Raw genomic sequence first — 144,179 nt, 5'->3', positions numbered from 1 at the left:
GTGAGCTGTTTCAAAAGGTTGCATTGGCTCGAAAAATTCCCTCATTATTTTAGCATCCCAATCTTTAGCAATCTGGCTTAGTTGCGTTATTATAGGAACATATGCAAAGGTAACATCATAATTTGAATAAAAATACTGTATGTTAGTTTGACCATAAAATCTAGAAGTTACTATACTACATGTAATCCCATATGTAAGAGGCATGTGGTGATAAGTCACCCCTTCCGTTACCGAGGTCGGTATCTGTGTACACACATAACAATCTTTCGCATCCATAGTCTCAACATATTCTGTTAGTAGGCAATAGAAAACATTATACGAAAGTTCCTTCTTATCATGCAAGTGTCTCTCATCTAATTCTAGTCTTTTCAATGCGGTTAGTTCAGTGACAGTAACAGGAGCAGAAGTAGAAGCATCAATTTTCTCATTCTCACCCTTTCCATGCGTTGCAAGCACTATTACCATTATTATTAGTACACATGCAGTTATCAAGCCTATACACGCATATTTACAATATTTCACTCTACTGTTTTGTGTAGCGTACCTAGTCATGATCTGTATAGAATCAGAGAGCTAGAAGCACCTGTAAAAAGAAACGATTTAGCAATTAGTTACAAAGCTGAACGAGCGCAATGTTCACACAGTTTTCTTCAGGCTCAGTCACTTATCGGTTAGCAGCATTTGTCTCAATTCGGCAATAACTCAGTCTTTTATCGGTTAGCAACGTTGTCTCAAATCTGGTTTAAGAGTCAATCAGGTTATCAAAGTCTTATCAAGTTAGCAAATGTCTCATCCGGTTTAGCAATGTCTCAGCTGGTTGTATCACGTTAGATTATAGCAAGCAATGTCATTTATCAGTTTTTTTTTTTCAGTCAATAGTGTCCATAAAACTTTTCTTTTCTATTGGTATCTCTTCTTCTTCGTTCTCGAGGCTAAGAGATACAAATTCGTCGGTCCAATCGTCATTGACTACATATGCCCATTCTGGACCGGAATATCTCCTGTTTGGTATCCTTTTCCTTTTCAATTTTGCATCTCTCTTTGATTCTGTCTCACTGGTACTTTCCTCTTTGGCCAAGTCTTTTTCATCACTTGATGTTGGTACCACGACAGACACTTCCTTTCTTTTCTCTTTCACTCTTGGCCCTTCACTGTCATTCAACTTTTCTCTAGTTCTTACTTTTACTGGTGATATACTTGGTCTTCTCTTTGCACTGTGTCCACTTGATGGACCTGCGATCTCTCCTGAAGAAGTTTGAACAGTTTCGTTCTGTTCTGCCTTGTCCCCTCTTTCTGGGGAGTCAATCAGGTTTTCCTTTTCTTTTTCTGTATCGTCTGCTTCTGGGAAAGCCCTCCTCTGATCAGGCTCTCCTGCTTCTTCACCTCTTTCGAGCCCTTTGTCACCGTTACTTTCTTCAGGCTCTTTGTCACTTTCAGCTGCTTCAGGCTCTTTGTTACCTTCAGCTGCTTCGTCGCTGTCTGAGGTTTCTCCTTGGTCTTCCCCAAGTGAATCGGTTGTTTCTTCCTCAGAGAATATTTCTCTCTCCTCTATTTCTGCCTGTTCGCTTCTAGTTCTGTTTTGCTCTGTCTCAGCGCTCGGCACTTTGTTATCAGGTACTGGCAGTTTCAGCGCTTCAACTTCCTCATCTGTGGGACACAACACTTTCTTTGTATGACTGGCGTGAATCCAGTTGGGAACCCCCGCACACTTCACAGCGGTAGTGGTCGTCAGGATCACTTGGAAAGGGCCTTTCCAACGGGGTTCCAGACACGACTTCCTCACGTGCTTCTTTATCACGACCCAGTCACCTGCTTTCAGTGTGTGTCCTGGACCTTGGATCGGTGGCAAGGTGGTTGCTTCCACCTGGTGAGAGAAAGAGCGAACCACGTCAGCCAGACCTTTGCAGTAGTCTAACACCATATCATCTGTAATATTCAAAAGCGCATTTGCGGGAACTGCAGGAAGTCTCATGGCCCTGCCCATGAGAATTTCGTGCGGGGACAATCCAGTCTTTCTGTCAGGGGTGTTTCTCATTGACATTAACACCAAAGGCAATGCGTCAGGCCATTTCAAATTTGTCGATGCACATATTTTCGCCATTCTTGATTTCAGCGTACCATTCATTTGCTCCACCAGTCCTGAGGATTCAGGGCGATAGCTACAATGCAGTTTTTGCTCAATGTTCAGCGCTGCGCAAAGTAACTTTATCACCTCGTTATTGAAGTGACTTCCTCTATCTGATTCTAAAGAGATCGGGTATCCGAAACGTGGTATCAACTCCCTCAACAATAGTTTTGCAACTGTAAGGCTGTCATTTCTACGTGTAGGGTATGCTTCAATCCAGTGACTAAAAATGCACACAATCACCAACACATACTTCAGACCTCCATGCACAGGCATCTCAATAAAGTCCATCTGCATTCTGCTGAACGGGCCACTCGCCCTGCCAATGTGGCTCACGTTCACAACTGTTCCCTTTCCTGGGTTCATCTGCTGACAAATGACACAACGATGGCAAACTGCTTCTGCAGCTTGACGGAATCTGGGGTTAAACCAATCAGTTTTCAACAATCTTATCATGGCATCTCTCCCTAGGTGAGCCTGCCCATGATAGAACCGCGCTAGCTGCGATAAGAGACTATTTGGTAAAACAAATTTTCCCTCATTTGAAACCCATAACTCATCTGGTCTCTTTGTACATTGTGACTTAATCCAGGAAGCTCTTTCATCCTCCCTGACGCTATTCTGTAATGTTTTTAGTTCGTCCATTGTATCCACGACCTTCAAGGCAAATGCTTCAGCTGGTTCGAGCTCTGGCTCACTTATCAAATTCCATTCATCCCTGAGCAATATACAGTTCAAGGCACAAAATCTTGCGACTTGATCCGCATATGCATTTCCCAGGGAAACATAGTCCTGTCCTTTTGTATGAGCACTACACTTTACCACTGCAATTTCGGCTGGCATTTGAATGGCGTGTAACAATTCCTTTATTCTCTCCCCGTTTTTCACTGGGGACCCTGAAGAGGTCAGGAAACCTCTTTGTGACCATAATTGCCCAAAGTCGTGCACAATTCCAAACCCGTACTGACTGTCAGTGTAAATGGTAACCTTCATCAATGTAGACAGTTGGCATGCTCTTGTAAGGGCTACAAGCTCTGCTACTTGTGCGGAATAGACTCCTTGAAGCCAGGACGCTTCCAAGACACCTGTTACAGTACATACAGCATATCCTGCTTTCAATATTCCCAATGCATCTCTTAAACATGACCCATCAACAAAAACAATTTGGTCATTTTCATCAAGCTTAGTGTCCTTAATGTCAGGTCGGGGTTTTGTGCAAAATTCAGTCACCTGAAGGCAGTCGTGCTCGACGTCTTCAGCGTTCTCAATTTCAGCATTTTCACCGGGAAGCAAGGTTGCTGGATTCAACGTAGTGCACCTTTTCAGCTGCACATTCGGTGAGCCCAGAATTATTGTTTCATACCTTGTGAGTCTTGCTCCAGTCTTGTGTTGCGTTCGGGAGCGGGTCAAAAGTATCTCAACTGAGTGAGGGACCATGACTGTTAATGGGTGTCCCATCACTATTCCTTCACTCTGAGTGAGGCTGATACCAACTGCTGCTACGGCGCGCAAACACCCTGGCAGTGCTGCTGCGACCGGATCCAAAGTAGCTGAAAAATACACTACTGGTCTGTTTATGCCACCATGGGCTTGGGTCAAGACAGACAAAGAACATGCATCACGTTCATGACAAAACAATGTGAAAGGCTTTGTGTAATCAGGCATACCTAAAGCTGGAGCCCTGCACATGCATTCTTTCAATTCAATAAAAGCATCCATCTCATCTCCTTTCAGCTCAATTTCATCCAAGGCATCCTTCTGGGTCAGTTTCAGTAAAGGCTTTGCTAGAGTTGAGAAGTTGGGAATCCACTGGCGACAGTAGCTCACCATCCCCAAAAACGTCCTCACCTCCCTCCTTGTCTTTGGTGGACTCATTTGAAGTACACTTGTTATTCTTTCCTTCATTATTCTCCGTGACCCTTTCTCTATTTGATGGCCCAAGTATTTCACTTTCTTCTGACAGAACTGCAACTTTGATGGAGACACCTTGTGTCCATTCCTTCCCAAATGGTTCAGTAGGGAAATGGTGTCGGCTGTGCAGCCACTTTCTGTCTTAGATGCAATCAGTAAGTCATCAATGTACTGTACTAGGGTTGACTCGAATGGCAATTCTAACGCTTCCAAGTCTTTCTTTAGAATCTGATTGAAAATTGACGGTGACTCAGAAAACCCTTGAGGAATTCGACACCAACTGTAAACTCTGTCTAAGAATTTGAAACAAAAGAGAAATTGGCTGTCCTCATGAAGAGGCACCGAAAAGAATGCTTGTGACAAATCGATGACTGAGAACCACTCGGCATCGCAAGGGATTTGAAACATTATCACAGCTGGATTCGGTACTACAGGGCAGCATTTAATTACGATGTCATTTATTTTCCTCAAGTCCTGCACAATTCGGACCTTTCCACTCGGCTTTATTAGTCCCATGATTGGTGAATTACATGGACTGCTTAACACTTCTTTCAGTACTCCCTGTTTTACAAACTCGTCAATGAGTTGGGCGACTTTCATGAGGGTGTCTTGTGCCATGTGGTATTGTGGGGTCTGGGGAAAAGTTACATTGGGTTTTACAGTCACTTTCACTGGTTCCACTCCTTTCACCAATCCCACCTCTTTTCCTGTCATATCCCACACTTCCTTTCCGACTGTTTCCCGTAATTCAGCTGGAATATCTTCTTCAGTTATCATCGGAAAAAGGTTAATCAGAGGGTATTCTTCATCGACAGTTTCCATCTCATCCCCTTCTACACTGTCCTCTTCTTCCCCATCACTGCTCGTCTGAATTCTAATTCCATCGTCCGAACACATAATCGAACATCCCAATTTGCACAATAGGTCTCTCCCTAACAGTGCTATTGGGCTTGAGTCACATACCACAAAACTATGTGACCCTTGATAGTTACCAATTCTGACTTGTACTGGATCTGTGATTGGGTTCGTCAGGTGCCTGTTTGCTACTCCCACTACTTGAACTGTTCTCCCTGAGAGTGGCAAATTTGGTACTTCAATGCTCCTAACAGTTGAACGTGTGGTTACTGTGTCAACCAAGAATGAAACACAATGACCCATAACTGTTCCCTCCACATATGGACCCTTTTGATCAACTTCCAAGGATGCTGCAAGCACACAATTTCCCTCCTCATCTGAACTTTCACTCTCCCATACATTGTTTATTCCATTCTCACTGTATAATGGGAACTGTTGTACTGTGCCATTTGTATTAATCACCTGACTCGAGACCTGTGGAGGAACCATCGCTTGCTGCTGACTCACTGGTGCCAAAGGTATTTGCTGATTAGGTACCATGGGAAACTGCTGTTGCATTGGCTGCATTTGCGTCATCTGCATACGGGGCATCTGCATCTGCTGCGGCTGCATAGGCTGTAATCCTTGCAGCTGATTTATGGTCTGAAAATTTGGGTTTGGACCTCTCATTTTCGGTCCCCTCATTGTCTGGAATGCATTGACATCATCGTTTTGCTGACCAACACCTGCACCTTCCTGCACCACCATCGGGCACTCGCGTTTCCAATGTCCGACGATTCCGCACACATGACACGGCATCACCCTTTTCATTGCCTGCACACCATTCGGAGTCGCAACAGTGTTCAAATCCGGACCATTACTCCCAAAGCCTCCTCTGCCTCTGCCTCTCACCTGTGGCTGAAACACCATATTTCCCTGCGGCTGCGGCTGCGGCTGCGGTATCTGCTGTTGGAACCCTTGCAACCCTTGCAAACCTGTCTGAGCTGCTTTAAGTTGCATCATCATCACTTTCTCTTTCAACCTTTTCTGTTTCACTTCAATTTCGTCGCTACAGTATTTCGCATAATTCAACACCTCATCAATAGGTTTCGACTGCCAACAAATCAAATGCGTCTTTATCATCTGACTTATCTCTGGTCTCAGCCCTTCCACAAATCTAAACACAAAATGAAGCATGTCCTTCGCCTCTATTGTTTCCGTGCCACTGTAGTTCTTGAACGCCTTCAACAACCTCTCATAGTAACCATGAATCGACTCTTTAGCCTCTTGGGCAGTTCGATCAATCTTCTGCCAATCCACATTCTTCGCGGCAACCTTCGTCTTCAAATGCTCAATCACCTTATAGTACAAGCTCATTACCATAGGTGATGGTGCACCCGTATCCCTGTCTCTCTCTGGTTCACTTGCCGGCCAACCTACAGCCCTTTTGCAGTCTTCCCACAAATCTGCCGGAACCACAATCTCAAAGAGGGTGTTCAGGTCTTCCCAAAGACATTTTGCAAGCTTCACAAACCTATCAGTCTGCTGATACCATTCAATCGGTTTCTCTCTCAGTTTGGGAAAATCATCCGTAAAAGACTGAATGTCGCTCCTGTGCCACGGTACATGTATTAATTTTCCCCCTGCTGTCTCCCTCATTGGTAACATGGTTATTGCATCACTACTCTGAGGTCTTTTCTCCTTGTGCTCTGGGACACTGTCTTTCTTCTTTTCCTTTTTCTTTGCCCATCTGCTCTCCCATTTGTCTAAGCACCTCCACACTTGTGCGCTCTGCAGCAATTCCCTAAGGTGCGTTTTCATGCCTGCTGACCTCATGTGTTCAAAGTCTGTGGTCCCGAAATCCAATCTATAGCTCCTGCTCAAGTGTTTTGTCTTGTCTATCTCAACCCCGTTTTTGTCAGCTATTTCTTGCAACCTTCTATGTACCTTGTTCACTTCTCTCGTAATCCTGGGACATAGATACCTCAGCTCTTCTTCCGAGTAGGACTCTAACCTATTCAAACTCATAGTCCCTTCCACCAATTCTTCTGCTTCCATGTTCAACCTTACCCTATTCAGATAGTCTTCTCCCTTCCCACTGGCTGAGCTTTGTGTGGAATTCAGACTGTTGAACCACTGCGTCAGCTGTTGCGCATTCAACCCCATCAGTGTAGCATTCACATCGACTGCCATTGATGGTTGCGGCAACTTTTCAGTGTTCGATGATAGCGGTATCATCAGTGGGGGACTCGACCTCACCACTGTTGACTGAGCATATATGGGACTAAACTCCATCAAGGACCCAGATCCAGTTGGCTGAGCCGCTACCGGAGTTGTCTCTGGAGTGTTTTCTATGCACCTCCTTTCCGTCCCATTCTGCACCATTGATCCTTGACCGCTCATACCTGAGTCAGGCTGAATGTACAAAGGTACCGGTGGACCTACAGTAATGGGTAGAGATATCGCATCTGGGTTCTGTCCATTCCCCAAGTTCTGAGGCATGTTCATTCCCACACTATGGGTCATCATTGCCGGCATGCCCGTCTGACTCCCCGTCATCTGAGCATGTGCAGTTCCCCCTTGCATCTGCTTTTGAGGCATCAAAAACTAGGTTGATTCAGCTTGTGCCAATGTTGGGTTGCGACCATTCTGTACTCCCATTACGGTTGGATCTAGAATCATTCCCGTACTGTTGTCACTGCTGTAGTACCTTGGGACCTGCGGCTGATAATTTTCTGCTGTTTTCAATATAGGCACATCTGGATATATTCTCCTAACCTGCGGTATCTGCGGTGTGAACAGTAAACTCGGGTCCTTAGATCCCGATGGCGTTTCTGAATTCGGAGTTTCATTATTCTGTACCGGTGCCGGAGGGGCAGAACTGGTACTTGGACCTTGTTCACTCTCTGCATAAGGTGGTGGACGGTCGTTCAGCAATTGCATGATGAACTCCTCATCCTCTGACTCGTCTTCTCTATCTTTGGAATTCAGACTGTTTGTCTTACAGGTAGCTTTCTTGCCTGTCGCCTCTTCTTCCTTAGCAATTGCGGGAAACAATTTTATCCCCTGCAATATATCTGACCTCCACACCTTCTGTGCATTATCCCACCTAGCGTCCGCTAGTGTCTTTTCTACCTTTCTTATCCTGGTCTCGAACTTCTTTTGCTGTTGCTGTCTAGCCATTAGTTCCCAAACCGCTAGAGCCTCAAACTGTGCTGGCCTTGGAGGTACCTTCATGTCGTACATCGCGAATCTCAAATTCTCTAGGATCCTTATATTGAATGTCCCATGGATCGGGAACGCTACGCTCCCATGTTTCTCTGTCAGCTTGTGCCATTGCTTTAGCCAAAGGCACGGAGCTACCCCCCTTTCCTCCATTACAATGTAAGCTGGTGTACCTTCGGGTGGCGTCTCCTCTCCTACGCTCGCTTTAATGTAAGACTCCCCCTTCATCGCACTCTTTAATGCTTTCAAAAATTTCATTTTCTCGTCTTTTATTTCACAAAATTTGTAATCAATAAGTGACTTTAATTCCCGGAATACTCTTCGCTTGCCTTTCCCCTTCCAATCGAGCCCCACGGACTGCGTCCAATCCGTGCGCGACCCTTCTCTGCAACCAACCTTTCCCAGCGCGGCTCCTAGTGACGTCACACTCACACACACTGCGGCTGACAAAGCCTCGCGGCTTGTCCTCCTTCACCCAGCTCCTCTCGTAACAACTTCTAGCATGTATCGCGAGCAACCAAATAATAATAAAACAGATCTGTCGGTTTACTACAGGAAGGGTAACACAATCGCTTCAGGACCTTAGGGATTTTTCACTAGCCTCAGCAGTTATTCCATCTTTCTCGGTCCCCACTTTCGCAAGCAAATCTGACCCGCAGACTCTGCTCTCAACTTTTCAATGATCTATTCTAGTGCACTTAGAATTTGTCAAAGCCCGAAGTCGAAGTTTTCTTTCACTCCCTTAACACACGTACCGACTCGTTGACCACGCCCGGTCAACCTATTAAACCGACCAGACCACAACATAAAACAAGTGTCTCATACACTTTTCAACATACTCCGGAGTCTCTTGACCTCGCAGGGCCCGTCTCAACAACAACAACCACGTGGACCTTTTTCTGCACAAAGCGCCACACGCACATGAAGTTCGACGACTTCCCTACTCTCACACTCGGAGTCGCATCTCCGCTATACTCTAAAATCCTCGCAACCTTTTCAAACAATCTGCGGCAATAAGCTGTGCAAGCGCAAAACCCTAACTACACTCATACCGTCACTAGTACCGCCAACGCCGATTCCACACCTCCATTCTTTCCATTCGCAAGCTCCGAGATCCCGGGAAAATCGCGGGGGACTTAGGGCATCATCATTCTCTCAATCTGTTTTACCCAAGAAAAATCTAATTCAACACCATATACCTCTCGAGCGGGGTCCCAAAAGGGCGAAACCGTTAATTCAACACCATATATCTCTCGAGTGGGGTCCCAAAGGGCGAAACCGTCAATTCAACACCATATACCTCTCGAGTGGGGTCCCAAAAGTCGAAACCGTCCTCTGCTACCATCTACTGATAGAGCGTTCCGACTTAATAAATTACCTGTATCTGGACGCTCTTAGGTCGATGAATCTTTTGACCAAGTGGGACTCTCTTCACCCGAGAGTAATCAATCAAATCAAATCAATAACGAACATAAGCAATGCCCTGATCAACATAACACTTCACAATTAATCCAGAAAACATTTCGGCGAACCATGACCTTCCGGTCATGAATAACCACACCAGTTTATTCAAAGTTAATGAATTTATTTCCCTATATTAACAAAGCTAGCACGATATAAATGTGTCTCAACACCAAATGATATATGTAAATGAACATTAATAGCTGTCCATAACGGCGAAAAAGATGCAATCTATGCAGCATTTCAATAACAATGCATTCGATGATAGCAACGCAAACCACTAAAACTATCATCTGTAATGGGCTAATTGCATACATTAGTCAGCATAACAAGGTCTCAAATTGCATCGTGCAACAAATGAATCCTCATCTAACCTCAAATTAGCATCGGCATGTGGGATTTCATGCAAAAACAATTTAGCAACATTAATTTGGAAAACTACTAACTAGGGCTCTTATCAAAAATCAGCAGTTGGTTACCTAAAAGAAACACAATGCAATTGTACATTTTCCTTTCATATTTACCAAATCCAATCAGCATTCAAGGAAGTCTTCGTCTCACAGGTACCGGTTTCGATCAGCATGGGACAGGGGCAAAGGGGCAGGGTGGACGGGGCAATTGCCTCACAGCGGCAAGATAAAAGGACAAAACTACTACTTCATGCAAAGGGACGAATCAAAGTTAAAGTCTCTAGGGCGAGAATTACTTAAAGTCTCTTTCTCTCGATTAGAGAAAGCATCAAAGTCTCATCGAACATCAATTGGCATCGTAGAAGATGGCAAAAGGACGAGGTCGGCAAGATGGGCCATAATGGCCAATGTCTGCAAAATGGCAGGTAATGGCAAACGTCTAATGGGCAATGTCCGATGGAAAATGTCCGTAATAGCAAAAATGGCTGCTTTCTTCTTGTGCACCGGGTTTAAATAATCAACAGTTCAAATCCAGTAGGGTCTTCCATTGGAGGGTTCATAGGTTGGCTTCAAATTGTCCAATCAAAAACAACAGTTCTCAAGCTTCTACCTAGGCATACATTATCCTTGGAGTCGGGAACCTAAGTTGCAACATATTTTACCAATTAACTCACTTTCAGAGCGTCCATTGTCTGCACCTGCAGATTGACCTTGGAGCAAAGAAGAAGATGCCAGGCTGGCACGAAACCTTAAAGATAAGCATGTGAACCGATCTCACTGGAAAAGTACAGCTTCAAGCAAGAATACACGTTTATTAGCACATTGGAAAAATACGAGCATCTAAACCGTGAGACAAGGCAACTAGGCCAAAGCCTCCACTAAAGTTATGCTAAGTTAAAACATTTCAAACAAGCAAATCATGGCACATGTTTACGGTTATGTCAGATTAGTACAATTCTAATACATCACGTTATATAAAGCACGCTTATAAATGTTGGCAAACTACTCTGAGGGCACATTTGTCCCTGTACAATCTTTATTAGTTCGGTTAAAGTCACACTTGATTATTGCAGCACTATGTTTTATGCGCTAATAAATGTAAAACCTTCATTTCTGCGTCATCAACAGCTCCTCAGAAAATATGTTTTTTACTGCGTGGTTTGGACTTACGCCGTTGACACCTAGGCAACTAGCTGAAATCGTTCGAGATATTAGAGTGGGGACCCATGGCCTATCTCACATATACACAAGAACCAATTCAGAGTGTGCAAAGAAGGGAGGTGGAGTTTTTGAGGAAGGAGGTAATTGAAGGGAAGGGGACAAAATGAAGAGTTGAAATGGGACTACACATATTGATCAATGAATATATGAGATGTACTTGCCTACTACTTTTCAACAAAATTGTTTCAACTTAGGAAGCATGTTTTTGTATAGAGACCAGGTGGTCACTTATCAAAGGAACCTCCCAACTGCCTTGCTCCCCAGATTAGCCCTGAGTCCCTTTGCATGGAGGGCACCAGCAGCCCAAGGAGTCATCTTAATGTTTAGAGGCAGTGAATATATAGTTTGAAGTGGAAAAGCTATGTTATACTACAGGAAAGAAGCCCATTGACCCCAACGAACAGTCCGATTTGCCTTTTTACAGAGTCCCTTTACCCCTCACATTCTGTAAGAGGGTAAACAGTGAATATGGTTTTAAGTTTTGTTTATTGGTTTGTAAAGTGTATACCTCTGCAATTACTTGAACTCTTAGCGCTTTCCGAAGCTGAAGATATGTTTGTTATTGTGTTTATGTACACTGAGACGTTCCTGGGCAATCTATGAACCAAGTGATTAAGGGCCAGATGTAGCAAAGGATTTGCGCGTCGCAAATGGCGAAAATCGCCGTTTGCGAGGCGCAAATGCCTCTTTGCTATGCAGAAATGCATATTGCGAGTCGGGACCGACTCGCAATATGCATTTCAGAATCGCAAATAGAAAGGGGTGTTCCCTTCCTATTTGCGATTCGGAGTGGCAGGCAATACCATTTGCGACCGCATATGCGGTCGCAAAGGGTGTCGCAGTTACCATCCACTTCAAGTGGATGGTAACCCACGCGCAAATTGGAAGGGGTCCCCATGGGACCCCTTCCCCTTTGCGAATGGACCCAATACTATTTTTTCAGGGCAGGTAGTGGTCCAAGGGACCACTACCTGCCCTGAAAAAATACCGAAACTAAAGGTTTCGTTTTTTTTTAAGTGCAGCTCGTTTTCCTTTAAGGAAAACGGGCTACACTTTAAAAAAAAACTGCTTTATTGAGAAAGCAGTCACAAACATGGAGGTCTGCTGACGACAGCAGGCCTCCATGTTTGCGAGTTTCTAGACTCGCTATGGGGCCGCAATTTGCGACCCACCTCATTAATATTAATGAGGTGGGTCATTGTGACCCCATAGCGACTCGCAGACGGTGTCTGAGACACCGTACTGCATACCAATTTGCGAGTTGCAAATTGCGAGTCGCAGGGACTCGCAATTTGCAACTTGCAAATTTTCTTTTTGCTACATCTGACCTTTAGTCTGGTATTGGGTGCTGGAGTTTTCCCTCCAGTTGGGTTTTGTGGGGACAAGGGGGTTTGTGACCAGATGACCAAATCCATGTAAAGGTGATGTGTGTGTGGGTGTGTCTATGGAATGTTGTGCAGCCTCTGCCTAACCAGTGTACACTGTTAATTTGATTGAAGGCTTATTGCAATTCATATTGTTAACTGTTTGAAAGAAAATGTTTGATGAGGTCAGGGATCTCCAATGGGGAACTAGTGAGCTGATGGTAGCAAGACAGCTGCCAGTAAGTAAATCTTGATGGTAGTGTTCAACCCAGCAATTCATTCAGATGAGCTTGAACTCTGAGGCACCAATCACACACACAAACAAACACACATACCCCTCCCAAAGTCCCACTCACAGAACGGGAACTACAACACAAACAATTATAACGCATCCAGTCACAATGTAAGTGTGAGCTTGTAGTTGTGAAAGATTAATGCTAGTCAAAGCAGTTTGGCACTATTATTGGTTTGTGTGAGCTCGAGTATATGCATGCAAGCCATGTTCAGGAGAAACTTAAAGGCTGAGGAGAGCAGGGACCCCAGTCAGGTGAAGACCAAGTCTTTCTGCTGTGGGGAATGGATGTGGGCTGTGTGCAGTGCGGGTCAGCAGCAGGGACTGGCCAAAGGCTAGACCTCTTTCTCCAACTTGCTTTGAGAAGCCAACCCATGCTGCACATGCCCTTTGACCGACTACAGCACAGCCAAATGCCAGGGTCTGGGCCCTTCCACCTGTGAGGAGGCAACCCCTGCTGTGCACAGCTTTTGGCTGCGTGAAGAAGGTTGACCTTAGGCCTTCCTCCCAACCTGCTGCAGATGGGCAACCTCCTCCATGGGTGGACTAGTGCCACAGGAAAGTAGTCCCCAATGGGTATGTCTTTGGGTGGCAAAATGGAGGTTGGCCTCCATCTTTCCTTTTTGAGCTTTTTGGGAGTCCACTGACCCCAGTTTGTGTTCACAAATCCACAAAGGTGTGTGGGTCCGAGAGAGTCCTTGGTTCCATCAAGGAGGCTAATAACTTTCCATGAACTTGGTGAGTTTTGCAGAACCAAGACAGGATTGGGGGAACTTTTGAGGTGTGTTGGGGTCATAAATCCTATCTCGTGGTTCCATGATTTCCGCAACATTTTGTTTTTTTATTTGGACTGAAGGGGTGCTCCCTTTGGGTAACTGAGCCATCAGGTCAGGGGATCTCTCCCTTCGCCTTATCAGTGTGTCAGTTTCATTGTTCAGAATTTGTGGACTAAGTCCCTGAGTCCATCTTGTGATGGCAGCAACATTTTTCCTCAACCTGTGGCCAACCAATCAGAAGACTTTGGGTTAGGAGACCCAAAATGGAAGACAGAGGCAAAAAGCACCCTCATCCAATAATGTTTTTATATTTTTTAAATTTTGTCTGCTAATGGGCTAATGGTCTTCAACCATATGTGGACAAGAGGTGCATATATCAGGAGTTATTTATTTTTAAGTAGTAACCCTGACTGTACTATCATTCTTATTGTGTATGTAACAATTGTGTTAGTCTGTATTTGGCTCAACATTCTAACAGTCTCCCATGAGCTAGATCACGAGTGCTCGAGCAAACTGCCCAAGACAGTCAAGTTGGCTTTGGGGACACAATTTTACACCACACCTGCAGACATTTTTTGCATCAGTGTTCGTTGTGCAAGAGATGGCGCAAAACAGTAGTATATAATCCAATATGACTTTATCACTTTGTGGAAAAACTGATGGTCGTCATTAGTGGTTAAGGACCATGGACATAACTGTACCTTCTTTCATAAATGCAGGGCCATAACAAACGTACCTGCAGCTCCTGGAGGCAGGTCAGAAACCCTCATTGTCAGAGGGCCGCAAACAATGGCAGCAGGCTAGAATCTCACTGTCAGCAACACACTGACAGCTGACTAGGACTACTACACAGTCATTACAAGTGAAGAGTTTACTCCCACTGCATATGTAATACCTCGTATACTGCTCGCAGGGTTAACAAAGTGCGGGAGACTATGCAGCAGATGTTTGTGTTCCTTTCTTTTTCGACATAAAATATATTTGTCAAGGGGGAATATAAATTCCTAGTACACGCCCATGAATACAGGAGTGTTTGCTTATTTTTGAGTATTTTTTTCACATCATATTTGCAGTCCGGATTTCGCTTAGCACGTATAGTGGACATACAAACTCGGTGTGTGGAACTACTGGGACGGTTCCTGAATAACCAAGAGGTTATTACTTTGAGGGTGTTCACTTGCTTCTCACCTCCCCCTCAGGTGAGAACACCCCTGTCCCCATCTTTCCACTACACATAAGAGCGCAGATATCAGGCACAGGAGTCTTCGCCCCTCTCCCACAGTTTTACCTTCTGGGCTTAAGCAGGGCTAGACTGGCCGTTGCACGCATAAGGCATTTCCACAGGAGGCTGTAAGGGTGGGGCCGGTTTTGTTGCTGGGGGGCGGTTTTGCAGCGGTGCAGGACAGCAAAACTCCGGGCTAATGTAAAACGATTTATGTAAACCAAAGTGCCCTAATTTATTTTTTTATCCATAACCAGCCACTAGCATGGAAGCTCCAGAGTGACAGGGGTGAATTTGTTGGTGCCTGGAACAAAGCAAGTGGCAATATTTCTGAAAGACTTGCAGCTTGCAGATATCAAACTTTCTTAAGGCCTCAATAAAGGGTTGCTGGAACATACTGAAAACCTGCCTTATATTACATTCATTTGGCTTTGGCAGAAGGTTTTCAATCTGCCACACCAAACAAAGACCTGATTTCCATGAAAATGCAATGCTGGGAATTCTCACAAGTGCAGTAGTGACTAACTTTCCAGTGCTTGTGAGTCCTTGCATTGGTATTTACACGAAAATAGGCCATGGGTCAGGCTTTAGAGGACGTTCAACATATGTTTGCTCTTCCCAAGTTCACTTCCATTGCTGTGCACGACGCTACAATGCACATTGGCATGATGTAGTCATTGTGTTTCATGCACATCAGATGCTCTAAAACAGAGAAGCTTTGAACTGGCTTTCTTTGTTTAAGCGATAGCAGACTGCTAGTTTGAGAAAGTTCTGTCCACATTATGCCTCTCCACCAGTGTCTGCTTCTCACATTGCCCGCCAGTGGTGGTTCCTCACACTACCACTAGGCGGTGATCTAAGCTTCGCACTCTGCATACAAGGGCAGGATCTCGGCATTGGCCACTCCAGTGCCAGAATCTCCACTTTCTCCAGTATTCACTCCACATACTACTCACTGGTACCAGCATCTGGAATTACCTAACAGTGACAGCTTCTCACAATGCCCACCTACCAGTGTCAGCTTCTTCAGCTAAGCACTGTTGTCAGCTACTTTCAATGCACCAGTGAATTACCTTTCGCATTTATGTGTTCATCAATGTGAGCCCAATCCTCTGCAGAGATGTTTGCGAGGTTCTTTTCCAAATTATTCAATTTACAACACAATCTACAAAATTTATTGACAAAAAAATCCATAATATTTACAGGCAGCTCTAAATATAAACTCATTAAATTTCCCAATACTTTAAGTTTTGGCACTGCAGTAAGTAGCATTGCTTCTCTTAGTACTGTATTGTGTATGTATCTATAAGTATTGTGTCTGACTCTCTCAGAGCCATCACTCTTGGAGCAAGAAGAGGTAAGGAACCCCCTAGCTCATCCATCTCTGAAAGCAGCATATTGTGTGCCAACCTCCCAAGGGGTTCCAAGTATCCCCCTTTCTGAGTTCCCCCTCCCTTTCCTATACCTATAACTCCACCCTTACCTCTTTCTACTCCGCGGTTCCTCACTCTTCTGGTTTTCTCCTCTCTTTCTCCTGGTTTTCAGCTCGTAATGACTTCTTTCTCCACTCCTTCTCCATTGATCGTCGCCCTAACTCTCCTCTTCAGCTCAAAAAGCATCCCTGAAAAATTATTTTAAAAATCACAGTATTGAAGATAAGGATGTGCAAAATGTGCATTTGCATAATTACGCAAAACAAAAGTACACAACATTACGCATAATTATATGAAATGAATATTCATTATTTTGTGCTATATTTTAGCGCAAAATATGCCCTTGTGTCAATTTTGGTGCAAGGATGCTTGAAACAAAGCACCACGAACACTGGCTGCTCAGGTTCTGTCATGTGTCCTGGGAGTAAGTTTTTACTGCAGATGGCACATTTTACTGTAAACGTTCACCATGAATGCAGCATAATAATGTGATCTAGCGTAATGGCGGAATTTTGCGTAACACAGTATTGTCGAAATTACATATTTTATGATGCTGTAATTTCAGTGTCGCCCAGGCCTAAGTGATGTTTTAATGTTGACATGCATATTGTTAAGGTAATTAAATGCGGAGTTATAATATTAAATCTGCATTTCCCCATAATTTCTTACCTAGAGATAACGATGGTAGTCAATATTCTGATATATGTCCGGTATTATAGACCACGATATTTTGATTCAGAACCCCCCTGGATTTCCCCAACTGGGCACAACACAAGTAAGGCTGAAATTATTCAGCAAAGTTAGAGAGCATCCACCCCCTCATTCCTAAAATTTTAAGATTTCTAAATAGAATTCAATTATTTATTTTATAGCACAATTTAACAAATACAATAGGTAAAGAGCTACATGTTTTACAGGTTGTTCTTCACAGAAACTATTGTAATATTTAGATGTGTTCGAACAAGAACCCTCGCATGTTCCATTCCTATATCTTCCCGTGCTGCTGATCTGCAACTAACCACCACACACAAAACGAACTGTTAGCTATTAATTCCCAACTCCCTGTACCATAAAAAAAAAAAAAGAAATCCGCCGCTCCAATTTGTGTAGTGACATTATTACGCAATAAAAGTTTTTTTTCTTGGCAGGAATTTGGACCCTTTTTGCTACAAAATATATGAAAATACTCCACTCATTGGCAAATTTAATTTCTTCCACTTTTTTGCCAAGATGGTAAATTATTGATTTTTGCATGTTTACTTATCAATAGTCGTTATTGTTCAACCAGTGAAAGTTTATGTATTAATTTGCATGGTATAATTATTACCCTTTTCTGCCTCTCACCACTAATCAGATACTTGCACTGTAAATGATGGCGGCTCCCCCACTGTCCTTCCTAAATAACTGACGTCTGCGGTAGTCAAGCTGTTACCACCTGAGCAGGACTGACATTTAGCCTTCCTGGTTCGTGGGATGATTGGTCCCCCACCAATGGCTGTTTCTCTGTTGTGTTATGCTATATTTCTGTTTACTGTAGCTGTCACGTGGGGCATTGCATAGTAGGTGACTTATCAGTCAGCTCTGTTCATTTCATTTCCTCATCTATGAGTATGCCCTGTGTTGTTTTCTTGTCCAGGTGTCTCCTCTTAGGATGGTTGCTCACCAAAGCCTGCATGGTTGGTTTAGAAGTGCGAGGTGGAACTGGTCCCTCAGTGGGAGTTTACTGGTGTTATCTATGACATTCAGCTGGATGGTCACAAAATTTGCAAGAAAGCCTGAACAGGAAAATGTATTAAGGAAAATGAGGATATAGAGCATTAGCTTGAATCAAAACTTTCTTTTGTCAGCAAGATATCATTGTGGCGTTTCCTTTTCTGCAAGCTTGTCGTGTCACGATTCCTTGTTGCTTGTTTCCTATAGTTTCCTTGTCAGAGAACTTGCTTTATAATATTTCCAAGACTCAGAGAGTTTGTGTGTCATGCCAATTGTACTATGTAACAGGTTGTGGAAAAGGTTGTGTATCCTCAGACAGAAGCAAAGAGGGACTCAGGTCAGGCTGAGTCAGAAGTTGTGTTTAGAGTCCTTGGCTCTTTTTACTGATGCACTTTGGACCGAAAGTTAACGATTTACAGAGTTGAATTTGTGAAAAAAAATCAAATTAAATTACAAATAAATAAGTGAAGGGGACAGAAGTTTTTCATATGAACTCACTAAAGGAACAGCACAATCATGAGGTTGCCAAATGCCACATCTACATCCACATCTACATCTACCTCTTCTTGACTGCAGCTCATGCTTCTTTCTTCCACCACATACAGTTACTGGGTCTTCATCTCACTCTCCTAGGTTCCTTTTCATCCCTGCTTTGTCAGTTTCTGCTATTTCCCTATCTTTCTCTCCCTCTCTCTTTGTCCCTTTTCTGCTGCTTTTCGCCTTTCTCTTTGTAGCTCTGGGTCAAAGTCTGATGCTGAAAAATAAGCCCCAGTCCATAAAAATGAGTGCCTGCAGCCACCACCTGCAACCTTCAGCACGTACTAAGCATGATGCTTTATTTGAAAAATAGCAATTTCTAGATGTGGTATTCCACTAAAACAATGTTGGCTTCCAGTTGTGAGACTTCTGCTGAAAGTCAAACAGGCAGCCACAGTGTATGATTGGGTGTCAAGGAAATGTCAACCAGGTTTCTGCTTGCAACTCACAAGGTACGGGAAGGTGAACTGCAGGAGTGCTAGAGGGGGAGCCTGGAGGAGAAGCCAAAGTTGCCTTCTGGTGAATTATGGTGTTCCACCAAGATAATTCCTCTCATACTCCTGCCCAACATGTCCATCTTACTCCCGGTCCAGCATATCCAGAAAATTGTTGTGTTCAGCTACAGACCAATGGTATATAACTTCACTTCAATGTATAGGTTGATGCTGTTATTCAGTTATTAAACCCAGACCCTGTCAAAAGGACCCAATACTGCATGAATAATAACTGGCTGTCACTTAACAGCAGGACAAAGGCCTGGTATGGCCTTGCGATGAGGACCACCCTTCTCTGGACTGACGGACTCCAGTGCCCACTTGTGTGGATAAACAATGCAGTCCTGGTTGAGAAACTGCAGAGAACCTATTTCATGATGTAGCTGTTAGAATCACAAACAAACCATACCTAAGTGGGAATTAGACTCTGAACCAATGATCTTTGAACTTTGATGGGTAGCCACTTGTACCCTTAGTCTTAATCAGTGGGCAAGCAGCTCCAGGTATTGAACCTTAGTATACATAAATAGGATTATCAAACCTTGCCAGTTTAATTTCCTTTAAACCAATCATCTTCAAGTGGCTGAACCCTTAAATTTCTCACTTCATGGGAAAACTACACCAGGCCGGATTAGGCTTTTTAACGGAAACGCAGGGGTTAATGTAGCTGCAAGCGAGTTTTTCCTCAACTGTATATTTCATTTTTATCGCAGACATGAAGAGATGATAGAGAGGGTGATGTTTTCTGAAAGACAAACCTGAGCCAAGGCCAGGCTGGTATCTGAAATTGAGTTCTATCAAGTGTGATAGGGCAGTTACAAAACATATGATTCTTATGTCTCACAGAAGTACCCTGCTGTGGTTCATGATAATGTAACTTATGTAGGTGTCATGGAAGCGTGATGTACATTTATTAGAACCACGATGCATCATTTGGTTTCTGGCTGGATGTTTCCCAACACAGAGAGATGTGCCTATGATCTGTTTTTCAGTGCTCTGTGTCAGAGCATTTTTTAGTGATTGTAGTGCAGATCCTAATACAGAAAAGTATAAACAGCAACTTTTGTTTTTGTGAGAAGCACATGATTGTATCACATAAATTGCAGTTGTGCAGTACTGAACTGTTTTTCTGGAATTCTTAATTTGTGCTAGTGCAGATGCTAACATTTGGGCCCCCCAAACAGTGCAAAATATAGCTTTTGCCCTACATCACATTTGGCCAAGTGGGTTGGTGCAAAAATATTTTGCATTAGCTAGGCAGTGCACAGGTTTATCAAACTGCACTGGCAAGAGGCACCAGTGCAATGGATGCATTGTGTACATACCAGAGTAAAATCGTTGATTTCTCTGCTTTTAAGCTTATCTCTCTCTACTTAAAAACAAGCAAACTTGGAAACCGACCTCCTCTGGTGAGAAATTTAATTTCTCATATTCAAATCTGGTGTAAGGAGTTTTGCGGCTTTAGCTCTAGGCAAAACTGTATGTTACCGTTTTGTTGCTTCCTTAAAAAAAGGGAAATATGGAGGGCCTTTATTTGCCAAATGGTGCCACTTTGCAAAGGTGCACTAGTCAGCTGCCTATTCTAGCCCTATTGTAGCAGTGTCACTGCTGCCATCGACCTACAGAGTCAGCACAACCACCCCACAACCAGACTCAAAGGTTACGTTAGGTGGGCGCTGCACAGGAAGTCAGGACCTCTGCAGGCAGATACACGCCAGAGTACTTTTTTTTACATCACTGTGACATACATATGTCGGGGACACAACTGGGTCAGAAACTGATTGGGGGATACTGGTACACAACACATATCGCACACATACACAAATGTCATTATGGTGCAGTATTTGTTGGCAAATATATGCTGGCACCACAAAGGAGGCACATTCACACCTGTCAACTGTGTCCATGTGTGCACATTGCCAGTGGACATGTACCTGTTGTGCTGGGAGTTGTGTGTGTGAGTCACTATGTGTATGTGTGTATGAAATGTGATTGGCTTGGAAGGGGAAGAGAGCTGGATGGGTAATGTGGTTGTGTCTGTATGTGTGTCATTTGCATGTGAGACCGATGTTGTTGTGTATGTTGTGCTGCTGTGTGACACATTCAGATGAGTGTGATCATTGTGTGGCGGACGTTGTTGTGATGTGAGTAGCTGTGCATGTGTGAGTGTGTTTGTGTAGCTGAATGTGTGGTTGTGTTGGTGTTGTGGTTGTGTTGTGTGTGGGGGCAGTGTCAATGGTGTGTGTATGTTGTGCCGTGAATGTATGTCAATCTGTGTTTTTTGGCACGTAAGGTTTGTTTTGTGTTTGAATGACAATGGGTTGCTCTGTGTATTTGGTGTGTTGTGTAGTGTGGGGGTACACCTATGGCTAATGAACAGCATGTGTGTGTCACTGACCTCTCTTCCATAGCCCCTGCCATAGTACGAAGTCCATTGGGTCCCGCCTCCATCTCCCTTCATCAGCAATCCTTCGACAGTCAATCCGCTTGCAGAGCTGTAACTTCTATATACAGCGGGTGGAAGACAGTTGACTTGACGGTCTTCTCCGGTCAGCAGCTGACGAGGCTCAGCAGTGCAACCGTTAAGATCTAAAATCAGGCACTAAATATATTAAAACTAAAGAATTCTAGGCTTTGAATATTGAAGGCCTGTCCTCCATTATGCTTTTGTATTATTTTGTTTACTATCGTCATCAGTCCAAACAATGAAAATAAGAGATCTTTTATGAACAGTTTGATAGAGCTCTTAAGATCCTTGGTGGCGACTCATGCTCCTCTACTGTACACCTCAAAATAGACTTCAGTTTTAACCTGACTGCCAGTTCTTAAGATGATGACATGGGGAAACAGTACACTACTGTTTTTGGGTACCCTAGTTTTCTAAGTCAGATCAGAACAAGGTCCCATGTTGTTAATCACACTTTGTGCAATAAATCCCATGTGTTTGAATGGTATCTTAAAATCAGACATTTCAATGCATTTTACCTCTTACTCTAAATCAACAAGGCAGGCTTGGATTATTACAGTGTTCTTCCTATTCCGAAACTGTCATGAGTTTACAACTGACTCCAACATTGAAAGTGGCACCTTTCCCAATTTATAATTCTGGACATCTCCCGCAACATAACATCTTCTGCTTCTTCAGTGCACTGCACCAATGTTGAAGATGTTATAAAAAATACAGGGGCATATTTATACTCTGTTTGCGCTGAATGTGCGTCAAAAATTTTGACGCACAATCGGCGCAAACCCTGCCCCATATTTATACTTTGACGTCCGACCCCGCGGGCGTCAAAATTCCACCATGTGCGTCATTTTTTGGAAGGGGGAACCAGCCTTGCGTTAATTATATGCAAGGTAGGCGTTCCCTTCCAAAAAATGACTTTAAGGCCTGTGCCCCATATTTATACTCTGATGTCATTTTGATGCACAGGAGGGGGTGGGCCTTAAAAAACGGCGCACAGCCTGATGTGCGCCGTTTTTTAACACCTGGGTCAGGGCAGGCGTTAAGGGACCTGTGGGCTCGGAAGGAGCCCAGAGGTGCCCTCCCCTGCCCCCAGGGACACCCCCTGCCACCCTTGCCCACCCCAGGAGGACACCCAAGGATGGAGGGACCCATCCCAGGGAAGTACAGGTAAGTTCGGGTAAGTATTTTTTTCCGTTTTTTTTTGTGGCATTGGGGGCCTGATTTGTGCCCCCCTACATGCCACTATGCCCAATGACCATGCCCAGGGGACATAAGTCCCCTGGGCATGGCCATTGGGCAAGGGGGCATGACTCCTGTCTTTGCTAAGACAGGAGTCATGTCAATGGAGGTTGGGCGTAAAAAATAATGGCGCAAATCCGGTTTGAGGCCTGAATTTTGTCTCAGACCTGACTTGCCCCATTTTTTTACGCACAACCCCCATTTTCCCATATGCCGGCGCTGCCTGGTGTGAGTCATTTGTTTTGACGCACAGCAGTCAGGCTAACGTCATTCCATAAATAAGGCGCCCGCATGGCGCGTTGGAATGGCGTTAGCCGGCGGTACATTTTTTGACGCACAACTGCGTTGCCGCAGTTGTGCGTCAAAAAGTATAAATATGGGCCACAATGAGGCCAAGTCACAAATGCATTTGTGATAAAATGAATTAGTGCTCTGGGGGCCTTACTACAAATACAGAACATTTTCCTTGTTTGCGCTGGACGCACATTTCAAAATTCAATGCAACCAAGGAGAGTGTGTCGTATTAGAATGAATGCTGCTGCGTAGCACATTCAAGTGCAATACAGAGTGGCTTTGAAACAGCCTCTCTGTGTTTGATTTTGCTAGGGGATATCTGGTGAGGTCTATAGGACTCTCTTCTCCCCCTCAAAAAGGCTTCCATCACAGGGCGCATGTACACTGCACCACCTTTCTGTGGTACACTCGCTGTGTGCCTTCTGTGAGCTTCTTCGCCTTTACACCCGCATGTAAAATGAAATACAGGTGCAGTGGCAAAGAGATTCCCTCATTTGCATAAGGCCACGCCCCCATGCAAACAAAGGAACTCCCTCTGATGATAGTGTTGGTGCGATATGTGCACCAGCACAATCTGTATTAAGAAGTGTTTGTGGGCCCTTCTGTAATACCAAAGTGCCACAAGGGTGAATAAAGCGGGTGCAAATGCCGTTGCGCCCCGGGAACTTTGTGTAATACAGCTTCAGTAGTGTTATTTCACATTAATAAATGCCATAGTGAATTGATACCAATATCTCTCATCTTGTAGTAGCTGGGAAAACAGTGCTTGATTTTGATTGACTCGTTGATCCTTTCCAGTGGTGAGATCGTGGAGAGATGATTCTTGATACATACTAGTTGATTTGCTCAGAACATATTTAACATCTAAAAAATGCATTGTGTGCAACTGGACAATCATTTTCACAGTGTGTGATACTTATTAATGGCACATTTTCTATGTACCATGATCCAGATCACAAAGGCCCTCTGTGGACTTGTCTTGTCCCAGGGTGGCTTTGAATGCATGGACTGTGAATTTCAGAGGAATATGTTACGGCAATAAAATAAAATAGTATCCCTATATGAAAACCTTGGAAAATGTTTACACCACTGTAGGAAAGTACCATCTTTCTTTGCATGTTATCCCTATTTTTACATGTATGTCAGTATGTTTTGGCCTGTCTAACTGGGATCCTGATAGCCAGGGCCCCACTGCTCATAGTTTGTGGCCTGAATGTGTATACCTGTGTAGAGCCTAACTGTGTCACTGAGGCTCTGATAATCAGAACCTCAATGCTCATGCTCTCTCTGCCTTTAAATTTGTCACTATAGGCTAGTGACCACTTTTACCAATTTCGATTGTCTTACTGGAACAAGCTTATAATTCCCTAGTATATGGTACCTAGGTACCCAGGGTATTGGGGTTCCAGGAGATCCCTATGGGCTGCAGCATTTCTGTTGCCACCCATAGGGAGCTCAGACAAACCTTTACACACGAATGCCACTGCAGCCTGAGTGAAATAGTGCACACTTTAGTTCACACCCATTTTCACTGCACTAAAGTAACTTATAAGTCACCTATATGTCTAGCCTTCACTTTCTGAAGGTTAGATGCACAGTTACTAAGTGTGAGGGTACCCTTGCACTAGCAAAGGTGCCCCCACATAGTTCAGGGCCATTTCCCCGGACTTTGTGAGTGCGGGGACACCATTACACGCGTGCACTACATATAGGTCGATGCCTATATTTAGCTTCACAATGGTAACTCCGAACATGGCCATGTAACATGTCTAAGATTATGGAATTGTCCCCTCATGCTAAATCTGGTATTGGGGAGCCAATTCCATGCATCTCGGGGGCTCCACTATCAAACCCCCAGTACTGCCAAATCAGCTCTCTGGGGTTTCCTCTGCATCTACAGCTGCTGCCACCCCACAGACAGGGTTCTGCCCTCCTGGGGTCTGGGCAGCCCAGTCCCAGGAAGGCAGAACAAAGCATTTCCTCTGAGAGCAGGGTGTTACACCCCCTCTCTTTGGAAATAGGTGTTAAAGGCTGGGGAGGGGCAGCCTCTCCCAGCCTCTGGAAATGCTTTGAAGGGCACAGATGGTGCCCTCCTTGCATAAGCCAGTCTACACCGGTTTAGGGAACCCCCTAGTCCCTGCTCTGGCACGAAACGGGACAAAGGAAAGAGGAGTGACTACTCCCCTGTCCATCACCACCCCAGGGTTGGTGCCCAGATCTCCTCCAGTGTGTCCTAGGCCTCTGCCATCTCGTTTCCAGAGGTGTGAGGGCACTCTGGAGGCCTCTGAGTGGCCAGTGCCAGCAGGTGATGTTAGAGACCCCTCCTGATAGGTCCTTACCTGACTAGGGGGCCCATCCTCCTCTGAGGGCTATTTAGGGTCTCTCCAGTGGGCTTTTCCTCAGATTACAACTTGCAAGAATCCAGCAGGACTCCTCGGCACTTCTCTGATCGACTTCTGCCAAGGATCGACCGCTGACTGCTCCAGGACGCCTGCAAAATTACTACAAAGTAGCCAGAAGACTACCAGCGACATTGTAGCGCCTAATCCTGCCGGCTTTCTTGACTGTTTCCTGGTGGTGCATGCTCTGGGGACTGTCTGCCTTCACCCTGCACTGGAAGCCGCGAAGAAATCTCCAGTGGGTCGACGGAATCTTCCCCCTGCTTCAGCAGGCACCAAACTTCAGCTTCACCGGTACTCCTGGACCCCTCTCATCCTGAAGACCATGGCCCTTGGAACATAGGTGGTGGACCCAAGTGACCCAGACTGTCCAGTGGTCCAACTGTCCAAATTTGGAGGAGGTATGGCCTGGCCTCCCCTCTCGAGACAGTAATCCTGTGCACCGCGTGAACTGCAGCTACAAGGGCTTCTGTGCACATTTCCAAGAAATCCTGCATGCACAGCAGAGCCTAGGTCCCCAGCACTCTGTCTGCAATGCAATGCTCAGCTCCCAGAGTTGATCTCCAGTGTCGTGGGACCTCTCTTTGCAGTGTTGAGATGACTGCCATGTTCAGACTTCTTGAACCCGTGTTCAAGGACTTCTGCGGGTGCTTCCTGCTTGTGTGTGGGCTCTCAATGTTGCTCAGGGCCCCCTCTGTCTCCCCTCCCAAGTGGCGACATCCTAGTCCTTCCTGGGCCTGGGCAGCACCCTTGTTCTCCAACAGCAACTCTTGCAGCTAGCAAGGCTTGCTTGTGGTATTTTCCAAGGAAACAACTTCTCCAAATCCTCCAGCACAACGTGGGACATCTTCTGCAGGAAGAACAACTTCCTAGCTTCTTTTGCTGTTGTAAAACCTGCAGCTTCTTTCAACTGAAGGCGGCCATTTTGTACATTCATCTGGGGTTTCGTGGGCTCCTGCTCCCCCTGGATACTTTAGCAACTCTTGGACTTGGTCCTCTTCCTTTGCAGGTCTTCAGGACCAGGAATCAGTTTTTAGTGCTTTGAAGTCTGTTGTGGTCCTTGCAAAATCCTTTTTCACAGCTTTAGTGTGTTACTGGGGAAATAGTAGTATTTTACTCCTACTTTCCAGGGTCTTGGGATGGGGTATCTTTTACACTGTTAGTGTTTTCTTACACTCCAAGCGACCCTCTACACACTACACTAGCCTAGGGGTCCATTTGTGGTTCGCATTCCACTTTCTTAGTATATGGTTTGTGTTGCCCCGAGGCCTTTTGCATCCTATTGTATTCTATAGTATTTGCACTACTTTCTGACTGTTTTACTTACCTGATTTCGTTTGTTGTGTATATTTTGTGTATGTTACTTACCTCCTAGGGGAGTTTATCCTCTGAGATATTTTTGGCACATTGTCACTAAAATAACGTACCTTCATTTTTAGTAACACTGAGTATTGTCTTTCTTATGATATTGGGGGTCATTCTGAGTCTGGCAGGCGGCGGAGGCCGCCCGCCAGACTTCCCCCCTCCAAAATACCGCTCCGCGGTCGAAAGACCGCTGAGGGTATTTTGGCTTTTGCACTGGGCTGGCGGTCGACCGCCAAAAGGCCGCCCGCCAGCCCAGTGCAAAAAACCCTTCCCACGAGGACGCCGGCTCAGAATTGAGCCGGCGGAGTGGGAAGGTGCGACGGGTGCAGTTGCACCCGTCGCGAATTTCAGTGTCTGCAAAGCAGACACTGAAATTCTTTTTGGGGCCCTCTTACGGGGGCCCCTGCAGTGCCCATGCCATTGGCATGGGCACTGCAGGGGCCCCCAGGGGCCCCGCGACACCCCATACCGCCATCCTGTTCCTGGCGGGAGAACCGCCAGGAACAGGATGGCGGTATGGGGTGTCAGTATCCCCATGGCGGCGCAGCAAGCTGCGCCGCCATGGAGGATTCAATAGGGCAGCGGAAAACCGGCGGGAGACCGCCGGTTTTCCCTTTCTGACCGCGGCCAAACCGCCGGGGTCAGAATCACCCCCATAGTACCTATATGATATAAGTGGTATTGCATGAGATTTGCATGTCTCCTAATTCAGCCTTGGCTGCTCTGCTATAGCTACCTCTTATCAGCCTAAGCTACTAGAACACTACTACACTCTACTAATAATGAATAACTAGACCTGGCACAACGTGTAAGTACCTTTGGTACCCACTATAAGCCAGGCCAGCCTCCTACAACCACTACCTGAGTGTGGGAAGAGATAGGCTTGAATTCGGGGATTTCAGGAATGAATTAAACAGCGCCGCTTGAAACTGGTATGTGTTTTAGCAGCCCTGTTTTATTGTCTTACACAGTGGACATGGTTCAGAAAGTAAAGTAAGACCCTCGTTCCCTCCTATGGTTGGTCCAGTCATGCAATATGCTGATGACACCATCATACATTATTAAAATCGGTCTTCAGTGGTCCTAAACGACTTAGGACAAATAAAATAAAAATAACAAATTGATAATGAACTATTAAAAAAACGAAGGGGCATATTTATACTCTGTTTGCACCGAATTAGCATCCTTTTTTTTACTCTAATTCGGTGCAAAACTAACTCCATATTTATACTTTGGTGCTAGACCCATCTAGCGCCAAATTTATGGAGTTAAAGTCATTTTCTGGAAGGGGAGACCTACCTTGCCTTAATGAGATGCAAGGTAGGCGTTACCGTGCAAAAAATTACTCCATGGCCTTAACGCCATATTTAGGGGCATATTTATACTCTGCAACATATTTATCCTCTGTTTGCACCGAATTAGTGTAATTTGTTTTACTCTAATTCGGTACAAAGCTAATTCCATATTTATACTTTGTTAATAGACCCGTCTAGCACCAAAGCCCTGATTCATACTTTTTTTGGACTGCAATTACGTCATTTTTTGACGCAAAAGTGCTGCAACCTTACAAAATATTGGCCCTTATTTATACTTTTTTGCTGTAAAACTGCACTAACACAGTTTTGCACCAAAAAGTTTAGCACCGGCTTGCACCATTTCTGTGCACCAGCCAGGCACCATATTTATGGAATGATGCAAGCCGGTGCAAAGGGTAGGCTAGAGTAAAAAAATAGTGACTTTAGTCGGGTGGGGCTGGCAGTATAGAAGAAGAGGGACTAGCACCAAAAAATGACTTTAGGCAGGTTATAGTAAAACAAAATGACTCTAACCAGATTAGCGTCATTTTATGGTGCTAAACCTACTATGCCACTTGACTCCTGCTTTAGAAAAGGCAGAAGCCACGCCCACCACCCCAATGGCCAGCACAGCAGACAAGGGTCCTCTGGGCATGGCCATTGCACCCTGTGCCATGTATGGGGTCCCATTTCAGGGCCCCCTATGGCACTTTAAAAAATAAAATGCAATCTTACCTCTACTTACCTGGTATGGGGTTCCCCATCCTCTGCAGTCTCTCTGGTGTGGGTGGGAGTGCCCCTGGGGCCTGGGGAGGGCACCTGTGGGCTTATTCCATGGTGTTCCACCATGGAAATTGGCCCACAGGGCCCCTAACGCCTGCCCTGACCCCGGCTTTAAGAAATGGGGCAAAGCAAGCTTTGCCCCATTTTTTGACCCCTCCTCCCTCCCTTGCACCATTTTTGCATGGGAGTATAAATATGGACTTAAGGCCATAGAGTCACTTTTTGCACGGGAACGCCTAATTACATCTCATTGAGGCAAGGTAGGTTTCCACTTCCATAAAATGACTTTAACTCCATAAATTTGGTGCTAGATGGGTCTAGCACCAAAGTATAAATATGGAGTTAGTTTTGCACTGAATTAGGGTAAAAATAAAATGATGCTAATTCAGTGCAACCAGAGTATAAATATGCCCCTTTGCGTCAAAAAATGACGCTAATCTGGTTAGAGTCATTTATTTTGACTTTTACCTGCCTAATGTCATTTTTTGTTACGCTAGCCTACCCTTTGCACCGGCTTGCACCATTCCATAAATATGGTGCCCAGCTGGTGCTAAAAAATGGTGCAAGCCGGTGCAAAACATTTTGGTGCAAAACTGCATAAGTGCAGTTTTGCACCAAAAAGTATAAATAAGGCCTGAAATCTTTCTCTTTGGTCTGAAGGATTGAGTTTCAGGCTCTAGGTTTTTGAAGAGCCATGTAATTGCCTGCACATCATCATATATATAATTGGTTTAACAAGCGAGCTGGCCACTGAAGGCATCACACATATTTAAAAAATGAGTCATTGGACAGGGTCAAGGTCTGAGAAAGCTCCAACCTTATTTAAGTAGTCCTGCAGTCGAGCCGCTGTTGTCTGTTACTCAGGCTGCATGCAAAAACACTCAGGCTGTATGCAAAAATATCATTTCAAAGACTGGCATAAGCATTGTGTTCTAAATATCGTTTATAAAAATAATGACGCATTGGATGCAAATTTTCTATTACTAACTTAAATGAGATGATTTTCTGAAGTAGATAATTAGGACAGGATACTTATGCCAGAACATATTCTGAGATAGTTACTTTGATACTATACCGTAAATCATGGTAAGATTCTGCCTTCCCTGCCTTACAGCCTGGAAACTTATCAACAAGAGAGATGATGTGTTTGACCCAATGCAAGGTCTATAGATCCATGTGGGGGGTAACTCATCCTTCAGCACAAGCCAGGTAAGGTTGGAGTTCCAGCGAATCCTTGGCACGTATGTCATAGATTGTGAAGATGTGTTTTATATCTCACTTAGCCAAGGTAGGAATTGTAAAAACCTTCCCTGAAAGGAGACTGTCTCAGGAAATATAGGCACATCACACTGCTGGGCAAAGTACCTGCAAATTCCCCAGAGAGATCTGAATTTGAAGACCTGGGATCTGGGATACCTTAGAGGATGCACTTAGGGTTTAAACAATAACATGTTCACTTTATACTTAATGTCAGGATTTCTATGACTTATTGGGATTCCTAGTGGCTGTTCAACCTAAGAGGTATGATAAGAAGTTACATGACGTTTGTTTGCAAGTGGTCCCTGTTTTTCCAATTAGGGGAGTTTACAACATATCAGAGACAAGCATCTCATGAAAGTACCATGTCGCCTCTGCCAATGTAGATCAAAATCTCTTCAGCATATTGGCCCTCATTGTGACCCTGGCTGTGGGTGATAAAGTGGCGATAATACTGCCAATAGACTGGCGGTAACTACCGCCAAATTATGACCTTGGAAGTGATATCTCCGATAGACAGCCAATGTACCACACTGACCACCAGGGCGGAAACAACAGGCACCGCGGCGGTAGCCTCCTACAGCTAGGCTGAAGACAAAGTTCCGCCCAGCATATTTTGACTCTGCAATCCGCCACTTTTTCTGGTGTGGTACCAACGCCATCAAAAGCCTTGCGGAAAGAGAGCACAAAAGTCAAAGGACTCCCCATTGGAGACACAGGGAAGAACCACGCCGCCATGGAACCCGAACTGCAAGTTTTCCCGATGATCTTCTATGTTATGCTCCACCTGGAACACCAATGCCGGCGAAGACAATGACGGTGAGTACAGCCGCCTAGCACACTAGGGAGGGTGGGAGGAAAAGGAGAGTGACACACACATGCACAATACACACCCAACACACACACAACATACACACAACCATATGCATCACAAAAACAATTTGATCACGAAAATCTGCAGAATAATGCGAAGGCAACAGGAATTTACGAAAATTATTGTAATCAGTCCAACAAAGAACTCAACAATCCGATTTACATATTAAACAGAACTGTACACGTGTACAAAAAAGGGGGCACTGCCCAGTCCATAGTTTACAGGGCCAACATGGGAACAGGGCAAAGTCCAAGGCCCCACGCCAATCCTGCCCCAATACGGAGAGAACACTGCAAGGGCACCAGTTGGGAAATAGGCAGGCACCTCAGGGGGTGGGGGGCCACCTCAGCCGGATGCAGAAACAAGACCACTGGTTCTGGAGGGGGTAACATGCCCTGTGCTCTGTCCTGGGGAGTGCAAGGCCACAGTCTCTCAGGTGGGTGACTTGCCCACTGGTTCTGGAGGGGGCAACATGCCATATGCTTGGTCCTGGGGAGTGGAAGGCTACAGTCATTGGAGTAGGTGACTTGTCGACTGGTTATGAAGGGGGCAACATGCCCTGTGCTAGGTCCTGGGGAGTGCAAGGCCACAGTCTCTCAGGTGGGTGACTAGTCCACTGTTTCTGGAGGGGGCAACATTCCCTGTGCTTGGTCCTGGGGAGTGCAAGGCCACAGTCTCTCAGGTGGATGAATACCCCACTGGTTCTGGAGGGGGAAGGCCGCACAGCAGCCCTTAGAGGCTGGACTATATGGAGTCCACCGACGGTGATGGCTGCACTGTGGTGGTGGTTGGCGGAGGCTCCTGCTCAGCCACTGCACCCTCCGATGGCTGCACTGTGGTGGTGGTTGTGGGAGGCTCCTGCTCAGTCCCTGCACTCTCTGATGGCTGCACAACCACGGCTGACGGTGGGGGATCTGTGACAGCTGCTGGTACAGGCTCCTTCTCCTTCTTTGTGGCTGGTGCAGGCTCCTTCCCCTTCTTTGTGGCTGGTACAGGCTCCTTCCCCTTCTTTGGGGCTGGTGCAAGCGCCTTTCCCTTCTTGTTGGCTGGTGCAGGGTCCTTCCCCTTCAGTATTGTTGGCCTGGAATCTATTCCACCACGAGTAGGTGCTGCTACCACTGGGCCCGTGGACAGTTTGGCTGAGGTGCTTGGCTGGGTCCTTGCTACCCTGCCCATATGAGCAGGACGGGGTGGGAGGTAGGGAAGAGGTCAATCTGGGAAAGGAAATGCTTTTTAGGGATGTTGGGGTGGGAAGAGGGAGGAGTAATGGGAGTAGAGGATGAGGGAGTGATTGTTGGAGGTGTTTGTCTGCTGGATTTGGGTGCAGGTGCATGGGCTGTATGCTTTTCTGAGGTGGATGGTTGTTGGATGTCTGAGTGCTTGGGTTTGTGTACTTTAGGAGGGGGGCACAGACACGGTGATGGAGGACACAGGGGGTGTGTGCATGGATGTTGTGGAAGTGTCTGCCAGTGAGGTGTGAGTTCTGCTTGGTGTGGTGATGATGCTGGTAGTGGATATTGAGGTATTGCATGCAGGTGTGAGTGTGGACGTAACTGGGTGGGAGGTGGAGAAGGAGGAGGGGGATACAGTGGAAAAGAATGTTGTTTGTGTGAGTGCCTGTGGTATGAAGGGTGGTGCTTGTGTTTGCCTGTGACACTCTTGGGTGTTGTCTTGTGTGCATGATCGTCTGGCTGTGTGCTTGGGAAGGGTTGTGGTTGAGGAGAATGGGACTGGGAAGTGGAAGCTGGAGGGGGGACGGTTGAAACAGGGTCAGTGGCTGCCATCTGAGAGGAGGCCAGAGCCTGGATCGATCTCTGTTGGTTCAGCCAATACACTGTGAATGCCCTCCAGGAATGCATTAGATTGCTGCATCTGGGATGCCAGCCCCTGAATGGCATTCACAATGGTTGACTGCCCTGCAGAGATGGATCTCAGGAGGTCAATAGCCTCCTCACTGAGGGCAGCAGGGCTGACTGAAGCAGGGCCTGAGGTGACTGGGGTTTAGGAGATGCCCACCCTCCTGGGTGAGCGGGCACGGGAAACTCGCTGAAGGGCTACTGGGAGGGCGGTGCTGGTACAGCAGGTGGTGGATGTACCTGTAGCTGGGGTGGTCAGAGAGGTGTCTGCCACTACCAGGGAGCTCCCATCGGAGGAGGTATCTGAGTCTGTATTGTCCCCTCCAGTCTCTGCCGTGGTGCTCCCCTCGCCCTCTGTCTAACTGGTGCCCTCAGCATCAGTGGACTCTGCCTCAAGGGCCTGTGGGATGCAGCTCACTTTGTCGCCAGTGCCTCTGCTCCTCTGCCAGATGATGCTAATGCACATAAGGACAGGATGACAAAACAAGAAAGGGGGGAGAGAGACAAAGGATACACTGGGTCAATGACTGCACCAACACCACCATTGGCGTACACAGCACCCTCACACACAGAGAACAGGCCTTCGCACTATGCATTGCACTACCCGTGAAATTGCTACTCAACAAGAGTGTTGTCTGCCCGATAAAACACATGTGCAGCTACATTGCATTCCCCCAGGTTGAGGATTTGGCCACTGTGAAGACCGGCATTCTATGCAATGGGACATATCCCCAATATAATTGGTGCAATTGGCGGAACACACATTGCACTTGCGCTCCCCGCCAGAATGAACAGGTGTTTAGGAATCGTAAGAGTTTCCACACCATGAATGTGTAGATGGGGTGCCTGGTGGACCAGTACATCTCCCACATCAGTGCTAAGTATCCAGGGTCGGTGCATGATGCCTTTGTCCTTAGGAATAGCAGCATCCCAAATGTGATGTGCCAACTACAGAGGCACATTGTGTGGCTAATAGGTGAGCCATTGTTCCCACCCAGTAAATGTTGGTATATGCCTATGTTGTTGGCCATATAGGATAGTGTGTGGCTAAATGTTGTCCCTTAATATTTGCAGGTAACTCTGGTTACCCAATCCTATGATGGCTGCTGACCCCTGTGAGGAATGCCAGGACAAGGGAAAAAGAACGTTATAATGAGGCACATGGGCGAACCAGAAGGATCATTGGAAGGACCTTTGGCCTCCTGAAGGCCAGGTTCCGGTGTCCTCATTTGACAACTGGACCCCTGTGCTACTCACCCAATAAGGTCTGTCAGATAGTAGTGGCATGCTGCATGTTGCACAACCTCGCCCTCAGAGGGCATGTACATTTTCTGCAGGAGGAGGAGACTGGAGAGGCCCCTGTGTCAGCAGTGGACCCTGTGGACAGTGAGGATGAGGAGGCAAAGGATGAGGATGTGGACAACAGAACATCTGTGATCCGTCAGTACTTCCAATGACAAACAGGTGAGACAGTGCAACTTTACATTTATATGACTTTGGTTGTATTCTGTGTGGCACTGGCATGCTGGCATTTCCCACTTCTTTGCCAATTTACTGTTACCTCTGGATATTCATTTTGCAGATGTTGTTGATTTTACAAATACTCCTGGTGTGATCACAACAGCCAGCTACAGGTTATTAATTCTATGCTCATTCGATGTACATTTAATTTGCAATAGTTGTAGCTGTTTCAATCAATATATACTTGAAATACATGACATACTCAAATTCAATTTTTATCCAGGGGTGTTTATTGTAGTGCTAATATATAGAGGGAAAAATGCAATGGGATGGGGTGATGATGGAGAAAAGTCCAGGGTATTGTTCCATTCTCTTCGTAGCACAGGTGCATTGTCCATGGGGACATAGGAAGGGGAGCAATGGCAGTTCAAGGTGGACAAGGTGACTAAGTGGGACACAAGGGGGACAATCAGAAGAGTCTCATTTCCTGGTGGTGGTCTTGGCATGTGTCTCTGGCTTCTGTCTGGTTTGCAGAGAACATTTGCGGGGTGTGTCACCTTCTGCAGGGGGAGGGGTGCTGGTGGCCTGCGGGGCCTCCTGGCCACTAGCGGAAATGGAGGACTGTTCAGATGACTGGCTAGTGGTAGGGGCCCGCTGGTGTGACACTGCCTCCCTAATAATGTTGGCCATGTCTGCCAGCACCCCTGCTATGGAGATCAGGGTGTTGTTGATGGCCTGCAAGTCCTCCTTGATCCCCTGATACTGTCCCTCCTGCAGCCGCCGGTTCTCCTGCACGTTGTCTAGGATCTGGCCCATCGTGTCCTGGGAATGTTGGTAGGTTCCCAGGATCTCGGAGAGTGCCTCCTGGAGAGTCAGTTCCCTGCTCCTGTCCTCCTCCTGGTCCACAGAAGTCCTCCCAGTGTCCCTTTTGGCCTGTGCCTCTGTCCCCTGAATGGTGTGCCCACTACCACTGACCCCAGATCCATGATTGTCTTGGGGACGAGGTGTGGCCTGGGGTCTCTGTTCAGGTGGGAACACTGCTGATTGACGTGTCCTGGGGACAAAGGTTTGGGGATGCTGGGTGGGTGCTGGGATGTTGGTTCCTGATGGGGGAGGCTCTGTGGTGGTCTGTGACTGGGCTTGGGTGACCGGCTGTCCAGTGGTCCCAGACTGGCCAGGTAGATTGTTGAGATCCTGAAGACCAGAGTTACTGTCATCACTGTGGGCCTCTTCTGTTGGGGGACTGGATAGTCATGGCACCTCTTCTCCAGTGACATTGGCTGAGGTACCTGTGGGGATGTAAATGATGTATTATGCTTCATGTGTATGACATATTGTATATCTTTGGCTTCCCATCTATGGTTCGTGTTGCCCTGACAGCTTTTACTTGTGTAGGTTGGTATATGATGGGATTGTTAGTTTTCCTAGGCTGTGCATGCTTTGGTGATGAGTGTCCATGCTTGGCTGTGAGGGGTGTCCATGCATTGGAACAGCATGCAGGGCTTGGCATTGGGATTAGTGTGATGTGATGGTGGAGTGTGTGGGATGGAGTGATGGGAGTGAGGGTGAGGGTGTGTGATGGCTTGCAGGTATGGGGGTGATAATTGTTGAAAGTTGACTTACCAGAGTCCAGTCCTCCTCCAAATCCGGCCAGGCCCTCATGATGCAGTATTGCCAGTACCTGCTCCTCCCATTCTGTGAGTTGTGGGGGAAGAGGAGGAGGTCCACCGCCAGTCCTCTGGATAGCGAGCTGCTGTCTTGCTGCTATGGAACATACCTTCCCCCTTAGGTCATTCCACCTCTTCCTGATGTCGTCCCTTGTTCTGGGGTGCTGTCCCACAGTGTTGACCCTGTCCACGATTCACCGCCATAGCTCCATCTTCCTTGTTATTGATATCTGCTGCACCTGTGCTCCAAAGAGCTGTGGCTCTACCCTGACAATTTCCTCCACCATGACCCTTAACTCCTCCTCAGTGAAACGGGGGTGCCTTTGTGGTGTCAGGGGTGTATGTGATGTGTGTTGATGACAGTGTGTGATGTGGAGTGTGTGAGGGGTGTATGGGTGTGAGTGGTGTGTGGCTCTAGTTGTCACAGTGGTCTTCGTGTCAGTCTTGTGCCAATGATTTGTATTCGTAAGGGTTTATGGGTAAAGTGGGTGGGTCTTCTATAGTAGTGTGTGTGTGTGGGTGTGGTGAGTGTATGGGTGTCAGGTGTGTGTTGTTTGAGTTGTCCAATGTAGTGTTGTTTTGTATATGGGTGTCCATTGTGAGCGCGGCGATATGTACCGCCAATGGTTTACCGCCATTTAATGTCCACTGTGGTGGTTCGTGAGTCATAATATGATGGGCCTTGTTCTGTTGGTGTAACAGTGTAGGTTTTGGGACCGCCACATTATCTCTGACTTTTGGTCTGGCGGATTTGTGTATGTGGCTGTATTCTGTCAGACTGGTGTGTGTGTCATAATATGGGGAAGGGATATCCGCCACTGTGGCGGTAAGTTGGCAGTAATCAGCGTGGTGGTAAGCGGGATTTACCGCCAGGGTCATAATGAGGGCCATAGTGTTTTCGTGTCCAGTTCTAAACTTGGAATTAAGACATTCACTGAAGTCCAGTATGTTAGAAGCTAGGGGTTGGAATTTACAGAGATCGCGTAGTTTAATTTCTGTACTGGAAATGGTTGAAAATGATTGGCAGAGCTGTTATGTTTTTTGTACAAATTGTAACGTGTAGCTTAATAAATTAATGTTTAGCATCTTCTATCGTACTTCTTCTATTTATTCAGAAAATTTCATTATCAGAACTAGTCTTTATGCATCTTAAAGTAGAGCAGTTTTGTTTATTAAGACTTTTTGTTTCTGTGTTTCATTTACCTTTTTTCTTCTCCTCCGGAGACAACATGGTTATGGTTCTGAGATCTGTACGAAAGGCCCTTATGCAGGAGGATGGATGAAGCTGGTTTGGTAGAGGGTAATATTAGTGTCTGTCACAGAAATATCTGTAGCCTATGGAGAGGGTACCTTAATTGAAGAGCACACCAGTGCTACATTCCGCATATAGGACTGCTTCCGAAATATTGCTTTTATCTCCCGCACTGTGGAAAACCGACATTGCACTTCAATTTCATAAGATTCGCTGAGGCAGGTATTTCCCCACCTCTTCGTTGTCCCACTCCTTCAATCATGAGGTCTGTCCTCCCCTTGAAACAGACAGTGCTTAATTTGTAAAAAATAAAGAAGTACAGGTACCCGCAGTATTTCTAAGGGCTCACCACCCTCTCCCCCCACTGGCACACCCAATTCGAGCTTTTATGCCAACCACTTCTACTGCTGGCCACCCAGCAGTGCCTGGATGCTAAAGCCAAATTGCAGTAAGTGAGTTAAACAAGACAGCTCGTGTCTTGAGAAATTTTGAAACCAGTGGGGTCAAATAGTGCATTTTACATGCCTCCATTTTTACTTAATTTTGCTAAAAATCCTCAAGGACTGAAAGGACACTCATGAAATATTCCATCACTGTCAATGTCTGGTTTGGAAGAAGGCAATATAAATCTCTGGCTCAGAAATATCTATACCATATGTAGAAAGGATACCTTAAGAGGGGGCTACAGCTTTATGGAGCCTGGTCTGCACTCTACTGGCAAAACAGTACAGAACTAGAGAACAATACATACCCTCAGAGAACAAAACAGACCCCGACTCTAGCAACCAAGGGTGTGCTACACTTGTGGGGTGCTGCGTATATATCCTTACTCAACTAGCAATGTACTGGGAACAGGTCTTCCACTTCTCTGTTCAAGTTTTGAAGAAGTTAGTGATGGATGTCAATTCCCCAAAATGCCAGGGGTAGCGGAAGTGACACCACACACTATGACCTTCAATTTCATGGGTACACATACACACATTCACACTTACAGCCACTCTCATGCAAACACACTCACCCTCAAGCACGAACACAACATGAATTTTAAAAGCATTATTTACTTACCTCAGCTGCCAGGGAGGGCCGTAGTTTAGCTACTTGCATTTTTATTACACTAAAAGAGACTAATTAAACATTATTTACTATTAGTGTAATACAAATGAGAGAAAACAACGAGAAAGGAGCATCAACCAAGGCCTGTTAAGGACGCACTGCCATTGTGCTCCTGGCACTGATTTCGCCACCTCTGATGCCAGGGGTCAAGACTGTGCCAGGGCTCGCAAGGGGTAAGTCAGTGGTCTAAATGACGTCCATGAAGTCTGTGTGGAGTCTGAGTGCCACCAGGCAGCTGGTGACTGCCCGAAGCCATGTAAAATAGATGATTGGACATCGAGTCATTACCAAAATGCCAAGTAATAATCTCATGAAATAAATCTACAACATTTTACTGATTTGGCTTATTAACACACTTGACTCAGAGGCCAATAATAAAATGTCAATTAAATGCCGACTTCTCTAGCGCTAGAAATGAGAGGGTATTTACCTTCTTGCTGCTTGTATTTAAAGTTGGAAGCATAGCACTTTAGCAGCAGTACTGTAAGTACTGTAATGCTGCTGAGTGGTTGCTGTGCTATTCTGTAAAACTATCTCCTATTTGCTAGTAGGGCATTTTATGGCCACATTCGAAATTGTGTTGGTTTTCTACACTTTCCCATCTTTCAAATGCCTTTATCTTAATTTACAAAATGACCACCTTCTGATGATAAAACCGCTGACTGATTTATAGAGTATGTGTCGATGAGGTCGAGCCAAACTACTATCAGTGTCATGAAATGTATATAATTGAAAGGAAAAAGCAGCTCGTTTACCATCATTATTGCATGTCAAAGAGTGAAAAGATTATGCTTTTCTACCATGATGCAATCTGAATGTTATGCATACATGTCCTGTACTCATCGACTCGGATAAACAGCATTGACATTTTAAAATGTATGATTACAAATCTGCGGTTTCCTCTACTTCAGTGCCTTTTCAGCTAATCTCCCCTTCACATGCATGGATACAACATACATGTGACAATGTGTCTGTCTGCATGAGAATGGATGCCGTTGTCAAGTTAAAAATAAATCCATAGTTTTTTTCGTCTGGGGACCACCTCGTGGGTAAATGGCATACTTACAACAAACAAACATTATTTTACTACTGTTTGAAAGGCTGAAGGCCAATAACTGCGTGCAGACTCACTTTGGTAGAAGGAATATTCTACATCGCTTCGACGACTCCTTTCAACTAAAATATTATTTCCAGAAGCATTTAAAATATTTTTAATTTAGTAGAACACTGAGCAACACTGAGCAATGACTGCCAAGGGCTGTGTTTTTTAAGCAGGCCATTAATGCAGGGAGGGAATGAAAGAGTCCCGGTCCCCTCAAATAAGTGTCTTTGGCGCCAAAAACACAACGGGAACCGCATCCGTGGCTACCTCAAACGAAAAAGACATTTATAGCATCCATCTCCGGGTCAGTTTACACGAACCCAAGCTATCCAAAGTCTACTTCTTTTCTCTTATCTGGAATTGTGACATTTTCTTCTTTATGACTGGATTTTGTTTCTCTTGCGTGCTTCATTCCTACACTTCGCTGGCTTCCTGGGCCACTGCTGGGCTTTTGGCCTGTGTGCTGCTGACTGTGCCTTTCTGCTATGCTTGTAGGAGATGCATGGTGCTGCTTGGTCTGTTTTACCAGGGGTGTGGCTTCTGTGTGTGCAGTAGTAGAGCATACCTATTTTATTAGTTGGTGGTTTGGGTTCTTTGAGAGGCACAGGGATTTCACTCTGTGCCTTCTTTTGAGCTTGGGTCTTACAGGATGTGTTTTCTCTCTTGTTGCTCCCTTGTCTAGGCTGTGGTATGCTCCTACCTTCCTGCTACTTTGGAGTGTAGTGGCGCCACTAAGCGCTTCATTGCCTTGGTCCTTGCTAGGTGTGAATGTTGAGCAGCTGGCAGCACAGGCGGGCTTTCATCTATGGATATTGGCGGATTCGAAGTGGAGTTTGGTTCCCTCTTGTGTTCCTGCTGGACTTGGGGTTGGGCTGCACCCTTCCTGTGTGTAATGCGAGAGCATTCAATGCTAGAGGTCAAGTAATTACCCGGCTCCTATTTTTAGGGTCGAGCCTGCGTTGCATGCGTTTGCGCATGCAACTCGCAGCGAGACGCTTTAGTGTTTAGAAAAGGGCTCGGAGCCCTGTCAACGTCACGTCAGTGTTTTTTATTGGTTCGTGGGCTTGCCTAATAAAATCTGCTTGCTTTCATTAGTCGAAGGCACACATACATCATGCCTTTTCCGGTGGCAAGCCCTCCTCGAGCGCAGTGACCAAGTAGAGAAAACATGCGAGGCTCGCTGTTTTCCATCGGGCTCGTGGACTTCTTTTTCTCTAATTTACGAGCGCATTCTCGCTTGGCAGAAGTCGAGCGCTTTACATAGTTAATTTCACTTTTTCGGGTTATGTACATAAATGCACTTTTGCCCGATAGGTGAAAAGTCAGGTTAGGAGTTTACAATGCGATCAGCTCTAACATGAGCAAACGTAAGACCCGTTGCATTGCAAATGCTTGTTTTAATTCCTGCTCCTTCTCTTCCCCCTCCTTCCCCACTGTCACTGGGGGGCACAATTGCATTTTAAACCACTCCGATACAAGTGACTGTTGATAAAGCAGTGGCTGCTATGGATGTGCCTAAAGGAACCCTGAGGGGGAAGGCTATGTACATGTATAGCCTCAAAACCATGGGGATGAGGAGAACTGAAGCAGATTAATGAGAACTTGGGCCTCAGCACCAAGCAGTCTTTGATGGCTCAAGCCATGATTTCTCACCAGTCCATGCCTTGTTGATACTGGTCTTTCCAGTGCAAAGTTGCATCCAGCAAACTCGGATGAGAAAACAGAGACAACCTCATTCTAGCTTAGAATTATTTTACCAAGCTTCACACTACAGACGAGGTCAAAAAGGCAGAAATCTGTCTTGGTCAGTAGCGTACCAAAACTTGAGGGGCTCCCCAGCAAACTACATGGAGGGCCCCCCTCCTGACTCAGTCAGGAGTTCTCAGGCCAGGTACTGTGCTGAGGGGGCCCCATGTAGCACTGCCCCCTCCTCCGCCGTAGGGGCCTATGTTACCCCACTGACGTTGGTAGCTTATGTTCCGCTTCAGACGGGACCTGGTCTGGCAATTTGGGCTGGTCTTCTCCCATTAGAGCAGGACCAAGGCGGATGTGCGTATGGCTGGTTCCTTTGTGAGGTGGCATCCTAGGATAAAAATAACATTGAAATCATCACACTTTAGTTGTCTTCATTTGGGCTGATATTAACAAATGTAAACATTCAAATGTACATCCCCTCCAATGAGCTGTCTTCTGCACAAGCATCCTGTCCAAAGCAGTAGTGTTCCTCTCAGTAAATATGTTGTCTATTTTGTTTAATTGCCTGTGAGCCATTGTAGGTAGACGCTTACGGTTGTGACAAGATGGTTATTTTGAAAAGTATTAATTTAACAAATAATTTATTTTAAAGCATACATCTATTTTAGTTGCCCAACATTGAATTTGTACCCCATACTTAACAAACTGGAGTAAAACACTTTAATTATGTAATCTTAGCTGGAAGAACATACAATAGCACTTGAACCTGAAGACATGCACACATGTCACAGAATTACATTTTACCGAAGAATGAAACAGTGGGCATGACCCTTTCTCGGTCAAGGGAACATGAAGTGGGGACTACTGGAGACGCTACCAGGCAGTACCAGATTGCCCCGTGAAAGAACAAAAGCTACCCCCGCTGCTGGGCGTTGGGCCAGCAAAGTGTATTTTTTAGTACCAGTGCTTAATTTGAGCCAGTCGTTGCAGGTGGGGCCCACCAGCACCTACGCTTGGAAACCACCATTTATTTTCCTCTACCTGTCTGGACCCAGAACAAGAGAGAGAAATATAAAAGAGGAGGAAGAAAAAGACAGAAAAACACTGTTAAAGGGAGAAAGTGGGGAGAAAAAGAACAGGTAGGACCGAGAGGGGCAGGGAGTGTCAGGTGATGGTTAAAAAAGGTATAAAGTGGAATCAAGACTATACAGCCTTGGGATTCTGCACCAAGACCTTCTGCAGTGCAGCAGCAGCATCTGAGAAAATGATTTGGGCCCCTGCACTTATTATTTTACAAATCAAGCACTGCTTTGCACAATCCTTAAAAGCGGATGCATACACCTCAGCGGACTAATAGCGCATTTGTATTGGTAAAGTGCATTTATTATTTAGAGATATGCGGTATTAATCTAACTAAACCCGCCGACTTTTAAAGCAGCCTCCAGTCAGGATTTTAAACAACGCACATTCTCCTCATCATTAGGCAGACCGAAACGGCAACAATATTTATGAATCTAAATAATGAGGGCAGAAACGACTTTCTCGAAGCCCAGAGAATTGCAAAGCCTGTCTCAGAGCATGAAAAATGTGCCTGCATTTTCCACTTCAGGCACACTTTGCGACACGTTTCTTGAAGGACTGCATCCTCTGTTTATAGTCTCTGTTGAACGGCGCCTGTCTAGATTCCTGATCAAATTTGTAGGATTTTGAGAATGTGTTTGCAAAATCTACCATTTAAAAGAAAATATCCTGATGCATGCTGTTTAGTCCTGTTACCTTGCATTTGAAGTATACCGTCCAGAATATCTGATTGTTGCGGTAAATTGAACAGGCGCAAGCCCACATTTTGGCGCAGTGTGCAGTCATGAATAGCTGGTTTGGGGTACGTTTATTGCATTAAATAAATAATGCTAATTTATAAATGGAATAGATAAGTGGATGATGGAGACAATGGGGCCATGGATGATAACGGATGATGGCCTCAATCGGCGCCATTATAACCTTTTAACATTATCTGCAAAAGTCGCAGGAAGCTTTTTTCACCAAGTAAACAATCCACATGGAGCCCTAAACCAAAGCCCTAGAGGCTCCTGTAGGTGTGCCCACTGTTTTCCTTCCCCTGCACAGCCCCTACTAAAAGCCTAGATAAGACCCCTTTATGTTCTTCTATGGAACAATCAAACATTCCTAAACTCCTTTTCCCTAAAGCAACCACACATTTCACTGGCAGAACTTATTCCCCAACTAATGTAATTTAAAAAAAACACAAAAGAACAGTTTCTCGAATTGTATTTTTCATTTTTCTAGCAGGCGTGCAGAGATGGAAAAGTGTGTTATGTTATCTGAAAGACAGAATTGAGCCTAGGCCAGCCTGGTATCTTTAATTAAATTCTGTCGAGTGTGATGCGGCGGTTGCAAAACAAATGATTCTTCTGTCTCACAAAAGAGCCTACCAAAGGTACATCATAATATAACTTGTGCAGGTGCCATGGGTGAGCGATTTGATGCTCAACCAAACCACTCTACGATATCGATATGTGGCTGGGTGTGAAACTTTTTCACATGAGAGGTCTGGTTTTAAGTCTTACCTCGCTGTTTTGAAAAATAAGCACAGAAGGGAAGCTGCCCTAATTGGTAAGTGTTAGACTTGTCATCCTTGGCTTGGCATGGTCTCCCCTAACCTTTTGCCTCTGCTTCCCAGGTTGATGTGTGCTGGACTCTGGTTTTGCTGTTTCTGATACTCTGGGAACTTTACCACTGCTACTAGTGCTAAAGTGCACGTGCTCCTATGGAAAATATATGTATAATTGGCTTATCCACGACTGGCTTATTTGATTTACTAGAAAGTCCCTAGTAAAGTGCACTAGAGGTGCCCAGGATCTGTAAATTAAATGCTACTAGTGGGCCTGCAGCACCAGTTGTGCCACCCACGTGAGTAGCCCTGTAAACATGGCTCAGACCTGCCACTGCAATGTCTGTGTGTGCAGTTATAAACTGCCATTTTGACTTGGCAAGTGTACCCACTTCCCTTTTTATACAGGAAAGGCACCCCTAAGGTAGCCCAATGGGCAGGGAGCAGTGCATGTTAAAGGTGGGACATGTACTGAAGTGTGTTATTGTCACGTGGGCTCTCATTATCCTAAATGAGACTACTGGAATTCTAGGTAGCAGGGTTGTTCCTGGTGTGGGGGACTAAGTATTACCCACTTGGAAGGACCACTGTCACCTCAAATCCGGTTTTGCTCCGGCTAACTAGCAGTGCCTCATCTCTCCCAAGGGGAAGAGATGATTGGGCAGCCGAGCGCATGACATCTTTGGAACTTCTCAGGGAAGTCGTGGTCACTCTGATCCAAACCAGCTCTCTAATTTACAGTATGATCTTATATACAAATAACAAAAACAGTTTGAGTTTTATAGATTGTTTTAATAAAACAACTGTATTTTAGATATTAAGGCATGAGCCGCAATAACCAGAACCATACAACACAGTAGGATTGAAATAGTCACGAGGAGAGTGAAACATAAGAATAACGCTATCATGGTGTTAATAGATTCTACTCTCTCTCTCTGTTAATTCTATTTCGAGCACAGCATGTTAAGCTCCCAACTTGCCTTTTAGATTCCCCGGGAAGCCATCAACCCTCATACCTGAGCAAAAGCCTGTGATCTGGTTCAGCATCTGCAACGAGTCAGTCAGCTTCTAGTTGTGGTTCCCTGGTCGGAATCTCCCTCTTGCGTGTATTAGGACAAGGAAGTGTTTTTATAACTAACATGTCAGTGTGATCACAAAATGTCCCTACGCAAGAATGCCAAAGACTAAACTCCTACCACGTCTATCGGCAATGTACCAGACTGTATCCTTGACTGAAGCACAGAGTGAACAAGAATGTGTTATTGAAAACTCCAGTGCTGAAGTAGGCTAAACAGTGTGGTATAAAAAATAAAACAAGACCGCAGAACTGGCTATTTGAAAAATAACAGTATGAAGCTGAATAAAAAGCATTTAGAGAAAAGTGCACAGAGGCTCTATGCTGCGAGCAAAGGAATAAAATACATCCAGGGCAAAGTGCACAAAGGCCTAACGCCTGAAGCTAACGCGCAAAGGATACATAAAACTGACCACACTACACCCTCCCCTTGTCAGTAGCAAGTGGTTCTAATAATATAAAAATATGCCCCAGATACAAAAAATATACCAAATATATTTCGACAAGTCCAGAGGACATCAAAGCATAAAACTAATTTAAATTTGTAAGAATGTGACGGTAAAGCCAAATGCGATACAATGTCAACTACAAAAAATCCAATTCTTAGACGGAAGCCACGGAAAGCAGGAGATCTTCCACTTCGACAGATGTCAACACTGGAAAATCCACGCCAAAAACTATCATGGAGCAGGTGTGTTCCAAAGCCCCAGAACCATCCAGGGCAGCACCCCGTGCAGGGCCTATGAATGAGACAATACCATCTTCCTCCAGGAAGGGAATCTCATAAACTGCCTCACGAAGCGAACACAACCACAGTGCACAAGTCTGGGAATGAGCCCTAATCGGGAACATCAACAGATTAGTATCAACCACTGGGGGGCGCTGTAGTGAGAGACAGAGAGCCAGTGCATGTTCAAACGAGCGCCAAAGGCACCGAAACACGGGTTGCACACAATCCAAAACTGGTCGGAATGACAGAGACCAGTCACACTCCAACTGTCCTAGGAGTGTCGCTCCAAAATGCTGCATCATGCATTCACGACGCAGCTGCGCTGACGGGAGCGCCAATATTGGATCTCGTTGCGGTGGGACAGCCATTGCGGAAGAACAACAGCAACAGTAAAACACCAGCCAATAAAGCCAAAGTAATCGGAAATCCCCCCAAAATGCTTCAGAAAATAGAATGAATAGCCGAAGGTATCAAACCGAATATGGAAGAGAAGGTATGAGCAAAACCAACACCAACGGCTTTGAAAAAATGTGCAATTCCAGCAGTGCTGGATGCATTAAATATACGTCCCACGAGTTCACCAAAGTGGCTCGGAAAGTTAGTATTTAATAGGGACTGTATTTCAGCTGATCACCTCGCCACCTGAAGTGCGTAGGTCTCACGTGCAGATGTAAGGGCCACATGTTATTGAAACAATAGAGCCTTCAGTCGACTTAACTTGTCGAAATTCACCTTGGAAGTAGCAATGTGAGGCCAGATGTCCGCTACCTCCCTAAATTGAGTGGGGGGAAACAACACATTCCCGCAGCACGTAACGGCCTTGGTGACAACGACTACGTAAACTATTCCGGCACGCATGCCACAACAGGCTTCACTGTTAAGAAGGACGTAGCTGCCGTTTGAAAGCACCTGGAAAGTGTTTTTAATTACTAGGACTGGAACTCCCTTAAGATAGCAAGCCAAGTTCGCAACCGAGGCATTACATGCCCCATGCAAAGACAGCTGCTTACAAACCATCGAATGGCTGACAGAAGTTTCGCATTCGCTAAGAAAAACCTCCCTCATACCATTAAGACATCTGTATAGAAAGGGAAGCTCCCATACCTCATGTATGTAACTGTCTCCCAACTTCTCATATCTGCCCACCGGAATATGCTTCAAACAAGAAGTGAATTGCAGAGTGGAGATAGGCAAATTGATAACCCTGTGAATCAACCACTCAGCTGACGGAATCTCAGCCACAGTAAAAGGCAACTTCTCCAACTTTTCAATATTTAACATAACATATGTCGCTTCCTTTTTAGCCATTAGCTGTTGTTGACGTGTCAAATTAAAGGAAAAAAAATATCTCCTTGGCTCGGATGTGCTGCCACGGAACGCGACCTGCCTTTATTGTCTGTAGAGTCCAACCCAACTGCATGATGGACCGTGTTTGACTCTGCCCATGATATAAAGAAGACATATCTGATTTAATAATGTCTATAGCAGAGGAAGCAATGTTATCAATCGTATATACACGGTCGGATAGGGTATGCATTCCATTATCCACAACAGACAATGCTTGTTTTAAATTCTCCTGATCTATCTGCCTTAACCGGGCCGCCGCCTCTTGTTGTGAAAGTTTCCAAATCTCATTGTACACTTCATACAAAAAACGCCTCTTCCGTGGTAGTCTTGGACCTGACAAAAAATCTTGCAAGTCAGTATTGTTAGACAGTAACGTGAGATGTGACTTAACTGCATCTAGCGTGGATGACCTTAACCATTATTGACAAAGTTTCCCCACACTATATGTAGTAATGATATCAGAATGTTCTGGTGATATGTAGCGAGGGTCTGCCCTACTAGTCCTGAACCCCCCCGAAGGGGTGACAAAACTTTGATGACACCCATTAGTGTCTATGGGCCACAATAACCACCCGCCCGGACGTGTCAATGAAGTGTTAAGCGTACCATTCTGGACCCAGTCTGTAAGCTCATTAAACGTGGCATTAATATAGTGCTGACAATTTTTCAATTTGGAAGGGACAGGTATGCTAGGCAAATGCAAGTCTCTAATTGTTGCTAAGCCCAAATAGCTAGTCTGTTGTACAGTGTCATTTAAGAAAATCATTTGGACAGGAATAATACATGCCCTAAACAAGGTGTCCCTACCCCGCATCTGCCAATTTTTCGTTCCCCAGACACTTTTCAAATCAACAGTTTTTGACCAGTAGTCATACCCCTCAACTAAAAGTTTGGATACAAACAAATTTGAATACAGTAATTTAGTATCAGTCAATAACATTTGCTTATTAGCATGCGGAGTAATTTTAAAATAGTAAAACTTAGCACTCTGTTGATTATGCCCAGAGAAATATGCAAATTTATCAGAATAAGTTTTAGAACTCCCCTGTGGAGGAGTCGGGCAATGTTCCCATTGCATATACTCAAATATTGATTTAGGGCTACTAGCTTTATGAATAAAGTGGTGTCCATAATAATTGTAGCAAAACATGTCACCATAATTATCTCTAAATTGGTAAGCATCTTCATTTTCATAGACAGTATAATATTGCAATTCTGTCAACATAGAATCAACTGTCTTTACATCCCAATCATCAGATACAATGCCTGGTATAACGATATAATTCGTCGACAATTTGAGAACATACGGTATTTGAATTATTTCAGTTGGACCATATATATCAAACATTACTCTATCCCACACAATCCCATCCGGAATTGGTACAGCAGAAATGTTCACAAAGGACAAGTCTCTTCGAACCATATGTGATGAAAAATGTGGTTTCAACACCTTCTCCACGTGCTCAATCTCAGATCGTTCAGGAAGAAAATGACCATGTATCACCAGAAAAAAGGTAACTACAAACCCCAGCCATAGGAAAAAAGTAATCGCAGTCATGAAAAGCCACAGATAGTTCCAAGGAACAACAAAATATGTATGTTTGAGCCAACACAGCAGCATACGTGGACCCAGGGCTGGTGATGAAGAGTCCGACACGGTATCATCATTGGTATTAAAGCAGCCGGAGGCAGTTCTCGCAAAAGGTGCAACCGTAAACAAAGGAGCAGATTGTGGCTCTCGCCTTGGTATGCTGTAGACTACACTTTCAGCAATATCAGCAGAACGCACAGCAACTTGATCAAAAGATTCCAAATCATTTGCTGTTAGTGGAACAATCACAAGATCAGCTTCCACCCTCCCCAAGCTCGGAGAGGAAATAGCGTCAGTGCAAATCACCTGCAGCAGAACTTTGTCCCCAGTAGTGAGAGGGATTCCGGAACTACTGGGCGTCCCTCTTGGTCTGCTGTGCAGAATCGGCCACATGTTGTAACTTGACATTGTCAATGGAAACAAAGCGATTTCCTTTGGCCCCTTGCAGCGGTGGCAAAATCGCAGTTCTTGTGCCGTGGATCCCTAGCACAGGGACTGGCACTCGATATGAAGGGCCAAATTCTTTTTTCACTGCGACTTTTTCACGCACAAGATCCCCAATTCTGGGAATCCAACCAGTAGGTGTTACTGGTTCATCCTTAGTTCCTGTGGAGGCAGCACTGGCAGAAGAGTTATCTTCACGGAATTGCTGTAAATCCTGTAAAACAGTGACACGATCATTTATGTCAAAGGGCGTATCTGCCGTCTCCACACCAGGACCTTCTAGATCAGGAACATACATTTGTGTTCCAAATAGGCACTCATATGAAGTACGACCCCCCAGGGACCTTCTAGGCAAGATATTAAGTGCTCTCTGTACTCCATATAGGTGGGCTAGCCAACTACGACCCGTACCTATAACTCTGTCCGTTAAGGATTGCTTTAAATCGCGATTTAAACGCTCCACGACAGAATTTCCCTCAGGATGAAATGGAGACGAGAACTGGAGCTGGACCCCCAACGAAGCCATGGTGTCCCTGAATGCCTTAGAGGCAAAATCAGGGCCCTGGTCCGAATGAAAAGCCGCAACTGCATACGTATCGACAAAGATGGGCAAATCTTTAATAACAGTTTGAGCGTCAGCCGAGCGCTGTGGCCAGACCCACACAAATCTGGAGCACGAATCTACAGCCACCAATATATATTTGTATGCACTATCTGGTGTCAGTGGACCACAATGGTCCAAGTACACACACTGTAAAGGTTTATTCGATATCAGAAGGGGCGTCTGCTGCGGGCGTCTAGCCGTGGAAACTTTAATTTGTTGGCAGATGTCACAACAAAGGACATACTGCTTTGTCTCCTTATAGAGACCAGGCCACCAATAATGAGCCTGTAAGAGTGAAATGGTGGCAGCCACTCCTGCATGTGCAGATGCCGCCCCCTCATGTGCTGCAGTAATTAATTGAGGTCGCTCAATTTTACTGGGCATCTCACGTACACCAACGCCTGGGATTTTAACTACAGCGTTCAGCATATCACCCATGCAGTAACTATATTTAGAAGGGAATCCTTTAGGAAATGGCGAGCCATCAGCCGTAGCCTTTATGGCAGCCAAAATCTCTGTGTCTGGTTTGGAACTCGAACGAGTTACTGCGGCCACAGAGGCAACAGCCACTGCCGATTTCGCGGCTTCATCAGCCAAAGTATTCCCAGCAACGTGTATTCCAACGCGCTGGTGTCCAAGTGTATGCACAACATGGACTTTAGGAAGCATTTCCTTCAGATTCGCAACCTTCCCCCACAGCAATTTGTGTTTTATGGTGTTACCCTTGGAATCTCTGAACCCATTCAACCTCCAGTAATGTAAATATTCATTGAAAGACTGAACACAGTAATAGGAATCACAAACCAGCAGTGTGAATATTGCCGGATCCGCGTGTTCCAAGGCTAACAACAGAGCTTTCAGCTCAGCCAATTGTGCCGTACAGTCTCCCAAGGTCTGTGTATGAGTATGTTGGGGGCAGAACTTCTCCCCCTCCATTTGGCCGCTCACCACCGCACATGCAGCAGAATACTGTTGTTTAGTCCCAACCGCTGGTTGCGCAGAGCCATCGGTGTACATGACCACCTGATATTGATCAATAGGCAATGTGCCAGCGGGGACTGGATACTCCATTTCATATTGAAGAAATTCTTGAGTCTGCAGTTTAGGGTCAAATATGTAATCTACATCAGTGGCTGTCAAGGACGTTGCCCATTGTTTCCATCGCAGGTGTAAAGCTTTCGAATTAGGAACACTCGCTTTTGTAACAGCCTCTAAGGCTGGAATCGGGGAAACGACAACGATGCGTTGGCCCTGGGCAAGAGGTCGTTCTTTAATCATAGCCATCTGTACAGCAGTGAGAATTTTCTCAGTCTGTGCAAAACGTTGTTCTGCAGCAGAGTACAAGTGGGACTTGTATGCTATCGGACTGTCTCACCCTCATTAAAGGTGACATATGTAAACCCAACGGCCCCAGGTATAACCCTGATGACCAGATGCGTTTTATTGTCCCGTGTGTGTAAATGCTTTACTGCTAAGAGATCAGTTTGCAAATCACGAAGAATATGTGTATGCTCATTCCTTCCAAATTCTACTCGAAAAATTAGGGTGAATCAACTCGTATAACGGTTTTATACGTGTAGCGTAATCAGGAATGTAAGTTCTGCCAAAATTTAGAAACCCCAATAACGACTGGAGTTTCCAAATCGTATTAGGAGGTTGCAACTGTGCACATTTTTCCAAAAAGTGTGGCGCTAAGCTCTTGCCCTCATTCGACAACTCATACCACAGGAAAATGACGCTGAGGAAGGCAATTTTTGATTTCTTAAAATTAAATTTGTAGCCAATATCGGCAAATCCCTCAACAATGCGGGCTACCCGCCTTAAATGTTGCAGTAACTCATCATCTGTCAAATATATATCATCAACATATGACAAAGCTTCAGGGTCCAACCCGTGTAAAATTTCAGTCACACGAGCCGAAAATAGTCCTGGGCTATTCTTATACCCCTGAGGCAAATGACAAAACATTTTCTGAGAGCCAAACGCACTAAAGCTCGTAAAGTCTCTACTTTCGGGCGCTATATTTTGGCAGAAGAATCCATTTGAGATATCCAATGTTGTTTTGTATTTCTTACGCACAATATTATTCATGAGCGCTGTGCTATGTGAATTTTGTATTGCATATGTGCGTGTATGTCCATTTAAATGTCTGTAATCCACCACTATCCTATAAGAATGGTCCGGTTTAGCTACAGGAAATAAGGGATTATTCATCGGCGAGACACAGGGTTCAATAACTCCCTGGTACTCCAATTGCGTAAGTATTTTCCTTACCGATGCCCTTGCCTCAAATTTTATAGGATATTGCAGTTGCGGCTGAGGTTCACCCTTTATCGGAATTACATGATAAGGTGAATCCCTATCCCACCCCACATGATTTCTATATAAGGCGGGTGCCTGTGCCAGAGCCCATGTATTACTATAGGACTCTGCAAGTTCTCCCGGAACAAGTGGTGAGAATGAAGGTGTAATAACCTCCTCCCCAACTGGACAGTCGCGAACAAAGTCTGGGGGCCAATCCTGTTCGGCCAGCAGAATGTCATACAATTTGACCACACGATCCCAAAAGATGGCGTTTATAGTGCGCTCAATGTCCCCTTCTAATTGCAAAGTTACTGTATAAACTCTATCGGGATCAGAGACACGCATATCTGCTGTTTCGACTTGTATGAAGTCATCAGTTGCTTTCACCTCCAGATGCTCTAGAAGATTCCGGCGAACTATTGTGACCTCTGCCGCGCTGTCTAACAGTGCTAACACCCATGTCTTGTTCTTCAAGAGAATTCTCTTCTTGTGTGGCATGTCTGAGACTGCCGCCACCTTCTTCTTTTTAAATTGCTGCTTTTGTTGGATCGGTTTCTCTTCTTTCTTGACAGAAACCTCCGTCGAGCGTTGTGATTCCTGTCTCTGTTTCACTTACTCTGTTCTCCGCTCTGACCGGCCACCTCTCTCATTTCTCTTTTCGGATGAGTCCTGAAAGGAACAAGATTGGCGTGTATCAGTATATTGATATCTATCAGGCGTCTTCAAATTATCCCTATTCCTGAGATTATACCTATTCTGTGGAGTCTCCGGTTGCAGAGATTGTCCCCTGTCTTTTTTAGGTGTTGGCTGTTTTTTCTCCCAGCGCTTTTTAGTACCCTCAGGTTGCTGTTGTTTATTAGTATCCTTACTAATCTTACCCTGTAACTGTGGTTTTTGCGGTCTAGCCCCTAGGCTATCACGACCGATACTCGAATATGTTTCTGCTATTATTCTCGGCAGCTCTCGCTCTTGATTAAGTTGCGGGACGTCTCGAAGACGCATACGCACCGCTAGTGCTACTGCCTCCCCTTTGAGATTACTCAAAATAATAGAAGAAACTGCGGCAAAATTGCCCATCAGCTGCATCCCTAAATCTAAGGCTGGGGCAGCCCCATATTCATCTTGAATTTGTTTGAGCACTTCCGGTAGATTAGCCAATGTCGGTGTACCGTGTGCTGTAGTGTAGAGTGCGGCAAACACCGTGCCCCAAGTATTACAATGATCCACAGTAGGAACCATTCCATACGGCAAACACATCGTCAATATTCTATGTTTATCCTGAGGTCCCGTATGGGTAAATACTGCTTCCAGCGTATTCATTTTTTGCGCCAGCCAAAACGGAGTTTCCTCTCGTTTTGCCGGTACTTTACCCATAACTGAGTGTACAGTGGCCGGATTGATACCCGGTACCACCGCATGTGGTTGCGCCGGAGCAGCACGCGCTGCGTTAGTATTTAATGTCTGCATTACAAACTGAACTAATCGTCTATATGTAGTTGCTAAGTCTATATATAAACGACGAACTTCAGCCACCGCCAAGTTAGCAACCGCAGGATATGGTGTATATGTAGCCAATAAAGGCAAGGTAGGACCATCATTACTCAGTGGACCTAACCTAACTTGTGCTACTTTGTGTGGGAGGGCGCCATCAAGCCAATTATGGTGTTCTTGATAAGATAAAGGTATCTCTAAGTATGTATATGCCCTGTATTGTCCAGGGACATTCGCAATAGTGTAATCATGAAAAGTGCATGTACCCCCATCAACTGCTGGAAATACGACCCAAGAATAAAAAAGCTCTGTTCTGTAGGCTGCATGGGCGTCCACCACAAACGTGACCGGACCCCCCGGTTCATCAGACCATGTGCTATCAGATATCCTGTGAGCGGTTGTCGCATATTAAGCGCTATGTTCACTACTTGAGGATTCGCCATTATGAAAAACAGCACTAGGTCAGAGAAGGCACACCAATATTGGGGTTTTCCTTTCAGAGTTCAAGCTTGAACAACCGACCACAAAATAATATGACGTACCTCTATTGTGTGGGCGGAAATCCTCAGCGCCACGGACGTCTCCGTTAACGGAACCGAGGAGTCAATATATATATGAGACCGAGAGAGTCAGCCGGACCCGAAAATTAGAGTCAGACCAATCGTTGGCGGCGCCATGTCGCGTGGGCTCTCATTATCCTAAATGAGACTACTGGAATTCTAGGTAGCAGGGTTGTTCCTGGTGTGGGGGACTAAGTCTTACCCACTTGGAAGGACCACTGTCACCTCAAATCCGGTTTTGCTCCGGCTAACTAGCAGTGCCTCATCTCTCCCAAGGGGAAGAGATGATTGGGCAGCCGAGCGCATGACATCTTTGGAACTTCTCAGGGAAGTCGTGGTCACTCAGATCCAAACCAGCTCTCTCATTTACAGTATGATCTCATATTCAAATGACAAAGACAGTTTGAGTTTTATAGATTGTTTTAATAAAACAACTGTATTTTAGATATTAAGGCATGAGCCGCAATAACCAGAACCATACAACACAGTAGGATTGAAATAGTCACGAGGAGAGTGAAACATAAGAATAATGCTATCATGGTGTTAATAGATTCTACTCTCTCTCTCTGTTAATTCTATTTCGAGTACAGCATGTTAAGCTCCCAACTTGCCTTTTAGATTCCCCGGGAAGCCATCAACCCTCATACCTGAGCAAAAGCCTGTGATCTGGTTCAGCATCTGCAACGAGGCAGTCAGCTTCTAGTTGTGGTTCCCTGGTCGGAATCTCCCTCTTGCGTGTATTAGGACAAGGAAGTGTTTTTATAACTAACATGTCAGTGTGATCACAAAATGTCCCTACGCAAGAATGCCAAAGACTAAACTCCTACCACGTCTATCGGCAATGTACCAGACTGTATCCTTGACTGAAGCACAGAGTGAACAAGAATGTGTTATTGAAAACTCCAGTGCTGAAGTAGGCTAAACAGTGTGGTATAAAAAATAAAACAAGACAGCAGAACTGGCGATTTGAAAAATAACAGTATGAAGCTGAATAAAAAGCATTTAGAGCAAAGTGCATAGAAGCTCTATGTTGCGAGCAAAGGAATAAAATACATCCAGGGCAAAGTGCACAAATGCCTAACGCCTGAAGCTAACGCGCAAAGGATACATAAAACTGACCACACTACACTACTATGTCCTAACAGTGAAATACTGCTAAATTCAGCCTTCACTGTTGCAAGGCCTATCTCTCTCATAGGTTAACATAGAGGCTGCCTTTAAAAACATTATTAAAGTGTAAATTCACTTTGAGAGCAGATAGAAATGTGGAGTTTGGGTCTCCGAACTCACAATTTAAAAATACATCTTTTGGTGAAGTTGTTTTTTAGATGGTTAGTTTGAAAATGCAACTTTTAGAAAGTAGGCATTTTCTTGCTTAACTGCTTCTGTGCCGGGGACGTAATGGTTACTTCCACCGGCACAGTGCTCCTGTGCCGAGGACGTAACCATTACATCCTCGCACATGAGTTCGGAGTGAGTGCTACCGCTCCCTCCGTGGCCTTCCATCCCACCCCCCTAAGGCAGGGATGGAAGGGGAACCGCTTCCCCTTCCACCCCCGAACACCTCATCAGAGGCCACATCCCCTCCGCGCTGGAAGCTCAGCTTCCAGTGCGATCGGAAGAGAAATGCAAAGCATTTCTCTATCGATCATGTGATGGGGGCCTGAGAGGCTTCAAAGGGAAGGAAAGGAATTTCCTTCCCTTTGAAGTCTCCCAGAGCTTTTTAGCAGACAGATCGTGAAACGATCTGGCTGCTGAAATAATGCGCACTAGACACCAGGGATTTTTTTGTAAAGTGAAATTGGCATTAGGGGACCGACACCTTGGGCAAGGGTCACTCCCCAGGGGGGCAATTTTTTTCAAGGCCATTTCTGCCCCCCCCCTGGGGGCAGATCAGCTTATTGTTATTAGGTCGATCTGCCCCCAAGGGTGGCAGAAACCTCTAGGTTCCAGGGATAACATTTTTTTTTTTTTTTTTTTTTAGAGTTGGGGAGCGACCCCTTAGGCAAGGGTCGCTCCCCTTGGGGGCCAATTATATATAGGCCATTTCTTCCCCCCTTAGGGGCAGATCGGCCTATTTTCATGAGGCTAATAAGAAACCACTGAAAACCAGGGAGGTTTTTTTTTAAGGCAAATTCACACAAGGGGAGCGACCCCTTAGGCAAGGGTCACTCCCCGGGGGGGGGGGGGGGGGACAAATTTATTTTAGGCCATTTCTGCCCCCCGGATGCAGATCGGCCAAATATTCTTAGGCCGATCTGCCCGCGGGGGCTGAAACCTCTAGGGGCCAGGGATCGTTTTTTTGTTTTTTGTTCCAGTTTTTTAGAGGTGGGGAGTGACCCCTTAGGCAAGGGTCGCTCCCCTGGGGGGCAAACTGTATTTAGGCCATTTCTGCCACCCTTGGAGGCAGATCGGCCTATTTCTATTAGGCCAATATGCCCCCAAGGGGGGCAGAAACCACTAGCCACCAGGGATTTTTTTAAATATACTTGCGCATAAGCGCAGCGGCCCCATGAGCAAGGGCCGCTCACCAGGGGGGCAAAATATATTTAGGCCTTTTCTGCCCCCCCCATGGGGGCAGATCGGCCTATTATAATTAGGCCGATCTGCCCCCATGGGAGGCAGAAACCCCTAGACACCAGGGATATATTTTTGTTTATGTTTACTTTTGTTTTTTATATATGGGGAGCGGTCCCTCAGGTAAAGGTCACTCCCCTGGTGGCAAATTGTATTTAGACCATTCCTGCCCCCCTTGGGGGCAGATCAGCTGATATTTTTTTAGGCCAATCTGCCCCCAAGGTGGGCAGAAACCACTAGACACCAGGGATCTTTATTTGTTGCGCCAATTTCACGCAAGGGGAGGGACCCCTTAGGCAAGGATCGCTCCCTTGGGGGAGGGGGATTTATATTAGGGCATTTCTGCTCCCCTTGGGGGCAGATCGGCCTATTTCTATTAGGCTGATATGCTTCCGGGAGGGGAGGCAGAAACCACTGAGGCACCAGGGATTGGTGCGTGTGTGTATGTGTGTGTTTCCTTTGGGTGGCAGCCCCTTGGGTAAGGGTCGATCCCCATGGGGGCACATTACTGTTGGCCATATCTGCCCCCCTTGAGGGCAGATTGGCCTATTTATGGAAGGCCCATCTGCCCCCAAGAGGGGCAGAAAGACCACCAGAGACCAAGGAAGATTTTTTCTCCAAAATTAGAGGGTGGGGGTGTGGCCATACCACCACCCCAAATAAATGGGGCCAAAGTTGTTCTGCTCATCAGTGGGCAGATGGGGCAATTACCCCTGATCCATACCCCGGGGGGGGCAGAAAGTCTACTAGATGCCAGGAAATAAAAAATAAAACAAATAGTGGGGTGGTGGCAACCAACCAGTATGGGCCTGGTTATGCCCCCACCCCAACTGAAGAGGGGAGCAGTCTTTCAGCTCTCCCCTGCACACTAAAGCATCTTATCCCACGGCAAGCAAGAGGACATTTGATTATTTTGGGTTTTGGTTTTGCATTTGGGCCATGAGAGCTTGGCTAAGTCTCAAAATCGTCCCACTTGGAAAGGTGAGGGCTGCACTTTATGGACTTTGGGACGCTGCCATGTAGAAAAATCCACAAGACCTAGACACATCTGAAAACTAAACATCTGGGTGATTCCAGGGTGGTGTGCTTCACATGCACCCGCACCATTTTCTTACCCACAATGCCCTGCAAACCTCCAACTTTGCTGGAAATCACACATTTTTGCCACATTTGTGTGAGGGAACCTTCCGGAATCTACAGGAATCCACAAACTTCCTACCACCCAGCATTGTCTCATCTATACCGATAAAATTCTGCTGCACTTGTCAGCCTAAAAATGTTTTTTTTTCAAACTGCCCTTTTGGACCTGCTTTGTTTCCCCCTCAATTTAGACATGTTTTTGGCTCTTCCCTGTCACAAGCACTTAGTCCGCCTACACAAGTAAGGTATCATTTTTACCGGGAGGCTGTGGGGAACGTTGGGTGGTATGAAATTTGTCCCGGTGCAGTGAGCCCACGCAGAAATGTTGAAAAAATTTGATTTTGTAGCTAAATTTGAGGTTTGCTGAGGAGTCTGGGTAAGAAAACATTGGGGGATCCACGCAAGTCACACCTCCCTGGACTCCCTCGGGTGTCTAGTTTTCAGAAATGTCTGGGTTTGGTAGGATTCCCTAGATGGCTGCTGATCCCAGGACCAAAAACACAGGTGACCCACCGCAAAAACAGGTAGTTTTGAATTTGATAATTTTGATGTGTCTAGATAGTGTTTTGGGACATTTCCTTTCGCGGGCTGTAGCCCTACCCACACAAGTGAGGTACCATTTTTATCGGAAGACTGGGGGGAATACTGGGTGGAAGGAAATTTGTGGCTCCTCTCAGATCCCAGAACTTTCTGGCACCAAAATTCCAAGAGATGAAAATCCGCGCAAAGAACGCCGTGTGGGGAAATTTTCGACGCACCATCTGCAAAGCATCTGATAAACGAAGCGCCGCCGGCTTCGTGGATAAATTCGATGCTCCACCTACATTGTGGCTGGGAGATCAACACATCGCAGCTGGAGAAACAACGTGCAACACCCGCTTGCGGCTGCTGATAATGATGCAAACCCCACGCAGCGCGGTTTTATAACACTGTGCAATTGGATTTTCCACACATCGTCCTTCAGCATCAAAGTCAACCCAACTCAGCGCAGATTTATGGTGCCCTGTCTGGAAATCGACACATCGTTCTCTTGTGAGGGAGAAAAAAATGACACATCACCGGCCCTCATGGTGAAAAAAACAACGCTCGGCCTCCTTTGCAAGGAAGGTATTGACGCATTGCTGCCTTTTCCGATGCACGCTCTACCATGTGGCTTTAATTTTTATGCTAACCAGGTACTTTGTGCAAAATCAACGTTTCCATTGTTTTCTATGGAGAAAGACACTTAGGCCCTCATTACAACATTGGCGGTATTGACTGCTTACCGCCACGGTTAAGGCCGCCAACATACCGCCACCGTGGCTACCAGCCGCCAATGCAGAATTCTGGCAGAACACCACCGACGGTCATGGCGGCGGACGGCGGTGAGGCTCTCTGCCAGCAGCACGCCACGCCAGCAAAACACCGACAACCGTATCATGAGCAATGATACGGCCTGGCAGTGTTTTGCTGGCGGATGCTGCTGCTGACAGCAGCGCCGTGGACTGTCTCCAGCCGGAGGACCCCATGCAAGCAGGTAAGTCGGGTTCTCCGACCGAAGAGGGGGGTGGGGTGTTGTGTGTATGTGGGGGGTGTGTGTATGTTTTGGGATGCGTGCATGTGGGTGTGAGTCGCGTTGGATGCATGCGTGAATGAGTGATAGTGAGTGTTGTGTGTAGTGGATGCATGTGTGTGACAAGCTTTGTCGGTGTGTGTAGTGGTGTGTGGGTATGCATGTGTGCGTATATGGGTGCACGTGTGGGTGTGTATATATGCAGGGGCAGGAGCTGGAGCGAGAGGGGGAGGGTGGGGGAGAAATCTGGGGAGGGGCGGGGAGACCCCTATCAGTGCCAGGAAAAGGATTTCTTGGCACTGATAGTGCCTACCACCATGGTTTTCATGGCGGTAAGTTCGGCACGAAAACCATGGCGGTAGGTAGGGTCGTAATCCCAAGGGTGGGATTGTGACAGCTGCTGGGCTGGAGACCGAAGTCTGCAGCTCAGAGGCTGTTAACACCCTGGCGGTCAGTGTGTTAAAGTGGCGGTGTTGGATGGCGGTAACCGCCAGGGTCCAAATCCCATTTTTTTACCCCCGGCCTGCTGGCGGTATTACCACCGCTTTAACACCTACCGCCAGGGTTGTAATGAGGGCCTTATTCTTTTGAAAAATCATATTTTAACTTGTATATGTTGGATTTTTGTCATTTTGGTCTTGTTTAATTTAGATAAATATTGTCTATTTTTCTAAACTGGTGTGGTGCCCATTTTGTAGTGTTTTCACTGTATTACTGTGTGTATTGGTACAAATACTTTACACATTGCTTCTGAGTTAAGCCTACTTGGTGGAACCAAGCTACCAAGGGGGTGAGTGGTGGTTGACCAGGTGTGTTTCTCCTTTGCCCTGACTAGAGTGAGGGTCATTGCTTGGACTGGGGTTAACCTGACTGCCAACCAAAAGCCCCATTTCTTACAGTAAGGTATGCCACTAGAGAGTGGGAGAGATGTCACAGCAAAGTATACTATTTCTAATGTACTGGACATTAAGATGGCTATCGATTCGGACCATTGCTTGAAATGTAAGTTGATACCCAGAACATTGACACATATTCTGGGGTTGTCAGAAAGGAGTAGTATCCTTTTAAGGGTGACATGTGGAATCTTATGGGAGTGGTTCTTGGTTCAAAATCTGGTAGCTCACCTATGTTACTATTATTTCATTATATATGTAACTGTTGGTAGTGGACTCCTTATTGTTAGAATTTGTGTGTTATTTAGGCTACATTTTTGGCCAAAACGCAAATCTTTAAGGAATGGAAATCAAATGTTTCACCTACAGTTGTGATCGGAATTTCGATGATGTTTCTTTTAAGAGAAAACATGTATTTTTTAGTATTCTGGTTTTGATGGTTTTGTACCTGTTTAATTGTGTGCATGTTTACTGTTTAGGATAATATGCCTCTTCCTTATGCTTTTGTTATTCGTTTGTTATGCTTCTATCACATGAGTGTTTCGTGGAATACGTGACACTGCATTATGTTGGTGACAAACTTGAGGAGTGGAGATGGTCACCTGAAAAAGAATTCAATCCTTGGGAAGATTGGCATAGGTTGCTTAGTGAAGACACGGTCCTGGAGACCTGTGGAGATATGGTAGACAATTTTTTTTTTTTTTTTAAAGTGAAGTATCCAACAGAATAAATAGCAGGAGCAGCTGGAAACTGCAATCATGTTTGAGTCTGCATCCATAGAGCGGGGTCTGATCGTTCTTGGATGACTTAGCATATGTGATGAGGAAAGCATGCACACACGCAGTGTGGTGACCATTTTTAAGTGCTGTGTACAATGATTTAACGGAAGATGTGGTGGGGTGACCTGAAGACAGTGGAAGAACTTTAAAAAAGAAAGTGGAATATTTATCCCTCAAGTAAAAATGAAAGGTATTGCTTTTTAAAAAAGATAGGAGACCTAAAAAAGGAGGGAAAACTACATCATTCAAGATGGCAGCTCCGTAATATGTGCAAGTTCCGATTGTAGTTTTCAAGAAACCAATAAATCCAATAGCTAAATGGAAAAAAGACACAGTGCATTGAACACATATGTGGTTGCGTTGATGTGGTTCAGAAAAAATTTGATGGGGCAAGGAAAATGGCGTGATTGGGTTCTGAAAGCCAGAAATGTTTTGACCACCTATCGGAGACTGAGTTTAAACTGGCAGATTTGGGGAAATATGACAAATATGGAGAGGCTTTAAAGAGACTAAAATTGCATTTCACTAGTGAACCAAGTGTGGTTGTTGAGCTTTATAACTTCTATTCTAGGAAACGTGAAGAGACAATATATGAATACATGGTGGCACTTGAAATTCCAACAGAATCGTGTGAATTTGGGAACTCAATCAACCAGTATTTAGGAGATCAGATTGTAACTAATTGCAGGTCCAGAAAAGTATATAAAATGTTATTTTGCAGAAGGAATCCACGTTTGGAAGAAATGATCACAGTAGTAAAGCAGATACGAAGTTCTCTAGTTTCAAGAAGAGTTCTAATGAGGAAATGAAAGTAATTTAGGCCTATGAGTGTGAATGTGGTTATGAAAGAGCAAAGGTACTTTGAGAGCAAACGAAAACAAAAGTACGGTCGATTGCACAGTCAGATCTCCGAGACATGTAGGAAACAGTCTCTTATGTCCAACCTTTGGAAAGAATGTTTGAAATGCCAAATAAATTGACACTTCTTTAGATTCTGCAATGGGCAAGAAAGTTCTATGTTAGTAAATCAGACGAAAGTTTAACAGAAAGCTGTAGCTGAAAGTATGTGGACGTTTGTGTTAACACAGGGTGTGATCGATGAAGCTGAAGTGTTGGAGAAAGGACCTTATTGTAAGTACACATGGGTGAGGTATGTTCAGAAATTATGGCAGAATCAGTTTCAACGGTTGCTCTCTTATCAGAGTGATACTAACACATTTACTTTTGGAGAACACGCCAGAGGCACTTTTAGGAATGGCTATGTTTCAGGGGTAGGAGTATTCAAACCAAGAAATATGTTGCATTCAATGGTAGAGGTATAATTAAGTGGGTCAATAAGGGTGCTTTAGGATTTACCTAGAGGCCTGGAAGCTTGACCTCAGTGGTCTGGTAGAAGAAATAGCTGAACAGGTTTTAGAATGTAACAAGGAGATGTTTTTGGATGAGGTTCATTGCATTCATGGTTTTGACAACAGAATTGTTTCTTTTCATATTCAGTTTCTTTGTTAAATTTACATAGAGTTTTCAGATACAGACAGTATGTAACAGCGATGAAAAAATAGTAGATCAGGAAAGTCCAAGACATCGTAGGAATGAGAACACCAAGAGGACAGTGAAAAGGAGAAAAATAACACATATCATATAACAGAGCCCCTCCTAACTGCGGACCAGAAGATCCCCCTGGGGAACAGAGACTGAGGGGAAATGCAAGAGTGTGGGACAAGGGAAGGGGACTAATTAGTTGTGACGTCAGACCTTGAGGTCCGCCCCATGAACCTACCATCCACCCCGGAGCAGCCAAGGGACGGGTTCAAAGTACAGAACCAGGCCGAGTATTGCCAGCTTACATAGTTATCCACGTAGGAAGGAACCACAGTCCTTCTCAAGCTTCTGTAGTTGATCATTGAGCTTATAACTAAGTCGCTCATAAGGGGCCATGTCGTGTATATCAGCGAGCCATGCTCTATGGGACAGCGGCATAGCTGTTGTGATGGAACTCACTTGTGCAGCGCGATGTGCGTGTTCAGCCCATCGTACTGCACGAGAACAGTGTTCTTGAGTGAGAACGTTGGTGGGAGGCGGTTGAGAAGGACGAGGCAAGAGCCAGGAGACCTCCCGTCTCCTACACATGTGTGTCGTGTTTACCAGGAGTTATTTATTAATAAACCGTGGAGAACCCAATTCCGGTGCGATTCTTCTCTACAAATTTGGCGACGAGCTGACCGACACACATTTCCGGAACCCCGTGTGCCACCGTGACCTCTACATGTACGCTGCGCAGGAGTTCAACATAATCAACCACAGTATCCGGACTTCACAAAAAGAACATAACTAGCATACGGAAGGTAATTGTTATAAATTTATTACCTCCGTTGCTTGCCGTCTGTTTCTCGCGTGCAACTCTCATTTTTTCCAAGCTGTTGAAGCTGCGCAAGCACAGAGACGCGTACTGTGCGGCAGTGCTTTATGGATTGTATTGCCTAGCAACGCTCTAGCCTGTGTGCTGCGGCGTATTTACACATTGTTATTTCAGACTTCTTGTAAAGTGCTACTTAATTAAACAAATGTACGTGGATGGCCTGATCATATACACTACCAAGTATATTTAGAAACAATTGTGGACAAGCATATTTCTAAATAATACAAGATTATGGCATCTGGAAATATATATAATTTGTCTCCCCCACAAGCATTCATTCCAGGGTCTGGAGAACCTTTATTAAAAAGGGAAGAGTGGCGAGAATATTTTGTCAATTATATCTCCACATTCGATGATGATGAAGAAGAGCTAACGCCAGAAAAGAAAAAGAAAATTTTGTTGCATTGCCTAGGTGCTTGTGGCTTAAGAGTGTACAACAAAATAAATAAAAAATTTAGACTTGCAGGAGACGGAAATGTCTACACGAATGCATTAGATGATTTGGATAATTATTACAAACCAACCGTTTGTGTTGCAGTAGACCAATACAAATTTTTTAATAGGACACAGGCCAAAGACGAACCTATAGAAGACTATGGCGGTCATTCTGACCGCGGCGGTCGGCGGTCGCCGCCTGCCAAGCGGTTCCCGCCGAAAGACCGCTCCGCGGTCAAAAGACCGCAGCGGCCATTCTGGCTTTCCCGCGGGGCTGGCGGGCGACCGCCAGAAGACCGCCAGCCGGCCCAGCGGGAAAGCCCCTTCAACAATGAAGCCGGCTCGGAATGGAGCCGGCGGAGTTGCAGGGGTGCGACGGGTGCAGTGCACCCGTCGCGATTTTCACGGTCTGCAAAGCAGACAGTGAAAATCTGTATGGGGCTCTGTTAGGGGGCCCCTGCACTGCCCATGCCAGCGGCATGGGCAGTGCAGGGGCTCCCAGGGGCCCCACGGCACCCGTTCCCGCCGTTCTGGTGGACACCGCCAGAAACAGGCTGGCGGGAAGGCGGTCGGAATCCCCATGGCGGTGCTGCAAGCAGCGCCGCCATGGCGGATACCCTGGGCCAGCGGGAAACCGGCGGGAAACCGCCGGCTCCCCTTTTCTGACCGCGGCTTTACCGCCGCAGTCAGAATCGCCCAGGAAGCACCGCCAGCCTGTTGGCGGTGCTTCCGCCGCCCTCCGCCATGGCGGTCATGGACCGCCAGGGTCAGAATGACCCCCTATGTCTCATCATTGAAGAAATTGGCTATCACTTGCCGGTTTGGAGCGTTACATGACGAACTGATAAGAGATCAAATAGTGATGAGAGCATCTAATGAACACATTCAGGAACAATTATGGGCGAGGGGAGAAAGACCTCTCCAGGAAGTAATTGATATTGTGAAAGAGCTGAGTTGACAGGAAGGTGTGCAAAAGCTGTTTTGAAGGATGGTAATGACAAAAACACGGAACAGATAGTAGCGAACGTCAGTGGTAGTAAGTACCCAACTCACATTTTAACCAAGAAGAGGTATGGAGATCAAACTGCACCAGAAGAGAGAAGTAACCAATTCAATACTGCAAGGAAAAGATGCTATAGATGCGGTAGTGCAAATCATTTGGCAAATGATAAAAGATGCCCAGCAAGGAATTTGAAGTGTGGGAAGTGTGATGTGATATGACACTTCCAGAAAGTTTGCCAAAAAAAATCAGGAGGAAAAATAAAACTGGTACACCAAGAAGAAGATGGTCAAACGAGCTCCTCAGATGACACTGATCTGGATATGTGTGTTTTAAGTGTAAATGATGAATGCATATTATATGGGGACACTAGTAGTAGTATAAAAAAAAAGAAACCTATATGTGATGTGTGCATTGGGGGTATCAATATCTCGTTTGTGGCAGATTCAGGTTCACTGTATACCATTATTAATAAAAAAAAATTGGAAAGAAAATTGGAACATAAGGTGAAGGGTAAGTTGGAACGGCCAGATGTATCTCTCAAAACATTTACGGGTGAACCAATTGAAGTTTTGGGCTACAAAATACTGAATTTTGAGTTTAAAGACAGGCTGAACAAAGGGAAATTATATGTTTCAGCTACTGGGCCATCGGTTTTGGGGTGGATTGATCAGGGCAAACTGGGCATAACCTTAGATCCTAATAGTGCGGAACCAGTTATGACAACACATTCTAAAGAAGCATGGGGTGAACGTGTTCAAAAAGAATTTCCCACAATTTTCACAAGTGGCATAGGGAAGCTAAGGGGTTTTTGCCATAAGATACAATTAAAGCAGGATGCCAAACCATGTATACATAAAGTAAGGAACATACCTTTTGCACTTAAAGAGGATGTAAAGAAGCAGTTAGAAGAGTTGTTAAGGGATGACATCATTGAGAGAGTGGAATCAGCAGAATGGGTGTCACCTTTGGTCGTAGTGAGGAAATCCAATGGAAAACTGAGATTGTGTGTTGACTTGCGCGACCTTAATAACAACATACTAATTGACCAGTTTCCATTACCCAGGATTAATGAAATGTTTGCACTAACGAAAGGTGTAAAGTGGTTTTCAACTATTGATCTTTCTGCTGCGTATCATCAAGTTTGCTTAGACCCTGATAGCAGGAAATATACTACATTTGTAACACCTTTTGGGTGTTATAGATACAAAAGAGTACCGTTTGGTTTGGCATCAGCAGCTGCGATGTTTCAAAGACTAATGTATGAACTTTTCAAAGGTATAGAAAATGTGTTGGTATTTCAAGATGACATATTAGTGATGGGAAGATAGAGCTGAACATGATAGAAAGATGTTACAAGTGTTGTGTATTTTAAAAGAGTAGGGCTTGACAGCAGAGTTAAGCAAGTGTAAATTTGCGCAGGAACAAGTAACCTACTTAGGGCATGTTATCTCTAGAGAAGGAATTAAACTGAAAAGAGAGTTATTAGAGGCAATCAAGGATGCTCCTACTCCAAAAAACAAGGATGAAGTGAGGGCATTTTTAGGTTTGGTGGAAGTTTATGCTAAGTTTGAGAAAAAAATGTCTTCTCACACTTATGAACTGAGACAACTAATTAAGGCGAAAAATAAATTTGAATGGTCCACCCGTCATCAGGAGAGCTTGGAATTTCTTAAAAATAAAGTGTGTAGTGCTCCTCCCCTACAGAGTTTTGATCCAGATTTATTAAGCATAATTACTACGGATGCCAGTTGTAGAGGGGTAGGTGCGGTACTTACACAAAAGGAGGAGAGTGGTAAGGAAGTGACCATTGCTTTTGCTTCCCGCTCTCTAACAGCTGCGGAAGAAAAGTACTCGGTTATAGAGCGAGAAGCACTGGCATGTGCATGGGGTCTAGAGCATTTTAGACAATACGTGTGGGGGAAAAGAGTTATATTGCGCAGTGACCACAAACCCTTAATTAAAGTCTTATCTACAAAGGGGTTATATAATGCCTCCCCAAGATTGGCTCGTATATCAACAAGAATGTTTGATTTCAATTACCAAGTACAGTATGTGCCGGGGATAAAAAATGTGGTTGCGGATTTTTTAAGTAGGTTACTTTTACCATCTAGTGTTCCAGAACAAAACATTAGTGATGATTTTCTGGTAGAAAATATAACAGAAGAATTCCCAAGTATAACAAAAGAAGAGTGGTACAGTTCACAAAGCAATGATGAATTACAAAGCAAATTAAGTAAAATGATTTTGGAAGGATGGCCTTGCAAAAGGAATATTGAGGTAGACTTTTTGCCTTATTGGGAAGTGAGAAATGAATTATCAATGGAATAGGGGTTGAATATGAGGAATGGGAGATTGATTCCACCTGAGACATTGCGGGAAAAGCTCCTAGAGGTGTGTCATGAAGGGCATTTAGGAATTTCTAAAACTAAACGGAGGATCAAAAGCTAGTATTGGTGGCCAGGGTGTGATTTGGACATTGAGAAGAAAGTCAGGAATTGTAGGGAATGTGAAAATTCTGACAAGACTCAAATTACTCTTAAACCTTCACTTCATCCATTGAAAAGCCCCGATATGCCATGGGAAAGACTAGGTGTGGATATTGTAGGGCCCATTCGGGAACATGAAGAACCAGTATATGCTATTGTTTTAATTGATCATTTCACTAAATGGCCAGAATTGGAAATCATGCAGAATGCCAACACCAACAGCATAATTACGTTTTTGGATAGAATTTTCATTAGAGAAGGTTTACCTAAATGTATCGTAAGTGACAATGGAGCACAATTCACAGCTGTGAAATTTAAGGACTATCTGAGGAGGAATGGTATCACACATAAGACCACATCAGTGTACCATCCAGCAGGGAATGGAGCTGTTGAACGTTTTATTCGAGTGGTCAAAGGTATTATTCAATTGGCAAATAATAATAACCTAATGTGGAAGAAGGAATTGTATCAAATGTTGTGGGCATACAGAATTACACCCCTGGAGAGTACAGAGTCAAGTCCATTTGAACTAATGAGGGGTAGAACAGCTATTTCCAAGAACAATATTGGATGGATGCGGATGCCGAGGAGGAGTGATTGGTCACCTGATACTGTCAAGGAGAAACTTATCAAATCACAAACTGTATGCAAGAAATACCATGACTTAAAGCATAAATGTAAACCAGTGCATCTGGAAATCGGTGATGTGGTGAAGGTAAAGAAATGCAGTTTATTGGGCAAAGATCAGAGTCGGTTTTCTCAACCTATGACAATACAGAATTATTTTTGTAACTCTGCAATGTTGAATGACGGAAAAGTTTGGCATTTGTCATCTTTATCCTTATGTAGGAAAAATTCTAAAGACGTGGGTAAATTGGAGATTATTGAACCCATGAATACCAAGGGACCGAATTATGAATGGTTGAATGAGAAGAACGAGTCACAAGGAGAACTGTCAGATGTTTCAAGCAGAACCACTAGGATGGATACATCAGGAGGTGGAAGTGTGGATGTTTTCCGGGAAGAAAACCATGTGGATTCACAAGGAAGGGAAAATAGTAACAAAGCAAGTAGGGTGGGGCGGTTTGTGGTTAGACCCAAGAAGTTTAATGATTATATATGCGAATGAAGATGGCTGGCTGGCTTAAGACCTATGTTTCACATAGTGAAATAACATGATTATAGATGAGTTAGGTGCACCAGTTAAAAATTTGGTAATGTATATTTTGTAACGTTTATGTTGTGTTTAAGATTTTAGGATTCAATAGAACATTATATTGTTATGGTTTATTATGCAATAGGAAGGGGATGTGTTGTGATGGAACTCACTTGTGCAGCGCGATGTGCGCGTTCAGCCCATCGCGCTGCACGAGAACAGAGTTCTTGAGTGAGAACGCTAGTGGGAGGCGGTTGAGAAGGACGAGGCAAGAGCCAGGAGACCTCCCGTCTCATACACATGTGTGTAGTGTTTACCAGGAGTTATTTATTAATAAACCGTGGAGAACCCAATTCCGGTGTGATTCTTCTCTACTATAGCTGATTTCCAACTGAGCAATATTTTGACCTTTGCCACTGCCAAAGCAGTAGCCTGCTATCTTTTTCCATGACTCGTTAAGTCCAGAAATATGGACCTGTTGTGGAGCAAAACAAGACCGGCCGTCAGGTACTGGGCCACGCCCAAGTGTGTTGTCATGGTATCCTAAACAGAGCCCCAGTAGTGCGAAAGTACCATACAGTCCCACATAATATGTACAATATCATAGTCAGATGCTTCACACCTCCGTTCTGGCATCGAGTTCCAGAGGTGCAAGACCTTGAAGTATGTACATTTTAGCCTGGCTTCCTGGAGAAATCCATCATCCTCCTCCAAGAGGTTGTGCCAGTCTTCCTCAGAAATGGAGAGGCCTAGCCTCTGCTACCACCAGCATCACAAATTATGGGCAGTATGGTGTGAAACGAGGACGTCCTCAGGCCAGCGTACAGTACCGTCGTAGCACCCCTGTAACCTTTTCATGTCAGAATGTATTGTAACAGCAGATCAGGCACTATATCGTGAGTGGTACACCCAGCACCTCATTACAACCCTGGTGGTCGGTGATAAAGCGGCGGTAACACCTCCAACAAGCCGGTGGTAAAAAAAATTGAATTATGACCTTGGCAACAACCTCTCACACAGACAGCCACTTTAACACACTGACCACCACAGCGGTAGCAACAAGCACCATAGCAGTAACCGCCAACAGCCAGAAAGAAGACAATGTACCGCTCACAGTAATATGACTCACCTATCCACCACCTTTTCCGGGGCGGTACCAACAACATCAAAAGCACAGCGAAACACTGCACAGAAGGGAAACGACTCACCACTGGAGACTAAAGGAAGAACCACGCCACCATGGAGCCCGAGTTGCAGGTGTTCCCCATGCTCGTCTCCCTCCTTCTTCACCATGAATACCAATGCCGGTGAAGACGACCACGGTGAGTACTGTCGCCTAGCACACAAGGGAGGGGGGAGGAAAAAGAGAGTGACACACACATGCAACACCCCCACCCCCAACACAATACACACAAACAGATGCAATAACATTACATATCCACCCCGTACCCCACAGGAATAATGCAAGGACAAAAGGAATTGATTAAAGTGAGTGTAAGAAGATAAAATACTAGAAACACGTCCTTCAAAATCCAAACAGTATATACATATATACAAATGGAGGGACACTGCCCAGTCCACAATGTCGGTGGGCCACAGGGCCACATCAGAGAGTTGGTTCCCTGGGCCTGTCCTCCCCCGTCATACAGCAGTCCTCCCAGCTTCCCTGTTATCCTGTGCCTCTGTCCCCTGAACCATGTGCCCACTGCCACTGACCCCAGGTCCCTGATCGTCCTGTGTTTGTGGGGTTGCCTGGGGTCCCTGTAGTGGTGGACACACTGCTGACTGATGTGTCCTGGGGACAGTGGTATGGGCCCGCTGGGTGGGTGCTGTGCTAGTGTTTCCTGAGGGAGAGGCTCTGTGGTGGTATGGAACTGTGCCTGGGTAACCAACTCTCCGGAGGTCCCTGATGGGCCAGGTTGGGCATCCTGATCCAGGCGTGCAGAGCTGCTGTCATCACTGTGGGCCTCTTCTGGGGGGGACTGGATGTTGCTGGCACATGCTGGATGTGACGTTGTGTGGGACCTGTGGGGATGTAAATGCAGTGTTATTGTTTCTGCATGTGACATCTTGTGCATGGGTGTGTTTCCCTCTATGGTTGATATTACCCTGGAAGCTTAGGCTTGGTGTTGCATGCAGGGCTTGGTTGTGGGAGGAGTGGGTTGTGATGGTAGGGTGTGTGGGAGGTGGTGGAGTGATGGGAGTGAGGGTGAGGTTGAGGATGGTGTATGTGATGGCATGCAGGTAGGGGGATGATAGTAATAGGGAATTGACTCACCAGAGTCCAGTCCTCCTGCTACTCCTGCCAGGCCCTCAGGATGCATGATTGCCAAGACTTGCTACACTCATGTTGTTAGTTGTGGGGCAGGAGGTTGCGGCCCACCGCAAGTCCTCTGTACTGCTATCTGGTGTCTTTCTACCACGGAACGCACCTTCCCCCATAGGTCGTTTCACCTCTTCCTGATGTCATCCCTTGTTCTTGGGTGCTGTCCCACAGCGTTGACCCTGTCCATGATCCTCCACCATAACTCCATCTTCCTGGCAATGGATGTCTGCTGCACCTGTGATCCGTATAGCTGTGGCTCTACCCGGATGATTTCCTCCGCCATGACCCTTAGCTCCTCCTCTGAGAATATGGGGTGTCTTTGTGGTGCCATGGGTGTAGTGTGAGTGGTGTGTGTGAGGGTGTGTGGGGTGATGTGTTGGGGTGTGTGCTGTAAGGTTCACAGATGGTGTATGGGTGATGGTGTCATGTGGCTCTGATTCTGTGGGTGCGCTTGGTATCTCTCTCTCTCTTGGCAATTCTTTCTAGTCGTAAGGGGTTGTGGGTAGTCAATCAATCAATAAATCAAATAATTTTTTAAGCGCACTACTCACCCTGTAGGGTCTCAAGATGCTGGGAGGGGGGAAGTTACTGTTCAAAAAGCCATGTTTTTAGGTGTTTTCTGAAGGTTACGAGGTCCTGTGTCTTACGTAGGTTGGTGGGGAGGGAGTTCCAGGTCTTGGCGACGAGGTGGGGGAAGGATCTGCCACCAGAGGTGGTGCGTTGGATGTGGGTGACTGTAGCAAAGGCGAGGTCGGCGGAGCGGAGCTGCCGAGTTGGTATGTGGAAGTTGACTCGTTCGTTGAGGTAGGCCGGTCCAGTGTCGTGGAGGGCTTTGTGAGCGTGGACGAAGATTTTGAAAATGATCCTTTTGTTGATGGACAGCCAGTGTAGGAATCTGAGGTGGGTGGATATGTGTTAGTGGCGAGGTAGGTTGAGGATGAGACGTGCGGCTGCGTTCTGGATTTGCTGGAGTTTTCTTTAAAGCTTGGCTGTGGTCCCTACGTAGAGGGCATTGACGTAGTCCAGTCTGCTGCTTATGAGGGTGTGGTGTCTGTTTTTCTTGTTTCTAAAGGGATCCATTTCAAAGTCTTGCGTAGCATGCAAAGGGTGTTGAAGCAGGAGGATGATATGGCGTTGATTTGCTCGGTCATGGAGAGAGATTAGTCCAGTATGATGCTATGGTTGTGTGCGTGGGTGGTGGGTGCTGGGGGTGGTCCGAGGGAGGTGGGCCACCTGGAGTGATTCCATGCTGTCTTGTTGGGGCCGAAGATGATGATCTGAGTTCTCTGAGTTGTCTGAGTTCAATTTGGGATGGCTGGCTGTCATCCATTTGGCGATGTCGAGGAGTCCGGCGTGCAGGTTCTTCTTGGCGGTGGCTGAGTTCCTAGTGAGGGAGATGATGAGCTGGGTGTCGTCAGCATATGAAATGATGGTGCTGCCGTGGGGGCGGAAGATGTTGGAGAGAGGAGCCATGTAGATGTTGAAGATGGTGTGGCTGAGGGAGGATCCTTGGGGGACCCAACAGATGATTTTGGTGGCTGTAGACCGGCAAGGAGGGAGGCAAACTCTTTGGGTATCTTTCGGAGAGGAAGGAGGTGAGCCAGTCCAGGGCCCTGTGGCGAATTCCGGCGTCAAAATGGCATGCGCGGAGGGTTTGGTGGCATACAGTGTCAAAAGCTGCAGAGAGGTCTAGGAGGATGAGGGCGACGGTCTCGCCCTCGCCCTTGTCCACTCTGGTCCTGATGTTGTCTGTGCGGGCGATGAGGGCGGTCTCAGTGCCGTGGTTCTTGAGGAATCCAGACTGGGAGGCATCGAGTATGTTGTGCTCTTCTAGGAAGGGAGACAGTTGTACGTTTACTATCTTCTCAGCGACCTTTGCGGGGAAAGAGAGAAGAGAAATGGGTCGGTAGTTTGTGAGGTCTTCAGGGTCTGCTTTGGGTTTTTTGAGAAGAGCATTGACTTCGGGGTGCTTCCAAATATCTGGGAAGGTTGCAGTGTCGAAGGAACTGTTGATGACGGCACGGAGCTTGTGAGCAATGCCTTGGCTGGCCTTGTTGAAAATGTGGTGGGGGCAAGGGTCTGTTGGGGAGCCCGAGTGGATGGAGTTCATGGTTTTGCCAAATTCTTCGTTGTTGGTGGGGGTCCAGGTGTTTAGTGGGTTAGTGCGGCAGGGTGTTGTGGTGTTTGTTGTATCAGTGGTGGTGATGGTGGGTGCTGATGATGTGAAGCTGTTGTGTATGTCTGCAATTTTGCAGTGGAAGTAGTTGGAGAGGGAGTTGCAGAGGTCGGGGGAGTGTGGAGGGTCGATGGTGCAGGATTTGGGTTTGGTGAGTTCTTTGATGATGGCAAAGAGTTCCTTGCTGTTGTGTGTGTTGTTGTCTATTGGTTCTTTGTAGAAGGACCCTTTGATGGTCCGGATGAGTTGGTGGTGTTTGCGCATGGCTGTTTTGAGGGCGGAGAAGTTGATCATTGAGGGTTCTTCGCGCCAGGCTTTCTCAATTTTTTGGCATTCTCGTTTGGAAGGCTGAATTTCTGTGGTGAACCAGGGAGCAGTCTTGATGGTGCAGGTGTTGTTGTTTGTTTTCAAAGGGGCGAGGGAGTCTGCACAAGTTTCTAGCCATAGTGTGAAGTTGAGGGCGGCGGTGTTGGGGTTGGGGGTGATGGGAGGTGGAGCTGGTGCGAGGTTGGAGATCAGGTGTTCTTTGGAGATCTTGTTCCACTTGCGGTAGGGTGTAGTTTGTTGTTGGTGGTGGGTTCATGAAGGAGAAGTGGACGCAGAGGTGGTCAGTCCAGTGGAGTTCGGTGGTCTGAGTGAAGGTGATGTGGCTGCTGGCGGTGAAGATGGCGTCAAGCGTGTGTCCCGCTGAGTGGGTGGGTGAGGTGACCAGTTGTTTGAGGCCGAAGTTCGTGAGGTTGTCCAGCAGGGCTGTGGAGTTGCAGTTGTGGGTGCTTTCCAGGTGAAAGTTGAGGTCACCAAGGAGTATGTAGTCTGTCGCGGTGAGAGCGTGGGAGCTGATGGTATCGGTGATGGTGTCACAGAATGGGGGCGGGGTCCTGGTGGTCTGTAGATGAGGCTTCCTTTAAGGGTGGTGTTGGCATTGATGTATATTTGAAAGTGTAGGTGTTCTGCGGTGTCTAGGGTGTCGTTGGTGTTGGTGGAAATTTTGATGAAGTTTTTGTGTATTATGGCGATACATCTTCCTGGTTTGTTGGTGCAGTTTCTACGGGTGATTTTGTAACCTTCTGGGATAGCTATGGCGATGTCGGGTTCTGATGATGAGTTCATACATGTTTCAATGAGGAAGGCGATGTCCGGAGAGTTTGTGGTGAGCAGGTCTCAAAGCTTGATGGGGTGCTTGTGGACAGAGCGGGTGTTAAGGACGATGCAGTTAAGGTGATTGCGGGGTTTGGTGTTGTTGCGGTGCTTGTTTGTGTTGCTGGTGTTGGTGTGAGTTGGCATGAGTGGCATGTGAAAGGTCCATGTGTGTGTTTGGGGTTGGCCTGGGCACAGGTGGAGTGCTGACCTGGGTTGAGAGCCATGAGTTCTGTGGAGGATTAGTGGTGTTTGGGGGGGTCGGAGAAGTGAGGACCAGGGGGACGGGTGCTGGGCGCAGTCCAGGTGCGGACGGGCTCAGACGGGCTTGCCTGTGTGTGTTATATAGTGGTGTGGGTGTGTGGGTGTGGTGTGTGTATGTGTGTTAGGTGTGTGTAGTTATAATTGTCCAATGTGGTATTGTTTTGTTAGTGTGTGTGTATTTTGAGCACAGGGTATGTACCGCCAATGGTTTACCGTGGTTGAATGTCCACCGTGGTGATTCGTGGGTCATAATGCTGTGGGCATAGTTCTGTTGGCGTAACGGTGTGGGTTTTGTTACCGCCAGTTTATCACTGACCTTTGTGCATGCAGACTAGTGTGTGTGTCCGTATAGTGAGGAATTGCTATGTGTGTGTCAAAATATGGGTAGCGGTAAACCGCTGCTGCATGTTGGTGGCAGTCGGCATGGTGGTAAGCGGAACTTACCGCCAATGTCATAATGAGTGCCTGTGTGTGAACTGTGGCTACTGACAGTGTTGAGATTGAGGCAGCCCGTTGTCACACATGAGAGCAGAAAAGGGGACCAATTTACCATACCGCACCATGTCATTCACATAGAGCATGCCCATAATGTTTCTCTGCGACCAGTCAATTTCCTCTCCCCCAATCTTAATATCTTTGTTCCACCAGAGCAGCACCTTAAGATGAAGCGTGTACGGGGTTCAGTGCAAGTGGTGAGCACGAGGCCAAGCATAATGTGTGGCATGGACAATCAGGTTACTGAGCCAGCTGGATTTTCTATGGCCCTTGTAGAGAGTTCTAAGTTCCCCCTTTGATTGCAGCAGATGGAGTTCCAAAAAGACCCACATGGGTGGCTCGATCGCAGGCTTCAGCATCTGCACCACATGCAACAATTGGGAGGCCATCCTCCAGAGACTCCGCTTGTAGAAGTCACAATCCCCCTGAAGTGGTTTGGGCATGCAGTTTAGCGGTCTTGAGGGGAGGCCTGAATACCTCGCACACAAAAATCCAGATCATTTGGTCTATCTCCCCAAGCATGCCATTGTAAATCTTCAAGGGAAGCATTCCAAATATGAAATTAAATCTCAGCATCACGTTAGTTTTTTCGATTTGAACACGGCCCGACAAACAGGGCCGGTCCTAGGATTTTTGGGGCTCCGGGCAAAATATGAACATGAGATGTGTATCCCAGAATGGGACATCACAAGAAGTGACCTCATATGGCACTTAATTCTCTGGCATCGCCGAAGCAACTTAGCAAGAAGCTACTCACCTACTGTAGATAACAGTAAAATGTCTAAAAATATAAATAATAATCCTAATAAAACAAGTACAAATAATTTAAAGCTCTATTAAGTAGAAATACATTACATTAATCAAACTAGGTGAAAAGCTAGGCCTATGTCTCTCCAAAACTAATAATATTACCGCAGTGTTCACTGAATGTTTCCAGATTAGTGCATGATTACAATTTCAAAAGAGATTGTCCCAGAGCTATATAGCAGATCTTCATGTGACACCCCAAACCTCCCTTTATGATGGGTGAAATAGATGGATAAGGCATTTTAGTTTTCAGCTGGCAAGGGGGATCAGCATCAAGAGATACATGGTAGGCGAGATGAGGTGAGTGAACTGCAATGCTGCAGCAAAGAACAGAGAGCAGAGATTGCCAGAGATAAAAGGAGACATCACAGATGTCTTACGCTGGTGGGGTGGTTGCTATATTAAAAGGCAAAAGCATTAAGTGCTGGCCACTGAGCACATAAACACATCAGTTACACTCAAACTGCATTTTAACAGTTCAAAGAGCTATACTAACTTTAAAATATAAAGAAGAATTGGGTGAAAATGAACAACAATTTGTCATTAGCAAAAAAAAGACCAAAGGTTATACTGAGCCATTCACTAAGCAGGCAGATACTAAATTAAAGGAACAAGACAAACAGGACGTAATAAGTAGATTCTGTGCAGTTTACATCTATAAGTGTAGGAACTCTAGCATGGTGGAATATGTGTAGGTTAGAGAGTTACAATTTTAAAAAGGGTAGACACTTACCTAACTGCAAAGGGTTAAGCCCCAAGCTGCTCAACTCATATTTAATCTAATATTTAGTAATCAAATTGCACCTGGATTTTGCTTAAAATGATAACTGAATGCAAGCCTCTTGCAAGACTTTTTCTATCATCCACAAGTCACTCTAGCCATGTACCAAGCTTCCTGACCAAACCGATTTTGGTCCTTACAACCTCCACTGCAAGATTTGCCTCCTAAACCTTCTGGACACCTACTCGTATAGACTCAATGATTGGCAGATCACTCCATGTGCTTTGATGTACTATATGGAATGCCCCCCCACTCCTCAGCTGACCCTCCTCTCTGTGTACGCTCACCCTCATTTACCTCACCTTAAACAAGGCCAATTCCAACTGTGCTGCAACTCCCTGAGTTTTGGTATTTTTTGTTGTGGGAAGAGGCACACCCATACTGTGCCTGTCCAGGTTTGCTCATTGTCATTCTGAACATGACAATGAGCTGGATGGCAATGTCAGAGTTACACAGTGCATATCAACCCTAAGTCTGCAGCAGTTTTCTTAAGCTGAGCACCAATGACCAAGCCAATCCAGGCCAGTGGCCAGTTTAACAATTGTCCCACCAGCTGGCCCCTGCCATGGGCCCATCAGTAAACTTTGGATTTTATGGCTCCTTGCCTATCCAAGCCTGGCCACTTTCCCTGGGCTGCACAGATCTTAAGTCTTTCAGGGTAGCTTACACTCCCTATCACTTCACAGAACACTTTGGGCACACAGAGGTATACTAAGATGCTTGTTGAGAATTGGGGGACTATTAGTCGCATCGAACATTGGTTGGTATTACATTCCATTAACAGCTAAGGTGCTTATATCTCTTATCCAGAATCTCTCTGGTTCTGCCACTCTTACATCTGTCTTGCCTTCCACGATCCATCCTTTACCTCTCAGTTTTCCATCCAGCCGCTCAACTTCTCTTGCTGTCCCTATCCATATTACATCCAAATCTCCCATCCCTGCTCAACTCTTCATATCTCATCTCTCCACCCAACCTTTTCTCTTTTCTGCTGGTTCTACCCTCCTAAATCCACCTATGCATTTTCCTTTTACATTTTAATTTATCTGCTCTTGATGGGTCTGCCCCTTTTTCGTAACCTCTCCCCCTCCTCCTTCACTCTCTCTGCCTACCTTCTCGTACTGGTTCTACCACTCTTTGGCCTCTGCTTCCCTGATCGAATCTTCATCTCACTCCTCTCACCAACACTTTAAATTTATTTTGCTGGTTCTGCCCATCTAACATCCACCTTCCCCCTTCTGTCTCCCTCCCCCAAACATCTTACCATCTTTTAGTGCTTCTCCTCTTTTCTACCTCTCACAATGCCTTCTCTGTACTGTCGGTTCTGCCTCTCTCATATGCACATCTCTTATCCATTCACTACCCTTAACCCCTCATCTCTCTAAGACTCATAACTTCTTTCAATAGTTCTACCCCATTTACATCCACCTCTCCCCTTCCATTCTCTTGAAGCATCTTATCTTTTCTTGTTGATTATTACACCCATCTCCCCCTCCATCCTCTGCCCTTCTTCTAATCTCTCCCCAGACTCTTACCTTATCTTGAGCATTCTACCCCTATTACATCCATCTCTCCCCTCTCTCTAACCTTCGTCCGTTCTCCCACTGGTTCTGTCCCTCGGATATCGATCTCCTCCTGCCTGTTTCCCTAATTTGGAAAACAATGATGGCAAGTGCTCCAAGCACTGCTCAGAAGCCCAGGGTCAAAGCTACAAAAGGTCAGAGTGGTGAATACCAGGGCTGCATAGTCCTGAATCCGCCTCAAGCTCCTTTAATCCACTGCTAGACATTGCCAACCCTTTTTATCTCATTCTCAGAGGTTCCTCATTTCTCACCTGACTGTTTTTCCATCTTTCTCCTACCCTCTTTGTGTGTTTTCCCCTCTCTTGGTCTCAGTAAATGCTTGATGTGGAAAAATAAGGCTGGAGGCCCTCATCAGCAACCACTTACTCAAAATAAACATTGATCTTACCTTCCACACTGATTCTGGTCCTCTTATAACCACCTGTCTCTCCTGTATGCTCACTTCTCATCTGTCTCCAGCCTCTAACATTCTCCTGTTGGTTCTGCCCCTCTTACATCCATCTCTCCCCTGTCTCTCTCCCACAGCCTCTTACCTGTTCTTGGTGAACTTATCCTCTTACATCTACTTACCTCTCACCATTCTCTCTCCCTACCACTTAAATTCTCCTTATGATCCTGCCTCTCCATACCATGCCCTTCAGCTTTTATCTTTCCCACCAGCCTCAACATTTTTCACTGGTTATGCCCCCTTTGCATCACCTTTTCCCTCCATGCTATTCATATTTTATCTCTTCCCACTGTACCATCCTCTCTCTCCTTCTGACCCTATAATATCCACACGTCCCTTTCGTCATACCTCACTTCACCTGTTCTCCTCCTTTATATTATAGAGCCCTAAGGGCCCCCTCAGGCCTTCATAATTGCTATATTTTGCAACCCCAACGGGAGTCAAAGGGGCATTTTCCTTGCATGCACTAGGGCCCTTGACATCCTTGCTATGCTAATGCTCTCTCTCAGCTTCTTCCCTTCTCTCACTGATTCTGCCTTTTTCATTCACCTCTTTGAATTCCCCAGCCTCCCTTTCCCACAGCCAATCACTCTTCTTTGAAGAGTCTGCCTATCTTTCCTACTGTAGTGCTGCCTATTATCTCTCCCCACTACTCACAGCTTTTAACAATTGTCTTACCAATTCTGTAATCAACTCCACTGCCTAAGCTCTCCTGTACTCCTTTTCCCCTTAATCCTTGGTGAGCTGTGCACATTGTTATGCAACATCATTCTTTGTTGTGAGTGTGAGCCCTGCAGGACACCCCTGCATTTAATTAATCCACGGGCAGGGAGCACTTAACACTGGAGCGCACTTTGATTACAATTCTAATGAATCGCTGTTAATATGGAGATATAGTGATTAAGCCCAAAGCGAGGGGCCAGCAGGAGAAGGTAGTAAAAAACAAAAAAATCTAAACTTGTTGAGCAGAAATGTCTCTGTTAGGCAACAGAAAACTGCTCGATAGAACTAGGGTAAAAAAACAGCCTGCAGCCCAGCCAACCCCGCACCTGAAGCCCCTTCTCTCAACGCTGCGGGGCTCAGGGAAGTGGCCTCACAGCACGTAACCATGGTTGGGGGCCTCCTAACACTGAAGTACTGGAAAACATTGCAAAATGCTGTGAGGCCCCCATGATTGTGAACAGGTGCAGGTCTCTGGACAGCTGCCTACACTGCCCATGCCTAACACGAGACCTGCCCACAGAGATAGAAGTAACGCCAGCCAGGTGGTGAATTCAGCCGGTACCTTGTCCACAATAGGATCAATGTTATCACACACCACTCTAAAGAGATCACTACTCAGGTACTCCCCCAAGTACTTTGGACATTCAGTCCACCTTGTGAATGGTACCCCCTCCCCCACATCAGTGACACCACCATACTTGCCGATGTCATAGGCAGGGCTTCATACTTGGACCAGTTTATATGGTACCCGGAGAAAGTGGAGAACGACTCAATCATTTATGTAGGGCCCGGGATCAATTAATCGGGGCTAGAGAGGACTGCTAAGATTTCATTTGCATAACAGAACACCTTCCCTTCACCCATGGGCATGGATATCCCATGTATGTCAGGTGTACTGCATATCTTAGCTGCCAAGGGTTCCAGCACCAACAGAAATAACAGTTGGGAGAGTGGAAAATGCAAAAAATTAAGGAGGAGAAGCCCCTACATTTCACTGAGGCCATAAGAGCACAATATAACCACTGGACTTTGGCAAGGTACGCTTCCCTTAAGCCTATAGTCTCCCTCACCCAGAACAAGTATTGCCACTCCACCCAGTCGAATGCCCTCTCTGCGTCGAGAGAGGAGAGCACCCTCTCATCATTGTCCTGCTGCATCTGCCATAGCAGACTGAAAAGCCTCTGCAAGTGATTCTCAGAAGTGCGGCCAGGCATGAACCCAACATGTGATGGGGGAATCAGTAGGGCTATATAGGTCTTGAGCCTGGTGGCCAAGACCTTTGCCATGATCTTCACATGATGAGAGATAGCGGGCAATGGTTGGTGCATTGAAGTGGACCATGGCCTGGCTTCGGTGTCAAGGAGATACGCTGCCTTTTGATTTCCGGGAGAGGAGCCAGTAGAGGCAGGCACTATCAGAGAGTTAGTGATTTTATAGAATTAATTTGGGAGACTGTCATTTCACCGGGGTCTTCACAGTTGCCATTCATTCACTGGCCTGTGCAATTTATTTGTCTCTGATGTGAGCACTGAGTAATTGTGCTTGGCTTCGCAACAGGGCCATGATGGCAAGGGCCACCATGAACGTCTGCTCCACGTCAGCATGGTCTGATGCTTGGGAGCAGTACAGGGTCTCATGAAACGTAGCCAACTGCTGCAATATGTTGTGCAGATTAGAAACAAGCACATCACATGTGGATCTAAAGGGCTATATCATTGTGAGCGTGACTGCTCCTGATGCAGCTGCACCGCCCACAGCTCTCTAGCTTCCCCCCTCTCGTAGTGCCACCACCACATTCGAAAAAGCGATGTCTCCACTTGCATGGCGTAATGGGAGTTGAGATCATACTTGGCCCCAAGCATCTCCTCAAGAAGGGTGGGGGTCAGCAATGCGTTATGTGCCTGAGTCAGGCCGAAGAGTGAGGTTTGTCAACCAATGGCATTCCACCTCACAGAGGTGCTTATGGGCTGCTGAATCACTCAGCAAGTTACCTCTCAGGGAGGCTTTCTCCGCCACCCAGAAACCCTGTGGAGAGGAGACAGATCTAGAATTCACTTCCAGATACTGGCTCTGGTAGTGGCACAACCAATGTTTGTCCTCAGGAGCTTTATCCTGCATGGTGTTCATATGTCAACGAGCGGGGGGTTGCAGGAGGTGGAAGTCTGGACTGAGCAATGCCAGGTCATGCTCAGAAATATTGTTTGATAGAATCCTAGCAATCACTAAGTTACCCAGCACTATGATGGCCAGCAAAAATAAGTTGATTTGAGTATGTGTACCAAGGACACATGAGGTGAAATTGTAGTACCTGTCCCTCCAAGGACCTGTCAAAGCATGCTCAATGATAATGTCAGAGAGGATGAACCAGTCTCGGGGCTATCTGGTCATATGGTTCCCAGGCTTGTTAAGGTACGGATCCAAGGGTAAGTTTCAGTCCCCCCACAAGAGCACTGAGGACATCCCAAAAGAAAGCAGGCGTATATTCAAAATACCAAGGAAGTTCTTATCACCCCTCAGAGTATTGACAGATCCTACAGTCAAAGATTCATCACAGATCCAGACCTTGGCAAATATATATCTGCCCAACAGGTCTCTCCACCTCCGTAGTGTGCAGATCGCCAGGGATTTATGAAACCAGACGGCCACCCCAATTCTCTTCTGGTCCAAGGGAGTAGTCAGGTGTGGGAGAGGTACCTGCGTCCTGCTGGCATGTATCACCTTACCCTCCTAATCACATCTAAGTTTATTGTGCTCAGTGGGGGACAGATGTGTTTCCTGAAGTATTGCCACATTCAGGTGGTGTGTCGATAGAAAAGAGAGGATTTTCTGCCTGTTAATATAATAGGTCAGGCCATTCACATTAAGGGAAGTAATCCTCACAGGGCGTTTCCACCCAGGTTTTGAGGGGATCATGTAAAGACAGGAGAGCAGGCAAGGTGAGGAGGGGAAAGGGAACCAGAAGGCAGGGGCTGTGGAAGAACCAGTAACTATCCTAGATGCCTGCACCTAATCATCTGGCAGGAAGAAAGGAGGACCAAACTATAACCCAGAGATGCTTGAACCCATTGCTGACTCTACCCTAATCTCTGGGAAGTGGGAACAACGAGGTCTGTAGATGTGGGATGGAGGAAATCCACAGATACGCAACTGCGGGCCCTGGTCCATGTAATGACAGCATGCGTATGGAAATGGTCACACACCTGCATAATGGTCACTTAGGGTAAGAGGGACCCAAAGTCCAAAACCCAACCACCGGCCCATCCAAGACCAAACAGGCAACGTAGATAAACTGGCTTGGGGGCCCAGCAGTGGAATTAACTGTGAACATTGAAAATATAAATTCAAACAAAGGAACCAAGAACATAGTACTATCAGGAGGCATAAATGGCAATACAGCGACAGTCATGCTCAGCACAACAGTCCGGCACCCAGTCCCCAAAGATGCCATCTAAGAGAGACAGACAACAGCGAGGCTTTATGGAGCTACACCAGGAGCCAGTCCGGGAACAATGTCAGGGGAGCAACTGCAGACCATCAGCAAGCAGCCCACCCATTACCACTAGGACCAAGGTACGTGGTAGAAAGGCTGCAAGCCATCCAGGAAGCCAGAAGACAGATGAGCCTGTATCCTAAGTCTTGAGCGGCAAGAGTGACTTGTCTCTTGGACCACCCAATGACTTGTGGAAATGCTTGCCCCATCCGAAGGCCAGCCTGGGGTGACTCTTTCCAGCTGTTGTCACTCCAGCTGGTCATCAGGAAGTAAATCGTCCCTCACCGTGGCAGCTGCTGATGGACCAGCAGATGGTTCTCTGTGTTCATGTCGGCGATACCCATGGTGTCCAGGAATCTTGCCAGGTCTTACAGGTCATCATACTCCAGATTCCTGCCACCCACAGTTCTCAGCAGCACAGCTAGTTCCAGAGGCTGTAACAGATGTCCATCTTCCAAAGGTGGAGGCGCAAGGCTAGAAATCGGTTTTGGACAAGGTTCTCCACAGTGTTTTTTCACTTCTATGATAATGTGCAGCACCTGCTGGTGCTGCAGAAGGCGTGCCAAGATGTGCCTAGGTCGCTTAGTGGAAGAGGAGGGGGTGCGGAATGGACCCTGATGCCCGTCGTATCACCAGTTTCAGGACGAAGGATAGATTCAAAGGTTTTGATAAAAAGTCACAAAGGATTTGGTTCATGTGCACCCCCTCCATTTTCTCCGTCAGGCCACAATTACGAACATTGCCTCTACTGCTCCTATCATCCAAGTCGATTACTTTCCTCCAAAGTGCGCCCACCTCCATTGACCAGTCTGGGAGACCATCAATGCCTGTCTCCACCTCTGTAAAGTGTGTTTCCATGGCGATAGGCCGCTTATAAATGGAGGTAATGTCCATGTGAATCATCTACACGTCCTCTGCCGTTTTTGTGACAGCAGCGCCAATAAAGCCCATAATATCTGAGAGCTCATGAAGCAGGTTGTCCACAGCCAAGGACGGCAAAGATGAGGGTGTCTACGCCACGTTCTCCACTGCTGAAGTGTTTAGCGCCCTCACCCTAGAGACAGCCTCCAAGCATAGGAGATGGTGGGAGAATTTCTACTTAGAATTGGACATGGGCAACAGGCAGGTCCCAATCATAGGTAACAAGCAGTGTCCTTGAAGAGTCTGAGTCGTTGAGCTGAGATCACCAAATTGCACCCCAGTAGGCAGGCAAAGGTGAATACTGCAGGTGTGGAAAACTAAAACTACAACTGGGCCACTGCACATCGTCCGTCATTGAGAGTCAACACACTGTGGTGGAGTAGAAGCAAGGACAGCCCCAGCAGAAGTATTGGGCATCCAGCAGCCGGGCAGCAATTCCTTCAGCTGCCATGATCCCCCCATTGTTACTGCAGCCTTAGAAAGCTGCCCTGGGTTGCGCAATCTGCAGTGGTGGGCAGGAATCACACTGGCAGACTCAGGGACAGCAACCCAATGGTAAGGGCAAGTGAGCAACAGAGTGCAAAGGTACAGGGCTGGCAGGGCAGTGCAAAGGAGAGTGGTAGGGGGACCAACCCCATCTCAATAGAAGGGTGCCTGGAGTTGCTGCTATCCTCCTCACTAAGCCCAGCATGTTGGCAGCCTCATCAAGTCATCAGGCCACCCGACTAAGAAACACAAGTGGTGGCAGCTGGATATGCATCCGGCATTATGGTAGCACCTAAACTACCTCAGTATCCCCAGGGCACCCCTCACCATAGAAGGCACATTCACTCAGGCCTCACTGGGTCTAAACAGTGTGCAGGGACCAGAGAAGAGGTGCAAGAGCTCATCCACCCCTTTCATGGGTGGTAGCAGGGACAGTGGCTTTCCAGGGGGCAACACAGCTCGGGCTGTGGTCTTCAGATGACTTCTAAGCCCAGCACCTCCCATGGTCTGTAGCACAACAGCTGGTGCCCAACAACCGGCCCCTGACCAGAGGCCTATGCACCTTTGGGGGACCCCATGCAGGGAATGGAATCAGGCTCAAAAGTGGGCACTACCGGGCAATGCTCACCCCGCAGGTCTATAGAAAAATTTAGGCCTCAATGCAGGCCCCGGGCATTGAAGGTTGGATGGCATCCCTACCGGTCCCAGCGGCGTCAGACTCCGTGATGCTGCAAGTGCAAACCCAGCCTAGCAGCAGGTGCCTTTCAGTACCCCTCCGTCTCCACCAGGCAAGTCATTTGAGGTAACAGGGACGCCAGCGTGGTCCAGTGGCCAGGGCCAGGGAAATCTGTCTGTGGGCATGGCCAGATTTGGCGACCTGGAGGCTCAGGAGGATGCCACCATGCTCCTCTGCGCCAAGCTCAACCTCTTCACAGAATTGTTCTAAGGAGAAACACAATTCCAGTCACCCACAAAGTAAGAGGTGTACCACTTAGTGTAATGGAAGATTTGAAGGCACTGGTGGATGACTTGTGTGCATAAGGAATTATCAACCTGTGAATACATCAGAATAAATGTCAGCAGTAGTTGTATTATAGAAACAAATGAGGTTTGATCAGATTGTGTTCAGACATTTAGTGATTGAATAAGCACATAGTGGTAGTATGTCACCTGCTCCTGAAGATTGAGACATTAGCAATGCTAAGACATTATGAGGTTTTTTTAGTAAAAAAGATTTGAGGGCAGCCTATGATAAGGGTCAACTTGTTGCTGACTAACAGACATTAACAACATTTGTAACTCCATTGGGGGGCCTATGAATACGCATGAATTGATTTTTTACTTGAAACAGCCTCAAGCATATTCCAAATGTTGATGTTTAAACTGTTCACAGGTGTCTCTGGTGCACAGGTATTCCAGAATGATATATTATTCTTTTCTGGAAGCTTGCAGGAGCATAATCATATTTTTGATGTTGAGTATTTTGAAAGGAAAGGGATCAACAGTAGTTAAAGATAAATCCAAATTTTTGATGTCACCTGTTGAGTGTCTGATACATTTTTAATCAATCAATCAGGAATTTGTAAAGCGCACTACTCACCCGTGAGGGTCTCAAGGTGCTTAGAAAGGTAGAGGGGAGAAGCGGGGGGAACTTTTCTTATGTCTTATTTCTTATTTTCTTATGTCTGAGGAAAATAATCCTAAATGTGACCTTGTAAATTACATTACTGATGCACCAAACCTGTGAACAAGGAGCAGCTAAACTTATATTCAGGCGTAAGGAACTATTGCAATTTTTTTTTTTTTTTTAATATGCTTTGATAATGGAACCATTAAATAGAATGGTTGGAAACATAGATGGTGTGAAGAGTGAAAGCTCAGTAATCTTTTGGAAAATGAGAAACATTATTGTGTCTGCACCTGCCAGGATACCATTTGTCCCTGTACACAAATGAGTAGTAACTCTCAGGCTGAGATAGAGAACACAATGGATGTTAGATCTAGATACTTTAGTGATGCTTAGAACAATTATAGTACACTTGAGAAAGAGGCATTTACCTGCACCAGGGAAGTAAAAAAAGTTCAAGTTCAAAGTTTACCTAAAGAGTGAGCACATTTTATTAAGAACCGATCATAAATCCCTAATATAAATGACAGGTGAAAAAAGACTCAGGGAAGGTATCAACAGGACTGATATATTTGACTGCAAGGTTACCGTAGTTTATGGAACATTCCCCAAAAATGTAAATCAAACTCACCATTGTTTTTACAATCTCAGATGAGGGACTAAACGAGAAGGTATGGCGGAAAGTAAATTGTCAAGCAGTTTGGTGATGAGTCAACATGAATCTGTTGTGGATGATACATGTACCACTTCTCCTGAATTTAAGGGTATTGATGTGAAGGGCACATACCTACATTCAGAAGAAAAGCCACCGGGAGAAATGTATTTCACCTCATTCCTGATTACCATGTAAAGTGTAAGTACTGTATCTTCTTTTACCTTTGATGACTCTTTGCACCCTGATGCTTGCATGTGATATTCAGAGTTTTTTAAATGTATTAATTTAGCCTCAAAATAATTTTTCAGGTTATCTTTACCTGTAATAATTCGGGCCCACTAATTTTAAAATACATTTTTTAAAAATCAGCATTTGCTGGACACTGTGTGATACACTTTTTATTACGTTTTCCAGGTATTAATAGGACTCCATAATGTTTGTGTGAAAATGCAAAGATAAACAAATTCATTACAGATGAATTAACTCCACTTAAGATGATGATGTTACTAGTCAAAATGTTTCCAGTCTTTCCTGGTCACCATTCTTAGTATGAACCACTAACATCCAAAGAGAACACAGATGGCAGAACCTCTAACATACGTCCAACACTGCATATATTTGTCATTTAGTCACCTGTTATAACACCTAACATCATTTGCAACCACTGAACACCATATATTTCTACACCAGCCTAAGACAAACAAAATAATTGGTCAAGCCCTCCAAAGGAATCCTTAAGCGCCAAAATGATGAACCTCTAACATTCATTGACATCTCCATCATTGAATAAAACACAGCCTCCTCAGTAAGAGTATGACCTGAGGACACCTCCTGTAACACTTCCTCATAGAACATAAGGGTTCACTATAGAAGTCCCTTGGGTAATTGAGAGCAAGGCAGCACACTCTTGTAGATTAGCAAAGGCTATGTTAAGGTAGGTGGGTGCCATGGTAGGCCTTTCAGCATCCTGACAAGCACTCTTCCTTGCACCATGGCAGCACTTCCCTCCCAGCTGTCAGAGCCTCTACCGAAAGGGGGAAAGCTTTCCAATAAATGTAGCTACAGCTACCATATCTCTGCTTGTGGCCCTCATAGGTAAATGCATCAACTAGTGAAAGGTAATTGTTTTTGGTCTCAGTGCACACTGATCTAAGAGGAAGGAGGCATTTCCTCTTACACCACTAAATTTCTCTGAGGTGATGCATCCTCCTAACAAATTACCTTTACATTTTAGGCCCCTGGCAGGCCCTATTTTTGTCATCAGATTCAAATACTCATACACTCCCTCCAGACTTCACAGACCCACACATCCTGATTGCATTCCTATATATCTGTCTCTTTCCATCTTTCTCTCTTGCTCTCCCTTTTTCTTGATAAACACCAAAATAGCATTCATACAAAAAAGGATGCTCTGATCAAAGAAGTGCTATACTAATGGTGAAAGAGAGTATACAAATGCAGACAAAATAACATGTAGCTGGAGGCTGGTTTAGCATGCCGTATTGTCTTACCTTGAATGGACCGAGGTCAAAAGGAGAGCACTAATTCCTTGTATTCACTTATTCTCGCCCTACAGATGGCTTCAGGGCTAACCATATCACAGCCTTAGCAGGTATGTATCTCTAGCTATGACGACTGCATTGGGCCTTAATGCTTTGCTCCAACAAGACAACCAGGAGTAACCACATACTCTCAAAATGCACCACCCAACATATTATTAATGTCGAAAAGTGAGTCATGTTTGGCAAAGTATTTCTTTGCTTTTACCTATTCTTATTGAACAAATATAAAAGGAACTCACAGCTCACATTCAATACATTATACACAGCATTTCCTGGAAGCAAATCAACACACATCTAATCATCCTTATTTAAGCCTTAATCAGCACTTTACTGACAACATTGCAACTGCTCACCATTGTTCCAAACTACGTGTGGTCATACTCAGACAACACAAGCTAGAGTAAAATACACTTTAGGAACACAGTGGTAAAATTAGCATAATCATTACACACCCTCTCATTTACAACATGGCATCATAAGGCACCAACCTGTGTTGTGATCCACATGTAAAAGTTACTGTAATCTGGCCAAGTATTCAGTAATTGATTCACAGCAAAGAAGGAAAAGTTGTGAGCTCTTCAACACATACATAAAACATTGAAGATCTTCGTCGCTCAGACTCATTTTAGTCTCACCTTAACACATAAAGCATGCTAACACCTAACAAAGACTCCATTATCACACACAACCATAAACAAACCAAAAACCACACTATTAAATATTGATGGCTGCAGTCCAGTTACGGTCTTCCCAAATCCACACACAAAAGGGTATCCAGATAGAGAATGTACTAGGATCATGACAATGGTGATTAACACAATACCAATGTAAATAACATAACATCCGATTACAAGGTGAATCAGACACTGGTTTTGGGTGGTCGCCGAGACAACAAAGGGAAATCTATCACCAAATTGTTGAAAGCTCTAGAAGTTCACTTCAAAATCCGAAGGTGCCAAGAGTCTATCAGAATAAGAATCATGACCTATGTAATTAAAGGAGGTTGGATAGCACATATTTGCTAGTGTCCTGTGCTAGATGCATTTCTACTTAGAAATGGACGCTGTCAGCTGCACTGGGTACATGGAGTGGCTCAATGCCAATAATTGGTGATCCACACCTACAGCTCCAACATTCCTTGGCATGTCTTTCTGTGTCTCCCTTTTTTGAATTAGAACATTCTACCTTACTGAGTGGAATATTCCAAGAGCCTCATATCTCTTCTCTCTTGTCTGTTGGTTAAAGGTCCTTTACCTAACTTATAGGCCTGTGACACAGACAAGGGCCTCTAACGAGGGTGAAGGCCTTTAACACCCAGTGTAGACTCAGGGCCATAATACGGCCTTCATTCAGAGAAAGAAATATGACAAGTTTTGTAGCCTTAAGGAGGCCTCAGGCAGATCCGCTAAAACAGAAATCATTAGAAGATATTTCATTTTTATTTTTTTAAAGCTCGCCCGCCCTTTTCCATTTCCTCCCATTTCCCCCACATAAATGAAAGCACACTGTCAGCATTTTTATGTCATGAGTATTAAATAAGGGGACTGGTGACCTCTGGGACATAGGTCTACGTGGCACGCCTCCAAATTTCTGTTCTGCATTAAGCACGGATGTAGCTGGCTGTACAATGCTGAGCATTTGTACAGCTGCCTACATGTATCTACTTAATCATCTAAAAGGATGTACTTGATTTGGCTCTTTAATAGAGTGAATAATAACAGCTGGATAACATTACAAGCTAATCTGTCACCATGTGTCCCAGTTTTTAGTAACTTCGTATCGTTCTCATTATGTGTAATACTCAATTTCCTTAAAATTACCAACCCATCCTTTATGTGGGTATTGTAGAAAAAGTATTCCACGGCTAATCCTCACAATGGGCCCTATATTTTGTTCAAAAATTTGCAATCCTAGATATAACTTATCAAACGTCAAAGCTGCTGCCTTTCTTCAGATTAGCAGAATAGTGGAAAGAAAAACCGAAAATGACTATTTTAAATAATGATGACAGTAATCTTGTGAAAAAACATTGCATTATCATTTACTGACAGTACTTCATATTTATAAGCTCGGTTCTGGATCCTGTGAAGCAATCATCTTATTCAGTGCTCCTCTGGATGAGAGGGGGGTGGGGAGCTTCAGTGCCCTGACAGACACAACCCCCTTCCCCCCCTGTTAGGTCAGTACCCAATTGCATGGCCTGGGGCTCTGCTCTGGGACACAGTGCTTCGTGATCATCACACGCGGGCTTCCTTTGCCTTCATAAGAACGTGGAAAGGTCGGGAAAAAATAGCTCTACATACCTGCTTTAATCTCTGCTGGTACTGAGCTCCTGCGGGACCCAACCCACTTGAAGCTTCGAGGACCAGTTTCGTAAACCTAAGTTCTTAGGCGCCATCGGTTGGAAAAGAAAAAGGGCCATAAATGTTTTTCCGCCATTATTTTGGTCAGTATAAATTTAATGATAGTTAATAGCAGCAAGTGTGCTTTATCATGCGGTAGGAGGCATCATTTGGGGGTGGCAAATGTCACCAGAAGGATCATCGAGGTTGGAAGGAGAAGCTGTGGATAAAAGTGCATGTTAATCTTGGAGGTACATGTTTTTGAACAATCACATTTCAAAAATAGCATTTATTTGGACAGAAAGGTGTAATACTGACAGAGGACACAGGCAGGTCTTAAATATATATACACATATATATTTTACAACAAGTCCCAATTTCTCTGGAAATCTATAGCTCTACCGGTTGCATTATCTAGTCGTGGGACAGCTGACGACAGCCCACCATTTTTTTATGTACATTCATAAATACACTGGCTGCAGCATCCTAATGCGTAGGACCACGCCGGCCTGCTCTCTAGGGTAATAAGGCCAAAGTATGTCATTTGATCGGGCCATAAGAAAGAAACGTAATGCCCTCACCAACTCTTGTGCTTACATTGAACTGCACGAGTGACTACTTTAGAACTAGGACGCTCTCCTATATCCCAAGCACTGCATGTCTTAGCACATTAAATCCAGACCTATTTGGAGGATGGTGGTTGTGTGCAAATGTTCTCTATTTCAAAACAAGCATTTACAAAGCCAATTGGTCTCACCTGTCTTTTCGCCATGTTGTACACCAATGGCTACTGTTCAGCGTGGCTAAAAGTTAGTGGTTTAGAGTATAGTGGCATAGAAAAGAGGGACATAGAGGATAGTGGAATGGTATAGAGGAGAGGAGATTAGAAAGACAGAGAATGGAGTGGAGAAGATTGATGAGTGTAGAGGGGAGTATACTGGAGTGGCACAGAGTGTCATGAAATGATGTAAAGTGGAATGGACTGGTGGAGAGTAGGATGGCATACAGTGGAGTGTCATAGAGTGGAGTAGTGCAGAGTGGCATTGAGAAGAGTGGCACAGAGTGGAGTCCAGTGGAGTGGCACACTTGGCAAAGCCCATATATCTCACCTATGTGAAGGCTACTGCCTTTGTTAGTAGTTGTTAGTCATGTTTTCATGCTTAAATAAAAAATACCATTCAGAATACATCATAGTCAAAGATTAGAACTATTTCATACATTCTGCAAGTCACTACGGCAAGGAACGGAAGTGACATTTGGTTTGTCCTATGCTGGCCAATTAGGATGATGCAAAGAAGAGGAGCTCTGAATCCAGGCAATAGTAATTAGCCGGCAGGCTCCAAGCCCCTTTTGTAAACAACAGTGTCTTGCATGCGCTACCGCATGCAGGCTCAACCCTAAAAATTTTAAAATTAAAAATGATAGCAGGCGACTGTACTGGAACGGTATTGTGCACAATGTAAACACAATATTAAAAATAATCTTCTCTTACGCCTATTGCCTTTAACACATTTTTTGCAATGAATAAAGCCAAGCCTACTGCGTTTTTATAACATTTCATAACAAACAGATCAGCCTTAATCACCGGCTTGTCCAATAAATGCCACAGGGCTACTGCATTGAGTATGTGTCCCACTAGGCAAAAAGTGCAATTAGAGCATGCTTTTTCAGTGGAAGCGTACACCTTCTGCCCATGAAAAGCTTGTAGAGTGAAAGATCATCATAGGAGAGAGACTAAAGGCCATATTTATACTTTTTGCCTTAAAACTGCACCAACGCAGTTTTGCGTAAAAAATGTTACCGCCGGCTAACGCCATATATTTGCGCCGCTCTGGCCTCAAATTTATACTTTGACGCACGGCAGCGCAAAACCACTGGTGTGAGTCATTTTTTTTTACTCAAACCAATGCGTCACGTCGTAAAGAAAAACAACGTTAAGGTGGCGAAAACGACTGTGAGCCAGTTTACGACACCGCAAACCGGATATGCGCAGTTTTTTGATGCAAGCATAGAAAAATATGCTAAGGAGAGCCGAAATGGATCCCAAATGCATGCACAGACCCCAGGAAGATGACAACATACCAGGAACCAGCCAGGAGGACCCACAGAAGACCCAGGACAGGGAGAAGAAGAAAAGAAAGTGTCGCTTCAGTGAAGAGGATCAGGAAATTCTGGTGAAAGAAGTGACGGAACACCAGCACCAACTTTTTGTCACCTCAAAGTTGCCAATCAGTAGGAGAGAGGCAATATGGCAACAAATTGTTGACAAGATAAACAGTGTTGCAGAAGTACGGAGAACAGTCATCGAGTGCAAGAAACGCTGGCATGACTGCAAGCACAGGACCAAGGAAAATATGGCCAGGAACAGGAAGGCAGCACTGCAGGAGGCCCTTGACCACATGGAGGAGATGGTGGCAGCCGTCATCCCTGAGGAGATTGTCACAGGGATTCAAGGACAGGACAGCGCAGACTACCAGGAGACAACACAGATGCACAGTAAGTCGCATGGGGAATTAAAATGCACAAATGATAACTGTAAGCAGGGGGGGACCTACCTACTACACAATGCAAGTAAGTCATGATATTCAGGGAGTGGCATGGGTAAAGGAGCACAGCACGGGGGCATGGCCCATTCAGAGGAAACCTGGGGCACAGCACTACACTACACCAACAACCTTTGCATGGGGGTATGCTGTCATGCCAAGGATGTTGGAAAGGTAAAGCTAGTCCAGGAGGGTAGGGTACAACGTAAAATTGGCCTGCTGCCACATGACAGCTGGTATTCTCCCTACATGAACTAGGGCTCAATTAACAGTCTCAGGCTATATCTTCAAGTGGAATTTAACATTGACAACAGTTGCCACTACCACCTCTGCTGTGTGTGCAGGTCAAGTAGCTAATGGCAGTTACATACCCATGGATCAAACACACCGAAAATAAAGGGTTCAGGATGACAACGTTATCAATCCCCTGTAATGAATATAAATGTGCCAATCCTGTCAAATGCTCATGTCCAGAGGCGCAAGAAACATCAGGTATTGTATTTAACATTATGAGGCACACAGCAGTAATGTCATACCCCCATGCTGCACATGTCATGGTCTACCCTGTGCCTGGGTCACAATAGCTGCACTGCCACCATGCAACATCTCAAGTGTCATAGTGCAAAGACAACTGCATTGAGGGGGAGGACATATGTGTGTAGGAAGGCGAAAACACCCCCGTACAGTCATAAGAGGAAATGGAACACTGCTAGGACCATCAGTGCAATCCAGTGTAGCGCACATTTCCCAACATCAGTAGTACACACTACCAATGCTGACACCCGTATCGTGCCATGCCAACGCAATACATAGTATATGCTAGGTCTCAGCAACATATAGGTGGATGTGAAATATCAGAGACTGGGTCGGTTCCAGATTGTTAAGTGTGGTGCAAGTGCCATCAGAACAACCACAGCCTGTGCAAGGCCTCACCAGGAGAATGGAAGTAGACGGAGGGTTGAGTAGGACAAGAAGGTGGCACGTCACAATTTGGCCAGAACCAACACCCAGAGTATATGATGCTGACAAGTCCCCAAACTGACCACAATACATGTGACTTGCAGGTGGGGCATAGGCCATGGGAGAATGCTAATATGAAAGACATGAGTAATGAACCGAAACTAAGATCACAATGTGCAACAAATAGGAAGACAGGCACGTCACATTACAAATCCCACAACACAAACACACTAACTGTACCATATCTCATTGCAGAGGATGATGACTCTCCTGGGGATATGCCTGTCCTGTACTTCCCTGATGACATGGATGACGAGCTGACAAACATCAGCCAGCAGACCCTACAAGATGTCCTTGGGACCCTCCAGACCTCACCTTCAGTCACAAGGAGGAGCACAGAAGTAGCAGCCATCACAGAGGACCCACCCACACCCCAATTGTACTACCTGCCAGCTCCAACACAGCTGAGGACTCTGACAACACCGGCACCAGCTTTGAGAGAACTGTAGTTGGAGTCCAGCGGGAACTGGCCAAGGAGGTGCGGGTGGGGATGGAAAATATGTCAGCCAGGCTAGAGGGGGTGCTTTCGTGCATGATGTCAACTGCAGAACAGGCAGCAGCCATGCAAGGGCGAACATCAATCTTGCAGGAACCCAAAAAAAGTGTGAAGGAAATCAGCACAGCTGTCAGAGAGTTGACACAACACCTACAACAACAATCCTTTCAACGCGTGCACAAATGCAATATTGACCCCCTCAGGGCAGACCTGGCTGCCTACCACAGTGATGTAACCGCTATTCTTAAGAACCAGCCGCTCCTCCTTGCTGCAGTACTGCCCTTAACAGCCCCATAGTTGGCAGCTACCGGGATTTCTGGCTCCACGTCTTCCAACACTGAGGTGTGTGTTGCCCCTTCATAACCACTACCACCAAGGGCAGAGGAGACAACACACACATCAGAAGATGAATCGTAGAGCAGATCACCTTCACCTGTAAGAGTACCCGGTAGCACTATTCCCTGCCACATGGCCACCTATATCCAAGGTCCTGTGCTTTGTAACATGCCAGTCTTGCAACAGCTGCTCTCAAGCACTGTTCTCCAGCCCACTGTTTATCTTGTCGCCCTGCCCTATGATTGTCTCTCACTAACTCATTGGCAAATCCTGTCCCTCTGCACTGTCTGACACTTCACCCCAGCATGTTAAATGACATGTCCTTTTGCACTTGTGTAGGATCACAATGCAAGGTGTCACACTAATGGACTCACAATCATGAACAATGTACATATGGCACTACAGCACTTTAAAATAAATAGCACTTACACAACAACTTTGTCTCTGTGTAATGTGACATACCAACCGTGATGGCCATCAGTGATGTTTACCTCAGGTCAATGATTATAGATTTTCAATACAACTGACCTGAAAGAATGTTGGCTGATAACTATGCACTGTGGTCTGGATTTTACCATCATCTGCCCTTCCTGAGGGTTAATTCTGAGGGAAATAGAAACTATACACTATAATGCTTTGTTGGACAGAATAACGCTTCCTCAGGGGATGTCTAAGCCAAAAATTATTGCCTTCAAATTTTTCTTCAAGCCAAAATTTACGTTTGTGACATTTGACCCAAATTTTACCTAACACACACCATACAGCATGAATGGATGTGTATGAGTGTACGTACAAATATGTAACCTGGCGGAACATTGTAACAAATGATAGGTGTGAGTTATGTATACCATACTACATGAGATCATACTACCACTCACCTTATAAGGCTTTGCTTGGACATCAGGCTACAGGCAGACTTAACACAGTGTCCTCAATACCAATTCTGGTCACAAAGTATGTGAGATTGAAAACATAATTCAAAAATTATCAACACTTTGGGATACATAGTAACCTTGAGTGGTGGGTGCAATGGATGGCAGATTCTTAGCAAAGTAGCCCTGGTGTAGCTGCCAATGTAACAGCTCAATAGGGTTTGGGTTGCAAGATGGGACACAAATGCTGATACTAAAGAGACACTGTTCACCCATGCCAAGGCCCTGATTCCCAAGCATGTGACACATACTTTAAAGGGTTACCTAAATATTTATTTAACAGTAAAGACAGAAGCTAAAACCAGGGGAAACACCTTATCTAACCTAACCTATCCTAACTACACATTAACCACAACTGGCCCTAACTAACCTAAGCTAAACTTACTTATCACAGTTAACGAAACAATCTAAATATCAACCTCCCACCACCCTTATAAGACGGGACACATGGAGGACAACATATACTAATCTAAACACATAGGCGGTCATTCTGACCCTGGCGGTCAAAGACCGCCAGGGCGGAGGACCGCGGGAGCACCGCCGACAGGCCGGCGGAGCTCCAATGGGGATTCCGACCGCGGCGGTAAAGCCGCGGTCGGACCGGCACCACTGGCGGTCTCCCGCCAGTGTACCGCCGCCCCATTGAATCCTCCAAGGCGGCGCAGCTTGCTGCGCCGCCGAGGGGATTCCGACCCCCCCTACCGCCATCCAGATCCCGGCGGTCCGACCGCCGGGAACCGGATGGCGGTAGGGGGGGTCGCGGGCCCCTGGGGGCCCCTGCAGTGCCCATGCCACTGGCATGGGCATTGCAGGGGCCCCCGTAAGAGGGCCCCTAAATGTATTTCACTGTCTGCTGCGCAGACAGTGAAATACGCGACGGGTGCAACTGCACCCGTCGCACAGCTTCCACTCCGCCGGCTCGATTCCGAGCCGGCTTCATCGTGGAAGCCTCTTTCCCGCTGGGCGACCGCCCGCCAGCCCAGCGGGAAAGTCAGAATTACCGCCGCGGTCTTTCGACCGCGGAACGGTAACCTGACGGCGGGACTTTGGCGGGCGGCCTCCGCCGCCCGCCAAGGTCAGAATGAGGGCCATACTGTCTTATACTAAACAAATATATATTTTTTTGTATTTTTATATTTTATATATATATATTTTTTAAAACATCAAAACCCCAACATCCGTCACCCACCCACCCACCCACACACATAATAAAAAACAAATATTAAAAGTATCATACCTCCACCCCTCCACCCACTACTACTAACTAAACTAACAGCCCATTCTAACCTAACACTAAGCCCCCTAAACCCACTAATGAAAAGAACCAGGAAAGAGGAGGGAGGGGAGGGAATCATGGCTGAGGGTAAAATGTTTACAAGTTCGCCCTCAGCAGGGTCTTCTTTATGGCACGCACCCTCCTATTCACTTGTGCCACCTCCTGCTGCAGCCAGTTCATTTTCCTCAACATACGGTCAATGTCATGTTGCATCCGCTGAAAATCTGCTGGGTCAATGACTGCAGCAGGGGTGGTCTGGGTGCCAGTTGAAGATGTATGTCCCCTTGTCGGTGCCATGCGTGTAGGAGGAGGTGCAGGTGGTGCTGTGATGGGTCCTGGAGCAGTGGAGGTTGACAGTCTAGCAAAGGTGCCTGCTATGGTTGGTGCCACCTGGGTGGTAGTGGTGGTGCTGGTGGTGGTGGCTGTGGTGGGCACCGAAGGGCCCCCTTGGGCAAATGCCCTCCACACTCCGGAGGCTCTTTCGTGGCAATAACGCCTTGCCATGTTGCGGAACCCAGACTCCACATCCAGAATGTGGCGGTAACGCATCGCCCGGCACTGAAACTCCCGAATCTGGATGGGATTCATATTGGCAGCTGTTAAAAAAATATATAAAACCAAACATTAGGTACTTCATTGTGTGATATGGCTCCAGAAGTAAATCAGACAATACATCTATTGTACCAGAAACAGGCCATATCATCATACAGATCACTGATTGTCCCTGAGGAAGTACATGCCTATGCAGCCTACACATGTCCTATCAAACAGCACAGCAATGCTCTAAAAGATGTGTAACTACTTAAATGACCAATGCATCATTGTTCAGCCATTTGTCACGTAAGAAATGCTGCATGTCCTCCACATGTGACAGGCCAACTAATGACTAACTTCTGGATGACAATCAAGGGCCACAAGATCTGTGAGTTGTAAATGGAATTGCCTGGATAGAATGCAGTTGCTAATCATGAGTCGGTATCCTAGTTTTGGACAAGTGATTTACAGATTTACATGTCTGTGTACTAAACTTGGATCATCAGTCCTAGGTACACATTTCATAACCCTACGCCTGTGTCTGAGGGGGGGGATGGAAAAGCAACAAATACTTTCATACATCAAGGACACCCAGGAAGCTTTGGACAGCTGTACATGGGTTTGGGCAGTCCACCGCAGGTAAGGAGGATGTCCAACTAGAATACACCCAAACCTTGGACAATCCCATCCACATTTATGTTTGGAAATGCAGACAATTGTCAACATCATTTCATACCAGTAACACATGACTTACAACAAGCAGATAGATGCAAGCCACTTCTGGCCATGAGCTGCATGCACACCTAGGCCATTGTACTCAAGTGCCTCATACACGTAGCACAACATGTAGAGCTACATGCTGCTAGGAAGTCAAACATACAGTCAGACATGTTCATTAGTGAATAGGGACGCTCAAGTCTGTGGGTAAGACTTTGGCATCCCTATTCTGTGAGATTCAGGGTCTGACTTGCTGACTAAATCATAAATATGGTCCTCTGCTAAATTTTCTTAATAAAAGTTTTATCCACAAAAGTCACCCTATTCACATGGCCGTGCCTACAGGGCTGCCCTGCAATCCCAAAATATGACTATACGCTAATGATTACCCAACTCAAAGATTGCAAAAAAATGATACTCCACTCAAGGAACATATCCGATCATTTACCAGTGCATCATACCTTGCTATGTGTCCAACACACAGGAGTCAATCACACAACAGCAGCAAACACAACACAGAACAGAAATATCAAAACTTACTGGAAATGTCTGGGTCTGCAAATCGAGCCACCTCTTTGATAGTGTAGGGGGCAGGTCCACCTGTAAAGCATGGGAGGGATAAATGTGCTCAATGTCTGTGCACTGTACAACACTTCCAAATACAATTACTGTGTGTAAGATTAAATCAGAAAGTCAAGCCTCTCAGGCATGATGATACTGCAGCCGACATACCACTGCAAACATGTACCGACCCGGGCACTCGAGTGAGTGATACACACATATCTACACACATGCAGTGGCCCTAAGTATCATGTGGTGGCAAACATGCTCCATCATTTGTTTGCAGACTCATTTATGGAGTGTATTCCTCTCATCATGTGTATCAATGAGAGACATGCAAAGCCACTTTCCTGGAGGGCTGCAATACCAGTCACTCAGGTATTGTGGCTTGGGCATCAAAGGACAATCCTTTACTGTGTGATGCACCTGTGGGTTGAATTAAGGGCATGATTTATCATGCTTTCCATGGTCCTTTACATGTAGGGCCTGTGTTGTGTATAGGTTACATATGCTACATTAAAAGGGTGCCCTGACCCACATATGCCCCTTATAACACCAAAATGGCAGGGATCCTGTGCATTATTTGGTGTCAGTTTGAGGGTCGCCATGGATTGAGCAGTTTTCATATTTGGATACAACAAGGAGATATATGTTGACAGTATATATTGGATTCATCCATGACAGACTGCATGGGCACAGGTGTAGTCATTGCTCCTGAAATGTGTTTCTCATTGCCCTGTTTACCCAATATGGGTTTCGGAAATCACAGATGAGCCACATTCATCATCTTACATTTGCCTATTTGGTTGATCCGCGGATCTATAGCAAACTGACATTGTGATATTATTAATACATGGTTTAGCAACTGTACCAGAGTGTCAATCATGCTGATGTAGTTTTCAATTTGTATGTACCTTCAGAATGAGAGCAGTCACGGGAATGCTGGTCTACTGATCTTAGCATACACCCTTGTTAGTGATAGCCTCCATACTGGGAGGTTAGTTATTAAGCATATGCTGCACTTGATCAGCATGGGTGTGCCAAAATAAACTAGCCAAGTATTAGTCAACTTCATATGTATGATGGAATTGGTCAGTGGTCCTTCGCATGACATCATGCACTTAATCCATTGTGATCATGCATTCCCCAAAGCCACGTATCCCATAATGATCCCATAACTTATGAGAAGTACACGGCAATAGAGTAACACAGATGGCAAATGCATTAGCTCGGGCCAGCTATTGTGACTAAGACCAATGTAAAACACACAGGTACAATGTACAGAGGGCTATGGATAGTTGTTACCCATCTATTTGTATCATTTGCTTCATTTTATGTGCCACAGCTATGGTAAGTTGCACCAAACATTTTGATATGAACACGTGAGCATTACTTTTGGCATTCATCTCTAATTTAATTGTGGCACAACCAAGTCCAAATATCAGTCTAAGATGTTACCTGAGGTCAGATATAACTTGTTACGTATGTGTCAGAATCCAGTTCAGACATGTATCAGAAATAATTGAGGGACACATTATTTCTTGAAAATATCTGGATTAAAAACATGTCTTTCCTTGTACACTCACAGACCATGCATAAAACATATGTTAGAACCACATTTGCATCATCTATTGACGTGAAGGCAGCACTACTTTACAGGCTCCTGTTGTGTTTTGTGAGTTAGTGCAGCTGTTGCATCAATAAATGACGGTAATGTGTAGGAATTATTGTATAACTCACGGCAACTGTATGTTTAACTTGCATTCCACATGTCCAAAAACATTGCCTGCAGCATAAGAACAAATCTGCTACTGTCACTACAGAGTATTTAAATGTGCACATTACTCTGAATTGAACTCACCAACAGGGCCACCAATCACAATCCTCAGGTGGTCCAGCAGGTCTTGCTCCCTGGCAACCAGGTCAGCCCAACGGTGTTTCAGCTGGTGGTCGTTGCACGGGTGGTGTAGATTCTTTGAAGATGGTACAGGACCTTTGCCCACCGGAGCCTCCTGCCTCTGTGTGATATCCCTGTATCACACGACCACCTGCTTCAATCATTAATGATAGGAAGTGGCACACCACCCAAATAAATCCCTCCTCTCCCATCCTACCAAGACGTGGCCTACCCAACATGCTTGAAAAACAAATTATGTAATAAAGGGGTATAGAGGATAATGAAGGGAATGTAGGAGAGGGAAATGAAAACAAATTAACACAAAAGCAGCCCAACTATCCCCAAACTAACACTACTCACAACAGACTCCCAAAGGTACAAAGACACATTTAGACACCAGAAATGACAAAAATACACTTGCACAGAATAACACAGACACTTAGGAAACACCAAAAGGCAATTTAAAGACCACACAGGAGACAAATTCGCAATATGCACAGAGAGACAAGTCCAAACACAGCCACACAATCAGGAAATCTCACAGACTGCAAAGTGAAAGTGAAAGTACACCCACTGTACCAATTCTGTAAACAGGATATCCTATTACATCACTTCCTGCCTCAAATGCGGTGCGTTTTTATTCTTATGCGTCCAAAGATTATGACGCTTACAGTCTGTGCGTCATTTTTTTTTACGCACATGCTTAGAAATGACCCCGCATCCATATTTTACATTATTTTTCATACTTAACCAATTTTATGGGGTACAGTGTGGGAATTACCGCTCAGGGCCGATGGATGTATCATGGAAGTGAGCTTCATTTTTCCACGCATATGCAGCATTTTTTGATGCATGTGTGTCTTTTTTTTATGCGTATGCGTCACAATTTCTTTCTTTGACTGGGTTTGAGTCATTTTTCAATTGTAATAGTACATGACAGGTGTGACTATACAGAGATAGGCTTTCTGCACCTACATTGTGCATTTCAGTGTATGGGCACATGTGACAGATCCTACTACTGCGGACCATGATCCTCTAGTTGTTGTACTGGATTTGCACTCTTCACGGACGCAATAGATGGCCAAACATGTGGAATACAAATTGGTATTACCCAGTTTGGCCATGTTGTGCGTCAATAGAGGATAGCAAGGCTACGCAACTCAATACAGTAACTCATTGCCTATGTGTCAATTTGTGTGAATTGGCTCTTACTAATGTAGTTGTCCCACTGTGTGAACATCACAAGACGCGTTTTCTCAAATCTGCTTGTATGCATATGTTGTCAATGTGGCCAGCCATCGAATGCTATTCAGTGTGGAAATGAGAAAGGAAATGTGTTTGTCATACACGTAGCAACAAATGCTGTGTGAACTTCCCAGGTTTTTTGGGACATAAGCATCGCCAATGACAAACCATGCACAGGATAGATAGAAGACAGTTGATCATGGCAATGTTCCAAGACTAGGCCATTACATGTCCTGGAATGTTGGATACCACTTCCTGGGCACTTGTTTGTATACTACCCATGAGTCAGGCATTGAAAAATGCTATGTGGGTACGGTGTTTGTGACCTATGTTTCTCCTGTGGCAGTTGAGGACCAGCAGACCAAGCAGCACGTGTGCACATATTTCCAGTGGTTAATTGCACAAAGGTGTCCAGTTCAAGTGGGTGGGGCCATGTGTAGCCTGAGTCATTATTGGGGTCCATTTTGTGACAGTTGCGTGCAGGTCTAGTCATGAGTCTGTGGAGCCATTTCCTGCATTTACATAGTGTCCTTCACAGCTGATTTGAAGGAAAGCCGAAGAGGAATTGAAAACAAATGGGAATAGTCCAGCTATGGCACTGCAGACGTTTTATGAGACTGACAACAGGGCAACCTTGGTGTGCTGACAAAGTTAATGGATCAGGAATTTTAAACCATCAGATTTCCTCACAACATTTGTGCACAGGGTGGCCTCTAAAATTCCCACTGCATCCGGGAAAATCAGTGCCTCAGTGCTGATTAATCTCACAGCTATTCACCACGCAAGCCCCATCAATATGTTGGGGGCAATGTGAATCAGTGTGTGGACTGTCAGGGTACAAACATGTGTTGACATTTCATGCACATTATCTGACGTTGTTTGTTGTGCTGGAGGCACATACCCAACCCATGCATACAGCCATGTACACTGTCACTATTTGTCACTCATGCATACATGAAACCCAGACAAGGGATGGGCCATGATTGGGCAATTTGAAGACAAGTTCCACCCCATGATACGATATGTAAACTGATTACGCTATACAATGTATTTGTGTATTCATTCTAGACCTACATGACACAATACCCCAGGAGGAGAGTGAGGGCATGGAAAGCAACTATGAGACAAATGTAGCCACAGGGAACCTTTATGGTGATGCAAAGACAGTAACCAGTCAGGCTAACAGGATGCAGGGTCAATCAGGAACAAAAATGAAGAAGGCAAATACACAGTGAGCAGACTGAGACTGGTCAAAGCTGGAACAACACTGTGGAAAGTGAAAACTGTATTTGTCCTGTGTGTTGTAACGTAACACAATAACCCAAGGCCTGTTTTACACAAGTGATTTATACGGCAATGCATAACAGTGTTATACATATAATGGCAGTTTCTGTGCCGTTCCAGGCAGCTGCAAGGGCAGTGCATGTTCAAATGGCTGGTCTGCATGGAGGTTCACACAGTTGTGTGCAGCTTCAGTCTCTCACAAGTCCTGTAGGTGAGAATCAAGTTAAAAGAGCCAACAGTACCTTTCACATGGGAAGCAATGGACAGGTGATTACAGGTCCTACAGACTACAAGGCAGTGCATTATTTGACCAGACGTCCATGCAGACAGAAGAACAATGACTGTGGCATACCATACTAAAGAGAAGCACACTGGAGTCAGAATGTGAGTCTGGGAGTGTGTAGATGAGGAATTATCTGGGTACAAATATTCCATTTCCAGGGCCCTCTGAAGAAGGGTGGGGTGAGACAAGGAACATGGCAGTGACAGGACTTATTACCTAGGTTGGCATGCGCAGGACATGTCTTGTGAGCAATGCTAGTCATACCTGGGGCACTCGTGCTATGCATTTGCTGCTATATGGATTTCTTGTCGCACATACTCGTTGCAAAGATAGCTGATGTCACACTTACTGCTGTCAAGGGTCTGATCATACCTTCTTGTTACCAATGCAATAGCACATCCACTGCCTCATGCATGAGGCATTTTTTTCCTTAGTGAATAATGGTGTCTTAGTTGTGTGCCATATGCTGCAATGAACCATGTTGCCAACATGTATGTGTGAAATAGCTGTGCTCCTCTGCTATTGCCCTTCAAATGTGAAGTTGACAGGATATATGTCATTTACGCTGTGTGTGAAGTTGGGTGTACATTCATACCCATCAAATATGATGTGGATTTTTCTGTATCCTAGTCTGTATTTCTGCAATGCTCCATGAGGCTACACTCTGATTATGATTCTTAGGAATAATGTCATGAAAAAATGATTACCCAGACCATGATATAGTGATTAGAATAGGTGTTTATTGATATATGGTAAGACAGTGGTGAGAAGAGTTAAAAAATAAATTGGGACAATGTGTTGTCTCTGACGCAATCCTGCAGCTGTGTTTGGATGGTTCCCCTCATGTTGATGGACAGCATCCTCCTCTTCCTCCTCTTCAGGCATATGTGGGTCGGGTTCATGTAGGGGAATGTTCCCCCTTACACATATGTAGTGCAGGATGGCACAGGTCAAAATGATTTTGCACACCATTTCAGGTGAGTATAGGAGGCTGCCTCCGGTGATGTCGAGGCACCTGAATCTTGACTTCAGGATGCCAAAGGCCCTCTCAACCATGGTGCGTGTCCTCCTATGTGCCTCATTATAGGCACGCTCTGCTGCAGTGCTTGGGTTTGGAAATGGGGTCATGATCCATGGCTGGATCCCATACCCCTGATCAGCTGAAAGAGAAAATTAGTGAGAAAATGTTGATGTTGCTTGCACCATGATTATCACTTTGCATGGCAGTAGTTTTCTTGTGTTGTTTGTGACTCATCTGTGTTTGTGTTATTGTGTGGAATCCTAGGCTTCTAGGATGTAGCATCAGCATTGGGTTGTTTCCTTATCTGAACAGGTGTTTGGCTGATTGACCGGATGTCAGCGGTATTTTTGTAGAGTTGCAGTACATTATGTACTCCCTTTCATTATGTCATGTGAAAGAGGTGTCCATGTGTCTTAACTGGGGGTGACATGATACTTCCATACACAGATTCAATTCCACAGTGGTGGTAAAACGTTGCATCTATATGGCCTGGACATCCCATCCAATTTAACATATGCAATAGAGTTAGTTAAACATCAGTGAGGCCCTTAGATTTGGCAAGGTGGCAATGTACAACACATCTCCATAAGTTGTCAGCGCTGACGTGTTGACAATTGACTATGTACAAATATCCCATGTGTGACAAATTCTCTGCAGACCTATTTCTCTGCCCTAGCCAAGTCGACTCAGGTTCAAACGTGTACCTATACCATTGGTACCGTGGTACCTATACAATTAATCCTAAATGTGACCTTGTAAATTACTGATGCACCAAACCTGTGAACAAGGAGCAGCTAAACTTATATTCAGGTGTATGGAACTATTGCAATTTATTTTAAAAAAAAACATGTTTTGATAATGGAACCATTAAATGGAGTGGTTGATAAAATAGATGGTGTGAATAGTGAAAGCTCAGTAATCTTTTGGAAAATAAGAAACATTATCGTGTCTTCACATGCCAGGATACCATTTGTCCCTGTACACAAATGAGTAATAACTCTCAGGCTGAGATAGAGAACACAATTGATGTTACATCTAGATATTTTAGTGATGCTAAGAACAATTATAGTACACTTGAGAGAGAGGCATTTACCTGCACCAGGGAAGTAAAATGTTCAAGTTCAAAGTTTACCTAAAGAGTGAGCAAATTTTATTAAGAACAGATCAAAAATCCCTACTATAAATGATAGGTGAAAAAGACTCAGGGAAGGTATCACCAAGACTGATACATTTGACTGCAAGGTTACCATAGTTTATGGAACATTCCCCAAAAATGTAAATCACACTCACTATTGTTTTTACAGTCTCAGATGAGGGACTAAACGAGAAGGTATGGAGGATAGTAAATTATTAAGCAGTTTGGTGATGAGTCAACATGAATCTGTTGTGGATGATACATGTGCCCCTTCTCCTGAATTTAAGGGTATTGGTGAGAAGGGCACATGCCTACTTTCAGAAGATATGCCACCAAGGAGAAATGTATTTCACCTCATTCCTCTTTGCCATGTAAAGTATAAGTATCTTCTTTACCTTTGATGACTCTTTGCACCCTGATACTTGCATGTGATATTCAGAGTTTTTTTAATTTATTAATTTAGCCTCAAAATAATTTTTCAGATTATCTTTACATGTAATAATTCTGGCCCACTATTTTTAAAATACATTTTTAAAAAATCAACATTTGTTGGACACTGTGTGATACACTTTTTGTTACGTTTTCCAGGTATTAATAGGACTCCATAATGTTTGTGTGAAAATGCAAAGAAAAACAAATTCATTACAGATGAATGAACTCCACATAAGATGATGATGTTACTAGTCAAAACGTTTCCAGTCTTTCCTGGTCACCATTCTTAGTATAAACAACTAACATCCAAAGATAACACAGATGGCAGAACTTCTAACATACGTCTAACACTGCACATATTTGTCATTTAGTCAATTGTCATGATACCTAACATCATATGCAACCACTAAGCACCATATAATTCTACACCAGCCTAAGAGAAACAAAATAATTGGTCAAGCCCTCCAAATTAATCCTTAAGCGCAAAAATGATGAACCTCTAACATTCATTGACATCTCCGTCATTGAATAAGACACAGCCTCCTCAGTAAGAGTATGACCTGAGGACACCTCCTGTAACACTTCCTCATAGAACATAAGGGTTCACTATAGAAGTCCCTCGGGTAATTGAGAGCAAGGCAGCACACTCTTGTAGATTAGCAAAGGCTATGTTAAAGTAGGTGGGTGCCATGGCAGGCCTTTCAGCATCCTGACAAGCACTCTTCCTTGCACCATGGCAGCACTTCCCTCCCAGCTGTCAGAGCATCTACCGAAAGGGGGAAAGCTTTCCAATAAATGTAGCTACAGCTACCATATCTCTGCTTGTGGCCCTCATAGGTAAATGCATCAACTAGTGAAAGGTAATTGTTTTTGGTCTGAGTGCACACTGATCTAAGAGGAAGGAGGCATTTCCTCTTACACCACTACATTTCTCTGAGGTGATGCATCCTCCTAACAAATTACCTTTACATTTTAGGCCCCAGGCAGGCCCCAAATTTGTCATTAGATTCAAATACTCATACACTCCCTCCAGGGTACACAGAACCACACATCCTATATATCTGTCTCTTTCCATCTTTCTCTCTTGCTCTCCCTTTTTCTTGATAAACACAAAAATAACGTTCATACAAAAAAGGATGCTCTGATCAAAAAAGTGCTATACTGATGGTGAAAGAGAGTATACAAATGCAGACAAAATAACATGTAGCTGGAGGCTGGTTTAGCATGCCGTATTGTCTTACCTTGAATGGACCGAGGTCAAAAGGAGAGCACTAATTCCTTGTATTCACTTATTCCCGCCCTACAGATAGCTTCAGGGCTAACCATATCACAGCCGTAGCAGGTATGTATCTCTGGCTATGACGACTGTGATAACGCGTCCCAATCTAGATTATTACTCACTCTGGGACTCGTTTTAGGCCAATGAATCTTTTGACCCTGATTGAAGTCTCCTTAGGACAAGATTATTACTTAACATGTCAATCAATAGATCAATAACCTCATCAATAATCACAATAGTAAATCAAATTAAACAATGACATCAATAATATTGAAACACACCATGACCTCTCAGTCATTAATAACCACACCAGATTTAGCAAGATTTATGATATTTATTCCCTATTGATTACAATTCTATCAGTAAATTTATTAGTCTCATTACCAGAAAACACATCAGCATTGTCACATTATGGCAACTCGAATAAGATTTCAACAAAGCAAAGATCATAAACATTAGAACACAGCACAACATCAACATGGATTAACTTTAGCAGAGTATCATTAGTGCATTATCCAACAAAGCATAGATCCAGTCATTTGTCTTTTTGCGTCCGTTTAGTGAACTTCTTAACTTACCTCGAAATAGCATTAGCATGTTGGGCTTCATGCAAAACAATTTAGCAACACAAATTTAGAAAACATCTAGCTATGGTCTCTATCAAAAGAAGCAATTGGTACCTAGAAAAAGGCAAACAGACAATTACAATTTCATCATTATAAAGTTACCCTCCGTAATGGGTCAGCATACAGAGTCAGTCTTCGTCCTCAGGACAACAGTTGATTCACCATCATCCAGGAAACTCAGCAAAGTTCAGCAAGACGGGACAATAAGGGACACTTCCCTCATAAGGAGGAAAAGTATAGTACGGGCTAAGTAAAGTTGGGTGAGGAAGGTTCGAAGAATCGAACCGCAAAGTAAGAGTGACAAAGGGCCTGATTCTAACTTTGGAGGACGGTGTTAAACCGTCCCAAAAGTGGCGGATATACCACCTACCGTATTACGAGTTCCATAGGATATAATGGACTCGTAATACGGTAGGTGGTATATCCGCCACTTTTGGGACGGTTTAACACCGTCCTCCAAAGTTAGAATCAGGCCCAAAGTGTCTAGATCAGTGTTTTTCAACCACTGTTCCGCGGCACACTAGTGTGCCGCGAGATGTTGCCTGGTGTGCCGTAGGAAAAATTCGAAAGATTAAAAAAAAAAAAAAATGTCAAATTTCCACCCACTAGGGCGGCGGGCGCCGGACTGTAGGGCATTGTGAACGGGTCGTTACGACCACGTCCACGCCAGCGCCAACCAGCTTCTCGAAAGCCCGTTGCGCGTTCCCATGTCTCCATGGGAACGCTCCGGGCGTCAATGATGCGTTTCCCTGTTTCCAGGGAAACGCTTCAGGACTTCCGGGGGAGTGGTGAAAAGGGGGCCGGAGCCGAAAGAGAGGGAGAGCGCGACGAGGTCAGGACGAGACGAAGGAGTCTCGTCGAGGAGCGGGACGAGGAAGACGAGAGAGCGGCGGTAACGAGAGACAAGGAGAAGGGGGTCTACCACGGAGAAGGTAAGGTTACACCTATCTGTGGTCTAGTTCTAAAACATGTGGTCTGAATGCAAAAAGTTAGAGAAAACCATAGCAAGGCTGCCAGGTCTAACAGTATTATTGTTGTAGTTACAGCTAATTTTAGTAAAATAGAATGCTCAAAATTGAGGTGAGCTACAGCGAGTTAATAAGAATTAAGGATGCATCATACACCTCTTCCTCTCATACACACCAAAACACAAGTTGTTTCTCAAGCAGAGTACCTAGGATTCAAAACTAGAATGGCACTTACCTCACAGAAGGAGTTCACCGGGGGCATCATGGAAGTGTTCATCGGGGGCATCATTGAAGATTTCCTTGGGGGCATCGTGGTGGAATTCATTCAGGAATTCATCATGGAGTTATGCATATATGTACTTTTATTCTGGTAACATTGAGCCCCATAGCAATGAAAGTTCCAGCACTTTAACTGTAGAAAGATGACACAAACCACAGGTGTTTCAGGTGATTAGAAAGATAAGTGGTTCAGTGCCCTAGAATAGTCACAGTGTGTGGCTTCCAGGGACCCTAATGCCGCATAAACTTGCTGCAGAGGTGCTGAACCAATTTGATGTCTACGTAACCAGATGCTTCTAAACCAGCGTCTCCGAGGTTTCAGATTGAACTCAGTCTCCAAAACCTGATACTTGACCCTTGAAACTGCGCCGTTAGTGTTAAAAACACCATGCTATCTTAATCCTTCTGGCGTGTGCAACGTTTTTGTTTGCCATTAAAGAAACAAATATTAAACCATGCTTGAATGTCGGAACTGGTTACAAAAATTTTTGAATCCCACCACTGATGTTAAGGACTATAAATAGCTCCGGTGTCACTGTTACACTAACAGGAGGAGGACAGGAGGAGACATCGCAGTAGATCGCCGATGAGCAGAAGAGCGCCAATGGATCTGGATTTGGAGGAAACATGAGCAGAAGAGCAGAAGAACGCTGACTGATGGATCTGGATGGAGACATGCGCAGAAGAGTGCTGAGTGTGACGGACAGCGGCTATCTGGAGGAGACAAGCGCAATAAGTACTGAGTGACAGTGAGATACTGCAGTGATGGACAAGTTTTTGAAAAGGAAAGAACTGGACTCTGAACAAAATTTGGAGCCAGATGAGAGCCCAAGTATGAGTGGGGATCAAAAGAAAGCAAAGATGGTTAGCTCAAGCAAATTCTCTGGCACAAGGCAATATAGCGAAAGCTATATTTCATTTGGATTTACTTTCACCGGAGATGCAAACAAACCAACTCCACTGTGCGTGGTGTGTGGTGAAAAGCTAGCTAACATTGCTATGGTCCCAAGCAAACTCAAACGCCATCTCCAAACGAAACACCCTTCGCTTCAAAACAAGAATGCGGACTATTTTGTTCGCCTGCGTGAAAACACAGAGAAAGAGGCAACTTTCATGAGAAAAACACAAAGGTAAATGAAAGAGCTCTTAAAGCTAGCTATCAAGTTGCTGAACTTATAGCCAAGTCAAAAAAGTCGCACACTATGGCAGAGACATTAATACTTCCCGCCTGCAAAGCTATTGTACAGGAGATGCTCGGACCTGAAGCAGCTAAGGAAATAGCCAAAGTCCCTCTCTCAGACAACACAATTTCCAGACGTATTAATGACATGTCTGCAGACATCGAAAGTGTGGTTTTGGAAAAGATCCGTATCAGTGAGAAATTTGCATTGCAACTTGACGAGTCTACTGATATCAGTGGACATGCTCAACTCTTGGCCAATGTGCGTTTTGTTGATGGTGATGCAATTAGAGAAAACTTCTTTTTTTGCAAGGCATTGCCAGAAAAAACAACAGGAGAAGACATTTTTCGGGTCACATCAGAATACCTTGAACAAGGAGGACTTAAGTGGGAAAACTGCACAAGTGTCTGCACCGATGGAGCTGCAGCCATGGTCGGGCGCACCAAAGGCTTTGTAAGCAGAGTGAAGGAAAGAAATCCAGATGTTATTGTTACGCATTGTTTTTTACACCGTGAGGCCCTCATAGCCAAGACTTTACCAGCAGACCTAGTTCATGTGTTGGATGATGTTGTGCGCATGGTAAACTTTGTAAAGTCACGACCCGTGAAAACTCACATATTTGCAGCTTTGTGTGAGGAGATGGGAGCGAAGCATAAAACCTTGCTGTTTCATACGGAGGTCCAGTGGTTGTCGCGTGGCAAGGTCTTGGTTCGTGTGTATGAGCTGCGGGAGGAACTTAAAGTGTTTCTGACAAATGAGAGGTCAGATTACGCAAAGCTGCTTGCAAGTGATGAGTGGTGTGCAAGGCTGGCATATCTGGCAGATATATTTCATCATCTGAATGAACTGAACACACGAATGCAAGGCCGAAATGAAAACCTGCTTACAAGTACAGATAAAATAAATGGATTCCGTTCAAAGGTGCAACTCTGGCATCAACACGTGGAAAGTGGCAATCTTGAAATGTTCACACTCACCAAGCAATGGCAAGGTGTTCACACTGCTGCACTGTGTGAGATAATAGTTAAACATTTAAAAACTCTCGAGGAGAAGTTGTCATTTTATTTCTCTTCAGTCTCCACTGAATGCCTTGACTGGGTTAGGGACCCTTATAGCTCAGCATCAGTTGGTGGAAAGGACATGACTTTACAGGAGCAGGAGGAACTAACTGAACTGAGACAAAATCGTGGTTTCAAGCTAAGATTTGCTGATCTACCTTTGGACAGTTTTTGGTTGGATACTGCCAAGGAGTTCCCCCTTCTGGCAAACAAAGCTATTTTGACATTGCTCCCATTTTCCACTACATATCTGTGTGAGATGAGCTTTTCAAGCATGATTGCTATAAAAACTAAATACAGAGAGAGACTGAGAGCTGTTGACGAAGAGCTACGTGTGTGTCTTTCTTCGATTCCAGCCAGAATATCAGCTTTGTGTTCAGCCAAACAGGCCCAGGTTGCGCACTGAATAAAGTATTTTATAATTTTTCATATTTCTGTTTACTTACTATTTCATAATAAAGTAATTATAAAATACTTTCTTTGTGTTTATTTGATTCCTATTCAAGAGAATTACTTTATATATAGTCAATATAGGCACAGAGTTACATTTTTTAACATTTTCTAATGGTGGTGTGCCTCGTGATTTTTTTCATGAAACAAGTGTGCCTTTGCCCAAAAAAGGTTGAAAAACACTGGTCTAGATAACGGCAAGAATGGCTTCTAATGGCTGATTTCTCCTTGTGTCATACGGTTATATCAAAGCTTGTTGTACAGTCCCCTAATTTCCAATTGGGCAAGTTTTGGTGCACCATTATCTCCATCCAATGGTTGACTTGTCGCCTCATTAAGATTGTCACCCCATAACAGTTCTCACGTAGTTTATTGGCTCCAGTGATTGACGTCTCCAACGGGTAGAATGTGAGGTAAAAACTTTTAGTCTCTCAGGCTCAGTCAGTAGCTCCATTGTGTATACCAGTTCAAGAGACCTTGTACCTGTTGCAAGTTTACACTGTTTCATTCGGTAAGAATGTCTCCTTGAGCAAGTCGAATCTCATGAGAAAGGAATCTACTACGGTTACACACATCTTCTAGCTTCTGGAAAAGTACGACTACATGTCCTTCAGCAAGTCAGCACATTGCACGTTAGAAAAACACATTCAATATGAAACCGGCCAGCTAGGCCCCGACTCATGCTAATTAAGGCCTAGTGATTTATTAGCAAAACCTTAACATATAATCCTAATACTAATTCAAAATCATACATTAGTACATTAATATTTCATTATTAGTCCGTTTCATTAATCATCGTATACATTGATGGCCACTCCCCGTGGGCACATTTCAAGCGCAGGTTTAGTAAAAGCACATTAATACATTTTCTTTGCAGCATCACTACACATTAATTTGCAAACATTTCATGTTAATTTTGATTATAAAAGCTACACTCCAACAATCCCTCCTCTGATGACACTTGTCATCACACAAATCCATTCTTTGACATTTCTTTCACTTGTTCAATTCCCTCATTTCAATTTCTTCCTCTGATTTTGTCTTTTCATATTTTGCTCTGAACAATTTTTCCCTTTTCTTTTCTTCCCTCCTTGCATTGCGGTTTGCCAATTTCGCCCTGATCCTTTTACTAATTTTGCATGATGACCATAGCCCAAACAAACAAACTAAAACAATTATTATCCCTTGCATTAATCTTCCCAATAACCCATGCCAAAGATTACTAAACCAGCTTCCCACCTTTTCAAGTCCTTTCCCAACCGTTTCCCAAACTCCTGGTTCTTTCAGTTCCTTCAAATCTGCACTATCTCTTGTTAAATTAGTAAGCATACTTCTAATCTGATTACTATTATCCGGAATATAGGCACCACAGTGGGGCTCATTAAGCATCTTACAGACTCCGCCACTTTTCGCTAAAAGAATGTCTAAAGCAAGCCTATTTTGAAGAGTCATAGCCCTCTCCGCAGCAAGTTCAGTATCCATCAGGAGTATAGCCCCTGTGAAGTTTGTCAGCATGTTATCCGCAATAGTAGACAAGTTTCGAATCTTTATGGAGTTTAAGATAACTCCCACTGAAGGAATTATTGCTCCAAATATATCACCTACGACAGCAGCAGCTGTCTCTCTTTTCTGTCTAGTATGATGTAATTCAGACACTTTAAGGGGCATATTTATACTCTGTCTGCGCCGATTGTGCGTCAAAAATTTTGACGCACATTCAGCGCAAACGTTGCCCCGTATTTAAACTTTGACGCCCGAGTCCGCGGATGACAAAATTCCGCCGTGTGCGTCATTTTTTGGATGCGGCAACCCGCCTTGCGTTAATCATATGCAAGGTAGGCGTTCCCGTCCAAAAAATGGCTTAAACGGCCGTGCGTCGTATTTATGCTTTCGGGCAAAAATGACGCACGGCCGGGAGGCGGAGCCGGAAAATGACGCACAGCCCGATTTGCGTAAAAAATGATTGCCTGGGTCAGGGCAGGCATTAAAATGGGGCAAACACTTCTGTATCTAATCAGAACACACAGAACAAACAGCAGAGCAGCAACAGGGAGCCATGGAGGTGATTCTAATCCAGCGAGCACGCAGACGCAGAGCCCAGCAGCAACAACAGCTGCTACAACAACACCAGCAGGGACCCCAATGGCAGCGCAGAAGGCAGGAGAGGATATTCCGCCCCAGAACCACCCTTCAGGGCCTCAGGGAACACAACATCATCCAGAGGTACCGGTTGAACTGGCAGGCCATTCCGTAGCTGCTGCGCAACATTGAACCGCAGTTGGCCCCCACTTTGCTGACAACCCGCACCATCCCAACAGAAACCAAGCTGCTTGCCGAACTTTATATGCTGGCAAGTGGCTCTTTCCAAACAACTGGTGCCCTGGTTGGCGGAATATCACAACCATCATTCTCAGCCTTTTTTCCCAAAGTATTGGATGCCATCATTGGACTGACACCCCGCCACATCTGCTTCCCTAACACACTGCAGAAGCAGCAGGAAACAAAACAGGGGTTCTACCTCATCAGTGGCTTCCCACACATCCTTGGTGCAATCGACTGCACACATGTACGCCTTGTGCCACCTGCTGCAACTGAACACCTCTACCGCAACAGGAAGCACACAAATTCCATCAACGTGCAAGCCATAGTCGATCACCAGGGACTGATCACCAACATCGTGGCTAAATATCCTGGGACTGTCCATGACTCATTCATCTTCCGTCACTGCACCATCAATGAACACTTCCAGTATGGACGGTATGGCAATGGACTACTTGTTGATAAGTACAAAAACCTACTCATATACACACTGCACAGCAACCCTCTAGGACACACAACACATACACCACAACAGCAACATGTGACAGGAACATACTGAGGTCGTGACATTGCTAGCCATGTTTCTTAGGTCACCATTGAACCCGTCACACATTGGAAATTACTGCACAGCCTAATGTTAAGTCGTCAAAGATCACAACGTGTGGCATGGGTTGCCCAAATGTCACATTGCAAAATGTAAGTGTCCCAATGACCTTTACATTAATCCATTGCCTAAGTCTAAAGGTATGGGATGTCCAGGGTACATTGTTCTGAACGTGTTAACAACACTGTCAATTTTAACTGTGCTTGGAACTATCATCTCACCCCCAGTGAAGACACACAGACACCTGTATCACAAGTCACAATGCTAGGGAGGGCACACTGTACTGCAAATCCCAAAACATACTGCTGACAAACGGTTAGCAGACAAACACTCGTTCAGCCAAGGAAACAACACAATGCAGATGGTACATCCTACAAGCCTAGGATGCTACATTATTACACAAAAGAGTCACAAACAACACAAGACAATTACTGCCATGAAAGGTCATTTCAATAGGGCCAGCTACATCAACATGATCCCAATCATTTTCTCTTGCAGCTGATCAGGGATATGGCATCCAGCCATGGATTATGACACCATTTGGCAACCCAAGTACTGCTGCAGAGCATGCCTACAACAACGCACATAGGAGGACACGCAGCATTGTCGAGAGGACCTTTGGCATCCTCAAGTCAAGGTTCTGGTGCCTCGACATCACTGGTGGTAGCCTCCTATATTCCTCAGAGATGGTCTGTAGGATCATCCTAACATGTGCAATATTGCACAACATTTGCATCAAAAGGAACATTCCCCTCCTGGAACCAGAGCCACACATGCCTGGAGAGGAGGAAGAGGAGGATGCTGTCCTGCAACATGAGGGGGAACTACGGAACACGGCCGCTGGTATACACAGGCGGCAACAGATCGTCAACAATTTCTTTTGAATATGATCACCTTCACCACTTTAGTTAACGAATTTAAATAAACACCTATTATAATCACCATATAATGGTCTGGCTATTCCTTTTTGCACACCTTCATCTCTACTAAGAGTGTTGCCTCATGGAGCATTGCTGAGATACTGAGTAGGACACTGAGCATCCCAGAGCTAATGTGATGCCTAACATACAATGGTCACATACACACACACTGTTAATGACATATATCATGTACATTTCTCCTTTGAAGGCCAATAGCAGAGGACCACAACTATTTCACACATACATGTTGAAACAAGGTCCAACGTAGCATATGGCACGCAACTAAGACACCATTACTCAATAAGGGGAAAACAAGCCTCATACATGAGGCAGTCAATGTGCTTTGGCATCAGTAACAGGAATGCCTGACCAGACCCTTGACAGCAGTAAGTCCAACTGCATCCAATATTTGCAAGGACTATCTGTGACCAGAGTCCCATAGAAGCAGAACATAGACAGCACATGTGCCACACATATGAGCAGCATTGCACACATGACATTCCATGTACATGTCAGCCCATTTCCTAACTCCTGACACACCCATGCACCTGGTCACAACCCACATGTCGGAAGAGGTCCCTGGAATACTAAGACGTGTACCCTGATATTCCCTCCTCTACACACACAGACCAACATTAGCAAACCAGTGTGCTACACCCTTTCCTATGGTATGCCATTGTCATAGAACATCTGACTGCATGGACGTCAGGTTAATTTATACACTGTCTTCTAGTTTCAAAGCCCTGTTAGCACCTGTAGATTGCTTCCCGTGTGAAAATGTCTGTTGGCCCTTAGAATGCAAGTCTCACCTACACGACTGGTGAGAAACAGATGCAGCCCACACCTGTGATCACCTCCATGCCCACCACCCATTTCAAAAAGCACTGCCCCTGCTGATGCCTGGAACAGCATAGGAGTTGCCATTATGTCAAATACACCGTTAAGCATTGATACTGATTAAGCCGTGTAACACAGCCACTGGGTTCATTTGTCACCTTCAAAAACACAGGACATACACAGTTTGACATGTCAGCTCTCTAGTTTGTCCTCCAAACAGTCTTAGTCAGACCACTGATTATGTAACTTTTCAAGCAGCTGGATCCTGAATCACCTTGCATTCTGTCAGCCTGACTGGCAACTGTCTGTGCGTCACACTAAAGTATCCCTGTGTCTACATATGTACCACACTTGCGTTAGCAAACCTCTTATTCATCAGGTGGTATTGGGCATGGGCTTCTTCAATGCATACACAAATACATTGTATAGCATCATCTGCCTTTTAACTGTACCATTTGAGTTACATCCTCTTGGAAAAGCAAAATTCATGGCCCATCCCTTGTCTGGGTTGCATTTATGCATGAATGACAAAGTGTGACAGTGTCCCAGGGCCGTAGGCAGAGATTGGGTACGGGGCTTTCAGCACAACCAGCAACCTCTGATAATGTCCATGAAAAATACACAAATGTCAGGACCCTAACTATTTTTATACTATGATCTCTAGCTACCTTACTCATATATTCATTTATAGGCACAAAGGAAAACACTACATCTAGATTAGAATCGAAGTACTGAATATATTCTTGATCATAAAGCCTTGTTAATAACAAACTACAACTTATCCCGTATGTTAACGGCAAACTATGATAGGTAACCCCTTCTTGTACTGACAAATGAATTTTTGTGCACACACAACAATTCTTCACATCCATTGTTTCAACATACTCATTCAGCAAGCAATAGAAAACATTAGTAGATAGTTCCCCTCTTGTGTTAGTTCCCCCATGCAAATATTTTGTATCCTGCTCAAATCTCTCCCATGGCGTTAGTGTAGCAGTCTCAGGAATTGTAGCATTGTTAGTCTCACTCTTATCCACCAATGGCATTCCCACAATCACAGCTATTATTGCTATTGCACACACAACACCCAAAATAATACCCAACCATCTACAAATCCTACTCCCCTTATTATTATCTCTAGTGTTAATTATGATCTGTAAAGAATCAGAAAGTAAGAGTACCACAAGTGTAAACAGCTAATTAGAGGGTTGTTAGCAAGTTTTTCTCTGCCAAGTTAAGCAAAGTCTCTCTTCAGCAAGTATTTACAGGGTTCTCATTCACTCCCAGGATCCTTGTCAAATCAGGTTAGCATCTTGTCACGATCGGTTTTCCAAAAGTCAATTCAGGGTAACAGTGTCACATCCGGTAATTTATCAGTCTTTTTCTCAGGTTTCCCTTTATTCAATGTCAGCTTAGCACAGTCTTTTTATCTGTAACCAACTTCAGGTACCATAATATTGACCTGGAACTTCACTATCAAAACAGAATGCCAAGAACTCTTGCTGCCATTCAGCTGTTGTTGCATAAGCCCATTCAGGACCTGCGTACCTTCTGTTTGCTACTCTCTTTCTTTTCAATTTGCGGTCACCCTGCAGTTCTCCTTCACTCAGATCTTCCTTCCTTGTGGTATCGATCTCTTCCTCTATTGTTTCATCAATGACCAATTTCCCTTTTGCAGCTTTCGACTCTGGCCAATTATCTCCCTTGAGCGTCTTTTTACTTTTTGATTTTTCAGGTTGCTGTTGACTGCCCTCCTCTTGTGCTATGGTGTTTTCTCTTGATGGCTCTGCAATCGGCTCAGGAGGAGTCTGAACACTTCGATTTCCCTCCGTTTTCCCTCCTTCGCCTTCTGGGTCTGTCAGGGGTTCAACTTCAAACCCGTATCTGTCTGCTTCTGGGATAACCTCTCTTTGGGTCGGTTCCCCTGATGCCTCAGTTGAGATAGGCTCACTGTCACCCTTCTGGGTCTCTTTTGCTGTTTGAGTGACCAAGCCGTCCTCAACGGGCTCTCCTCCAGTCTCAATTCCCCTTTGATCACTCTTCGGCCCTGAGACTTCCTTTTCGGTAGTTGTTATTCTCGACAACTCAAGTTCCTCATCAGTTGGACACGTCACCTTCTTTGTGTGACTGGCATGTATCCAGTTTGGAATTCCCGCACATTTCACTGCAGTAGTAGTTGTCAGTATCACTTGAGACGGCCCCTTCCAACGTTGTTCCAAACACGACTTCCTCACGTGTTTCTTGACAACAACCCAGTCACCAGCTTTCAGGTTGTGACCTGGATCATTTATCGGTGGCAGTGTGGTTGCTTCCACCTGGTGAGAGAAAGAGCGGACCACTTCAGCCAGACCCTTGCAGTAGTCCAACACCATATCATCCGGGATATTCACAAGAGCATTTGCAGGCACTGCGGGCAGTCTCATAGCTCGGCTCATGAGAATTTCATGAGGAGACAATCCTGTTTTGTTGTTGGGCGTATTTCTCATTGACATTAGCACTAAGGGCAATGCATCTGGCCATTTCAAATTTGTTGCTGCGCACATTTTCGCCATTCTCGACTTCAAGGTGCCATTCATCTGTTCTACCAGTCCTGAGGCTTCGGGACGGTAGCTACAATGCAACCTCTGTTCAATGTTCATTGCGGCACAGAAGAGCTTAACCACCTCGTTGTTGAAGTGACTTCCTCTATCTGATTCTAAAGAGATCGGGAACCCGAAATGTGGTATCAACTCCCTAATCATCAATTTTGCTACTGTGAGACTGTCATTCCTACGCGTAGGGTAAGCTTCAATCCAGTGACTAAAAATACACACAATCACCGACACGTACCTCAGACCTCCACACACAGGCAGCTCAATAAAATCCATCTGCATTCTGCTAAATGGACCTCCTGCTCTCCCAATGTGGCTCAAATTCACCACGGTCTCTTTCCCCGCATTCATCTGTTGACAGATGATGCACGTGTGACAGATTACTTCTGCAGCTTGTCTGAACTTTGGGTTAAACCAATCAATTTTGAACAACCTAATCATGGCGTCTCTCCCAATATGTGCTTGACCATGGAAAAACCTTGCAAACTGTGACAAGAAACTATTTGGCAAAACCATTTTCCCCTCATCTGAAACCCACAAATCATCAGGTCTTTGTACACATTGCATTTTTATCCAAGAGCGTTTCTTTTCTCTGCTGGCACGTCCTTGCAACAATTTGAACTCTTCCATTGTGTCAAACACCCTCAATGTGTATCCTGTGCATGTCTCATTTTCAGTTTCAGGTAGCAATTCCCACTGATCCGTGAACAATATACAGTTCAATGCACTAAATCTTGCGACTTGATCTGCATATCCATTCCCCATTGACACAAAATCTTGTGATTTCACATGAGCATTGCATTTCACCACGGCAATTTCAAGAGGTAACTGAATCGCGTGCAACAACTCCTTAATTCTTTCACCATTTTTCACTGGAGAACCAGAAGAGGTCATGAAACCCTCTGCAACCATAGCTGGCCAAAATCATGGACAATCCCAAATCGGTATCTGCTGTCAGTATTGATAGTGACTTTCAATTTATCAGCGGCATGGCATGCCCTAGGACGAGCAATCAATTCAGCTACTTGAGCAAAGTACACTCTTTCGAGCCGAGATGCTTCTAGGATAACAGTGATCGTACACACAGCATATCCAGGTCTCAGTACTCCTACTGATTCTCTCAGACATGAACCATCGACAAAGATAAAGTAATCATTTTCCTCTAACTGAGTATCTTTAATGTCAGGTCTCGGTTTGGTGCACAGTCCTGTCACCTCAAGACAATCATGTTCTACTTCCTCAGCATCATCAACATCTGTATTCTCATTAGGAAGCAAAGTTGCCGGGTTCAACACAGTACATCGTTTGAGCGATACATTAGGTGACCCCAATATAATAGTTTCATACTTTGTCAGACGGGCATTTGTCATGTAATTGTAATTGTAATCGTATTTATATAGCGCTTACTACCCCTGACGATGCGTCGAAGCGCTTTTCGATGAGTAGCACGCTACTCCGGTACCCAACAAGAATTAGTGATGGAATTAGTATAATTTAATAAGGAGTACAGTTTTAGTATTATTATGAGTTAATTTGAGTTGCAGATATGAGAGTTTGTTAGTTAGATTGACTGGAGTAATGGAGGGGTGGAGGAGGAAAGAAATCCAGAAGTGTTAATTGGGAGTTTATCCTTCATTTACTCAATCCGAAGGCTAGAGATGAATAATAGGGGAGCGGAGGGGAAAGAGGATGTGGATGGGTTAGGGAGAGTATAGAAGTAGGGTGAGAAGAATGCAGGAGAATTTAGTAGGGTTGTGTGGGAGGTCACAGAGGTAGAGTGAGGTTTGGTGAGTTAGATGTGGAGGTGGAGGGGAAGAGCTTAGGCAGAGATATTTAGGAGATGAAAGTGGTCGAAGGGATTTGGGATGAGTCCGAGTGAGAATGGAGGATAGTTTGATAGAGACATGACATAAGAGTGATGGGTAGATAAGTGTGATAAAAAGAGAGCAGAAATTCATAGATATCAGGAGCCATGCAATGATCCACAAACATGCCAGGCACAGAAACAACATATACACATGCATACACATATATATATATATTTATACACACACACACATGAATAAAACACACATATGCACATACAATACATAATTAGAATCATGGGTAAAAAATACTTAGTCAGACAGGTTTAAAAGAGCGTGTGTGTATTTTATTGTTATTGGTTTAGTTTCTGTAAAATGAGCATCGTGGCCTACCCAACCGGAGTATTTTCTACGAGTATGTCAGTAAGCGTTACCTAGCATGTTTTATACACCCCGTTTATATTGTACAGTAAGAGTACGTGATGGGCCACGGGGTAAAAAACGTCTCCAGCAAACCTTGTGTGCCATTGGCAATGTGATTGTTACTAGTGCGTCTTTGTGGATATGTCCTCGTGCTTCTGAGCATCAACAACGCACCACCGGAATCGGCGGTAAACGCAGTGGGGTCGTTTGGAAAGCTGTCCATCATCGTGGTAAAAGGCGGGGAATTCCTTTACCTACTTCGAGGGTGGGCGGGGCGTGGCTCAGCGGGCGGAGCTTACAGGTGCTTTATAAAGGGAGAAACCTTCTACTCTGTGTCTCCAGCAGAGGAAGATAGAACCTGCGCGTCACAGTCAGATACAGATTACGCTCTAGTACATCATCAGTTCACCTCCAGGATGGATTCTAGATCTTTTTCTGCTATGGGATCTCTGAGCACACAGCCTTGCTTTAGTTTCCAAAGAAACTATAAATGAATAGAAATATACATATAATCTGAAAAAAATAATTATCCACATAGGCATATGCAGTTCGTAGTTGCTTGAAAAAGGTGGTTATGAAGGAAAGAGCCAACTCTTGAGTAGTTTCCTGAAAACAAGAAAGTTATCTGTGGCTCTTATAGTTGGGGGTAATGAATTCCATAGTTTGGCTGCTTGGACGGAGAAGGATGTACCACCTACAGTCTTTTTCTTGTATGGTGGTGTTCTAAGGCGGGGTGCCAGTCTTGAGCGGAGGGTTCTTTGTTGGATGTATTTGGTAATTCTTTTTCTGATGAAAAGCGGTCCTGTTCCATGTATAGCTTTGTGGGTGATACAAAGCAGCTTGAAAGTGCATCTTCTGGCAACGGGTAACCAGTGTAGTGCTCTCAAGGCAGGGGAGATGTGGGCTTGCGGCTTTATATGTAGTAGTAGCCTGGCTGCGGAATTCTGGATACGTTGTAGTTTTTTCATAACAGATAGAGATGATCATGGTAGAGGCTATTGTCCAGTTTGGATAGTACAAGTGAGATAGTAGCTTGCACCTTGTGTGGAAATCCGAGGTGAGGGAAAATGCGTTGTAAAGTCTTTAAGGTGATGAAGCTTGTGCGTGCTAATTTGTCTACTTGGGCATTCATAGTTAGTTTGGAATCCATGGTGATTCCTAGGTTTTTCACTTCCTTGGATGATTGAGGAGGTGGTCCGAGATCGTCAGGCCAGACGCACAGAGGGTCATAATGTTTCCAGTCACCACATATGAGTATTTCAGTTTTGGAGGTATTTAGTTTGAGATGGCTCCAGGTCATCCACTGATCAACGGCTCTGAGGCAACTGAAGATTTGAGAGTTTTCAATGTTTTTGGGGTCTTCTAATTGAAGTAGTATTTGTGTGTCATCTGCATAGTTGTAGCATGTGAGATGGAAATCATTGATCAGTTCTGGTAAAGATATCATGTAGATGTTAAAAAGCAAAGGTGAGATGATTGACCCTTGGGGGACCCATGTTTTTGTGGGGTAGGGTTCGGATGAGAAGGGGGGTGAGTGGATGATATTCGCTCTTTTTTGGAGATAGGAAGTAATCCAGTCGAGCGCAATCCCTTGTATGCCGGCTTCGTGGAGTCTTTGAGTTAGGGTGTCATGGTCAACCGTATCAAAGGCAGCTGAGAGGTCCAAGAGAAGTAGTGCAGCAACTCCATTTCGGTCAACTGTGTTTTTAAGATCGTCCCAGATTGTCATGAGTGCCGATTCAGTGCTTCTTCCTGGGCGGAATCCAGTTTGGAAGTCTGAAAGTATAGAATTGTCTTCAATGAATTGTGACATCTGGGCGAATGCTGCTCTTTCTATCAATTTGCCCAGGAAAGGTCCATTTGTGATAGGTCTGTAGTTGTTGGGGTCTTGCGGGTCTAGATTTGTTTTTTTTAATAATGGTCGTATGTATGCCTTTTTCAGGTCTGTAGGAAAAGTTCCTGAAGTTAAAGAGTTGTTGATGATTCTTCTTACAGGTGTGGCAGCGGAAGTAGATAGCAGGATGTTCTTGAAGATCTGTGGTGGGCAAGGGTCAGAAGGGCAACCAGAAGGTCTGCTTGCTTTGACCAAATCCATAAATTCATCCTGGGATATTTGTTTGAAGGACTGTAGAGGTTGGGATGGTTTATTCTTAAAGGGTATTTTAGTAAAGGGGTTGGTGCTGATGGTTTTCTTCTGTTTTAAATAGGAGTCCAATGTGTCTGCCTTGGTTGTGTAGTGAGTTGCCAATTTGTTTGTGAAATCTTGAGTGGTGGGATGACTTCCTTCCATGCATGTGGGTTTTCGAAATTCATTGAGAATTTTGAAAAATTCCTTGGTTGTAGATTGAGCATTTAGAATTCTGTCTGAGTAGTATCTTTTTTTAGCTTTTTTGATTGATGATTTGTATATCCTGTTAAGTTTGTGTAGCTGCAGTTTGTCTTGACTGTTGTTTGTTTTGAGCCAGGTCCGTTGCAGCTTTCTGATTTGTTTCTTTATCTTTTTAAGTTCTGTGTTTCTCAAAGGTGTTGGTTTTCTTTTGTCATGTTTAGTTTTTCTGAGTGGTATTAGGACATCAAAAGCTTCCTGTAGCCACTCATAAAGTTTAGGTACAGAATTGATTGTATCTAGATCTGTGTTTGCTGTTAGTTGTGTTTCTAAGTGATCCAAATTGAGTTTTCTCCATGGTCGATAGGTGTATGTATGTAAGTGGTTGTGGGGTGTGTTGATTTGTGGAGTTGTCTGTTGGAAAGTTATCAGATGGTGGTCTGACCAGGTGGTTGGTGTGATGCTATGAATAGTAACAAGTTCAGGCTTTGCAAAAATTACATCTAGGATGTGACCAGCGATGTGTGTGGGATTGTGTACAATCTGATGTAGATTCAATGCGAGTAGGCCAGTGGTGATAGCTTTTGGATGGGGCATATTGGGTTTGTCAAACCAAATGTTTAGATCTCCAAGAATGCATAGATTGGAGTATAGTGTAATAAGGTTTGAGACTATGTCAAGAAAGGCATCTGGGAAAGTGGAGTTGTTAGGTGGAGGTCTGTAAAGGAGGAGAAAGTTACAGGTGGAAGTTGGAGTAGGGTGGCATCTGGTAAGGAGGGCTTCACAACCTTGTATGGAGATGTTGTCTGTTTTACTGAGGTTTATTGCCTGTTTGAATATAATAGCTAGTCCACCTCCTCTCTTGCCTATACGGTTTTGTGTGATGGTTTGATAGCCTGGAGGAAGGGCTTCATGCAATACTGGTGCCATGTCATCTCCCAACCAGGTTTCTGTAATGAATAGTAAGTCAGGTTGTGTGTCTGTGAGAAGGTTGTAGATGTGGTGCTTGTTTTTTGAGAGTGATCGAGCATTTATGAGCTGGCAGCTTAGATAGGGTGTGTTAGTGGTGGTGTTTTGTTTAGTAGAAGGGTAAGTAGTATAATGTGAGCTTGAAGCAGGAGTGTTGCTAGTTGTGTTAACTGTTTGAGGCTCACAATAGTCTTGCTTTTCAACATAGTGTTCCTCTTCCAGCAGGTTAAGGAGGCATTTTGTTGGGTCTGTGTGTGTGGGTGGTGAACTTGGTGGCTGAGAGAGCCATGAGGAGTGTAGTGTTTTTTGTAGGGTAGTTTTATTATGAAACAAATAAGGGGATGCGAGGTTGCTATGAGTGGCATGTTTTTTATTTTGTTTGCGTCTGTTTAGTGTGGATGGAGTACGGGTTAGGGGTGGTGGAGGAGCATGTGGATCATGATGTAAGGCTCTAAATTGTGCAATGGAGGAGAGGAGACTGAAAGAAGGTTGCTGGGATGGGGTGCTTGTGGTAGGTGTTTGTGAAGGTTGGGGGGGTAGGGGTGGAGATAGGGTGGATTTTGTATCCTTTGTGTAGTCTTGGGGGTGAGAGTGGGTATGATGATGAGTGTAATGTAAGTTTGTGTTGTTTTGATGTGCTGATGTTTGTGGTTGGTATTGTTTTTGTGGAATAATGAGAGGGGCTATTGGTGTAGTTGTTTTTGGTGAGAGACTTGTATGTGAGTTAGTGCTGTTAAGTGGAATTTGAGTGCGTCTTTGTTCGGGTGAGTAGTATTTCAACTGAGTGTGGGACCATTACTGTTAAAGGATGTCCCATCACTATGCCTTCACACTGAGTAAGGCTTTGGCCAACTGCTGCAACTGCACGCAGACACCCTGGTAAGGCTGCTGCGACTGGGTCCAAAGTAGCTGAAAAATATGCTACTGGGCGGTTTTCACCTCCATGGACCTGTGTTAAGACAGACAAAGAACAAGCATCACGTTCATGACAAAACAGTACAAAAGGCTTTGTGTAGTCAGGCATACCTAAAGCTGGAGCCCTGCACATACACTCCCTCAGCTCCATGAATGCCCTTATCTCTTTCTCGGACATAGTTAGGGCATCCGGGCCATCCTTAATCTCCTTAACAGTCAACCTCACCAAAGGCTTAGAGATAATTAAGAAGTTTGGAATCCACTGGCGACAGTAGCCCACCATTCCCAAAAACATCCTAACGTCTCTCTTGGATGTCGGGGGATTCATCTGCAATATGGCTGTCACTCTTTCTTTAGATATTCTCCTGGACCCTTTCTCAATCAGATGACCTAAGTACTTCAACTCTTTCTGACAGTATTGCAGCTTTTTCGGGGACACTTTATGTCCATTCTTTCCCAAGTGATTCAGTAAGGCAACAGTATCATACCTGCAGTCATCTTTCATTTTGGACGCCATCAACAAGTCATCAATGTACTGTACCAGAGTCGAATTAAAGGCAGTTCCAATGATTCCAAATCCTTCTTCAATATCTGATTGAAAATGGAAGGCGATTCTGAAAACCCTTGAGGCTGTCCTCGTGAAGAGGCACCGAAAAGAACGCTTGAGACAAATCTATGACTGTGAACCACTCTGCATCGCATGGAACCTGAAACATGATCACAGCTGGATTTGGCACTATAGGACAACACTTCATCACTATCTCATTAATTTTTCTCAGGTCTTGGACAATTCTGACTTTTCCACAAGGCTTTCTCAGACCCATGATTGGCGAGTTACATGGGCTGCTCATCACTTCTTTCAGGACCCCTTGCTTCACAAAATCTGCAATTATCTGCGTCACCTGTATAAGAACATCTTGTGCCATGTGGTACTGCGGTACCTGTGGAAACACTGCATTTGGATTTTCCTCTACCTTGACTGGTTCTTCTCCTTTTATCAATCCCACTTCTTTTCCTTTCAAGTCCCACACCTTCTCTGTCACTGTTCCCTGTAATTCGGTTGGCAAATCAGTCACTGTGAACATCGGAAAAAAGCTTATCAAAGGGTACTCCTCATCTACAGTCTCCGTTTCTGGCTCTGAGATCTGACCATCGTCTCCTTCATCATCACTGTTTTCTGCACCTCAATTCCTTCATTGGAACAGGTGATCGAACATCTCGTCTTGCACAACAAGTCTCTTCCCAGTAGGGATACGGGACTCGAATCACAAACTACAAACCTGTGCAATCCCTGAAAGGTACCAATCTCAACCTGTACCGGATCTGTAATTGGATTAGTCAGGAGCTGATTTGCTACTCCTACCACCTTTATAGTACGTCCTGAAAGCAGCATTTTCGGAACCTCTGCACTTTTGACCGTACAGCGTGTAGCTCCTGTTTCAACCAGGAATGAAACCTTGTGACCCATCACCTTTCCCTGTACATAAGGTCCCCTCTGATCTACTTCTAGGGATGATGCAAGCCTGCACTCCTCACTATCTGAGCAGTCATCCGACCATTCATCGTTTATTCCATTCTAACCACGCAATGGGAACTGTTGTACTGTATTATTTTGACTCATTGTTTGACCTGTGACCTGTTGAGGAAGCATCACCTGTTGCTGTCCCATCGGAGCTAAAGGCAACTGCATTTGCTGTCTAGGTACCAAGGGAATCTGCTGTTGTACTTGCTGCACCTGTGCTGGTTGGACACGTGGCATTTGCACCTGTTGCATGGGCTGGATACCCTGCATCTGAACCATGTTATTCTGGAAGTTCGGATTTGAACCCCTCATTCTTTGACCCCTTACATTTTGAAATGTACTGACATCATTGCTTTGTTGAACAACACCATCCTGCACCATCATTGGACATTCCTGCTTCCAATGTCCCACACCTCCGCACGCATGGCATGGTAACATCCTTTTCATCCCTTGCACGTCATTTTGAACCACAATCATATTCAAATCTGGACCATGGTAAACAAAATCTCCTCGACCTCGTCCTCTCGGTTGCATCTGAAACATCCTGTTCCCTTGTGGCTGCTGTACCATCTGCTGCACTCCATTTCCCTGCATCCCTGCTTGAGCTGCCTTAATTTGCATCACCATCACTTTCTCCTTCAGCTTTCTTTGCTTCAATTCAATCTCATCACTACAGTATTTCGCACACTGCAACACCTCATCAATCGGCTTCGCTTGCCAACAGATCAAATGATTCTTAATCATCTGACTAATCTCTGGCCTCAAACCTTCAACAAACCTGAACACAAGGTGATTCATGTCTTTCGGTTCTATGACCTCTGTGCCACTGTAATGTTTGAACGCCTTTAACAACCTCTCATAGTAGGCATGTATCGATTCTTTGCCCTCTTGTGCCGTTCGATAAATTTTCTGGCAATCAGTAACCTTCGGCGACACCTTCTGTTTTAAAAACTCAATCACCTTATGGTAATACCTCATTACTTCAGGAGACGGTGCTCCCGTAATCTTGTCCCTTGCCGGTTCCTCTGTCGGCCAATCCACACCCCTCTTGCACTCAAGCCACAAATCAGCTTGAACTATAAACTCAAACAGGGTATTCAAGTTTTCCCAAAGACATTTCGCAAGCTTCACAAACCTGTCTGTTTGCTGATACCACTCTATCGGCTTCTCCCTTAACCTGGGATAGTCATTCGTGAACGACAAAATGTCTCCTCTAGACCATGGTACATGAACTAGGACCCCTCCAGCTGTCTCTCTCATTGGTAACATCTTTATTGTTCCCGTATCTGGCACAGCTTTCGCCTGCTGCGGTTCCAGGCAGTCACTTTTCCTCTTATCTCTCTTCTTCACCCATCTGCTTTCCCATTTCTCTAGTGCTCCCCAAACTTGAGCACTTTGTAATATTTCCTTAAGGTGTGCATTCATTCCAGTAGACCACATGTGATCAAAATCTTTAGGCTCGAAGTCTAACCTGTAACTCCTCTTCAGATGCTTGGTATTATCTAAGTCTATGCCATATTTGTCTGCCAAGTTCGCTAACCTCTGATGCACCTTACTCACTTCTTTGGTTATTTTCGGGCACAGATACCTCAGTTCTGCTTCTGTGTATGATTCTAGTCTGTTCACCCCCATAGTTCCTTCAACTAATTCAGCTACTTCTACCCCCAACCTCACAAAATTCAGGTATTCCTCTCTCTCCGACCGCTCTGCTGTCGCAGGAGTAGTCTCCGGAGTGTTAAGCTTGTCTAACCATTCATTCAGCTGTTGCGCAGTTAACCCTTGCAACGAGATATTTCCAACTTGCACCATCGATGGTCGTGACGTATTCGCTCCCAATACCTGTGGGGGTCAATAGACCCAGACCTGCTTGTCTCATGGTCTCTAAAGGAACCCCAATCGGACTGAAGTCCAACAAGGATCTAGATCCTTCTGCTGTCTGTTCTCCCGGTGTCACCCCTAGAGAGCTTCCTGCGAACCCTCCTCTTATCACCTCTTGTGTCATTACCCCTTGGTCACATACACTAGGCTTCGCCTGCTCATATAGCTGTACTGGCGGACCAACAGTAATCGTCAAAGATATAGCAGCTGGTGTCTGTCCGTTTCCCAATCCTGGTGGAGCGTTAGCTCCCACAGCTTGATTCATTACGGGTACTGTAACTGACTGCGGACCTGCGACCGAAGTGTAATTCGGAACCATCTGTTGCTGCGGCTGGGGCAGCAATTGTGGAGTTGGCTCAGTCTGCATTAATTTTGATCACGTGCATACCGGATCAGGCGGCACCATCAAATTCATAATCGTCTCTAATACTGGGACATCAGGGTATAGCCTCTGAATTGGTGGTGGCTGCAACTGTATCTGCGTCTCAGGTGAAGTGGATACACTAGCACCATTCTGTATCGGAGCTGATGTGATAACATTATTTACCTGTGCTGTGCTTGTGGTACCCTGATTCTGTGTCGAATTTACAGGATCTGCACTAGTACTCGGTCTATTGTCATTTATGGCATATGGTGGCGCTCGATCATGTAACAACTGATTAAGGAACTCATCATCATCTGAATCATCTCAATCTGCCCAAGACTTCTAAGTCTCTTTCTACTTACTAGAGCCCTTGTCTGTTTTACAAGTGGCCTTTCTTCCCTGTGTTTCGGCTTCCTGGGTTATTGCCGGAAACATCCTAACTCCGTCTATGATTTCCCTTCTTCACATCCTAGTCCCACTGTCCCATCTAGCCTCCGCTAGAGTCTTTTCAGCTTTCCTCATTCTCCTTTTAAATTTATTTTGCTCTTTCTGAATTGCTGCTAGTTCCCAAATTGCTAACGCCTCAAACTGAGCTGGGCTCAGAGGCGGCTTCTGCTCATTTAAAACCCTCCGCAAATTTTCTAGAATCCTTATATTGAACGTTCCGTGCTGCGTAAACGCCAAACATCCTTCTGTCATTTTGCACCATTGCTTTAGCCAAAGGCATGGCGCCACTCCCTTCTCCTCTATTGCGGCATAAGTAGGCTCCCCCACACTCACGTTAATGTATGTATCTCCCCTCAAAGCGCTCTTTAAATCCTTGAAAAACTTCATTTTTGCGTCTTTTTTTTTTTTAGAATCTAATCAGGAAGTGACTTTAATTCCCAGAACACTCTTCGCCTACCCTTTCAACCAATTGCCTCTCACGGACGGCTGCCAATCCGTGCGCGACCCTTCTCGGCAACTGAGCTATCCCATCGCGCCTCCAATGACGTCACACTCGAACACACTGCAGCTGACAAAGTCTTGCGGCTTGTCTTTATCACTCTAGATCCACACAAAACTAATGCAATATATTGCGAGCACTTCAACAATAAACTCAAATTTGCCGGTTTACTACAAGAAGGGTAACACAATTGCTTCAGAACTTTACAGAGATTTCACTTAAAGCCTCAGCCGCTACTCTCTCCTTCTCAGATCCCGCACTCGCAAGCAGAATTCGACCCGCAAATTCTACTCTCAACTTGTCAATGGTTCGTCCTAGTGCACTTTAGAACTTGCCAAATCTCCATCGAAGGTTTCACTCACACACTTTGACTCAAACTTGACCCGTCAACCACGCCCGAATGACCTATTAAACCACGCAAATTACAACATAAACCAAGTGTCTCATGCACTTATCAATATACTCCGGAGTCTTAGACCACGCCGGGTCCGTACATCACCAACAACCACGTGGACAATTTTTGAGCACAAAGCGCCACACTCACATGAAGTTCGCCGACTTCCCTACTCTCATACTGCGGAGTACGCCCACTCCTACTAAAACATTACCTGGCCTAAATTCTCACAAACCTCACAATTCACCTGCAATGTGCATAAGCTGAGCAAGTGCAAATTCTGCATCACACATACTATCACTAGAACGCCGAGAACATACCCAACTCACTTCGGCAAGCTCCGAGATTCCGGGAAAGTCATATGGGACTTAGGGGCACATCATATCTCCAATTTGCATTATTTCAAAAACAATTCTAAAACAATGGTCCCTCGCCCTAGGGCCCCAAAGGGCCTAAGCCGTCCTCTGCTACCAGAACTGATAACGCGTCCCAATCTAGATTATTACTCACTCTGGGACTCGTTTTAGGCCAATGAATCTTTTGACCCTGATTGAAGTCTCCTTAGGACGAGATTATTACTCAACATGTCAATCAATAGATCAATAACCTCATCAATAATCACAATAGCAAATCAATCAAATTAAACAATGACATCAATAATATTGAAACACACCATGACCTCTCAGTCATGAATAACCACACCAGATTTAGCAAGATTTATGATATTTATTCCCTATTGATTACAATTCTATCAGTAAGTTTATTAGTCTCTATACCAGAAAACACATCTGCAATGTCACAATATGGCAACTCGAATAAGATTTCATCAAAGCAAAGATCATAAACATTAGAACATAGCACGAGGTCAACATGGATTAACTTTAGCAGAATATCATTAGCGCATTATCCAACAAAGCATAGATTCAGTCATTTGTCTTTTTGCGTCCGTTTAGTGAACTTCTTAACTAACCTCGAATTAGCATTAGCATGTTGGGCTTCATGCAAAACGATTTAGCAACACAAATTTAGAAAACATCTAGCTATGGGGGGTCATTCTGACCTCAGCGGTAAAAGGCTCTTACCGCCGGTCAGAAGACCGCCATCATACCGCCGCGGCCGCGGTAAACCACCACGGTCATTCTGACCCACAACTGCCAAATCGCCAAAAACCCGACATCCACTGAAGGCCGCCTCATCAGCGATCAGCGATAAACTGGAGATGACCAAACCTCCACCGTCACGCCAACACAAACACGCCCATGCCATTACGACCCACGAATCCACGCAGCGGTCTTTCAACTGCGGTATTCCATTGGCGGTACACACCGCCGCGGTCAAAATACACACACATCTCCAAAACACAACCACATTGGACAATTCAAAATACACACACCTGATACACATACAAACAACACACCCACACACCCATCACTATATAAAACACACACCCACAACACCCACAAACCCCCACAACTCGAAATTCAGAGACAAGGCGCAATACACAGAGAGAGAGCACAGGGAACGCAAAGCACAACACACACAGGAACCCAACATCATCACCCACACCACATCTACGCACAAAACACCACACACCACCACACTCATCACCACAAACACCACCCCACACCTCATCCACACCACCCCATGGCACCCCAAAGACACCCCAGGTTCTCGGACCAAGAACTCAGGGTCATGGTGGAGGAAATAATGAGGGTAGAGCCCCAGCTCTTCGGCACACAGGTGCAGCACACCACAATAGCCAGGAAGGCAGAGCTATGGCAAAGGATCGTCGACAGGGTCAACGCTGTGGGACAGCATCGCAGAAATCGGGAAGACATCCGAAAGCGCTGGAACGACCTACGGGGGAAGGTGCGGTCGATGGTGTCAAGACACAACATCGCTGTGCAGAAGACTGGTGTCGGACCCCCACCCACTCCACCCGAATTCACAGCATGGGAGCAAGAGGTCTTTAACATCCTGCATCCTGAGGGCATCGCTGGAGTAGGCGGAGGAATGGACTCTGGTAAGTCTAATCTCAACTACTTCACCCCCACCACCCACCAGCATGCCAACCCACACCCCCACCCTCACCCCCAACCCCCCAGCACACATCCTCCCTGTTAATGTCTCACCAGCACAAGCCACCCAACCCAACACCAACCCCTGAATGCCAACACAAACCATGGACACCCATCACCTAAGCATGACCACTGCACATACCCATCCCCCCCCCAACCACCCTCACAACTCCTCCCACAAGGGACTGCCAGCACTGGGGGACAAGGGCACCCACAAATCGCACGCCATGGCACACACAAAAGCAATAACCATACTCTTTTACCCCTGCAGGGCCCGAACGCCAACACACCGGCCAGGAGGGTCCAGATTTGTCCATCCCACCCCCAGAACAGGCCCCCAGTGATGACAGCAGCTCTGTCGACCTAGAACCTGATGACCAGCCCGGACCATCGGGGACCTCTGGACAGTCGGTTACCCTCAGTCAGCCACAGGCCACAGCAGACCTACCCCCCTCTGGAAACACCAGCACAGCACCCACCCAGCGGGCCCATGCTTCTGTCTCCAGGACAGGTCAAGCAGCGGTGTGTCTACCAGTACAGGGCACCCAGGGTAACCCACAACCCCAACAACAACAGGGACCTGGGGGCAGTGGTAGTGGGCACACCGTCCAGGGGACAGAGGCCCAGGAACAAAGGGGAACTGGGAGGGCTGCTGTGCGACAGAGGGAGGACAGGCCTAGGGAACCCACTGTCCAAGAGGCCCTCACCACCATCATGGGAGCCTACCACCACTCCCAAGAGACGATGGCGACGGTCCTGGCCAGGTTGCAGGAGATCCTGCTTCTGCATGAGCAACAGAATATGGGGTTCCGGGAAGAACTGCGCAGCATCAGTTCCGCAATGGGTACAATGGTGGTGGCACTCAACCAGATTGTCACCACTTTGCGGGACCATGTGGCCCCCCAAAGGGCCCCTGCCACTAGCATGGAGGAAGAACAGCCCACCACCTCCGCCGGCGCTAGTGGTCAGGATGCCCCGACACAACAGCAACGGCCCACCCGGACCCCACCCCCTGCAGAACAAGAACCACCCCGCAAGAAAGGCCTGAGATCTAGGAAGAAGACAGAGTAGGATGTCAAGACCCCCGTCATGCACGGAATCCCCCGGATGTCATCCAACTGTCCCACTTGTTCACCCTGTCCAACCTTGAACTGCCCCTGCTCCACCTTCCACAGGCATATGGACAATGGACCTGTAGGAACGACAGTCTGGACACTGCCATGGACATGCCTCCACCATCACCCATCACCCTTTTAGAACTATACACCTATTTTAAAACTACAATAAACACAATTTTTGCACAAAAACCAACTGGATTCTGCTATCTATTTATTTAAACCAAATGTATTCGAGATAACCAACAAAACATTTCTATTAACATTGTGATGACAACATACCAGTGTCACACAGCGGTAGTCCATGGGGAAAAAACCAGAGGGCAATCCGTGGGGATCAGATCACTGAAATAGGAAGTGAAATACACAACTAAGTTACCATACATTGGGGTGAAAGGTCAGACAGTAGAGAGCCTCTACAGTTACAGATATAATACAATGCAGGAGTAGATTCTTACCTGTGTGTCACTGGAAATACTGCAGTATCACTCTGTCCCTGTTGTCTGTGTCGTCCTCTTCGTCTTCCTCCTCTTCACTCTCTGCAGGCTCCACAGCGGCCACAACACCACCATCTGGACCATCCTCCTGCAGGAAAGGCACCTGGCGTCGCAAAGCCAGGTTGTGAAGCATGCAGCAGGCCACGATGATATGACACACCTTCTTTGGTGAGTATATTAGGGATCCACCAGTCATATGCAGGCACCTAAACCTGGCCTTCAGGAGGCCGAAGGTCCGCTCAATCACCCTCCTAGTACGCCCATGGGCCTCATTGTACCGTTCCTCTGCCCTGGTCCTGGGATTCCTCACTGGGGTCAATAGCCAAGGCAGGTTGGGGTAACCAGAGTCACCAATTAGCCACACACGCTGTCTCTGTAGCTGTTCCATCACATAAGGGATGCTGCTATTTCGCATGATGTACGCGTCATGCACTGACCCTGGGAACTTGGCATTTAAATGGGAGATGTACTGGTCAGCCAAACAGACCACCTGGACATTCATCGAATGATCATTTTTTCGGTTCCTGTACACCTGTTCATTGTCTTTTGGGGGAACCAAAGCAATATGGGTACCATCAATGGCACCAATGATATTGGGAATGTGTCCAAGGGCATAGAAATCACCCTTCACTGTAGGCAAGTCACCCACCTCAGGGAAAATGATGTAGCTCCGCATGTATTTCATCAAGGCAGACAACACTCTGGACAACACCTTTGAAAACATAGGCTGAGACATCCCAGATGAAATGGCCACTGTAGTTTGAAATGATCCACTGGCAAAAAAATGCAGTACTGACAGCACCTGCACTAGAGGCGGAATCCCTGTGGGTTGGCGGATGGGTGACATCAGGTCTGGCTCCAGCTGGGCACACAGTTCCTGTATAGTGGCACGGTTGAGTCTGTAGGTGAGTATGCCGTGTCTTTCTTCCATTGTCAACAGGTCCACCAGCGGTCTGTACACGGGAGGATTCCTCCATCTCCTCGCAAGTCCCAGCGGACGGTGCCTAGGAAGGACAACATGGAGCACAGAGTCAAGCAACCCACAGGTAAGTGCCCACAGCATGCACAGTACACAAATCTCTCGGGATTGAATGGCTAGTATGAATGTCGGTGCAAGGCCTAGCCATGTGTGACGCAGTAGGAATTAAGCCATGTGGGCCCTGGAAATGGCGGCTGCCTGACCTGTGAAGTGTGACAATGTGAAGTGAGGTCATTGCGCAAGTGTGGCACACCGTGGCGGTAGGCGGTCGCAGTCCGCGGCGCAAAGCCGCATTGGACAACATTGAACCCTATGGGTTTCAGGAGCCAATGGCGGTGAGCGCCGGCGGTCGCGGTACGCACCGCCGCGGTATGCACCGCCGCGGCCGTAACCGCCATTTTCTCTATGCTTATTCACACAAGACCTGATCATCCACAGGAGAGGACCAATACTGCAAGTGCTGCTGTGACCTCGGTCTGGAAGTGACAATGGCTGCTGCGACTGGGCAAAGGGCCCCCGCCTTCAGTTCCGAGGAGTTGGAGAAGCTCGTGGACGGGGTCCTCCCCCAGTATGCGCTACTCTACGGGCCTCCAGACCAATAGGTGAGTACACGGGGGGCAATGCATAGTGCCCAATGCCTGGGTTGAGTGGGGAGGATGTACGATGGAGGCGAGGGCAGCGAATGTCGAATGCATGGCATGACAGATGAGAGCATGTGCCACATGGCAAGGTTGGGGAGGGGGGGCCACTCACATCGAGCATGCAGAAAAGTGATGATGTTTCTCTTCCCCCCCTGTACATGTCACATAGGTCAGCGCCCATCAGAAGGTCGACATTTGGCATGCCATCGCCAAGGACGTCCGGGCCCTGGGGGTCCACAACAGAAGGGGCACTCACTGCCGCAAGAGGTGGGAGGACATCCGCCGCGGGAGCAGGAAGACCGCGGAAGCTCTGCTGGGGATGGCCTCCCAACCTAGGAGGGGTGCCAGTCGTACCTTGACCCCCCTGATGTCCCGGATCCTGGCGGTGGCCTACCCCGATTTAGATGGGCGCTTGAGGACAACACAGCAGACACAAGGGGGTGAGTACCAGCACATTCAGCTATTTAGCGCGCAGTGGAGGTGCCTGGGGGGGGGGAGGAGGGCTGTGGGTATCCCTAGGCCAGGGCGATTTCTGTAGGATAGGCCCGTCCGTGAGGTATGGTCCTGTGCCCCCGCCCCCCACCTCTGTAGGGTGCCTAGTAACGCGATTCATGGACCAGTGTATACTGTGTGGGCAGTTGTCGCCCATAGGCTTGTAGGGCATGTCCCAGTGAATGAGTAGTGTACCCCAAGTACGCAGCGTAGTGCAGGGGGCTTCTGTGTCTGTCCGCTCCGCCAACGGTGTCCCCAATGCATGCACTCAACTTGTCTTTATGTTTTCCACCACCCCCCCCCATTTTCTTTGTTTTTCTGTGAATGTGTGCATTAGCATCATCAGTCGGAGGAGAAGTGGCATCGGCGCAAGAGGGAGCTGCATCTCACATGGCCCCGGAGGGCCATGCAACGGACTCCGACATGACCAGTGAGACGGAGGGCGAGGGGGGCTCCACCACGGGGACCCGTGGAGATGTCAGCGACACCGACACGTCCTCGGAAGGGAGCTCCCTTGCGGTGGCGGCAACATCCGTGCCCACCGATCCTACAGGTACAGCCACCACCCAGCGCACCAGCTCCGCCCTCCCAGTAGCCCCTCGGCGTTCGGCCCGTGCCCGCAAGGCCAGGAAGCCGGCCATCTCCTTCGCCCCAGGCACCTCAGGCCCTGCCCCAGTTACCCCTGCTGCCCTCAGTGCGGAGATCATTGACCTCCTGAGGACCATCATTGTTGGGCAGTCTACCCTTTTGAATGCCATCCAGGGTGTGGAGAGGGAGGTGCATCAAAGCAATGCATACCTGGAGGGCCTTCATTCGGGTCAGGCTGCCCATCAACGATCGTTCAACGCTCAGGCCTCAGCACTGACGGCAGCGATTGTCCCTGTCTCCAGCCTCCATCTTCTGACTCCCTCCACCCAGTCCCACTCCCCTGTTCCTCTGCCTATCCCATCCACACCTACAGACCAGCCTGCACACACCTCAACACCCAAGGGCAGCTCATCCAAACATAAGCACCACAGATCCCACAAGCATTCACCCAAGCAACATCCAGATGCAGACATGCCAACAGTCACTACCTCCTCTGTGTCCCCCACCTCCTCGTCACCCTCCCTGTGACGTCTCCACACACACCTGCAAGCACACCACCATCAGCCATTGCACCCATCACCAGCACACCCTCCAGACCAGTCCGCACACGTGCAGTCACCACCCCCACTGCCATGTACACGTCCCCTGTGTCCTCTCCCAGTGTGTCTGTCACCCCCGCTTCCCAACCACACAAACGCAGGCAGGCACCCAAACAACAGCCATCCACCTCACGTCAGCCTCCAGCCCAAGCACCTGCACCCAAAGACAGCACACTTGACTCTCCTACAACCACATCCTCTTCCTCCACTCCCATACCCACTCCAGCTACCCTTCCCATGGCTCCAAAGAATATTTTCCTCTCTAAACTGGACCTCTTTTCCTCACCTGACCCACCCCCTCCATCCCGTAAGAGTTCCACAAACACCTCAGCCACCACCAGCCCAGCAACTCCCAAGAACGTCGTGCCTGGTTTTTGGTGTCCGCCCTTTCCTTGGTCTGGGACATCGTCCAGCAGCAAAGGCACAGCCAGCCCCCCCCTGGGAAGAGGAGCAAAAAACTCAAGGGCAGGCGCGACAGGCCTGATACGCCTGCCCCCAAGGAGGGTAGCCTTACACCGTCACCTGCCACATCGGGTAAGGGAGCCAAGGGCCACGGACAGTCTGCCAAGGAGGGCAAGGGCAGCAAGGAGCAAGAGGCAGGGAGCAGCCGACCTGGCCATGAGGGCCCCACCAGCCCCATTCCGGGGGTATCGGAGGAGACACAGGGCCCCAGGGCTCCATCACAGGAGGGCCCCGCAACGGAGAGGTCCAATGCAGACTGAGCGGCAAGTATTGGCCAGGTGTGGTTCACTGGAAACACAAGACAGGCACCGCTGAACAGGGCCCCGCCGTCTCAAGCACCGCTGAACAGGGCCCCGCCGTCTCAAGCACCGCTGAACAGGGCCCTTCAAGTCAAGCACCGCTGAACAGGGCACCGCCTTCTCAAGCACCGCTGAACAGGGCACCGCCGTCTCAAGCACCACTGAACAGGGCCCCGCCGTCTCAAGCACCGCTGAACAGGGCCCCGCCGTGAGAAGCACCGCTGAACAGGGCCCCGCCGTGAGAAGCACCGCTGAACAGGGCCCGCCGTCTCAAGCACCGCTGAACAGGGCCCTTCAAGTCAAGCACAGCTGATCAGGGCACCGCCGTCTCAAGCACCGCTGAACAGGGCACCGCCGTCTCAAGCACAGCTGAACAGGGCCCCGCCGTCTCAAGCACCGCTGAACAGGGCCCTTCAAGTCAAGCACCCCTGAACAGGGCACCGCCGTCTCAAGCACCGCTGAACAGGGCACCGCCGTCTCAAGCACCGCTGAACAGGGCCCCGCCGTCTCAAGCACCGCTGAACAGGGCCCTTCAAGTCAAGCACCGCTGAACAGGGCCCTGCCGTCTCAAGCAAAGCTGAACAGGGCCCCGCCGTCTCAAGCACTGCTGAACAGGGCCCCGCCGTGAGAAGCACCGCTGAACAGGGCCCTTTCTGTCAAGCACCGCTCCGCTGGGCCCTTCCTGTCAAGCACCGCTCCGCTGGGCCCTTCCTGTCAAGCACCGCTCCGCTGGGCCCTTCCTGTCATGCACCGCTCCGCTGGGCCCTTCCTGTCAAGCACCGCTCCGCTGGGCCCTTCCTGTCAAGCACCGCTCCGCTGGGCCCTTCCTGTCAAGCACCGCTGGCCCATTGGCAGTCCCGGTTCTGTGTCGGGCAGGCCTTCACGACGCACTCTGCCCAACATTCCTCCTCCATGACCAGTGGTCTCTGTAATCCACCTGATGGACTGTGGCTTTGCACTCCCCAGGATGTAACAGTGGGCAAGCCACCCACTGTAGAGACTTGAGAGACTGTGGCTTTGCACTCCCCAGGATGGCACAGAGGGCAATCCACCCACTGTAGAGACTTGAGAGACTGTGGCTTTGCACTCCCCAGGATGGCACAGAGGGCAATCCACCCACTGTAGAGACTTGAGAGACTGTGGCTTTGCACTCCCCAGGATAAAGCAGTGGGCAAGCCACCCACTGTAGAGACTTGAGAGACTGTGGCTTTGCACTTCCCAGGATGGCACAGTGGGCAATCCACCCACTGTAGAGACTTGAGAGACTGTGGCTTTGCACTCCCCAGGATGGCACAGTGGGCAATCCACCCACTGTAGAGACTTGAGAGACTGTGGCTTTGCACTCCCCAGGATGGCACAGTGGGCATGGAGGCCCTTCGTGGATCTGGCGTCGTGGACTCATGTGGCTGAGGTGCCCCCCCTTCCCTTCCCCCTGAGGTGCCTGTTTTTTCTTTTTGTGATGCCCCAGCAGTGTTCTCTCCAATGGACTCGTTCTTGTGTGTGGGCTTTGCCCATGTGTTGCTGCACATTGGCCCACGGACATTTGGACTTTGAAAGACTGGGCCGGACTTTTGCTACTTGTATGTATATAGTTCTAGATGTGTATTTATTCTTCATATATTGCTAAGATCGCTATACTTTATTGTTACAATAATATAGTTCTACTTTTACATTCATTGCCTTTTGTCTTAGCTTTTTGGGGGGGGGGTTTGGGGGTGTCACTCTGACTTTTTATATGCATAGGTGTGTAGGTATTTCGGTGGGGGTGAGGGTAGGGGTGGGTGTGTCGCGTATGTGTGTGCCCGTAAACTTTCCTCCTCCCCCCTCCCCTGTGTCGTAGGTGCAGTACTCACCGTTGTCGTCTGCGGCGAGGTTCGTGATCCTGGAAGAAGAGCAGGAAGGCAATGGCTGGGAGGATGTGGAGTTCAGGTTCCATGCTGTTCCGATTCCTCGTGGAGTGTGTTGAGGTAAGCGTTTTCCTTTTGAAATGTCTGTTTCCGCTGTGTTTTTATCGGCGGGGCTCCCGCCACGGAAAAGGTGGCAGATTGGTGAGTCGTGATAGGGTGGGCGGTACATTGTCTGCCGCCTGCCTGTGTAGTGTGGTCAGTTTTACGTATATTTTGCGCATTAGCTTCAGGCCTTAGGCCTCTGTGCACTTTGCCCTAAATATATTTTATTCATTTGCTAACAGCTTAGAGCCTCTGTGCACTTTGCTCTAAATGCTTTCTATTAGGTTTCGTACTGTTATTTTACAGAATAGCCAGTTCTACGGTGTTGTTTTTTATTCATATCACACTGTTTTGCCTACTTCAGCACTGGAGTTCTTAATAACATATTCACTCTGTGCTTTAGTCAAGGATACAGTCTGGTACATTGCCGATAGACGTGGTAGGAGTCTAGACTTGCCATTCCTGCGTAGGAACATTTTGTGATCACGATGACATGTTAGTTATAAAATCACTTCCTTGTCCCAATACATGAAAGAGGGATATTCCGACCAGGGAACCACAACTAGACGCTGACTGCCTTGTTGCAGATGCTGAACCAGATCACAGGCCTTTGCTCAGGTATGAGTGTGTCCGTCTCCCTAGTGATACAGAAAGGCAAGCTGAAAGCTTAACATGCTGTGCTCTAAATAGAACAAGCAGAGGGAGAGTAGAAACGGTTAGGAATTATGATAGCTTTATTTCTATGTTTTACTCTCCTGGTTACTATATCAATCCTACTATGTTGTATTGTTCTGGTTATTGCGGCTCACGCCTTAATATCTAAAATACAGTCGTTTTATTAAAACATTATATAAAACTTATACTGTCTTTGTCATTTGTATATGAGACCATATAGTGAATGAGAGAGTTGGTTTGGATCTGAGTGACCACGACTTCCCTGAGAAGTTCCAAAGATGTCATGCGCTCGGCTGCCCAATCATTTCTTCCCCGTGGGAGAAATGAGGCACTGCTAGTTAGCCGGAGCAACAACCGGATTTAGGGTGACAGAGTTCCTTACACGTGGGTCAGACTCAGTCCCCCACACCGTTATCGATCCTGCTGCCTAGAAATCCAGTAGTCTCATTTAGGATAATGAGATCCCACGCGACATGGCGCCGCCAACGTTTGGTCTGGCTCTAATGTTTGGGTCCGACTGACTCTCTCGGTCTCGTATATATTTTGACTCCTCGGTTCCGTATGCGGAGACGTCCGTGGGGCTGAGGGTTTCCGCCACCACAGGTTGGGTACATCCTATTACTTAGTGGTTGGTTGTTCAAGCTTGAACTTTGAAAGGAAATACCCCGATATTGGTGTGCCTTCTCTGTCCTAGAGCTATTATTGTTATACTAATGGCGAATCCAGTTGTGGTAAATATACCGCTTAATATGCGATTTCCGCTCACGGGTCATCTGATAGCACATGGACTGACGGTCCAGGGGGGTCCGGTCACTTTTGTGGTGGACGCCCATGCAGCCTATAGAACAGAACTTTTTTATTCTTGGGTCGTATTTCCAGCAGCTGATGGGGGTACAAATACTTTTCACGAATATACTGTTGCGAATGTCCCTGGACAATACAGGGCTTATGCATACTTAGAAATACCTTTATCTTATCAAGAACACCATAATTGGCTTGATGGCGCCCTCCCACATTCAGTAACACCAGTACGGTTAGGTCCGTTGAGTAATGATGGTCCGACCTGGCCTTTATTGGCTACATATACACCATATCCTGGAGTGGCAAATGTGGCAGTGGCTGAAGTGCGTCGTTTATATGTGGAATTAACTGCAACGTACAGACGATTAGTTCAGTTTGTGATGCAGACATTAAATACTAATGCAGCGCGTGCTGCTCCAGCTCATCCACATGCGGTGGTGCCGGGAATAAATCCGGCCACTGTACACTCTGTAATGGGCAAGGTACCGGCTAAACGTGAGGAGACTCCATTTTGGCTGGCGCAAAAAATTAATACGCTGGAAGCAGTATTTCCCCATACGGGACCTCAGGATAAGCATAGAATTTTGACGATGTGTTTGCCGTATGGGATGGTTCCTACGGTGGATCTTTGTAATACTTGGGGCACGGTGTTTGCCGCTCTCTATACTACAGCACACGGTACACCGACTTTGGCTAATTTGCCGGAGGTGCTTAAACAAATTCAGGATGAATATGGGGCTGCCCCTGCCTTGGATTTAGGCATGCAATTGATGGGTAATTTTGACGCGGTTTCTTCTATTATTTTGAGTAATCTCAAGGGGGAGGCTGTAGCACTAGCAGTGCGAATGCGTCTTCGGGACGTTCCGCAGATTAATCAGGAGCGGGAACTTCCGAGAATAATAGCTGAAACATATTCTAGTATTGGTCGTGATAGCCTAGGGGCTAGACCGCAGAAACCACAATTGCAGGGTAAAAATAATAAGGATAATTCTAAGCAACAGCAACCTGAGGGTGCGAAAAAGCGCTGGGATAAGAAACAGCAAACACCTAAGAAAGATGGTGGGCAGTCTCCGCAACCGGAGACCCCACAAAATAAGTATAATCTCAGGAATAGGGATACTTTGAAGACGCCTGATAGATATCAATATACTGATACGCGCCAATCTCGTTCCTTTCAGGACTCCTCGGAGAAAAGAAGTGAGAGAGGTGGGCGGTCAGAGCGGAGGACGGAGTACGTGAACCCGAGACAGGATTCACAACGCTCAGCGGAGGTTTCTATTAAACAAGAAGAGAAACCGCTGCAACAAAAACAGCAGTTTAAAAAGAAGAAAGTGGCAGCAGTCTCAGTTAGACATGCCGCTCAAGAAGAGAGTTCTCTTGACGAACAAGACATGGGCGTTAGCGCTGTTAGACAGCGCGGCAGAGGTCACAATAGTTCGCCGGAGTCTTCTAGAGCATCTGGAGGCGAAAGCAACTGATGACTTCATACAAGTCGAGACGGCGGATATGCGAGTCTCTGATCCTGATCAAGTATATCTTGTGACTCTACGATTAGAAGGGGACATTGACCGCGTTGTACACGCCATCTTTTGGGACCATATGGTGAAATCATATGATGTCCTGTTGGCCGAACAAGATTGGCCACCTGACTTTGTTCGCGACTGTCCAGTTGGGGAGGAGGTTATTGCGCCTTCCTTTTCACCACTTGTTCCGAGAGAACTAGCGGAGTCATATGGTAAATCATGGGCTCTAGCACAAGCCCCCGCCCTATATAGAAATAATGTGGGGTGGGATAAACAATCACCTTATCATGTCATTCCCATTAAAGGAGAACCTCAGCCACAGCCGCAATATCCTATTAAATTTGAAGCAAGGGCATCGGTTCGGAAAATTCTTACACAATTGGAGTACCAAGGTGTGATTGAGCCTTGTGTCTCGCCGATGAATAATCCCTTATTTCCGGTTGCTAAACCGGACCATTCCTATAGGATAGTGGTGGATTACAGACATTTGAATAGTCATACACGCACATATGCTATACAGAATTCACATAGCGCTGCGTTTATGAATAATATAGTGCGTAAAAAATACAAAACAACCTTGGATATCTCGAATGGATTTTTCTGCCAGAATATAGCACCCGAAAGTCGGGACTATACCTGTTTCAGTGCGTTTGGCTCTCAGAAAAAGTTTTGTCGTTTACCTCAGGGGTATAAGAATAGCCCAGGACTGTTCTCGGCTCGTGTGACTGAACTTCTGCACGAGTTGGACCCTGAGGCGTTATCATATGTTGATGACATTTATTTGACGGACGATGAGATTCTACAACATCTCACTCGCATATCGCGCATTGTTGTGGGTTTTGCTGATATTGGTTATAAGTTTAATTTTAAGAAATCGAAGATTGCCTTCCTCAGTGTTATTTTCCTGGGATATGAGTTATCGAGTGAGGGCAAGAGC

The sequence above is a fragment of the Pleurodeles waltl genome, chromosome 9, assembly GCF_031143425.1.
Source record: "Pleurodeles waltl isolate 20211129_DDA chromosome 9, aPleWal1.hap1.20221129, whole genome shotgun sequence".
Taxonomy (NCBI): domain Eukaryota; kingdom Metazoa; phylum Chordata; class Amphibia; order Caudata; family Salamandridae; genus Pleurodeles; species Pleurodeles waltl.
This window is presented reverse-complemented; position numbering follows the sequence as displayed.